A 144,179-nucleotide genomic window follows, 5' to 3' on the forward strand; every position below is an offset into this window, starting at 1 on the left:
ACCAAGTCGAGTACAGACTTAAATGAATGAACAACAAAGACGGAACGCAATATGACATTTTATTAAATAGTTTGGGGAATTTGCCTCGTCTCGGAGGGAAGATCCTCAGTCAGATGAAGTGACGGCAGGTAGCCCAATGCAGGGCTGCTGGCATCGAACCTCCCCCCTCCCCGCCACACACACACACACACACACACACACACACACACACACACACACACACACACACACACACACACACACACACACACACACACACACACACACACACACACACACACACACACACACACACACACACACAGGGGAAAGGAGTTTCAATGACTGGCCTTAAGGTTATTATAGCTGGAGGTGTTGGAGGTGGATGGTTGTTGAAAATTGTTGCTGAAAAACAGCAGGTGAGAAAACGAGGGTAAGTTCTTATATGCCACCCATGTTAGCAGTTCAGAACAATTGCAAGGTGTTCCGATATCTTTTTCAACTGTCCCATTATCTGGTTATAATGTCCATTCTAGAATGCCCTTTTAGCCAATCAGAAAGGAGTATTCATCAATGCTGTGGTATAAATATAAGTAATGACACTCAAATTGAAAATCATTAAACGAAATAGGGATTTATATCAGCCTAATCGAGGAATAGATTACATCACACATTCCAGTGTTTAAACTTGTAATGCGGCTGCATGGGATTTCTACTAATGCAACTCAGTGCATCCAGTGGCAATGTCCACAGTAAGTATAACACCGCACTGATATGCTATGCGTTTGTCGCTTATTGCGGGTTAATGCTGATCTGATTGAATCCTGGCCTTAGTTGAATATCTTGAGCAACTTATGGCCAAGAATTGATCCATTCCTCCTTGTCTTGTTTGTGTGTGCAAACCTCAGAGAGACACAATCGCACACCTCAGAGAGACACAATCGCACACCTCAGAGAGACACAATCGCACACCTCAGAGAGACACAATTGCACACCTCAGAGAGACACAATCGCACACCTCAGAGAGACACAATCGCACACCTCAGAGAGACACAATATCGCACACCTCAGAGAGACACAATATCGCACACCTCAGAGAGACACAATATCGCACACCTCAGAGAGACACAATATCGCACACCTCAGAGAGACACAATATCTCACACCTCAGAGACACACACCTGTTTTGTCGTTGATTTCTCCAGTCTAAATGAACCTTCAATGTACCTTCACTTTATATATATTGCCAACATATATTACCGCACTTATGACATAAAAGTGATAAACACCTGAGCTCTGGCCTAGAAGGGCGACCTACCACCTCGTAGGGTTGCTTTAAGTGACTAATTAGTGGACAGCCATGCTAGATTGCTCCAGTCACATTCCACCCTCATCAGCCCATTGGAGACTTCCATGGTAGTTTTCCACTGACAATTAGTCCTGCTGGAAATCTACACTTTATTTGATTTATTTATTTCACCTTTGTTTAACCAGGTAGGCTAGTTGAGAACAAGTTCTCATTTACAACTGCGACCTGGCCAAGATAAAGCAAAGCAGTGTGACACAGACAACAACACAGAGTTACACATGGAGTAAACAATAAACAAGCCATTAACACAAACAAGTCAATGACACAGTAGAAAAAAGAAAGTCTATATACAGTGTGTGCAAAAGGCATGAGGAGGTAAGGCAATAAATAGGCCATAGGAGCGAATAATTACAATTTAGCAGATTAACACTGGAGTGATAAATGAGCATATGATGATGTGCAAGTAGAAATACTGGTGTGCAAAAGAGCAGAAAAGTAAATAAAATAAAAACAGTATGGGGATGAGGTAGGTAGAATGGGTGGGCAATTTACAGATGGACTATGTACAGCTGCAGCGATTGGTTAGCAGCTCAGGTAGCTGATGTTTAAAGTTTGTGAGGGAAATAAAAGTCTCCAACTTCAGCGATTTTTGCAATTCGTTCCAGTCATTGGCAGCAGAGAACTGGAAGGAAAGGCCAAATGAGGTGTTGGCTTTGGGGATGATCAGTGAGATATACCTGCTGGAGTGCGTGCTACAGGTGGGTGTTGTTATCGTGACCAGTGAGCTGAGGTAAGGTGGAGCTTTATCTAGCATAGACTTATAGATGACCTGGAGCCAGTGGGTCTGGCAACGAATATGTAGCGAGGGCCAGCCGACTAGAGCATACAGGTCGCAGTGGTGGGGGGGGGGAAGTAATTCAGTCAGGACAAAGGGAACAAAACAACTGGAACGTTAAAGGCCCAATGCAGTAAAAAATGGGATTTGCCCGTGTTTTTATATATATTTACACACTATGACGTTGGAATAATACTGTGAAAATTATGATAATGCCCTTTTAGTGTAAGAGCTGCTTGAAAAGACTACCTGAAATTTCTGCCTGTTTTAGTGGGATGGAGTTTTGGCTTTCCATGGTGACCTCAACATGTGGTAAATTAGTTAATAGACCAATAAGAGAGTTCCAAACCTCTCTGTCAATAACAGCTACTTTTCAGTTTTCCCCTCCCGACTCAGACCACTCCCAGACAGTCCTGGGAAAATTCTTGCTTGAGAAATTGCCATTTGTTAAGAAGCTATTTTTGTTTGTTTTCAATTAAAATTGTCAAAAATAATCACAGTAAGGTACTTAATTGTTACTCAGAAATGATTTGATATTGATAATAGTGTATAAAGTGTACGTGTGTGGAACGTGGATTCATCTTGACATTAGACTACTTTAGATTTTTAGAAAACATCTAGCATCTAATATCTTGCGATGCTCTGCCTAAGTTTATAACCCACCAGGTGGCACCATGGTGACTGAACAAGAGACTGGGTTTCATTTCAAATTAAGTGATTTTACATCTGTGTGAATTACTTTTCAAAGGGAGCATTTTGTAATGAACGCAGCCTCTGTCCCAATTGTGGAAACGGCTTTTCTTAATCTTTCCAAGCTATGATTCCAACATTTCTGACTTCTACTCTTTCTTCCACGTGTTGGAACAAAGTTTTGATTTTTGATGGCTTGATTCCGAGACTTCTCTAGACCAGGTCTTTCCAGCCCTGTTCCTGGAGAGCTACCGTTTTGTCGGTTTTCACTCCAACCCTAATCCGATGCACCTGGTTCTAATAATGCACTCGTTGATAAAGCTGAATTATGTAAATTACAACTGTGGTTGGAGTGACCCTACAGGAGGGAAGCTCTCCAGGAACAGGGTTGGAATGACCCTACAGGAGGGGAGCTCTCCAGGAACAGGGTTGGAGTGACCCTACAGGAGGGAAGCTCTCCAGGAACAGGGTTGGAGTGATCCTATAGGAGGGAAGCTCTCCAGGAACAGGGTTGGAGTGACCTTACAGGAGGGAAGCTCTCCAGGAACAGGGTTGGAGTGACCCTACAGGAGGGAAGCTCTCCAGGAACAGGGTTGGAGTGATCCTACAGGAGGGAAGCTCTCCAGGAACAGGGTTGGAGTGAAAACCTACAGGAGAGTAGCTCTCCAGGAACAGGGTTGGAGTGAAAACCTACAGGAGAGTAGCTCTCCAGGAACAGGGTTGGAGTGAAAACCTACAGGAGGGTAGCTCTCCAGGAACAGGGTTGGAGTGAAAACCTACAGGAGAGTAGCTCTCCAGGAACAGGGTTGGAGTGAAAACCTACAGGAGGGTAGCTCTCCAGGAACAGGGTTGGAGTGAAAACCTACAGGAGAGTAGCTCTCCAGGAACAGGGTTGGAGTGAAAACCTACAGGAGGGTGGCTATCCAGGAACAGGGTTAGAGTGAAAACCTACAGGAGAGTAGCTCTCCAGGAACAGGGTTGGAGTGAAAACCTACAGGAGGGTAGCTCTCCAGGAACAGGGTTGGAGTGAAAACCTACAGGAGAGTAGCTCTCCAGGAACAGGGTTGGAGTGAAAACCTACAGGAGAGTAGCTCTCCAGGAACAGGTTTGGAGTGAAAACCTACAGGAAGGTAGCTCTCCAGGAACAGGGTTGGAGCCCTGCTCTAGACTCTCCCATGTAGGCAGGCGCACACACACACACACACACACACACACACACACACATACACACACACACACACACACACACACACACACACACACACACACACACACACACACACACACACACACACACACACACACACACACACACACACAGTTCCTTCCAAGAGAGCATGACACGCCAACACATGACCCCTACAAGCTGTGTAACAGCCAACAAAGCTACCATTCATTTCCATAAACACATGTACCCCTTATTTATAGAACTGTTCCAAGTCCAGGCCTGACGCACAATCTGGGGATGCCCACAAACCCCCCTAATACAGTTAACAGTCAGGTCATTTGAACTTGACCTCAGACTGGCTTGAAATAACATGTGTTTTATGTAATTGCTAAAGGACCAGGGGTTATCCAAATCTTCAGCGCTGTTATGGTACTGCATCACTACTAGATCTTGCGAACATCCACTCATCAATTCTTCTCGTGACATGGTGACCTGATTCAAGTCTTGAGCAGTTTGAAGCTCTGTTATTCAGGCACTAATTTCGCCATTTGAACCCAAATTCACTTTCTACTCATCTCGTGAATGGAGCTATCACAGTTCAATGGGCTCTTTCTTCCACCTGTTCGATGACTTTTCTCCCACAGGAGCTTTATTGACCAAAAAAGTTAGTGAACAGTCATTCGATTGGATGATAAAAATGTCATTGTATTTAACCGGGTAAAATAAAGGTGAAATAAGTATTTAAGACAAATGGTTGATTTTGAACTGAAAAATAAAAAATTGTTCTTATTATACTTTATTTGGGTCAAATAATTAATCCACCTGGCTTTAAGAGATCGCAGGGATTGACTTAATTTCTCTCTGTTTATCACAAGACAATAACTAGCAGCGTCACACATCCTACCACTGCCACCAGATGTCATGCTTTTTTTCTTTCTCCACAAGTTCACATTGTCGACAGGCCTGTTTCAACAACAACAGCAGCAACAGCAGCAACAGGATTGTGGGTTTTGAACAACAGGAAATGTAGTGCCGATTTAAGTATAGGAGAAATAATACGCTCACACTCATAGTAACGACTGGTTACAAAACCATTCTCATACCCCACAGATGAGCTGAGTTCATATTTCAGAAACCTCTTGCTTATTACATGTCATGTGATAGTATCCGGTTTCTGTGTCAGGAGTAACCTGACACACTACTAGACTGTGGAATTAATTTTACATGAGGAAGTTCCTAATATGTATTCTGCACTAGTCTATTGAATTCACTCTACATGAGGAAGTTCCTAATATGTATTCTGCACTACTGGACTGTGGTATTTAGTCTACGTGCCATAACGGTCAGTTCAAGGGTTTTGAACCAGTCTTTATTATCAATCAATCGTTTTGCACAATCACTTTTTTTTTAAGGAGTGGAAGTGGAGAGTCACTCTCCTTCCGTATTTTTTTTAATGCTTTATTGATAGACAAAGTATTCAGACCCCATAACTTTTTCCATATTTTGTTACGTTTAAAGCCTTATTCTAAAATGGATTAAATAAAAAAAATCCTCATCAATCTACATGCAATACCCCATAATGACAAAGTGAAAACAGGTTTTTAGACATTTTAAAACCAGAAATGCCTTATTTACATAAGTATTCAGTCCCTTTGCTATGTGACTTGAAATTGAGCTCTGGCGCATTCTGTTTCCATTGATCATCCTTGAGATGTTTCTACAACTTGATTGGAGTTCACCAGTGGTAAATTGAATTGATTGCACATGATTTGGAAAGGCACACACCTGTCTATACAAGGTCCCACAGTTGACAGTGCTTGTCAGAGCAAAAACCAAGCCATGAGGTTGAAGGAATTGTTTGTAGAGCTCCAAGAAAGGATTGTGTCGAGGCACAAATCTGGGGAAGGGTACCAAAAAATGTCTGCAGCATTGAAGGTCTGACAGAGCTCCAGAGTTCCTTCCAGAAGGACAACCATCTCTGTAGCACTCCACCAATCAGGCCTTTATGGTAGAGTGGCCAGACGGAAGCCACTCATCAGTAAAAGGCAAATGACAGCAAGCTTGGAGTTTGCCAAAAGGCACATAAAGTCTCTCAGACCATGAGAAACAAGATTCTCTGGTCTGATGAAACCAAGATTGATCTCTTTGGCCTGAATACCAAGCGTCGCATCTGGATGGAACCATCCCTGCAGTGAAGAATGGTGGTGGCAGCATCATGCTGTGGGGATGTTTTTCAGCGGCAGGGATTGGAGGACAAGTCAGGATCGAGGGAAGGATGAACGGAGCAAAGTACAGAGAGATCCTTGATGAAAACCTGCTCAGGATGTCAGATTGGAGCAAAGGTTCACCTTCCAACAGGACAACCATCCTAAACACACAGGCGAGACAGGACAGGTGTGGCTTTCGGGTAAGTTTCTGCATGTGCAACACTTTATGGGACTCACAATGATGGCCAGTTGGGATACAGCCTGGGATCAAACCAGGGTCTGTAGTGACACCTCTAGCACTGCAGTGCCTTAGACCAGTGCGCCATTCGGGAGCCCCTGCAAACATCTCTAAAAACCTGTTTTTGTCATTATGGGGTATTGTGTGTAGATTGATGAGGGGGGGGGGGAAGCAATTTAATCCATTTTAGAATAAGTTCCATAATGTAACCAAAATGTTGAAAAAGTCAAGGGGTCTGAATACTTTCTGAATGCACTGTATGTGAAGGGAAGACACAAAGAGGAGGGAGCACACAGGGATTAGTACCCCGGTGTTCAGCAGGGAGTCTTATATGTGCATAGAGCCAGGAGTGTTACCCCCTAACCACAGCTCCCCACACAATCACTTCTTTCACCTGGAAATGTCTACATTTAGTTACACCTAGAAACATCTATAGGTTTTTGCTTTTGTCAAACCATGTATTTATTTGGAGGAAAGGCCAAACCAATGTTATTGAGTTAGTTACCAATTTTGAATTGAGGAGAAAACCATTGGACTTGTTTGATTTCTCACCAGGCAAAGATGCCAGATCAACATCAGTTGTTTTTTATTGACATTAAGTCATTAACAAACGTGATATACATTTTTTTCTCGAGTGGGATGTTTTCTACATAGCATCAACCAAGTTGCTCAACCAAGGAAAGGTACTTGAACCCCAGGTTCTGTGTGCGTGCTTAGACATTTTGCTGAGTGTATACATTGTGCACATGGAGAGATTATGCAGTGGTTATGCAGCAGTCAGTACTTTGCACCGGCCTCTGCTGAACTTCAAATTTCTGTTAGCTCATGCTGTATCGGTCCCAAAAAGCGGCAATAAGCAACTGAAACAATAGCAAAACATACTCCCCACACCTGTTTTGGTAAAAAGCGTAGGCTTGGGGCTGGAGAAATGTTACCACCATTCTGAAATTCATAGACAGCTATGGCTGCAAGGACTGGCCATCCATGATATCAAAATTATAGATTTAATCAGGTTTTGAGGCTATAGCTAATTTTCCCCCAACATCAGACACCCCCTAACTTTGGACACTCTAGTGGTTTGATGATCAAATCACCTTTTCTTTACGACAAATCACCCTTTTAGCTACCTGACCACCGATTTTCATTGCAATTTATGTAAGTTAGGTTTTGAGAGTTTTCAAAAAAGTAATATATAGCGTGTCCCCCATTTTGTGGGACACCCTGTATATTGTAAAATTCGACTGCGTGACAGACCACACATCATTTAATATCCAACTTTCTATCTCTTTTTTGAACAAAAGTAAACGGATATATCTTATAATTGAACAAAATATTAAGGTGATCAATAACTGGGGACCGTATGCCAATAATACGGAATGTATTTTTTTTTTGCTAAACCACTTTTCAAAAAGCTGATAGTAGTAGTATTTACACTGAAATGTCAAACATGCTAACTGCTAACCCGTTAGCTAACATTTTTACAACACCAATAATCACAAAACATTGATGGTTAGATCACAAGATAACACTGTTGAAGGTAATATATTTCTTCAACGCTGTTGACCATGCCGATAATACAGGGTTTACGCTATATTGTTTGTTTACATTTAAACAAACAATATAGTTCTCTGCTGCCAATGACTGGAACGAACTGCAAAAATCACTGAAGCTGGAGACTCATATCTCCCTCACTAACTTTAAGCATCAGCTATCAGAGCAGCTTACAGATCATTGCACCTGTACATAGCTCATCTGTAAATAGCCCATCCAACTACCTCATCCCCCATATTGTTATTTATTTTATTTATATTTTTTTTGCTCCTTTGCACCTCAGTATCTCTACTTGCACATTCATCTTCTGCACATCTATCACTCCAGTGTTAATTTGCGAAATTGTAATTACTTCGTCACTACGGCCTATTTATTGCCTTACCTCCCTAATCTTACCTCATTTGAACACACTGTATATAGATTTTTCTATTCTGTTGTTGACTATACGTTTGTTTATTCCATGTGTAACTCTGTGTTGTTTGTGTCACTGCTTTGCTCTATCTTGGCCAGGTCGCAGTTGTAAATGAGAACTTGTTCTCAACTGGCCTACCTGGTTAAATAAAGTTGAAATAAATCAAATTTAAAAAATTAAGTAAACTATCTTATATTTTGGGTTCTGATGGGGTATTACAGTTTAACTAAGTTCATGAGGCATTTATATGTTATATTCTTCAAGAATCAATTGGTACATATAATTAATTTACAAGTCCAAAAATGGATGTAGCAACTGCAGATTGCTACATAAAACAGCTAAAAGTTCACTCGATACAGATAGAATGTGATATATCATGGGGAAAATCGTTAACTTTTAATGGTTTAACTGATTGCCAGATTTACGAGGAATTTTCATTGAGTCACAGTCTGCCTCTTGCATCAATGAGGCATTAAAGGTGAACTGCATGTGTTTCTTCCGGTGCTCATTAAGAAATGCAGCGGCCATTATTGAATCCTAAACAAGAGTTGTCTTTGGGGGTGTGGTTTAATTCGGGTGTTTCTTGGGTGTGTCTTTGCCATTCAATCACAACAAACAAACAAGTAGTGAGTAACTTAGTTACAGTGAGGAAAGCTGAGCTAGCTTTGCTATGGATAAAAGTTCTGAAGTTGGAGACTTGTCCCCTCCTGAGTGACCCGTGTAGGCTAAAGCCTGCGCTAAAACCTTGTGTTTAGCCAATCTGACAGAAGCTAGCTAGCTAGCTAGCTAGTATAGCTTGGGGATAGCTACAGCTGGCTAGCCTATCTAGCTAGCTGATATTTCTCTGACAAATCACAGCTATACCAAGATAGCAAGAAGTACCAGTGTCTGGAATGTGTGTCATGAGACACACCTTCTACAACACCTTGCTACAAAAGTAGCTTCCAACTTGAAGTTTTGTCACGTCATGTAATCACATGATCACATGATCACATGATCACATCGATACCAACAACTGCCAGTTGATTATCTGGTCTTCAGTCAGCTCAGCTGTCAACACAGTTTTCTATAACTGGCTTGATTTGTCTCCTCTCTCCTTATGTCCACTGTTAGATCTTTCCCAAATATAGTGTAGGCTACATGTGGACATTGCACAACACAGGAGGCTGCTGAGGAGGCTGCTGAGAACAGCTCATAATAATGGCCAAAATGTAGTGAATGGAATTTCACCAAACACATGGAAACCATGTGTTCAATGTATACTGAACAAAAATATAAACGCAACATGCAACAATTTCAACGATTTTACACAGTTACAGTTCATATAAGGAAATCAGTCAATTGAAATAAATTCATTAGGCCCGAATCTATGGATTTCTCATGACTGGGCAGGGGCCCACACACTTGGGAGCCAGGCCCAGTCAATCATAATACATTTTTTTAAAGACAGAAACAATCCTCTCAGAAACACTCCACTCTCTCCCAGACATCTGTATAAACCTGTCTGTTAGTCAGGGGACTCCATGACAAACCATCTATCCTGTCCTCCGTCTGTAGAAAAACAAGGTAGAGTTGGTACACACAGCACTGATTACATTATCAGTGGTTGTTAGGTGAATTCCAGGACAGACAAGGGATAGTATTTTGACCTATGACCAGATCAAAAGTGACCAACCTGAAGTGGGACTGGTGTCTGGCCACGTACTTCCTCAGCCTTCTGTTCCTGATATGGTAGAGGTGTTCCCACGACACTGCCGATCAGCAAATCCACCACACTGTTAAAATAGAAAGACTCATAAGACCATCACTGTGTAGTAAAACCATGAGAAGTAATGCATCTAAGCTGAGATCTGGTGTTTGGAGTTGTTTTTAATGTAAACCCAATGGAAGTGTTATGATACACTGAATATATTTCAAAACAGAATGGATGTACTCTGAAACACCCAAAGTGGTTCTTCAATGTGAGTAATTGTGTTTTTAAGAGAGTGGTGTGAAAACACTTGTTGGTGTTTCAGTGCATGTAAAAGGCTGCAGCCAAACAAAATGTTTTGGCAGACTGTCTCTCATATAATCAAATGTTTTTTAATTGCAAATGGTTTAAAGCATAAATATTGATTGATTATAAATATTGATTTAATTTTCTGTCAATATTTTAATTAACATTTTAAATAATGTTAAAAAAAAATGTCCTAGGGTAGACTTTGGCACTAATTATAGACTACAGTTGCCAGGCAACTTTGTGAGATTATAAATAATGTTACAATCAAAATGTTTAGGGCTACACTACCGGTCAAAAGCTTTAGAACACCTACTCATTCAATGTTTTTTCTTTATTTTACTATTTTCCACATTGTAGAATAATAGTGAAGACATTAAAACTATGAAATAGCACATATGGAATCATGTAGTTACCAAAAAAGTGTTAAACAAATCAAAATATAATTTAGATTTAATATAATTTATATTTATACTTAGCCACCCTTTGCCTTGATGACAGCTTTGCACACTCTTGGCGTTCTCTCAATCTCAGCCAGCTTCACCTGGAATGCTTTTCCAACAGTATTGAAGGAGTTCCCACATATGCTAAGAACATTGTTGGCTGCTTTTCCTTCACTCTGCGGTCTGACTCATCCCAAACCATCTCCATTTGGTTGAGGTCAGGGGATTGTGGAGGCCAGGTCATCTGATGGAGTGCTGCAAAGCACCCCCACACCATCACACCTCTTCCATGCTTCACGGTCGGAACCACACATGAGGAGATCATCTGTTCACCTACTCTACGTCTCACAATGACACAGCGGTTGGAACCAAAAATCGCAAATTTGGACTCATCAGACCAAAGGACAGATTTCCACTGGTCTAATGTCCATTTCTATAGGGCTATCTTCTGTATACCACCCCTACCTTGTCACAACACAACTGATTGGCTCAAATGCATTAAGAAGGAAAGAAATTCCACAAGTTAACTTTTAACAAGGCACACCTGTGAATTTAAATGATTTCCAGGTGACTACCTCATGAAGCTGGTTGAGAGAATGCCGAGTGTGCAAAGCTGTCATCAAGGCAAAGGGTGGCTACTTTGAAGAATCTCAAATATCAAATAAATGTTGACTTTTTTGTTCCTACATGATTCCATGTGTTATTTCATAGTTTTAATACTCTACAGATCTTTATCAATATAAAAATGTCTGTCAATATAAAAATGTCTATCAATATAAAAATGTTTAAGACCTTTTAATGTTTTGTCGTTTTATAATTTGCAAATAGAATATAAAGCATCTGAAGCTTCAATCATATGTTGAAAAAGTAATTTTATACTTATTAATTATTATCCTGGACAAACATATTCGTTTGTAATTTCACCCCAAAAAAATGATCATGTCCTTTTGTTTGAGCATAATACTGTACATTTGACCTTTTAGAATTACCGATTAGGAGTTTATCAACACACCATATAAGAGCAGGGAATATACAAAAAGAGGAGGAACTCCCATTTACAGTATTTGGAAACTCCAGAAGAAGAGATCTAATTCTGCACTAGACAGGATTCAGAACACCATCATGGTGTTTAGGAGCTTTAGAGAGAGGAAACAACACCAAAAGAGAAGGGATTTAATTCTGTACTACACAGGACTCGAAACACTGTAATAATGTTTTCAAGCTTTACCGGGTTAGTGCTCCCAGTCTTTGGCAAGATGTTGCACAACTCTTGACTATTTGGTGTTACAACACACCATGTCATGTTTCATAACACCTCAAGATGAATGTTTCTTAAATCTGGCCCAATACCATCCCAACCATGGGTTTCAATACTCAAGCAAAGTTAAAGGAAAACTTCACCCAATTGATTCATTAGTCTATTGTTGATATAGTCCCAAAATGTTTTGCTTGTCAGCAATCAAGTTTTCAAGATATGTAACTTTCAACAACAAAAAAATGAAATGAGCTTTTGGATGGAGTTTTCCTTTTAAGGTTTTGTATCGTTTAAGGTTGCCACTACCGTAAATTCCGGACTATAAGCCGCAACTTTTTTCCCAGCTTTGAACCTCGCGGCTTAAACAATGACGCGGCTAATATATGGATTTTTCCCGCTTTAAATTTTTTTTCTCTCCAAAAAAACACATTCTGTGACGTGCTCAGTTTTTTGGCGGCATGAAGCTATCATTAGACCAATGAAATTGCCGAACGGGTTAAGGTCAAACAACTTTTTTGTTTACTGTTTAGATTAAATCGAGCGCTCTCAAACTTCCCATCATTCTGATTACGGTAGTCATTTTGTCACCCTCATCATGGCAAAGACACGGAGAAATGCATATGATGCAACTTTCAAGTTGAAGGCGATTGATCTGGCTGTTGGAAAAGGAAATGGAGCTGCTGCACGGGAGCTTGGTCTTAATGAGTCGATGATAAGACGTTGGAAACAGCAGTGTGAGGAATTGACTCAGTGCAAAAAGACAACTAAAGCTTACTGCAAATTTTTTATTTTTTGTTACAAGCCGTGTTTCGTTAAAGCCTATTTATTTTTGTTACAAGCCGTGTTTCGTTAAAGCCTATTTATTTTTGTTACAAGCCGTGTTTCGTTAAAGCCTGTGTAAAGTTCATTTGTTTCAATGTACCGGTAGGCACATGCGGCTTATAGACATGTGCAGCTTATTTATGTTCAAAATACGAATTTTTTTTTTATTCAGTGGGTGTGGCTTATATTCAGGTGCGCTTAATAGTCCGGAAATTACGGTAGTTTTAGTTTTACAAAGCACTTCATTTTTGACATGCAAGTTTTGTAAGTAGCATTGCTGAATGCTTGCTGCCACATATTTGTAGCATGTTAGCTAAAAAGACTGGTACTCAGGCTAGACAAGTACCATCCTTCATTTATTTTTACCATAGAAAATACACAATAGATTGTTTAAGAGAACAGGCATGTTGTTTTAGCACTAGTAGCAGATGAAGCCCTCAAATGCTAGATAGCTAGTGCTAACCAACCTTGATCATGACTCCCAACTCCATTACAGTAAAGGCAGAAAACCGCCAGGGACTGAGTTATTGAGAGCAAGTACTAACCCAAACAACATGCGTATTCTCATAAAAGTAGCTAGCTACCTAACTTCCAAATCTGGTTTAGTTATCAATATCTTTGTCCGAGGGATCTTCTTAGCTAACCAGTTCCAGTGGAAAAATGATCGATACCAAGCCAGCTAACGTTACATCTTATCGTCAGGTGCAACGTTAGCTATGCAAATCTCCTCGCTATGACATTACATCACATTACACATTAGCCAGAGGCTATGTACTTATCTAGTTAATTCACAGTATCATAGCTAGCTACTCACCACAGACCAGTCACAGTCATCATGTTGTACGTTTGTTGTATGTAATCCATTCTTTGCCATATTGTTGAATGCATTAGAACTTTGCACCAACTTTACAGAAGTCCATTTTCACTCCTATGTCGAGCAAGTGCGTGTGCGTTGCAGACTTGAAAAAATGTCCACAACACATGGCAGCTGGGGCCGGACCACATCTTGTTGTCTCTGGGCAATTGGACATCATTGGTAAAAGCTGGCATGTCAGTAATCTATACCCCACCCATCCATACCCCACCCATCCATACCCCACCCATCCATACCCATCCATACCCCACCCATCCATACCCATCCATACCCATCCATACCCCACCCATCCATACCCATCCATACCCCACCCATCCATACCCCACCCATCCATACCCCACCCATCCATACCCATCCATACCCCACCCATCCATACCCCACCCATCCATACCCCACCCATCCATACCCATCCATACCCATCCATACCCCACCCATCCATACCCCACCCATCCATACCCCACCCATCCATACCCCACCCATCCATACCCCACCCATCCATACCCATCCATACCCCACCCATCCATACCCATCCATACCCATCCATACCCATCCATACCCCACCCATCCATACCCCACCCATCCATACCCCACCCATCCATACCCCAACCATCCATACCCCACCCATCCATACCCCACCCATCCATACCCATCCATACCCCACCCATCCATACCCCACCCATCCATACCCCACCCATCCATCCACCCATCCATACCCATCCATACCCCACCCATCCATACCCATCCATACCCCACCCATCCATACCCATCCATACCCCACCCATCCATACCCCACCCATCCATACCCCACCCATCCATACCCATCCATACCCCACCCATCCATACCCCACCCATCCATACCCATCCATACCCCACCCATCCATACCCCACCCATCCATACCCCACCCATCCATACCCATCCATACCCCACCCATCCATACCCCACCCATCCATACCCCACCCATCCATACCCATCCATACCCCACCCATCCATACCCATCCATCCATACCCCACCCATCCATACCCCACCCATCCATACCCATCCATACCCCACCCATCCATACCCCACCCATCCATACCCCACCCATCCATACCCATCCATACCCCACCCATCCATACCCATCCATCCATACCCCACCCATCCATACCCATCCATACCCCACCCATCCATACCCCACCCATCCATACCCATCCATACCCCACCCATCCATACCCCACCCATCCATACCCCACCCATTCATACCCATCCATACCCCACCCATCCATACCCCACCCATCCATACCCATCCATCCATACCCCATCCATCCATACCCCACCCATCCATACCCCACCCATCCATACCCCACCCATCCATACCCCATCCATCCATACCCCACCCATCCATACCCATCCATACCCCACCCATCCATACCCCACCCATCCATACCCGTTGTGACACATTCAGTTCCAAATCTTGTTTTGGACAAGACTGATTTTATGAACAAAATTGTCCTATTTACACTTTGTATTCAATTTTAACATTGTAATTAATGTTTCTGACTCATATTGATGCCCCAATAGGCTGTTTATAACCAGAGAAGTTGGTTCTAGTAGGCAGTTCCCCTTTAAAGTGTGCCTCCTGTTTTCTCCCAAGGGAAATCTATATAGAAGGTAAATAAAAAGCTGTATGAGAAGGAAGAGGATGTGAAGTTTAATGTTTCGACTTTGTTGTACCTAGTGTACAGTAAATGCTCTCTTTTTTGCTATATGAAAGGTCAAATAAAGAGTGTTTAAAAGTATTTCTCAGAGTTGCACATGTTAATAATTTAACAATATTTCACATGCCTGCAAACACATCTGTTGTTGTTATTTGAGGGGGAGGGGGGTTATGATAAGCCAAGAAAGTTGTACTCAGCTATTATTTGAGACATTTCTAGGTCATATTCTTCAAAACAACAAGTTGAAATAGATGAACTATTACAGCGGCTCAAACAGTTTCTTAACCACAGGAGAACACTTGATCACCTTGAGGCAATATGTGAACGCTCCACAGGTATGCAGAGCCTATAGGCGTGGCATTTCACATGACATGTGCACACATGGAGATATACTGTGTGGTTTTACCCTCCTATATATCAAATGAATGCCTGTTTGTAGATCTCCCGAGGACACGATCAATGCAGGTTAAAGTTAAATCCATATAGATTGCATATGGCTTACCATGAATAAATATAATTTATCTTTGCCATATCTTTTTAATGGCTATAGTAACTGTTAAAGACAGTTGAACATTAAACCTTATGCAATATTTAAAAAGGCCTTTGCCTCTCCTGGCATTCTGCATTACGTAATGATACACTATCATGTACATTTTGTGTGTGCCTGTTATTCTTTATTATTATTATTGTCTTTGTTTATGCCCAGCTTTCTGTCTTATAAAGGTAAAGCATTATTTTACAGCTCAGTTTAATTCTTAAATCCTAAATAATAAGGTTTTGAAGTGTCTGCCCTATAACTAGGAGATATAAGAAAGCTCTGGAAACATGTAAATATATTTTTACACATATGTGGTTAACCACTTTATTTTTTTTACTAGATTGACACAATAGACTCTAGGGGGTTTTAAGCTCGTACTTTATTGTTATTACCATGGTAACAATGTATACGTTCTGGTACTTACCTCAAACTGAAATATATTTGCTTATCTCAAAGAAACCAAAATGTAATTACAATGTAATATTAGGTAATGTAATTTCTAAATAACTACCTGGTACACAAAGTTCTGGAAAAGAAGAAGAAAAAGAAGAAGCATTACCAATAAAAAAAAAAAAAGAATCTGACCTACTTTGAGGATTCATGAGGTTCTTTTTTATCGAGAGAATTTAACAAGATATCACTTTCAAATGTATGCAATAATTCTGTCATCCTGGCCAATTTTGTAAGGTTTAAATATTCTCTGCAGAATCATTGCTCTGAAGCTTTGGACTTTTTTACCTTCACACTATCCGTAATGAATGAGCCGGTGTTTTGCAAACATGACCTTTGACCCCTGTCAGGTAACTATGCACCTAGGTAAAGTTTGTGTGATGGGGCATGTAGATACTTTCAAATATCTACAGTTCATGGGTGGAGCAGGGAAGCTCTTTCACAGAGGTCAAACTGGTTTCAAACAAATATACTTTCAGACCAACATAACAGACTATACAGTGCATTCAAAAAGTATTCAGACCCCTAGACTTTTTCCACATTTTGTTACGTTACATTCTAAGGTGGATTAAATTGTTTTTTTCCCCCCTCAACAATCTACACACAATACCCCATAATGACAAAGCAAAAACAGTTTTTTTTTATATTTCAGCAAATATAAAAATAAACTGAAATATCACATTTACATAAATGTTCAGACCCTTTACTCAGTACTTTGTTGAAGCACCTTTGGCAGCAATTACAGCCTCAAGTCTTCTTGGGTATGACGCTACAAGCGTGGCACACCTGTATTTGGGGAGTTTCTCCCATTCTTCTATGCAGATCCTCTCAAGCTCTGTCAGGTTGGATGGGGAGTGTTGATGCACAGCTATTTTCAAGTCTCTCCAGAGATGTTCGATCGGGTTCAAGTCTGGGCTCTGGCTGGGCCACTCAAGGACATTCAGAGACTTGTCACAAAGCCACTCCTGCGTTGTCTTGGCTGTGTGCTTAGGGTCGTTGTCCTGTTGGAAGTTGAACCTTCACCTCAGTCTGAGGTCCTGAGCACTCTGGAGCAGGTTTTCATCAAGGATCTCTCTGTACTCCATTCTTCTTTCCCTCAATCCTGACTTGTCTCCCAGTCCCTGCCGCTGAAAAACCTCCACACAGCATGATGATGCCACCACCATGCTTCACCTTAGGGGTGGTGTCTGGTTTCCTCCAGATGTGACGCTTGGCATTCAAGCCAAAGAGTTCAATCTTGTTTCAGATAATCTTGTTTCTCATGGTCTGAGAGTCTTTAGGTGCCTTTGGCAAACTACAAGCGGGCTGTCATGTGCCTTTTACTGAGGAGTGGCTTCCGTCTGGCCACTCTACCATAAAGGCCTGATTGGTGGAGTGCTGCAGAGATGGTTGTCCCTGCCGCTGAAAACGAACTCTGGAGCTCTGTCAGAGTGACCATCGGGTTCTTGGCCACCTCCCTGACCAAGGCCCTTCTCCCTTGATTGCTCAGTTTGGCTAGGTGGTCAGCTCTAGGAAGAGTCTTGGTGGTTCCAAACTTCTTCCATTTAAGAATGATGTAGGCCACTGTGTTCTTGGGGACCTTCAATGCTGCAGAAATGTTTTGGTATGTTCCCCAGATCTGTGCCTCGACACAATCCTGTCTCGGAGATCTAGGGACAATTCCTTTGACCTCATGGCTTGGTTTTTGCTCTGACATGTACTGTCAACTGTGGGACCTTATATAGACAGGCAAGTGCCTTTCTAAATCGTGTCCAATCAATTGAATTTACCACAGGTGGCACAATTAAGTTTTAGAAACATCTCAGGGACGATCAATGGAAACAGGATGCACCTGAGCTCAATTTTGAGTCTCAAAGCAAATGGTCGCAATACTTATGTAAATAAGGTTATTTTTTTATACATTTGCAAACATTTCCAAAAATTGTGTGTAGATTGATGAGGATTTTTTTTTTAATCCATTTTAGAATAAGGATGTAATGTAACAAAATGTGGAAAAAGTAAATTGGTCTGAATACTTTCCGAATGAGCTGTAAGTCTTGACATATCAATCTGGTAAATACACCACTCTCATCATGTAACTAGTAGCTTTATGTCACTTTATTACTGTTGTCCCTAATCTAGAATATCCTGAGGCAATAATGTGTTTACCTCCCTCAACAATGTCTATTGAGAATTATACATTTTCATATAATCAAACAGAGATGGGCCTATGGAATTTTGTTGTAAAATATACAGTATGCTCATTTTTTGTTAACATCTTATTGCTGCCTTGTGTATTTGTCAATCTGAACCTTTGACCTTGAAGTGTTTGAACATTCTCCTTGACGTCACAACCAATTTAGAAACACTTTGTCTTGTCTAAACTACACTAAATCCATGACCATAAAATAACATTATAAACACATTGTATATTCTATTTGTATGAACATGATGTAATGTCATGATGAGATGTTTCCTGCATTGTGATGGAAGATATGTGGTCAGTGGCAGACAAAACTAGACTCATCCTGTAACATGTTTCTCTTTTGAACTGCCAATGTTTTTTACATAGCAACAGTGTATGAGAGCTGCAAGATGAACATGCAGCAGAACTGTTAATCTTCTGGCCTCTTCCATTCCTATATCAGAGTAGGAGCTAAACCTTAATGTACAGAGAGTCAGGCCAATGGAAAATACACTTGAAGTTAAACGTATGCAAGAGACAAATTGATTTTGTCTCAGACAACATAAGAGGAATCAGTCAATGTTAAGTGTGAGAAACTTCTTTTTCTTAATGCTCATCAAAGTAGGGCTACTGGACAGCTGAAAATATGCCGTTTCCTGTATCTTGAAATCAATTATTGTTGGTGTTGTTTAGTATCCATCATGCCTCAAATGGATACTAAACAACACCAACAATAATTGATTTCAAGATACAGGAAACTGCATATTTTCAGCTGTCCAGTAGCCCTACTTTGATGAGCATTAAGAAAAAGAAGTTTCTCACACTTAACATTGACTGATTCCTCTTATGTTGTCTGAGACAAAATCAATTTGTCTCTTGCATACGTTTAACTTCAAGTGTATTTTCCATTGGCCTGACTCTCTGTACATTAAGGTTTAGCTCCTACTCTGATATAGGAATGGAAGAGGCCAGAAGATTAACAGTTCTGGTGCATGTTCATCTTGCAGGTCTCAGGAAAGATGGTTGCCTCGCTGTCACTGTGGTGAGTGGGAGGAAGACAAAACAACTGCACACCAGTGGGACTTTGAAACCTCACAAACCCTGACTATTGGTCTTTTGCTTGAGTAAGTATTTACCACAAGCTGTGTATGTATGGGTTTCTTCTTGCTCATGTTCAATTACACCAACGTCTCGAAAGAATGCTGCTGAGATGATTAAACCACATGATGTTTCAACCACTAAAGATAAGCGAGGACAACATAGGCCTATGGAAGAGACATCACGTCCTAGAAATAGAACTATCAGTTACCATAGTCACCTAAACCTCTTTACCTTTTGTTTAAGTATGTAGGATTCAGAACAGCTGGAGGAGACGTTCCCACTTCAAATGCTTTAATTCAAATATTATTGTTTTATTCCCTTGACTTATTATGTACAGAGTAGCATTTCATTTAACATTTCAGCTGGTGTTTGTTATTAACTAAGCAAGTATGTAGTAACAATTCATATTTTGCTGTTACTTGCTTTAAAAAATCATCCAAAAGTATCTCAAATTGATTGTGAAGCTCAACAAGGTCACTTAGTCAGTTATAGAGGATTTGAACATGATGCGCAAAAAAATGCTAATATCAGTCCCATGACTTGAATGGGTTTTGTGCCACAAATGCTAAAACATTAGCATGTGGAAACAGTGCCAGGGACACCAAACCAAAGAATGGATTGCTGTCATACCTTGTCCATAGACTGCTTACAGGGTAAGGAAACCAATATGTAACTTTGTCATTTGAGTGAACTATCCCTTTAATTACAGGTAGGATATGGTAAGTAATAATGTTTATTTTAAAAACAAACAAGAATCATCATTATGTAACTATTATGAAATAAACCTTTTACATGGCTATACCATTTCCTCTACCATCTCAGCAACATCATTGGGATTTTTTGCCAAACTTGCCCAGGTTAGTTACCACACTCCCTCCTAGATTAGCATACTCAAGAATCATAATATAGATTAGAATGCAAATAAAATTGACAACCCAGAGAGTGCTTTTCCCAAATGTTTTAGAACTCATAGCTAGAATTGCATCAGTGCCATATGTTGCATATGGCTTCTTGAATTAGCTCTGTTTTAAAGAATGAGGAAGCATGTTGGGAATCCCTTTGGCCTTCGTTTCTCTCCATTTGACCAAAAATGAAATCTCTGACATTCTGGAGTGAGGCAATAGTGGCTTAAACGGACAGCATAAATATATGATTAAAAAAGCACTATTGTATGTCATTCACTCAAATGACAAAGTTACATATTGGTTTCCTTACCCTGTAAGCAGTCTATGGACAAGGTATGACAGTAATCCATGCTTTGGTTTAGTGTCCCTGGCACTGTTTCCAGATGCTAATCTTATAATGGGATGTTTGGGTTGGCCATGAGTTATTTCATGTATTAATTATATTGTATTTAATGTATACAAATATGTCAATATTTTCTTATTATTAGGCTATTTGCTTATCCGAATAGATTGCTTTTAGTATTTTACTTTACAAATACCAATAAGCACTACTTTACAACAAGCATTTACTTTACAATAAGCATTATTGTACTCTTTTTTTTCTTTTATCATTATGTCACAATGTGTCATAATGCAAGTTGTTCAACTAAAAATGTAATAAGGCTTTCATTACTAATAAAGTTAACACATTTCAAAATGACAACTGAGTTAGACAAACGTGATCTAAAAGCCACAGTTGTTGCTGCTGTTGCCATACATGTGAAGATTTGAAGATTTATCTAGAGGATGTGGTGTCAAAGAGCTGATTTAGAGAGAAAACATTGCTGTTAGAATCATGCCTGCTCCACATCAACAAGAAACATCAGAGAAGAAAAATACAATTGCGAAGAGCAATGCTTCTGAATCAGCACTAGGTTCTATCTGAAAGTCAGACTCTCTCTCTCTCTCACACACACACACACACACACACACACACACAATGTTACTTCATTTCAAGTATATATTGTAGCTTACTAAACAGTGATTTCAAGCAAGTAAGGTTCACTACAGATGGGGGCTACACAATGAGAATATCACCTTTGCTTACATTTTGCCTGGCACCTTAATAGGTTAGGCTACTCAAGTTCAAACAGTGGAGGCTGCTGAGGAGAGGACGGCTCATAGTAATGACTGGAATAGAGTCAATGAAATGGTATCAAACGTGGTTTCTATGTGGTTGATGCCATACAATTGACTCCATCCCAGGCATTACTATGAGCCGTCCTGTCCTCAGCAGCCTCCACTGAGTTGAATAGACGAAACAGCATAAACACAGGCGAAAGTTCACACCTCATTTAGTGGTTCAAAGCTGCCTACTGGACAGGCTATTGTCCTTTAAGGGATGATTTAATATTTGTGTCCCTATCTCTTGATTGACTGAAGGTGCAAGGGGATAATGTCAACAACTCATGTAAAAGTACCAGTAAATAACAAGGATTAAGTGTAAATCCATTCCAACATATGTATTACAAATTAATACAATTGAATAAATAGATAAATCACACAGAGCCGTGCGCATTACTATAGCCCATAAACCATTGCTGCCGTTGGAGCTCTTGCGCAAGATTTTTACGCACGCCTTTAGGTGGAGATTTCTGTAAAGGCAATTCTTCACAACAGATTTTTGGCTGTGCTTACTATTAACTATTACTATAAACACAGAGTCCAATTAACTTACAACGTTTGACATTGTCTGCCACTGTGGTGCTTTGCTATTTCCAAAGTCTAGCGTGTGCAACCATCAACGATTATAACGTTCATTATTGAGTCCCCCAAAATACAAAAATTAATATAATCACTCGCACTTTCACACAAAAGCACACGGAAAAAAATGTTAAAATCCCAGGTCGATAGCTGAACGTGACGAAGTCAACAAAGTCAGGTCTAACGATGTTCGGCCATAATTATTAGTGGTAGGATTACCCGTAAAAGTAAAAACAAGTGTTTAACTACAAGCCACCTATCGCCTGATTTATAGATCAAATGCTCATGCGCAGGCCGTGCTCGTGTCAAGCCTCGTGTACGAGCTCAAATTCTTCGAGGTCTACATAATGGTCAGGTGACCTTGAATTTCGACAGTTCCACTTTAGAGGGAGACTAGAGCAAGAATAAAATAATTGTCATAGTTCAAATCCATATCACCGTTTATTTTCGAATCTGAATCAGTAGTATAGTATGTGTAATTTACTTTGTAAATTGAATATCCAAATATATTTCCTGTAATGACGATAAAACAAAATCAACAACATCGTGTACCATCCTCACTGTTTTGGAAATGGTATGGCCCTCTGGTAGAATTCCGAGAATTAAGCCCTTGAGTTTCTTAGAACAGCATTCTCAGAACTGGTGATGCACGAAGTTTCCAGGAAAGTTTTACAAGGTGATTTTTTCCCCCATTATTTGACAGTATTATACCAGAAGTTACTTGTAGTGGTAGACATGCGTTGTGGCGCATTGGCTTCATTGATCAAATTTAAAAACTTAAAGATACTTTTGTGTTCTTTCGTTTTGTGAACAGTGGGGTTTCTTAGACTGCAGTTACTAGACTTCTTGCTGATGTTTATGCTTGATGCATGGTCAGGTAGTTTAGTATCTGCTCTGCTTGAGCAGCATGTATGTGAGAAATTTACTCGGAAGTTCGTCTTTCATTGCGAAACTATATATATGTTCATTGCCTATGCTCTCACCTTTTGATCATGTTGGTTTATCGAATATATAGATATTATCGCGAGATAATATATTAGTATTGATGTGCAGTTGGTTTATAGCCTATCCTACTGTACAGAGAGATTACATTTGTGTTACATAGTTAATCAAAGTCATTTTTCCGGGTAGTATTAATTTAATATTCTCAAAAAGTATTTATCTGTAATAGTCGTTAAATATCAGTAAACGAATAGCAAGAAAAGTAGCGCAACAGGGCGAGCCAGTCTGGTTAGATCACTGCGTACTACTTTTCAGCTTTGCGCACTGTTATCCTCTCTTATGGGGGTTTCACTTCGCTGTTAGATTTCGACCGCTAAACTGTCGAAAACCGTAACGATCGGTAGTGAGTCAGAAACAGTCTAACAATATGTTGACGCAAATGTACATTCTTGATCTGTTTTTATGGGACGTTATTATCAATAACTGCCTACTAATTTTGTACTAAACTTATAGGGAGCCTCTGTGTAGGCCTATGTGCACATGCATTTGAAACTCCTAAAATCCTACACCCTATTTTACGCATAGGTCTACTTTGCCATATTCCATTTTTTTGTTCTCTTTTCAAGGTAAAAATAAATTGGGTCTACCCAGTGTGAAATGTCATGGGGTTAAACAAGGTGGCTTTCCACTTCTAGACCTATCGAAAAGCAGGAAACCTATTTAGAAGCAACCTAATCTGTGCGCACCCAAGACGGAATGTACTCAATGCGAGACACGTTCCAAGCGCGAAACTCGGGCTCCTCTTGAGGTGCCGTCTGTATTCGTGGGCTTGGACATATGCCAAAAGCAAATCGGTCATAACCGAATACCAATCAAATTTGATTGGTTACATACACGTGTATAGCAGATGTTATTACGGGCTATTAATGGATGAAATTGGTTTTAAACGTGTTTTTCACAAACTGTTTCTAAGTAATGTAACCTATAGTAAAACATTTGCAGTAGAGTAAAACTCACAATTTATAAAAGTACAAATATTTTATTTTTAAGCATATTGTTTTTGGTAGGTCTAATAGCAATATGTAACCTGCTATGTGCACCAACAAATAGCCTAACTTGTTCACTGTAGCCTATACAAGTCTACTTTCCCACTGGCCACAACAATCATGGCTTGTCACTATGTTATGAACATCAGTTCAATGCCTATACCCTATAGTTGACATGGTTAGTAATATCAGTCTGTAGCCTCACTCGCAGAAACGTGGTCCACTTTCCCCAAATTATTTTTACTTTGTTGGACTTTGAAATGGCGCCACCTATTGAGGAAATATTTCTGACCTGCCAACTTCAATGGGAATAGAATGATAGTGCTATGTCCTCATAGAATATTACATATTTAAATAAAATCAAAAGGAACAGCTTTGCTTACTTTATGTTAATATCATCCTGCAACTCTCACAATCTGTGTTTGGCAGATTGTCTATATTTTACAAGGTATTTCCCATGTTTCCTCAGATTCTGACACCATGGCCTCATTGGCAGATGGCTGCATTCAATTTACCCGCCATGCCGGTGATGTTCTGCTCAACTTCAACCGCCTCCGCAGTAGAAATATCCTGACGGATGTCACTATCCAGATTGACGGTCAGCACTTCTGCGCTCACAAGACGGTCCTCGTGGCCTGCAGGTACGTTCAAGACCAACTACCAGTTTTTAGGCCAATCATCCTCCTTGTGCTATAGGATTGTCATTGTGAGAGAAGGGGCATAATCATTTTTTATTTTTTATTTTGATAGTGGACTTTTTTACTCCATATTCACGGACCCCCTGAAGAGCAACCTGAGTGCCATCAGCCTGGACCCCAAAGTTGACCCTGATGGTTTTGCCATCCTGCTGGACTTCATGTACACCTCCACTCTGACCCTGAAGGACAGCCTGGTTCTGGTTACCATGAACACAGCCTCCTACCTCCAGATGGAACATGTGGTGGACACCTGTCGCAGGTTCATCAAGTCCAGGTATTGAAAAAATGCATAATTGCTCATCTATTTATACTTGGTCTGTAGCCTACTAGTGCCTGGAACCTTTCCTGGTCAGTTCTGGGAATATTTCCAGGCCCTATTTTCTTATTCACATCTGAATAGTATCAGTTTGGAACTAAATGGTTGCTGTTCCTTACTTCCTGCCCTTTTAGAGAGCAGTCTCTGAGTCTGCAGAGAGAGGAGGTACTGGCCAGCCCGATGCATCTCTCTCAGGACCTCCCTGCTTTCAGGGTTCTGGATAGGGTGGCCCCCAGCCACACATCCATATCTCCCCTCAGAGACTGGAGGAGCTACTGCCCCAGTGTATTCAGTGGTATCAATGCTTCAGGTAGCTCCCACCACGTCCACGGAAAACACATCCCCATCAGAAAAATGTCAGATGCCTGCAATGTCAGTGACATTCCCAAAGGGGGCGCCATCTCTCAGAAACTCTGCTCTACCGTGAATCGCACAGAGACCACCATCATCCACCACCCTTTGTCATCCGACTCCTCATCAGTTACCATCTGCCCTCTCCCCTGCTCCAGCCGTCAGCCGGGGCCACTTGGGGGCCTCCAGGGGCCTGAACACAGAGGGGCCTCCCCCATGGAGGAGGACAGGAACCAGCACCCACAGCCCAGCTCCCTCAGCCTGTCCCCAGGCTGCACCAAAGGGGTGATCTGCAGTCCTCAGAGCCCTCTCCGTTCTGACTGCCAACCCAACTCCCCCACTGAGTCCAGTGGCTGCAGCAGGAACGCAGCCCCGGCCCTGACCCAGCCATCCGGCTGCTCCCAGGAGCCCAAGGCCCGCAACTGGAAGAAGTACAAGTTTATCGTTATGAACCAGACCTCTGGGGAGAAGGAGGAAGAGTCCCAGGTAGGGAGTGTTGAGGCTGGGGACTGCTCCCCTCCACAGGGCCGCTACAGAACCAGTGGATCAGAGGGACCCGTTGAAGAGCTCCAGACTGGAGAGATGGTCAACGAGCATTGGGAAGAGATCCTTGTGCCACAGGCCAGCCATCGCAGCATTAGCCAGCAGAGATGCTCCTCCTGTGGTACGGATGCCCCTCAGCACCTGGAGGTGTGTTCCCGCTCCCCTGGGTCCTACACGGGGGAGGACACCAATGAGCTGCACTCTGAGTACTCCGACTCAAGCGGTGGTGAGTAGTGTGTTTCAATGAGTGGGGCCGATGCAATAAACATTGACACAGTATAGTTACATTCATGCTGTTACACTTTTCATGGACTAAATCTCAACGTTTCCATTGCAGAGAATGGTTACTACTTCTGCAACGAGTGCGACGCAAAGTTTGCGGAGGCGGACTCCCTGAAAGGCCACATGCTCCAGGTCCATGCTGATAAGCCATACAAGTGTGACCGATGCCAGGCTGCATTCCGTTACAAAGGGAACCTCGCCAGCCACAAGACTGTCCACACTGGTAAGACTTCTGTTACATCTTAACTCATATCTGTCCTGTCAAACTAATAAGGTCATTGTGTTGTCAGACGTGGGATCCGTATGACTAAGAACAGTGTATTTGCAGGGTTCTGTGTGGCATCAGGGTCATGGTTTGTTTATGCCTCTTGTATTCCAGGAGAGAAACCATACCGCTGTAACATCTGCGGCGCTCAGTTCAACCGGCCGGCCAACCTCAAGACCCACACCCGCATCCACTCGGGAGAGAAGCCGTACAAGTGTGAAACGTGTGGCGCTTGCTTCGTACAGGTGAGGAAACCGCTATGAGCTGGCATTCACTCATGAAGGACAAATATCATTCATATATAATTCTGTATTTGGTTTCTAGGTAGCTCACCTCCGGGCCCACGTGCTGATCCATACGGGGGAGAAGCCGTATCCCTGTGAGATCTGTGGGACGCACTTCCGCCATCTTCAGACACTCAAGAGCCACTTACGGATCCACACTGGAGAAAAGCCCTACCACGTAAACGCCTTGTCTTTCCCTTCACATGGCCCAGTGTGTATCTGATTCATTTGGACTGCTTCCTCTAATCCCATTCCTGGCTTCCTGTGACTGCCTATCAATAGCCTAAACGGAGTACCCAGGGCCTCAGCTTAAATGCATAGTGGCTATAGCCTTTGTCCTCCTGCTAATCCTGCGTTTAATGTATGAATGAACCCATTGAGAGGCAGTTTGATTCAATTAGTGACTCATTGCGTTTGTTCTTTTTACTTCCTCAGTGCGAGAAATGTGACCTTCACTTTCGCCACAAGAGCCAGTTGAGGCTGCATCTCCGTCAGAAGCACGGCGCGGTCACCAACACCAAGGCTCAGTACTGCCGGGCGAACACGGACATGCTCGTTGGCTTGGCCAAGGCCTGCTAAATGGACACTGGGACGATGGAGTGCGATTTGCTGGCAATTTTTAGGTTGTTTTAGGAACACGTTGTCATAGTACCACGCTGTCGGTGATTGTTGTGTTTGTTGGCACTGGCAGACAGGTTTCCTCCAAATGTGAATATTTCATATAGTTTATAGCCCTTTTATGGATGTTTGTATATAAATCTAGTATGTACTGTGTATAAATGTTAATGTGTTTTAAAAACGTGTTAAATTTACTGCATTGGAATATACATTTTGAAAATTAGAATTTTGTAATATGAATTCTTATCGGGTAATAATGTTTTCAGTTAAGTATGACTTTTTTCCTGAATGTTTTCAGTTGAAGGACAGTCGTCTTCTAGAAAACTGTACGACACATTTTCATTCAGATTGAGAAACACTGTTACATTTGGTACAGTTCTGTTATAGATAGTATATGGGGGCATGTTCAGCTGGACATTACGTAATATATTACCCAGTTCTTTGTAGTTTCTCATGTTATTATTGTGAATATATACTACCTACCCAGATTTCCCTCTGCTGGCAGAGTATATGTCTGCATTACTAAGGTACAGACGCTTTTTATGTCTTTCTACCTAGTGAAAGTTTGTCATTGAATCTGTTGTTTGGTCAAAATAATATATTATCCGACACGGATACACGCATACGCAATGTATTCAAGGTGCTTTACACTGAGTTGTCAGATTTTCTGTTCATTAGCGCAATGTCCCACGTCAGCACTTTGTACTGTATTTGTTTTGTCCGCTTTTTGTCTCAAGCCCACAAGCTGTAAGTACACCAGGTCTCAAGCTACAAGTCCTCAGGAATGTTATCAACATTTGACTTTGTAAACTGCAGAGCTTTATGTGAAATATAAAGGAATGTATTATGGAAGCATACATTTGTCTCTTGGTATCATTTGTCAATGTGAAAATGCGCATAACATCACGGATTATAAATTACTATCTTCTATCCCATAATCATATCATGGCCTTATAGTCAGTGTCAGTTTGCATCTACCATAGAATGAGACACTCAAAGGTATCAGGTGACAATACAATACCATCAACTTCCCCAGAGGATTAACCACAGTATGAGATAGAATGACACACTGAGTGTAGACAACATTCAGGACACCTGCTCTTTCCATAACTGACCAAGTGAATCCAGGCGAAAGCTACGATCCCTGATTTATATCACTTGTTAAATCGACTTCAATCAGTGTAGATGAAGGGGAGGAGACAGGTTAAAGAAGAATTTTTAAGCCTTGAGACATTTGTGTGTGTGCTATTCAGAGAGGGAATAGGCAAGACAGAAATTGAAGTGACTTTGAACAGGATATGGTAGCAGGTGCCAGGCGCACTGGATTGTGTCAAGAACTGCAACGCTACTGGGTTTTTCATGCTCAACAGTTTCCCGTGTGTATCAAGAATGGTCCACCACCCAAAGGACATCCAGCCAACTTGACACAGCTGTGAGAAGCATTGGAGCCAACATGGGCCAGCATCCCTGTGGTGGGGGGGGGGGGGGGGGGGGGTTCCTCCTTGATCATTTACAGATAGACAACACTGCTTTCATTTTGGCCAATAAAGTTCGTTTGGATAGATTCTGTTCATATTTGGCCACACAGTTGAAAAAGCAAAAATAATGACATGTTTGTGAGTACCAAGAGAGCCAAGGAATCACAATACGTAATTCAATGAATTAATTCACTGAATAGTATGTGAATGTGACACTTTAAAAGTGGAAATTTACATGAAAAACTAAAATAACTAATAAAGTAAGAATGGTGACGTGGCATTTCTCAACACAAGCCAATCAATAGTAATGTCAGTCTGCCCTCTGCTGGCTTATTGGTTGACTGACATGGGAGTGATTCCTATCTGTACAGACCAGTGTCTACAATGTAGAGTTACATGGGTAGGTACAGTGTAACTGCCCATTGCTACGTAATACTTACTCTGCTGGCTGTTTATATATTTAATTGCATAATGAAATTCTCATCAGATTAAACTATAACACATGATGAAATAATAAGGAATGTAAACAATGTTGAATGATTTCTGTGACATGAGTTTGGTCTGTATGGCAAAGTTTTTCACTTACAGCACAATAACCGTTTAAGGCTTGTGGCGGAAACAAAATAAATAGATCGTAAATATCGTTACAGATATCAAAATGTCAGTGAGGAAGAATTCTATTGTTCCAGGAAGACTTTGTCAAACCTTTTTTGTACCAGGGACTTAAAAGCTATGGTCTCTTTCGTGTCAGGGATCAGCAAGCTATGGTCTTTTCTCCTCAGGAACCGCTTACATTAAAGAGCACTGTAGAACTGACCAAATTAGAGTCTCAGGGACCGCCAGCAAACAGTTGAGAGACACTGATATAGCCTTGAGATAGTGTGATCTTCTGTCTGTGAGTGTGGAATTATCCGTTTGAGTGGGTCCGTCAGTAAGTATTCACCTGTCAAAGAAAAATGAAGTACAAACAGACAGACACGAGAGGGAGGTATATTTGGTTTGTCTGTCATTAACTTTTTCTCCCACTTTACATGGTAACATACTCAGATTCAACAAAACGGGTACTTTTTTCCTTTGTTGTGTAATCAATGATTAAACAAATAAAACACAACAAAAACTTCAGTCGAGAGCTGATCTTTGTGCACTTTTGTAGTGACGCATAAAGCCAGAGCCAAGTGATCATGGAGAACCAGGTATCTATTAGACTTGACATTTTCAGTCACCCTACATGGGACCACAAAGACACTCAGTATTTCAGCATTCTGGAGAACACCAAATAATCTTTCATGTGCAGTGATGCACACTCACAGATAAACAGTTTAAATTTAGGACTAAGCCCAGTTTAAATTTCGAACTAGTCCAACACCGTATGTGCTGGAACCAACTATCGTAGTCATGCCAGTTTAATCCACAAATTTGTACTACTGCAATCAAGGTTGCTTGTTTCTCGATTACCTTAGTTCATATTTCTTTCAACATGAGACAGGTGTTTTCTATGTTTTATTAGTATACAGGGGAAGCCAATAAGACAACATTGTTTATCTAAATTGATTTAGCAGAGATGCTCTCTCTTTCCCCCTCGGTCTGTCCTTCATAATCCTTCTCTATCTAGTCCAGAGAAGTGGTTGGTCTGTCCTTCATAATCCTTCTCTATCTAGTCCAGAGAAGTGGTTGGTCTGTCCTTTATAATCCTTCTCTATCTAGTCCAGAGAAGTGGTTGGTCTGTCCTTTATAATCCTTCTCTATCTAGTCCAGAGAAGTGGTTGGTCTGTCCTTTATAATCCTTCTCTATCTAGTCCAGAGAAGTGGTTGGTCTGTCCTTTATAATCCTTCTCGATCTAGTCCAGAGAAGTGGTTGGTCTGTCCTTTATAATCCTTCTCGATCTAGTCCAGAGAAGTGGTTGGTCTGTGAAAAAAGCATGTGCTTGTCCAGGTTATCACTGACAATGATGTACAGCGATTTTATCACAGAAAATGTCATTTTGTTAACATACTGTACTGTTTATGCCTCTGCTTGACAAGAAAAACAAGCACCTCGCAGAGCAGAGAAATTCTAATAGTCTTGTCCGTATACAAAGACCCCCGACTAAAATGACAGACCTGTCAGTCGGTGTACTACTATCATAGTGAACCCCCTCAGAGGGTTCATGTAAGGTTTTTCAGCAGAGCATCTTACTACCTACCTCATTCACTCTAACACACACACACACACACACACACACACACACACACACACACACACACACACACACACACACACACACACACACACACTTGACATTGACAAAAAAAATAGGCCCCCCCAAAAAATGATAAGTGTAAAAAGTAATGAATGGAAATAAAGTAAGTATATTGTTGCTGCAACTAAAAGTAGCTGTGAATGGTAGTTGTTGGCAGTGTGCGGAATTTCAAATCTCCTTGTCCAGGATGGTTTTGACATTGGCAAACACCTGAAACAGAGGGAGAGAAAGAGATGCATTGGAGAAAACCAGATTCATGTTTGTGTTTTTGTACATGTGCAATCGCCTGGGCAGAAGTGTGTGATTGCCCTCCGGAGGGTCCAAGGGAACAGAGAGACAACCAATAGGGAAAGAAACAGCTCAGATTGAGGGAATTCATACTGAATTGTAAGATCATAGTGAATGAGTGTATACTACTGAGTGTGTACTACGGAGTGTGTACTACTGAGTGTGTTCCAAATGCCCATAATGTGTGACTGCAATGACGCAGTGCTGAATACTCCTATTGCTTACCTTGTCCACACCGCACGAGGCATCCACAGTGCGCACCTTGCCCTGTTTCTCATACAGTGAGATGACGGGGCGTGGATCCTTCAGGGGAGGAAATTCAATCAATCCTTATCCCAGTCTGCTGTTCCCACACGCTTCAAGAGGACCACCATTGTTCTTGTTCCCAGGAAAGCTAAGGTAACTGAGCTAAATGACTACCGCCCCGTAGCACTCACTTCCGTCATCATGAAGTGGTTTGAGAGACTAGTCAAGGGCCATAATCACCTCCACCCTACCTGACACCCTAGACCCACTCCAATTTGCTTACCGACCCAATAGGTCCACAGACGACGCAATCGCAATCACACTGCCCTACCCCATCTGAACAAGAAGAATACCTATGTAAGAATGCTGTTCATCGACTACAGCTCAGCATTTAACACCATAGTACCCTCCAAACTCGTCATTAAGCTCGAGACCCTGGGTCTCGACCCCGCCCTGTGCAACTGGGTCCTGGACTTCCTGACGGGCCGCCCCCAGGGGGTGAGGGTAGGTAACAACATCTCCACCCCGCTGATCCTCAACACTGGGGCCCCACAAGGGTGCGTTCTCAGCCCTCTCCTGTACTCCCTGTTCACCCACGACTGCGTGGCCATGCACGCCTCCAACTCAATCATCAAGTTTGCAGACGACACTACAGTGGTAAGCTTGATTACCAACAACGACGAGACGGCCTACAGGGAGGAGGTGAGGACCCTCGGAGTGTGGTGTCGGGAAAATAACCTCACACTCAATGTCAACAAAACAAAAGAGATGATCGTGGACTTCAGAAAACAGCAGAGGGAGCAGCCCCCTATCTACAGTGATGGGACAGTAGTGGAGAGTTTTAAGTTCCTCGGCGTACACATCACGGACAAACTGAAATGGTCCACCCACACAGACAGCGTGGTGAAGAAGGCGCAGCAGCGCCTCTTCAACCTCAGGAGGCTGAAGAAATTCGGCTTGTCACCAAAAACACTCACAAACATTTACAGATACACAATCGAGAGCATCCTGTCGGGCTGTATCACCGCCTGGTACGGCAGCTGCTCCGCCCACAACCGTAAGGCTCTCCAGAGGGTAGTGACGTCTGCACAACGCATCACCGGGGGCAACCTACCTGCCCTCCAGGACACCTACACCACCCGATGTCCCTTGAAGGCCAAAAAGATCATCAAGGACAACAGCCACCTGAGCCACTGCCTGTTCACCCCGCTAACATCCAGAAGGCGATGTCAGTACAGGTGCATCAAAGCTGGGACTGAGAGACTGAAAAACAGCTTCTATCTCAAGGCCATCAGACTGTTAAACAGCCATCACTAACAGAGGCTGCTGCCAACATACTGACTAAACTCTTTAATAACTTTAATAATCACTTTAATAATGGAACATTTGATGTAATAAATGTATCTATCACTAGCCACTTTAAACAATGCCACTTTATATAATGTTTACATACCCTACATTACTCATCTCATATGTATATACTGTACTCTATACCATCTACTGCATCTTGCCTATGCCATTCGGCCATCACGCATTCATATATTTGTATGTACATATTCTTATTCATTCCTTTACACTTGTGTGTATAAGGTAGTTGTTGTGAAATTGTTAGATTACTTGCTAGATATTACTGCATGGTCGGAACTAGAGGCACAAGCATTTCGCTACACTCGCATTAACATTTGCTAACCATGTGTATGTGACCAATACAATTTGATTTGATTGTTTGGGCGCTACCTTTTCTCCAGGCTCGCTCTGTTGTCATCGGTGAGCCCGCTGCTCTTCCCTCTTTCTATACATCTGTTGATACAGACCTGTAGACAAACAAAAACAGAGCTCTCAGGATAAAGATTACACTGTCAGCCAAGCAATAAAGACATTCACACTCGGAGGCAAGTTTCAGAAATAAAAGTCGTACTCCAAATGTGTCATATGTGATATGTTGCCCCTCCCTGTTCGTCCCCTCCCCTTCCTCTTGGAGATCCTTGCCCCCAAAGCCGTATTATTACCTCATTGCTAAAGTCGAAGAAAAGCACAAATTTGACATCAGCCTCCCCATCCATGATGGTGGTCCACCCCTGGAGGTTTTCCTCATTTCGGGGGAAGCCGTCGATGAGGAAGTGGATCTTCTTCTCGTCTAACTTCCTGGTCTCCTCCATGGCCTGAGGACAAAGGAAATTGAAAGTTAAAGGGATATTCTTCTCCAAATCGAAGTCAGACATTTTTATATCTGAAACGTATTTATTACACACCACCTGTAGACCTCACTGGGTGAACTATCCCTTTAAGGGTGAAGCAAGGATTAATTCAGCCTATGGAGCAATGACAGAGACTATTTCAGTACTCAGACCAAAATGACTGTATAGTGCTACTCCATATTACCTAAGCTAATACTAATGTTAACTGCCAGCTTACTGAACGTCAACAGTTAACACAAACCCTGTAGTCATAGGTACCTGGAGTTGGGGCATACCTTCTTGAGTAATTTAATGGTGATCTCGAAGGGGACTATCTTGCCATCCTTAATGTGGTTATCGATGAGCTGTCCGAACTCTGAGCCTTCTCGGCTCTGTTCAGGCCTCAGCAGGTCTCTGGCAGACAGATGAGTGTAACCGTAGTTCTGGGAAAAGCACAAAGGGTTAATGCCAGCCTTAACCAAAACAACACAGTGCACTCCTCTAATAACAATAATTACTGATTCAACCGCTTACGGAGAACAATGGGACATGTGTGTACTTGTATTGTAATAGGAATGTCCAGGTGAACACAAAGGAGAGACTCGTTGGTAAAGTCAATCTACAGGGAGACACCGTCCAACCAACACAGAAGCAGAGAAAATGTCTAAATGGCCTCTTCTGAGCAGGCCCTTACATCCAAATCAGACAGCACCAAATGTTCTGTAAACACCTGCCTCTTGGAGACAGGCCCTTACATCCAAATCAGACAGCACCAAATGTTCTGTAAACACCTGCCTCTTGGAAACAGGCCCTTACATCCAAATCAGACAGCACCAAATGTTCTGTAAACACCTGCCTCTTGGAGACAGGCCCTTACATCCAAATCAGACAGCACCAAATGTTCTGTAAACACCCGCCTCTTGGAGACAGGCCCTTACGTCCAAATCAGACAGCACCAAATGTTCTGTAAACACCCGCCTCTTGGAGACAGGCCCTTACATCCAAATCAGACAGCACCAAATGTTCTGTAAACACCTGCCTCTTGGAGACAGGCCCTTATGTCCAAATCAGACAGCACCAAATGTTCTGTAAACACCTGCCTCTTGGAGACAGGCCCTTATGTCCAAATCAGACAACACCAAATGTTCTGTAAACACCTGCCTCTTGGAGACAGGCCCTTACGTCCAAATCAGACAGCACCAAATGTTCTGTAAACACCTGCCTCTTGGAGACAGGCCCTTACGTCCAAATCAGACAGCACCAAATGTTCTGTAAACACCCGCCTCTTGGAGACAGGCCCTTACATCCAAATCAGACAGCACCAAATGTTCTGTAAACACCTGCCTCTTGGAGACAGGCCCTTATGTCCAAATCAGACAGCACCAAATGTTCTGTAAACACCTGCCTCTTGGAGACAGGCCCTTATGTCCAAATCAGACAGCACCAAATGTTCTGTAAACACCTGCCTCTTGGAGACAGGCCCTTACGTCCAAATCAGACAGCACCAAATGTTCTGTAAACACCTGCCTCTTGGAGACAGGCCCTTATGTCCAAATCAGACAGCACCAAATGTTCTGTAAACACCTGCCTCTTGGAGACAGGCCCTTATGTCCAAATCAGACAACACCAAATGTTCTGTAAACACCTGCCTCTTGGAGACAGGCCCTTACGTCCAAATCAGACAGCACCAAATGTTCTGTAAACACCTGCCTCTTGGAGACAGGCCCTTACGTCCAAATCAGACAGCACCAAATGTTCTGTAAACACCCGCCTCTTGGAAACAGGCCCTTATATACTAATCAGACAGCACCAAATGTTCTGTAAACACCTGCCTCTTGGAGACAGGCCCTTACATCCAAATCAGACAGCACCAAATGTTCTGTAAACACCTGCCTCTTGGAAACAGGCCCTTATATACTAATCAGACAGCACCAAATGTTCTGTAAACACCTGCCTCTTGGAAACAGGCCCTTATATACTAATCAGACAGCACCAAATGTTCTGTAAACACCGGCGTCTTGAAGACAGGCATTTACACTACCAGTCAAAAGTTTTAGAACGCCTACTCATTCATGGGTTTTTCTTTATTTTTTACAAATTTCTACATCGTAGAATAATAGTGAAGACATCTAAACTATAAAATAACACATATGGAATCATGTAGTAACCAAAAAGTGTTAAACAAATCTAAATATATTTTATATTTGAGATTCTTCAAAATAGCCACCCTTTAATGAGAAAAACCCTTGAATGAGTAACGTTAGCTTCTGTAAACACCAGAACATTTGGTGAACATTTGGTGCTGTCTGATTAGCATATACACTACCGATCAAAAGTTTTACAACAGCTAACGTTACTCATTCAAGGGTTTTTCTCATTAAAGGCTTGTAGGAAGTCAAAACTAAAGGCAATGCTGTCAGCTGCTACAGAATCACACAGTGTTCACAGAATGTCAACACAATACAACAGTGCATAATCAGTGTTCTCTGTCCTTATACATTCCGTTTGGCGTCACCCACTATCAACAGATATGAGAATAATCCATAACATTCAGCGTCAAGCCAAGTGACCATCAACACACACCTTCAGTGTCACAAACACTAGAAATCATGTGTATTACAGAAAGGACAAATATATTCAAATTCTGTTGATCACTCAAATCTAAATAGGAACTTTAGTCACCTTAAATCTCCCCGATACGTCCTTCCTAACAATTTAGCTAGCCTAATTTGTTAAGGAATCAATTGGGTTATGAGAATGAAATTGTCCGGGAGTAATGTAGATCCTTTAAAAGGAGTGCAATAGTAACAATGTCCTAAGCAGAGAATAAATATAAAGGAGTCACGTGGTATATGCCTAGATGGTTATTGTTCAACAGTGAGTTGCTGTGCTCCATTGACACTGAAAGCAGGGGAGGGGTTTAGGGAGAGACGAGTCAGCATCACTAGTGCCCTTTAACTCTTATTGTGCTGAATGAATGGACACTACGCGTGGGTTGGTGTTATTTCATGCTGGAACAGGATGCTTGCTCAAACTCATTTGGCCACAGCCCTAAATTATGAATACAGGGCAGGGATTGACATTAAGGTCTTAAAGACACGTCAGGAATACTTTTAGGTTGCCAAAAGATTATGATCACATGCCCGAAAATTTTAAGAAGCTAGTTTCACCTACACACAGGGGAGAAACCAGAAAGATCTGACTAATGGATTTATTTGCATTTTGGCTGCTATCAGGAGAGAAAAATGAATTGCCAGCTCAATGGGACATCCACAGAGAAGGCTCAACTTGCACAACTGCTCAGGTCACTTGCCCGGGGCAATAGGACAACCCTTAATGCCAATCCCTGATATGTCAAAACACACATCCAAGTAGTTGGCAAATACATGAAACAACTTGTCACAGAAGAAAGCCATAGGAGGCCTGCTGAATATCAGTAGTAGACACTAAATCTTTGCTCGAGTTTATCTATTGACGCAAAACACCACCCAGACAGACATCTGCCTTGATTTCTCATGCCTCCCTGTTCAAGGGCCCCATTGGTTGGAGGGGTAGAGCAGGTGATTAAAAAAAAGACCTTTACATGAAGTGAATTGCACGACAGCTGAACATGATTAAGATGTACACTACACATCCGCATGACGTCAGTAGCCGTGCATAGGCTACTCTGTATGTAGTTAGAAGCCGACCACCATAAACACATTCCATCCGGTTCCATCCGTTTCTCAACAGTAAGACATGAAAACACTAGCTACTGATTAGAATAGAAGTCATGTCTGTTTTACATAACAAGCTAGCTAGCCTCTGTCTGTCGTTGGTGAACTATAGCCCACGTTGAATTCCTGAGGGGTAAACTGCAAAACAGAATCAATGAGTTAGCCAGCTAAATAACTTTTTATTTTTAAGAAAGATAAGCTACAAATGAACATGTTCTAATTGATACAAAAACCCCAAAACAATAGATTGTGATTATTTCTGGTTGTTTATCGAAGTTATAGTACCTGGCGAACTGATTAATAGCAGCTACCATACCCCTCTCTCAGGTAGAACCTTTATCCATAGCTAGTTTGCTAGTTGAAAGTGTAATGATGGAAAAAATATATATAATTATTATTCATAGTTATTTAGCTAGTGTGGTGCTGGCATAGTTATACTGGTAAGTGCTCCTTCTTCTATATGTGGCTATGCTAACATACATTGATACATTTAGCTGGTCTCCACTCGACAGAAGTTGCCACGACCCCCTCAAATCTATTAGTGGTTTCTTTTCCTAACACAATTCAACGCCCTGTCAAATGATCACGGTCCTTTTCATGGCTCTTTCTCGCCGTCTCACCGAGCACGAACACGACCTGCGTCTTCTTCATGTCGACCAACGCTCCGCACCTTCGCAGATAAACTACTCAATAAACGGGAAAGTCATACACCGAAAACAACAACCGATCAGGGAGTCGGCAGGACAGGTTGAAAGAGCTGTTTATGAACGTCAGTGGGAAGTCCGCAAAAGCCAACACCACTTCCCACTGTTGACGATGCCAACCAATGGCAGCACAGGAGGGTCCCCGGGGTGTTAACCACGACTATATGATGTCTACGCAGGGGTCTGGAGACGCCTCTCCCTCACTGGTTGTCGCTGTCTCCTCCCAGCATCAGCACCTAGCCCAACTGAACAGCGACCGACCGAGACTAAATGATGCTCTACCAAGCGAGGGAGTTGGACGGATGATGGTTCATCGGTCGACGGAGATAGAAATGGATGATTCGTGTCACCAACACATTTAAGGGATAACTGAGCGGCTGGGTATCACACGAAGTCCCGGGCACGTTTGTGCAGCTCTGGCTGCTTTCTCTCATCATTCATAATGCACCATTCATGATGCGAGCTTCCCTCATCCTTGATCTCAAGAATGGCAAGAAGAAAACATTGAAATAGCCTAGCGTTATTGGCTCGACACACGCGCTGTTTCATTGATTCATATAGACTATTAGTCTATAACTAGCCTACTGTCATCGGGTTTGGGTAGCATATGAGCCAAAGTCTTCTTGTTGTGCCGACCAAGACAATCTTCTTTGAGGGCGCAGTACCAAAAGCAGGGCTATGCAAGCCATCCTAACAAAGGCACCCCAACACCCTCATTGACTCGCCTGCTGTCCCGTCGCCACTGACATGACAACGCCGAGCAGAAAGAGCAGGATCAAAGGGCACCGACCTGCAGCCGGACGCGTGGACTCGAAAAGGAAGAGGGCGACGGACTCGAAGCGAGGAAGCAGCAGCCCGAGGGATGTCCAATTGCAGTATCTGGGGATAAGCACCAAGGGCAGTGCGGCACTCAACAGTCATATCGGGGGAAGGTGGTGGGGGAGCGGATCAGTGTACCTTCCCCCACTCTTCGCTTCTACCTTGTCCTTAACGGTCCATTTTCCTGGCGCGAAAAAAAATGCTTGAAAACAAACTGCAGTATTGATTTGATTTCGAATGTTGGCTCTGTGTTTATATTCAAAATGATTAATCTATTTCGTTTTCTTAAGCCATTTGACTGCATCAGTGATGGGCAATTAAAATATTAATCTTGATTTACAAGCTCGCTGGAATCCGAGAGGGGACTGATGTACATACTGGTCAGGTATCATCTCCTCCCTCAGTCTCTTGTTCTGCTTACTCTGCTACTTGCCAGCACCATGGGCTGTATCCAGAGCATCGCCTGCAAGCCGCGCATTAGAAGGGAGAACATTGTAGTCTACGAGGTATCGGCCTCCATTGACCAGTGCCCAACGGTGATAGAGGAGAACTCGCCTATAGTGCTGCGTTATAAGACACCATATTTCAGGGCCTCCGCCGGGATCGTAATGCCTCCGGTGCCCCGCAATGAGACCTGGGTGGTGGGTTGGATCCAGGCTTGTACTCAAATGGAGTTCTACAATACTTATGGTGACATTGGCATGTAAGTTCTGAGCTGTCACCATCAGTAATCATTCAATCTGACTGACTCTGACTCTTTCTCACTCTCACTCACTCTCTCACTCTCTCTCTCTCTCTCTCTCACTCTCTCTCTCTCTCTCTCTCTCACAGACACACAATAGGCTTTAGTTCAGTGTGCTAATGTCTTGAGTCACTTGGCCAGACGATCCAGGTTTGGTACCCAGTCTGTCACATAATGTGAGCTGTTCTGTCTATATGTCATGCGTTGGATGAGTGAAATTCTAGCTATTGTACATTTCCTAGGCTACTATTAACATAGTCCATTAAGCGAGGCTATTGTAATGTATCATTATCATAAACTGTTGTACTGTTTTGTAGCCTGATATGATATAATAATATAATATTTTTGTTCACTACCAAAGGTCCAGCTGGGAGTTACCGGAGCTCCGCGAGGGCCGGGTCAAGGCCATCAGCGACTCGGACGGGGTCAGCTACCCCTGGTACGGCAACACCACCGAGACAGTCACCCTCACGGGCCCCACGTCCAAGCCGTCGCGCCTCACGGTCAGCATGAACGACAACTTCTACCCCAGTGTGACCTGGGCAGTGCCCATCAGCAACAGCAACACAGCCATGCTGTCACACATCACCCGAGACCAGAGCTTCATCACCTGGCTGGTTGCCATCAACTCTGTCACCAAGGTACTGTCGGCTTCAGAACATGGACTTCCTTGAACTGCTCTGTTTAGTTTTTGTTTCATTATCTTAAAAGGTATAGTTCACTTCAAAGTCAAAGTTTGTCCGTCGTTTCCCAACCTCTAAAGTGGTCTAATCTCGAGATAAATCCACATCCCACACAATCAGTTGTATGGATCCAACAATACGTTCCTCAATGCGTGGGAATGATTAGCACCATCTAATTACTTTGATCAACCCAACAAATGGTGTGTAATGTGGACTCATCCCAACATCCCTTTGAGTTCTGAAAACCTCTGACAAACACATTTTGGACTGAACCAAGCCTTTAAATTAGTGTTTTCTATGGTGTTCCTGGAGTACCCCCAGGACTGTTCATTTCTGTCCTAGCCCAGTGCAGCCTTGGGCCGGGGGTAGTCAATGTAGGCTACATATTGGGAAACACTTCTCTATGTGCTAACTGTAAAGCTCTTTGGGCTGCAGCGTATTACATGACCGTAGCTATACAAGACTCAGTGCAGGCTGCTGATGGGAGAACGGCTCATAATAATGGCCTGAACGGGGCAAATGGAATGGCATCAGACACCTGGAAACCATGTTTGATGTATTTGAAACCATTCCACTGATGCCGCTCCAGTCATTACCACAAGCCCGTTCTCCCGAATTAAGGCGCCACCAACCTCCTGTGATGCAAGTTAACTTTTACGAATATACTTTTTTCACTTCCCAGGAGCGCATTGTGCTGCAGACGGTGCGGTGGCGGATGCGGGTGGACATTGCCGTGGACCCTGACATGCCCCTTGGCTCCAGGGCCTCCCTAGTGGGCCGTCCTCACCAGGAGCAGCCCCACATCCTCAACTATCAGGAGCCAATCCTCTCCAACGCCCTGGGACGACCCAATGCCAACGACGCCCAAGTGCTGATGTGGAGGCCCCGCAGAGGGGCACCCCTAGTTGTCATACCGCCCAAATAAGGTCGAAAAGACTGAGAAAGAGAGATGTGATTGGTTCACGGTAATGAGGAAGTGTGGCCCATCGCAAAGCAGGGAAATTATGAGTTATCTTGCCAAGATGTCAGCTCTTCACTCATACCTACTACTGTCAGGGTTCAATGGATGATAAGAAATAGTGAAAAACTGTAGGTATTTTCTCTGGACTGGACTGCATTGGAATTGGCACAGCGGAAATCTACAGAGCTAGACTGGTTTCAGGTGCAGGCTCAACACTGCATCAGCGTTTGATTAAGTAGGACTGTTTTTGGACGGCCAGAGTCCTGAATTAGAGTTGTATCCATTGGACAGAGCTATCGAAGTTTCGTTGAGGTGGACTGAACACAGAACTGCATCCTACTGTAGATCTTATTGCATGAGAAAGAAAACGTTCTTTGACTGGAATAAGAATACCATTTTATATAAGCTCATCACATTAAGGATATTGAATGGAACTTCTAACATTGGCCATGAAATCCTGCAAGCTGGAAAATCTCCTCAGTGCCAATTATGGATATAACAGCCTTTAACGCTCATACAACATTTTAAGAACACATCGTTAGATTTAATTATGAGTCAAATCATATTATATAAATCTTCTGTTAGTTTAAGATCAATCAGATTGTATTAAGAACACCGACTTGGCATAAAGTTCTACAAAGAAATGGGCTGATTGTAGTCTTATTGAAATACGCCATGTTTATCCATTCACATAGAAACATAGAACATGGACAGGTTAAAGGTGTGGGTTTTCTGGTGTCAGTTGAGTATCTACACATACAAACATGAATGTCCAAGTCTAAGTCCAACCCTTGCCCCTACCCATATTGCTTATCTTTACAATCCTTTCCGATTTACTCAAAAGTGTCTTGGGTGAAGGGATAGGGGTTTATTTGGGATTGGGCCATAGTCCCACAGTACACTATTAAGGCAGTAGTCTGGGCTGGTATTGAGTTTATTCAGAGGGGTCCCTGTCATATTACACAATGTCACATGATTCATGCTCCATCTATGCTGCTCACCAGGTTCAGTCCACACCTTCCCATCTTTCTGCCCATTTCTCTCCCTCTCATCACTCCATCGTTCTCTCTCCTCTCTACATGTCACAATCCCTGAATTTCTCTCCACTCCAAGACTATGCAAACACAGAGGGACTGTTGAGTGAGATAAAAAGTACCAGTCAAAAGTTTAGACACACTTAATCATGCAAGGGTTTTTCTTTATTTTTACTATTTTCCACATTGTAGAATAATAGTGAAGACATCAAAACTATGAAATAACAGATATGGAATCATGTAGTAACCAAGAAAGTGTTAAACAAATCAAAATATATTTGAGATTCTTTGAAGTAGCCACCCTTAGCCTTGATGACAGCTTTGCACACTCTTGGCATTCTCTCAACCAGCTTCACCTCGAAGGCTTTTCCAACACTCTTGAAGGATTTACCACATATGCTGAGCACTTGTTGGCTGCTTTTCCTTCACTCTGCAAACCAACTCATCCCAAACCATCTCAATTGGGTTGAGGTCGGGTGATTGTGGAGGCCAGGTCATCTGATGCAGCACTCCATTACTCTCCATATTGGTCAAATAGCCCTTACCCAGCCTGGAGGTGTGTAAGGGGTCCTTGTCCTGTTGAAAAACAAATTATAGTCCCACTAAGCACAAACCAGATGGGATGGCATATCACTGCTGAATTCTGTGGTAGTCATGCTGGTTAAGTATGCCTTGAATTCTAAATAAATCACAGAGAGTATCACCAGCAAAGCACCCCCACACCATCACACCTCCTCCTCCATGCTTCACGGTGGGAACCACACATGCAGAGATCATCCGTTCACCTACTCTGCGTCTCACAAAGACACAGCGGTTGGAACCAAAAATCTCAAATTTGGACTCATCAGACCAAAAGACAGATTTTCACCGATCTAATGTCCACTGCTCGTGTTTCTTGGCCCAAGCAAGTCTCTTCTTCTTATTGGTGTCCTTTAGTAGTGGCTTTTTTGCAGCAATTTGACCACGAAGGCTTGATTTACGCAGTCTCCTCTGAACATTTGATGTTGAGATGTGTCTGTTACTCTGGGTCTTCCTTTCCTGTGGCGGTCCTCATGAGAGCCAGTTTCATCATAGCGCCTGATGGTTTTTGTGACTGCACTTGAATAAACTTTCAAAGTTCTTGATATTTTCCGTATTGACTGACCTTCATGTCTTAAAGTAATGATGGACTGTCATTTCTCTTTGCTTATTTGAGTTGTTCTTGCCATAATATGGACTTGGTATTTTGCCAAATAGGGCTATCTTCTGTATACCCCCCTACCTTGTCACAACACAACTGATTGGCTTAAACGCATTAAGGAAAGAAATTCCACAAATTAACTTTTAACATGGCACACCTGTTAATTGAAATGCATTCCAGGTGACTACCTCATGAAGCTGGTTGAGAGAATGCCAAGATAATGCAAAGCTGTCATCAAGGCAAAGGGTGGCTACTTTGAAGAATATAAAATATATTTTGATTTGTATCACACTTTTTTACTAACTACATGATTCCATATGTGTTATTTCATAGTTTTGATGTCTTCACTATTATTCTACAATGTAGAAAATAGTAAAATAAAGAAAAACCCTTGAATGAGTAGGTGTGTCCAAACTTTTGACTGGTACTGTAGGTGGATAAATGATTAGGAAACACAGGGTGGAGGTATTTTTCACAATGATGGCTTTCGTCATTTCCCCAAAATGGCTGCCGTTCATTGATTAAACTGAATCTTTTCCAGCCACATTCACAATTGTCATTCTTGGGTAAGATGGAAGCTATTTCCATGTTAGATACTCAAAGAAATTAAAATAGATTATATATGAACACAGCTTATGCACCTCTGACTAGGCACCAAACATATTCAGTGATCTGTTGTTATAGAGACTGTTTTGGTTTGTCTAAACTCGACACCATAGGAAGCAGGAACCAGGGTCGCCTTCATTAGGGCACAACGTAGCAGGATGCTTTGCAACACAAAAATTCGGGCAGTCACACCCTGTCTTTAGCCTGTTTTGTTCCGTTTGGTGCCCGATATGACCCAGTTGTTGTGAAACATCAGACAATTTATTACCTCTTTGCTCATCAATAAATCCTGCTTTGTGATTTCATACCTAGATGAAACAACACACATATACATACGTACGTACGTATGTATAATAATAATAAAATAAATCTTGTAAACTAACACCACCTAATCTAACTATAGGGAGTGCCTCTGAGCTGAATCAATATTGGAGTGTGTATATACACTCGCATATGTGCCTTCAGGAAGTATTCATAACCCTTGACTTATTCCTCATACGTACGTACGTATATGTGTGTTGTTTCATCTAGGCAGGCATACATACATACATACATACATACATACATACATACATACATACATACATACATACATACATACATACATACATACATACATACATACATACATACATACATACATACATACATACATACATACATACATACATACATACATACATACATACATACATACATACATACATACATACATACATACATACATACATACATACATACATACATACATACATACATACATACATACATACATACATACATACATACATACATACATACATACATACATACATACATACATACATACATACATACATACATACATACATACATACATACATACATACATACATACATACATACATACATACATACATACATACATACATACATACATACATACATACAGGCTTTTTCAATACAAAACATCTGTTTAGACCCATATTTCACATTTGATCACTAATTATTAATTTCTGTTGTTGCATGAAAGGCAATTTTTGCATACAAACATCAGCAACTGGATGTGCAATTCTTTGGATCTGAATGTCCGGAAATGATCAGCAAGTTCAAAGCATTCCTTCCTTTAATCCTTTTCCTCCTTGTCCCCAATAAAAAGACATCCAGCATCTTTAGTCATTCGTCTCAACCCCTCCCCTCTGCAGTAAATGTGCTATGGCCCAACACTCCCACTAGGTAGAGCTGGCACTCAAAAACAAATGAGGAGGGGCTTTGTAACATGTGAGGCATTCAATTCATTTGAATGCCCTTGGTCTTATTGACCGTCAGTACCCCAAAATACATTCATACTACAAACTGTCTTTCCCCTACTCCCTTATTCCCCAAATACATAAATACATGATAAAATATATACAAATCAAATATTTATCTCAAACTAACGTTGTCAGTGAATTATTGGATTCATAAATACATTTTTGTTGATACCTGTAACGTCCCTGTTTTCCCATGATTCCAATGTTTTGGTGAGTTTGGCTCCATGATCACCCCTGAGATGAAAGATCAAAGGTGAGCATAACCCTTCATAGGTATCGTAACAGCTTCAGCTCCATGAATGGGCCTGTAAGGGTGTGTGTGTGTGTGTGTGTGTGTGTGTTAACTGTGAAGAATTCACATTCATGAGCCTGTTCGAGTCAAACTTGATGGAGTCACTATGGTGAGAGCATTGTACCATTTTTAGCCCCATGCAACATAAATCACTTTGAATTTCAATAAAAAGCTTAGTAAATGCTAAATAGTCATTGTCGGATGTTGCCCTCCATCTTGATTGGACAAACAAAACCCAGTCTGTGTTGGCGGTCTCAGTCATTCCGTTTCAGGCGACTCCTATCTATTGTGTGCGCTAAACATCGCAGGGCTACTTCTGTCTACACTCTTTATCCAGAAGTTGTGCTCCTCCTGAGTAAGTGAACCTCGTCCTCCTCAGCAACCTATTCCTCTCTCCATCTTGCCCTCTTTCCCTGTGTGTCTCTTCTTTGGGGTTCAAGGGCTGTGGTGGTGGGTCTCCAATCTAGACTCTGCTATGGCTGGTGGTGGGTCTCCAGTCTAGACTCTGCTATGGCTGGTGGTGGGTCTCCAGTCTAGACTCTGCTATGGCTGGTGGTGGGTCTCCAGTCTAGACTCTGCTATGGCTGGTGGTGGGTCTCCAGTCTAGACTCTGCTATGGCTGGTGGTGGGTCTCCAGTCTAGACTCTGCTATGGCTGGTGGTGGGTCTCCAGTCTAGACTCTGCTATGGCTGGTGGTGGGTCTCCAGTCTAGACTCTGCTATGGCTGGTGGTGGGTCTCCAGTCTAGACTCTGCTATGGCTGGTGGTGGGTCTCCAGTCTAGACTCTGCTGTGGCTGGTGGTGGGTCTCCAGTCTAGACTCTGCTGTGGCTGGTGGCAGGCCTCAGCCTCATAGCCATACAGGAAGGTGGCAGCAATGACCAGCACTGCTCCTAGGAAGAACACACTAGGGAGAGAGAGACAGAGAGAGACAGAGAGAGACAGAGAGAGACAGAGAGAGACAGAGAGAGAGAGAGAGAGAGAAAGATCAGAGGTTGTTAAGAGTTATAGACAGAACATTTATATTCAATTCTCATATTAATTCAGCTCTCTTTTCGTATTCCCTTCTGTATTTTATCAGGAAATCTGTTGAGATTAAGAACCTTTTATCCAAAATGGACCTGGCCAGATGATTTATCAAAGTGTGTGTGTGTGTGTGCGTATGTGTACCTGGTGGGGTTGAAGTCCTCCAAACAGAAGTAGGATATGAGTGTTGACAGGATGATGGAGAGTGAGGTGGAAAACCCCTTCAGGATGTTGTCTGCATACTTAATGACTGCTGCTATGACCAACCCGCCCAGAGCCTGGAAACACAAGCAACACAGAGAGGACATGGATTTAACCCTTTACTGCAGTGGGCTAAATCAGTGTTTCTTGGTAGCCTTAAACAAATCTACTTTGAAACAAAAGTATACACCTCACACACAGGGGGGTACACCTCATTTTTGAACGTTGCTATGGACACAGCCAAACAATTGAAGTGCAGAGTGAGGGTGGCAAACTTGTCAGAGTAAATTATTTGAAGGAGTCAATTTATAGAGTATACAACTCAAGTATACAAGTGCAGGTGTAATTTTATATTTATTTAATTCAAGTTCGCTAATGCTAGTTAGACCTACTAGTAGTTCTGTTGTGATAATAACGCTAGCTAGACCTACTAGTAGTTCTGTTGTGATAATAACGTTAGCTAGACCTACTAGTAGTTCTGTTGTGATAATAACGTTAGCTAGACCTACTAGTAGTTCTGTTGTGATAATAACGCTAGCTAGACCTACTAGTAGTTCTGTTGTGATAATAACGTTAGCTAGACCTACTAGTAGTTCTGTTGTGATAATAATTCTAGCTAGACCTACTAGTAGTTCTGTTGTGATAATAACGCTAGCTAGACCTACTAGTAGTTCTGTTGTGATAATAATGTTAGCTAGACCTACTAGTAGTTCTGTTGTGATAATAATGTTAGCTAGACCTACTAGTAGTTCTGTTGTGATAATAACGTTAGCTAGACCTACTAATAGTTCTGTTGTGATAATAACGTTAGCTAGACCTACTAGTAGTTCTGTTGTGATAATAACGTTAGCTAGACCTACTAGTAGTTCTGTTGTGATAATAACGTTAGCTAGACCTACTAGTAGTTCTGTTGTGATAATAACGTTAGTTAGACCTACTAGTAGTTCTGTTGTGATAATAACGTTAGCTAGACCTACTAGTAGTTCTGTTGTGATAATAACGTTAGCTAGACCTACTAGTAGTTCTGTTGTGATAATAACGCTAGCTAGACCTACTAGTAGTTCTGTTGTGATAATAACGCTAGCTAGACCTACTAGTAGTTCTGTTGTGATAATAACGCTAGCTAGACCTACTAGTAGTTCTGTTGTGATAATAACGCTAGCTAGACCTACTAGTAGTTCTGTTGTGATAATAACGCTAGCTAGACCTACTAGTAGTTCTGTTGTGATAACAACGTTAGCTAGACCTACTAGTAGTTCTGTTGTGATAATAACGCTAGCTAGACCTACTAGTAGTTCTGTTGTGATAATAACGTTAGCTAGACCTACTAGTAGTTCTGTTGTGATAATAACGTTAGCTAGACCTACTAGTAGTTCTGTTGTGATAATAACGTTAGCTAGACCTACTAGTAGTTCTGTTGTGATAATAACGCTAGCTAGACCTACTAGTAGTTCTGTTGTGATAATAACGCTAGCTAGACCTACTAGTAGTTCTGTTGTGATAATAACGCTAGCTAGACCTACTAGTAGTTCTGTTGTGATAATAACGCTAGCTAGACCTACTAGTAGTTCTGTTGTGATAATAATGCTAGCTAGACCTACTAGTAGTTCTGTTGTGATAATAACGCTAGCTAGACCTACTAGTAGTTCTGTTGTGATAATAACGCTAGCTAGACCTACTAGTAGTTCTGTTGTGATAATAACGTTAGCTAGACCTACTAGTAGTTCTGTTGTGATAATAACGTTAGCTAGACCTACTAGTAGTTCTGTTGTGATAATAACGTTAGCTAGACCTACTAGTAGTTCTGTTGTGATAATAACGTTAGCTAGACCTACTAGTAGTTCTGTTGTGATAATAACGTTAGCTAGACCTACTAGTAGTTCTGTTGTGATAATAACGTTAGCTAGACCTACTAGTAGTTCTGTTGTGATAATAACGTTAGCTAGACCTACTAGTAGTTCTGTTGTGATAATAACGCTAGCTAGACCTACTAGTAGTTCTGTTGTGATAATAATGCTAGCTAGACCTACTAGTAGTTCTGTTGTGATAATAATGCTAGCTAGACCTACTAGTAGTTCTGTTGTGATAATAACGTTAGTTAAACCTACTAATAGGCTAGTTCTGTTGTGATAATAACGTTAGCTAGACCTACTAGTAGTTCTGTTGTGATAATAACGTTAGTTACACCTACTAGTAGTTCTGTTGTGATAATAACGTTAGTTAGACCTACTAGTAGGCTAGTTCTGTTGTGATAATAACGTTAGTTAGACCTACTAGTAGTCTAGTTCTGTTGAGATAATAACGTTAGTTAGACCTATTGGTAGTTCTGTTGTGATAATAACATTAGTTAGACCTACTAGTAGTCTAGTTCTGTTGAGATAATAACGTTAGTTAGACCTACTAGTAGTTCTGTTGTGATAATAATGTTAGTTACACCTACTAGTAGTTCTGTTGAGATAATAATGTTAGTTACACCTACTAGTAGTTCTGTTGAGATAATAATGTTAGACCTACTAGTAGTTCTGTTGAGATAATAACGTTAGTTAGACCTACTAGTAGGCTAGTTCTGTTGTGATAATAACGTTAGTTAGACCTACTAGTAGTTCTGTTGAGATAATAACGTTAGTTAGACCTACTAGTAGGCTAGTTCTGTTGTGATAATAACGTTAGTTAGACCTACTAGTAGGCTAGTTCTGTTGAGATAATAACGTTAGTTAGACCTACTAGTAGTTCTGTTGTGATAATAACGTTAGTTAGACCTACTAGTAGGTTAGTTCTGTTGAGATAATAACGTTAGCTAGACCTACTAGTAGTTCTGTTGTGATAATAACGTTAGCTAGACCTACTAGTAGTTCTGTTGTGATAATAACGTTAGTTAGACCTACTAGTAGGTTAGTTCTGTTGAGATAATAACGTTAGCTAGACCTACTAGTAGTTCTGTTGTGATAATAACGTTAGCTAGACCTACTAGTAGTTCTGTTGTGATAATAACGTTAGTTAGACCTACTAGTAGTTCTGTTGTGATAATAACGTTAGTTAGACCTACTAGTAGTTCTGTTGTGATAATAACGTTAGTTGTGTTGTGGTAGAGGTTAACTCAGGCCCGGGCCATCCACCAAGCAAATAAGTCTAACAATAACTAGAATGATAAACTATAGGCAACATAACTATAACATTTTGGTGAGCATCCACACTAGAGGAAAGTTTACCATTTATCGTTCTACAGTCCTACACCTGTCAATCAACTGATTAAAGCATCCTACTGCAGGCTGCCTAGTAATAAGGTGGTGACACATGACTATTCATGAGTAATGTTCCCACATTTATTTCGGCACTGAGCAAATGTAGGGTCTGCTGAATGCAAACTTGAACGATGTGAAAATTCTGTGCAACTTTTGGTGCACGCTTACTGTGAACACTGAGGCTGTAGCCGCTTTAAGTTACAGTTATAACAGTGGCCAAGTAGGCCTCTGTGGCAATTTTATCATAATGTAGGACTACCAGAGTGACCTACCATCAAAAACAATGGAGAAAATGCATCCCATAACATTTTAACATGGAAATAGATGTTCTATTTTTCAGCATACAGTAGCAGCCAATTTGTGGTGTTCAATGTCGGCCTACATTCCGTGAGACTTTTGGAAAAAATATGCAGGGTTTGACATTGTCACACCCTGACCTGAGAGAGTCGTTTTTCTCTGTTTGGTTAGGTCAGGGTGTGACATGGGGTGGGCATTCTATGTGTTGTACGTCTATGTTGTTTTTTCTTTATTGGCCGAGTATGGTTTCCAATCAGAGGCAGCTGTCATTTGTTGTCTCTGATTGGGAATCATACTTAGGCAGCCTTTTCCCCACCTGTGTTTGTGGTTTATTATTATTTCTGCGTGTACACGCCACAGTTGCATTACGTTTCTTGCTGTTTACCTGTTTATTGTTTTGGTTCGGTTTTCTTCAAATAAAGATGTGGAATTACCGGCACGCTGCGCCTTGGCTCATATATGACAGGGAATTTGAAGAAAGAGAACATGACAGACATTAACTTGTTTATCCACTTGTCCTTCAGACAAGGTGACTAACAATGTGATGTTTTGATGCAAGAAATCACTTTACAAAATGAAATTCATTATTATTTCCATACCATTATTACAGAGAATCAGGCAAATAATGCCTATTGGCTACTTAAATTATTCAAGCCTGTTTCAAAATACAACACTGCCCCTTTAAGACAGATTTATTTTTTCTTTACCTGACTCACTTTTCAAAGATGGCTAGAAATGCACACATTTTGTGCTCCTGTAGGAAGCAGCCACTCCCCCATTGCTGACTGGAAATGAGCAATAACTGGGCTAATAACTCACTTACTAGCAACAAATATGAACAAATGTGCACACATGACTACATGCAGTTCTTGCTCTGATCTCAAAACATGTGCATCTACTCGCAACCACTCATGCGGTAAACACAGTCCAGTTCAAAGAAAATGGCACAGATCCATAAATGGCAATGGTCTATTTGGCTCTGATTGGTTTTGCTGCACTGGTCTGTAGAGTAGGGGCTGAGTAGTTAGTTTCAATGCAATAGAATCCTACTCCAGTGCGTTGTGTCTACAAGAAAATCATGTGCACAGTTTGTTATGTTTCGGGATGTTTCAGTGAAAGTGGCTAACATTGGCAATTCCCACAGTAGATTGAAACGTTGACAGTGTTAACTAAAGTGGAAAGCTGTGAAGTTCAATCTCATGCTTCTCTGCACAGGCTAATATTTCTTCTGTGTGTGCACCTGCACAGTTTAGAGGGAACATTGTTTATGAGGTCTCTAATGCACAGATAGGCTACTGGTTCAGAGTGACCATTCAGTGTTTTCATGGTGTTTTCATTGTCATAGTGACCACTGCAGATAATAGGCTACTTCAATGTACAGTTGAAGTCGGAAGTTTACCTACACTTAGGTTGGAGTCATTAAAACTCCTTTTTCAACCACTCCACAAATTTCTTGTTAACAAACTATAGTTTTGGCAAGTCGGTTAGGACATCTACTTTGTGCATGACACAAGTAATTTTTCCAACAATTGTTTACAGACAGATTATTTCACTTATAATTCACTGTACCACAATTCCAGTGGGTCAGAAGTTTATATACACTAAGTTGACTGTGCCTTTAAACAGCTTGGAAAATTCCATAAAATTATGGCATGGCTTTAGAAGCTTCTGATAGGCTAATTGACATCATTTGAGTCAATTGGAGGTATATCTGTGGATGTATTTCAAGGCCTACCTTCAAACTCAGTGCCTCTTTGCTTGACATCATGGGAAAATCAAAAGAAATCAGCCAAGACCTCAGAAAAGAAACGTAGACCTCCACAAGTCTGGTTCATCCTTGGGAGCAATTTCCAAACCTCTGAAGGTTCCACGTTCATCTGTACAAACAATAGTACGCAAGTATAAACACCATGGGACCACGCAGCCGTCACACCGCTCAGGGCAGGAGACACGTTCGGTCTCATAGAGATGAACGTACTTTGGTGCAAAAAGTGCAAATCAATCCCAGAACAACAGCAAAGGACCTTGTGAAGATGCTAGAGGAAACAGGTAGGATCTATATCCATAGTAAAACGAGTCCTATATCTGTCACGTCTGCTCCCGCTCTTCCCTTCCTCTGGCGCTTGAGGGCGCCAGATTACCCTGCATTACACGCTCCTGCCATCCATTACTCACACCTGCCCTCCCTCACTTGCATCAGCGATATTGGACTCACCTGGACTCATTCATCACCAGTTTATTTCCTCCCCTATAATTGTCAGTTCCCTAGCTCTGTACCCTGCTGCTGCATTGATTGTTTTTGTCTTTGTATTTGTTTCTGACGCTGTTCCTGTCTCGTCTATGTCAGTTGTTTATTAAATGTTTACTCCCCGTACCTGCTTTGTCTCTCCAGCGTCATTCCGCGTGACAATATCGACATAACCTGAAAGGCCACTCAGCAAGGAAGAAGACACTTCTCCAAAACCGCCATAAAAAAAGCCAGACAGTTTGGAACTGCACATGGGGACAAAGATCATACTTTTTGGAGAAATGTCCTCTGGTCTGATGAAACAAAAATAGAACTGTTTGGCTATAATGACCATCATTATGTTTGGAGGAAAAAGGGGGAGGCTTGCAAGCCGAAGAACACCATCCCAACCGTGAAGCATGGGGGTGGCAGCATCATATTGTGGGGGTGCTTTGCTGCAGGAGGGACTGGTGTACTTCACAAAATAGATGGCATCATGAAGGATGGAAAATTATGTGGATATATTGAAGCAACATCTCAAGACATCAGTCAGGAAGTTAAAGCTTGGTCGCAAATGGGTCTTCCAAATGGACAATGACCCCAAGCATACTTCCAAAGTTGTGGCAAAATGGCTTAAGGACAACAAAGTCAAGGTATTGGAGTGGCCATCACAAAGCCCTGACCTCAATCCTATAGAACATTTCTGGGCAGAACTGAAAAAGTGTGTGCAAGCAAGGAGGCCTACAAACCCGACTCAGTTACACCAGCTCTGTCAGGAGGAATGGGCCAAAATTCACCCAACTTTTTGTGGGAAGCTTGTGGAAGGCTATCCAAAATGTTTGACCCAAGTTAAACAAGTGAAAGGCAATGCTACCAAATACTAATTGAGTGTATGTAAACTTCTGACCCACTGGGAATGTGATGAAAGAAATACAAGCTGAAATAAATCATTCTCTCTACTATTATTCTGACATTTCACATTCTTAAATAAAGTGGTGATCCTAACTGACCTAAGACAGGGAATTTTACCAGGATTAAATGTCAGGAATTGTGAAAAACTGAGTTTAAATGTATTTGGCTGAGGTGTATGTAAACTTACGACTTCATCTGTACATGTAGGCCTAATGAAAAATAATATAGTAACTCTAATTTAAATGTAGTGATTCAACATCAAACGCCATTTAGTCTGCTCATATTTTACAGCATGTCATTGCCTCATTGTTCAAGTGGTTTGCAAGTGATTTCCATTTTTCTAATGGTTGTCAATTCCTTTGTGTCTTCTTTTGCACTGTCCTCATCTCTACATGTCCTGTGCAACTATTTGCAATGCATCAGTGCAACAATGTTATCATAACCGGCCATAAGTGATCACACCAATGCACTTTCCCTCCTCAACTTTCCCTGCCATGCATGTTCTATGCTGTAGGCCTGTTTAACATTCAGCAACTAGCAAGAGCAAGCCTGATTCTTTCCCCCGAATAGGCTATTAGGCCTAGTATAAAAATAGCTTTGGTAGCTTATAGCGTTCCCTGGGAATTTCACAAGGAATTGCCTATTTTGGAGAGGCTTGCAGCCTATAGCCTGTTGCGCATGGGAACAGCTGGATAAGAGAGGCTAGTGACGTGTAGCCAAAGTAAGAAGCTAAATATTAGCTAGATATTAGGCCATTCACTAGCTAAATATTAGCTAGATATTAGGCCATTCACTAGCTAAATATTAGCTAGATATTAGGCCATTCACTAGCTAAATATTAGCTAGATATTAGGCCATTCACTAGCTAAATATTAGGCCATTCACTAGCTAAACATTAGCTAGATATTAGGCCATTCACTAGCTAAACATTAGCTAGATATTAGGCCATTCACTAGCTAAACATTAGCTAGATATTAGGCCATTCACTAGCTAAACATTAGCTAGATATTAGGCCATTCACTAGCTAAATATTAGCTAGATATTAGGCCATTCACTAGCTAAATATTAAGACTATAGGTTAAATATTTACCTATCAACGTGCAAGAAAAATAAATGAACATATAAAACGGCAGATCTGTAGTCAGTTCCCACAGGTTGCGCTCTGTGGTCCCCGGGCATGCAAAGCTCCACTAATGATTAGTCCTTAGCCTACGTTTTTAGACAATAAAAGTACTATACCTGGGCTACAACAACACATTTACATTACATTTAAGTCATTTAGCAGACGCTCTTATCCAGAGCGACTTACAAATGTGCAATGAGGAATCAATTATTGTTATTAAGTGAATATGCAAGTATTGTCCATAGTCTGTAAACTGCAGTGATGTAGGCTAATTTGAATAACAGCTCACATGTCCTGTTTTGTTTCAGGCCAAAATAACTGCACAGGCCTACAGTCTAAGGCTGCTTATACAGCCATTTGGATCAGTGTGTGTCTATATTCAACAGTTTAGATGGTTCTGAAAGGTACATTAGCAGGCCACTCATAAGGTGTAGGCCTATTTTGTCATGATGTAACCCGGTGTTAATCTAGGCCTACTATAAGAGAATATGGGCTTCTCCTTTCCAACTTCCCGCCCGTAAATGCTGTAGCCTATTCTACATTCAGCAAGCAAGAGCAAGCATGCATCTCCCCTCCAATAGGATATTAGTAGACTAAAGAAAATAAGTCGAAATACGTGTCCAACAACATTTTGTAGTCTCTTTTCCTGGGACTCCACAAGATTTAAGAGGAATAGCCGTGGCAGCGGGGAGGCCAAGTGTGTAATTGCGCAACAGAACAATAAAGACAACATGTAGCCTATAGCCTAAGTTAGAAGCGTATATTATACCATTATTCATAAGCTCAATGTTAGTGTCACGACTTCTGCCGAAGTCGATGCCCCTCCTTGCTCGAGTGGTGCTCGGCGGTCGATGTCACCGGTCTTCTAGCCATCACTGATCAGTTTTTCATTTTCCAATGGTCTTGTCTTGTCTTCCTACACACCTGTTTCCAATCCCATTAATTACATGTTGTGTATTTAACCCTCTGTTTCCCCTCATGTCCTTGTTGATGATTGTTTTGTGATGTTATGTTACGTGTGTATTTGTATCGGTGTGCGACGGGTATATGTTACCCATTGTTATTTTGTACTTTGGTTTTGAGTTTGTTTTTTTCAATAAATACTCCAGATTAACCAATTTGGTTTCTCCTGCGCCTGACTTCCCTGCCACCTACATACACGATTGACAGTTAGGATTAATACTGCACTGAATACATCCAGTCAAAGGAAAAAAAGTTTGTAATATAAAGAAATCAAAGGTAGCCTACACTACACTCAAAGTTCTTTGAAGAACCTTAGGGTTCTCGGCACTGAAAATGGCCCCCAAAAGGTTATTCCAAGAACCCCATAGGAGGTGGGGTTCATCAAGGAACCTCCTTAGTTGGTGGGGTTCTTGCAGGAACCTAACAGCCCAACTGAAACATTTGGATTTGAATTTGAAAGGACAGCAGGTACAGGCACTTAACTGAAAAATGTAAATATTTCCTCAATTTAAGGTAATGTATGATTTACAGTGATATTGTTTTATGATGATACCATGTATCTTGTCATTTTTGTTTCTTTCTAAAACATAAAATGGACACAATTCAATGGATATCAATAAACAAAGAGGTAAGAATATGTAGGATATAACAATATGTTGAAGGCTAGCTCTATTGAAAAGATGGCGCCGAAAGAACATGGCTGATGTTTAACATTCTCCCAACCAATTGTGCAATTTTGTATTTTTTTTGCATTTTGTGTAACTTATTTTTTAACTTATTGTGTAAATAATGTTGCTGCTACCGTCTCTTATGACCGGAAATAACTTCTGGACATCAGAAAAGCGATTACTCACCGCGGACTGGAAGAAACTTTTTCCTTTAACGAGTCCGAGAAGGATATCCTGTTTTCACTGGAACAGGCCCAGATCCACACCTTTTGCACGAAGAAAAGACGCCGGAAAAGGGGACGCAGATCGGGGATTCTTCTGAGAAGCCAAAGGGCCAATGCTTTCCATTCTCCTTGAATTATCCTACTATTAAGATTATCCTACCAATCGGACATTAAAAACTGTAACATCTTATGTTTCACCGAGACGTGGCTGAGCGAAGAAAACAGACAATATAGAGCCGGCGGGATTTTCCATGCAACGGCAGAACAGAGATGCTACCTCTGGTAAGACGAGGGGTGGGGGTGTGTGTCTTTTTGTCAATAACAGCTGGTGTGTGATGTCTAATATTAAAGAAGTCTCGAGGTATTGCTCGCCTGAGGTAGAGTACCTTACGATAAGCTATCGACCACACCATCTACCAAGAGAGTTCTCATCTGTATTATTCGTAGCCGTCTATTTACCACCACAAAGCAAAGCTGGCACTAAGACCGCTCTCAACCAACTCTATAAGGCCATAAGCAAAGAAGAAAATGTTCATCCAGAAGTGGTGCTCCTAGTGGTCGGGGACTTTAATGTAGGCAAACTTAAATCCGTTTTACCAAATTTCTACCAACATATCACATGTGCAAACAGGGGGAAAAAAAATCCTAGACCACCTTTACTCCACACACAGAGATGCATACAAAGCTCTCCCCCACCCTCCATTTGGCAAATCTGACCACAATTCTATCCTCCTGATTCCTGCATACAAGCAAAAACTAAAGCAGGATGTACCAGTGACTCACTCAATACGGAAGTGGTCAGATGACGCAGATGCTACACTACAGGACTGTTTTGCTAGTACAGAATGGAATATGTTCCGGGATTCATCCAATGGCGTTGAGGAATACACCACCTCAGTCATCGGCTTCATCAATAAGTGCATCAATGACGTCGTACCCACAGTGACTGTACGTACATATCCCAAGTAGAAGCGATGGATTACAGGCAACATCCGCATTAAGCTAGAGCTAGAGCTGCCGCTTTCAAGGAGTGGGAGACTAATCCGGACGCTTATAAGAAATCCGGCTATGCCCTCTGATGAACCATCAAACAAGCAAAGCGTAAATACTGGATTAAGATTGAATTCTACTACACCGGCTCTGACGCTCGTCGGATGTGGCAGGGCTTGAAAACTATTACGGACTACAAAGGGAAACCCAGACACGAGCTGCCCAGTGACACGAGCCTACCAGACGAGCTAAATGCCTAGTGGTTAGAGCGTTGTGCGAGTAACCGAAAGGTTGCAAGTTCAAATCCCCGAGCTGACAAGGTACAAATCTGTCGTTCTGCCCCTAAACAAGGCAGTTAACCCACCGTTCCTAGGTCATTGAAAATAAGAATTTGTTTTTAACTGACTTGCCTAGTTAAATAAAGGTAAAAAAATACAAAATAAAATGCTCGCGTCGAGGCAAGCAACACTGAAGCATGCACGAGAGCACCAGCTGTTCTGGATGACTGTGTGGTAACGCTCTCGGTAGCCAATGTGAACAAAACTTTTAAACATTCACAAAGCTGCTGGGCCAGATGGATTACCAGGACGTGTACTCAAAGCATGTGCGGACCAACTATCAAGTGTCTTCACTGACATTTTCAACCTCTCCCTGACCGAACCGTAACTGTAATTTCTACATGTTTCAAGAAGACCACCATAGTCCCTGTACCCAAGAAGCAAAGGTAACCTGACTAAATATTTACCGCCCCGTGGCACTCACATCTGTAGCCATGAAGTGCTTTGAAAGGCTGGTCATGGCTCACATCAACAGCATCCTCCCGGACACCCTAGACCCACTCTAATTTGCATACCGCCCCAACAGACCCACAGATGACGCAATCGCACTCCACACCACCCTTTCTCACCTGGACAAAAGGAACACCTATGTGAGAATGCTGTTCATCAACTACAGCTCAGAGTTCAACACCATAGTGCCCACGAAGCTCATCACTAAGCTAAGGACTCTAACCTCCTTCTGCAACTGGATCCTGGACTTCCTGATGGGCCGCCCCCGGGTGGTAAGAGTAGGCAACAACACGTATGCCACGCTGATCCGTAACACTGGGGCCCCTCAGGGGTGTGTACTTAGTCCCCTCCTATATTCCCTGTTCACCCACGACTGTGTGGCCAAACACGACTCCAACACCATCATTAAGTTTGCTGACGACACAACAGTAGTAGGCCTGATCACCAACAACGATGAGACGGCCTATAGGGAGGAGGTCAGAGAGCTGGCAGTATGGTGCCAGGACAACAACCTCTCCCCTCAATGTGAGCAAGACAAAGGAACTGGTCGTGGACTACAGGAAAAGGCGGGCCAAACAGGCCCCCATTAACATTGACGGGGCTGTAATGGAGCGGGTTGAGAGTTTCAAGTTCCTTGGTGTCCACATCACAAACGAACTATCATGGTCCAAACATACCAAGACAGTCGTAAACAGGGCACGACAAAACCTTTTCCCCCTCAGGAGACTGAAAAGATTTGGCATGGGCCCCCAGATCCTCAAAAGGTTCTACAGCTGCACCATCGAGAGCATCCTGACTGGTTGCATCACTGCCTGGTATGGCAACTGCTCGGCACTAAAGAGGGTGGTGCGAATGGCCCAGTACATCACTGGGGCCAAGCTTCCTGCCATCCAGGACCTATATAATAGGCGGTGTCAGAGGAAACCCCATAAAATTGTCAGAGACTCCAGTCTATAGACTGTTTTCTCTGCTACCGCACGGCAAGCGGTACCGGAGCACCAAGTCTAGGACCAAAAAGCTCCTCAACAGCTTCTACCCCCAAGCTGAACAATTCATAAAAATCGCCACTGGATAATTTACATTGACGACCCCCCCCCCCCCCCCGTACACTGCTGCTACTCGCTGTTTCTTTGTTACCTATGCATAGTCACTTCGCCCACACCTACATGTACAGATTACCTCAACTAGCCTGTGCCCCCGCACACTGACTCGGTACCGTTGCCCCCTGTATATAGCCTCGTTATTGTTATTTTTATTATTATTTTAGCCTACTTGGTAAATATTTTCTTCTTGAACTGCACTGTTGGTTAAGGGATTGATTGTAAGTAAGCATTTCACGGTAAAGTCTACACTTGTTGTATTCGGTGCGTGTGGCAAATAAAGTTTGATTTGACATTGGGTGCAGCTGACTGAACTGCTCACTTGTGTGTGTGTGTCTTTGTCTGCAGGTATACAGACAAGAAGGCATACAAAGGTGCGTCAATTTGTATTGGTATGTTATGCAGATCACATTTACCATCCTCCTTCCTTACCTCTTCAATGAATATCCCATAGGCCTCTACATTATGGACAAGGTATGTGTATGAAAACCATTATCAAAAAATATATATTTTTCATTCACATTCACCACAAAAACCAAGGTAACAATACTGTTGTGTGCATATTTTGGTAATCATCTGTATAATTACATTTTGGGGGATTCTCAGACTTCCCCCTCCCTACACCTCTGATGAATAAAACAGGAAACCTGTTCGATAACCATGCACTGCAAAATCATCCTGGCTATGCATACGGAGAACATCAACACATTAACATTAACATGTCAGAGGATAAACCCATTGGACTTGGGGCTCTGCTGGGAGTTTACCTCATATCAGGATTTTCTTATTCTCCTTTGCCACTAAAATCATACTAAACACAGAACTAAAATATTGTGTTATTGTTATGCGTATTAGTATTGTATTGTTATGCGTATTAGTATTATTATTATTAATAACAGGGGGGGGTAGTACATGATGTATAAGCTAACAGAAACATGCTATTACATTCAGAGATTTCTAATGGCGAGTAGATGAATTATGATAATGCATGAGCATGGAGGAAGTTGTATCCATAGTTTCTGAATTTGGCTTCTGTGTTTTAAAAGCATTCGAAAATGAGGTGGATATCTGTCAGCTAATGCAGGACTAGTAAAGGCCCAGTGCACTGCTTTTGTGAGAGAAAAAAAAAGTTCCATATTTTTTTATTTATTAATATTTGGTTTTAATTCAGATTTTTCAGGGGATGCTGCAGCACCCTCAGCACCCCTGCTTCCCACAGCTATTGTTATGGGCTTTTAAAAAAAAGAATACACTTGTACCATGTCAGATATAGACTTGAAATGTATTACATTTTGTCCTCCTGAGCGGCGCAGCAGTTTAAGGCACTGCATTGCATTGCTGGAGGGGTTACTACAGACCCGTGTTCATTCCCGGGCTGTGTCACAACTGGCCGTGGCTGGGAGTCCCATAGGACAGCGCACAATTGGTCCGGGATGGGGGGGGTCTGACTGGTGGGGCTTTACTTGGCTCATGGCGCTCTAGCGACTCCTTGTGGTGGGCTGGGTGCCTGTGGGCTGACCCCGGTCGCCAGTTGAACGATGTTTCCTCCGACACATTGGTGCGGCTGGCTTCCGGGTTAAGCGCGGTTAGGTGGGTCATGTTTCGGAGGACGAATGACTCCACCTTTGCCTCTCCCGAGCCCGTTAGGGAGTTGCAGCAATGAGACAAGATCAAAAATTGGGGAGAATTAAAACAATTTTTTTTGAAGAAATGTATTCAATTTTGATTTTAAATCCAAATATTACACTTTATATACAGTACCAGTCAAAAGTTTGGACAATCCTACTAATTCAAGGGTTTTTCTTTATTTGTACTATTTTCTACATTGCAGAATAATAGTGAAGACATCAAAACTATGGAATAACACATATGGAATCATGTAGTAACCAAAAGAGTGTTAAACAAATCAGAATATATTTTATATACTTCAAAGTAGCAACCCTTTGCCTTGATGACAGCTTTGCACAATCTTCGCATTCTCTCAACCAGCTTCAGCTTCACCTGGAATGCTTTTCCAACACTCTTGAAGGAGTTCCCACATATGCTGAGCAGTTGTTGGCTGCTTTTCCTTCACTCTGTGGTCCAACTCATCCCAAATCATCTCAATTGGGTTGAGGTCGGGTGATTGTGGAGGCCAGGTCATCTGATACAGCACCATCACTCTCCTTCTTGGTCAAATAGCCCTTACACAGCCTGGAGGTGTGTTTTGGGTAATTGTCCTGTTGAAAAACAAATGATAGTCCCACTAAGCCCAACCCAGATGGGATGGGGTATCACTGCAGAATGCTGTGGTAGCTGTGCTGGTTAAGTGTGCCTTGAATTCTAAATAAATCACAGACAGTGTCACCAGCAAAGCACCCCCACACCATCACAACTCCTCCTCCATGCTTCACGGTGGGAACCACACATGTGGAGATCATCCATTCACCTACTCTGCATCTCACAAAGACACTGCGGTTGGAACCAAAAATCTCCAATTTGGACTCCAGACAAAAGGACAAATATCCACCGGTTTAATGTCCATTGTTGTGTTTCTTGGCCCAAGCAAGTCTCTTCTTCTTATTGATGTCCTTTAGTAGTGGTTTCTTTTGAGAAATTCGACCATAAAGGCCTGATTCACGCAGTCTCCTCTGAACATTTGATGTTGAGATGTGTCTGTTACTTGAACTCTTTGAAACATCAATTTGGGTTGCAATCTGAGGTGCAGTTATCTCTAATGAACTCATCTTCTACAGCAGAGGTAACTCTGGGTCTTCCTTTCCTGTGACATCCTCATAAGAGCCAGTTTCATCATAGCGCCTGATGGTTTTTGTGACTGCACTTGAAGAAACATTAAAAGTTCTTGAAATTTTCCATGTTGACTGACCTTCATGTCTTAAAGTAATGATGGACTGTCATTACTCTCTGCTTATTTGAGCTGTTCTTGTCCTAATATGGACTTGGTCTTTTACCACATAGGGCTATCTTCTGTATACCTTCCCTACCTTGTCACAACACAACTGATTGGCTCAAACACATTAAGAAGGAAAGACATTCCACAAATTAACAAGACACACCTGTTAATTGAAATGCATTCCAGGTGACTACCTCATGAAGCTGGTTGAGAGAATGCCAAGAGTTTGCAAAGCTGTCATCAGGCAAAGGGTGGCTACTTTGAAGAATCTAAAATATATTTAGATTTGTTTAACGCTTTTTTGGTCACTTCATGATTCCATATGTGTTATTTCATAGTTTTGTATGGCCTGAGTTATAACATATAAGCATATGTACATTACCTGCAGGGCCACAACAGTCCAGGTGAGTGAGTTGTAGCCTTGGAACACTCCGGACTCCCTCACTCTCTCTCCGTCGTACACAAACACTCCCATTAGACCAAACACCAGGCCAAACAAACCTAGGAGAGGGAGGGAGAGAGAGAGAGGTCAAATCAACATTTATTTGTCACATGCACAGGATACAGCAGGTGTAAACAGTACAGTGAAATGCTTACTTGCAAGTTCTTCCTCAACAATGCAGTATTCAATATTAAAAAAAATGAAAAAAATAGAAAAGTGTCCTTAAAGAGCACGGAATCAATGCTGAGTCAGATAAAATACACAGTAGAAATACAAAACACACTATATATTCCAGCCACCCAAGTCATAGACTGTTCTCTCTTCTACCGGAGGACCAAGTCTGGGACCAAAAGGCTCCTGAACAGCTTGTACCCCCAAGCCATAAGACTGCTGGACAATTAATCAAATGGCTACCTGGACTCTCTTTCACTCACTAGACTCTACCACACACACTCACTAGACTCTACCCACACACTCACTAGACTCTACCACACACACACTCACTAGACTCTACCCACACACTCACTAGACTCTACCCACACACTCACTAGACTCTACCCACACACTCACTAGACTCTACCCACACACTCCAACACACACACTACATGCATATTGACACCGCACACACACACTTTCACATTATTCACATACGCTGCTGCTACTCTGTTATCTATCCTGATTTTCGTAGTCACGTTTACCTCTACCTACATGTACATATTACCTCAACTACCTCGTAACCCTGCCCATCGCCTCGGTACTCCTTGTAAATAGCCTCGTTGTTTTTATTATTCTGTTACTATTTCTTCTTATTTTTCTCTTTTCTTACTTTTTCCTTTGCATATTTAGAAAATGTTTTTTACTTTTTAACACTGTTGGGAAAGGGCTCCTAAGTAAGCATTGCACAGTAAAGTCTACACCTGTTGTATTTGGTACATGTGACAAATACTATTTTATTTATATACAAGGTCAATACCAGTACCAATATCAATGTGCAGGGATATTGGTGATAGTTATGTAATCAGGGGTAAAAGTGACTGAGCAGCAGGATACACATAATAAATTGTAGAAGCAACGTATACTATATGGTGATTTTGAGTGTGTGAACATGTGTGTGTGTGTGCATCAATATGTGTGTGAGAGAGAGAGAGAACGAAAGGGAAAGAAAGAGGGAGATAAATGGGTGAGGTTTTGAGGGAGGACTCTAAAATAATTGTCAAGTATTCCATTGCTTTTCACGGTTTATAATTACATGCTTGTATAGTTTATGGTTTCATGAGCTAAGATCACCATTTTGGCACCAGGACATTGCCTAAGGATTGGAATTACAAGGGCTATGGGATGGTGCCTCCAACCTAAAGTTGCTATACTGTTGTGAAAATACATTCGATTTAATTGAAGTCGATGATTTAATGTTTTTTTTTTAGAAGCTCTGGATTACATGGAGAGACCATAAATTATATAAATGGTGTAATCGCTATAGAGAAAGTGGAAAGATATTCACACATACCAAGAGATTACCATTTATGTAGAATTAAATGAATCAATGAACCAATCATGCACAAACAAACAAACAAACAAACAGGTTCCAGTGATGCTGACCTAGCTGGATGTTACGGACCCACACACTCTGGTTGGTCTCTTTGAGGATCTTCTCAAAGTAGACTCCAGCGAAGCCACTGGAGAAGCAGGCTATCAGTATGGCTGTCACACCGAGTAACTGGGAGCCTGCAGACAGAGGCGTCGGAGATGGCCCACCCAGGGACTCTGTAGGCCACTGTGGAGACAAACACACACTACATCACTCAGTATGGGAAACCTGGGTAAAAATTCAATAAACTTTTCCTGGACATCATGTTACCACTGATTTATTCAAATTATCCTGAAAAACCTGTGAACTTTAGAACAATTTAGACTTCTGCCTCCCTAATGTGGATACTCGAAGATCAACGACTAATCGGACAAAACACATGCAAACAGGAATGATGAGTTATTGACTTGTCGGGTGTGTTTAGCCTTGTTACCTGAACGAGAGCGATACCAGTCATGAGGATGAGCAGGGACAGCCACTGGTAGAGCCCCAGTCTCTTCCCCAGCATGGATACTGAGAACAGGGCCGTGGTCAGGATCTTCAGCTGGTACGTCACCTGGTTGGGGAGAATATCAATTTAAATTTGTGCCAGTCGAAATTGGACATGAAATGGAGTATGAAGGCGCTAAGTGTTCCCCTTAAACTGAGCCCCTCCATTTGTTCCCCTTATACATGTTGCAGCACACACGCACATGCACACACACGGGTGTCACATCTCTCACATCTCTCACCTGGTAGGTAGCAGCGTCCAGATTGGACAGGGCGATATAGAGAAGGTTATTCTGGAGTGTGTAGATGCCTGATGGGATGGCCAGCTTCAACGTCTCCATGGGCTTATTGAGAATCTCTTCCTTCAGCACCCGATTCAACACACAAAAACTGAAGCCTGACAGAAAGACAGACAGAAATGTAATGGCCACACAATGAAGCCTAAGACAGAGATTGAAAGACAAAGAAACTGTAGGAGTCTTCTCTCTGCTGTCATTAGAAAGACAAAGATACTGTAGGAGTATTATCTCTGCTGTCATTGTTTATCCATTGACTGTGTTACAGACAGACAGCCAACCAGCCAGACGGACAGCCAGATGGACAGCTAGCCAGACGGATAGACAGACAGCCAACCAACCAGCCAGCCAGCCAGATGGATGGATGACTAGACTTACTGTGGTCATAGAAGACGAGCAGCAGGCAGATGAGGATCTTAAGCAGTTCGGCCAACACCACGGCTGAGGAGGCTAGGTAGCGGGGCCCCTCGCCCTGCAGTGTGCGTGAGTACCTCATGGTGAGCACCAGTGAGGTGGTCTGCAGCACCAGCACGCCCAGGGACATGTACTTGAGCTGTGATTGGGATGGGGAGACACAGGGCGATGACATGGAAACGAGGTGGGATGCCTCCATAGAGTCAGGGGATGAGGCGAAGCGTGAAAGGCCTGGTTTAGGCTGTGGGAGAGATAGATAGACAGTGAGATAGGCTGGGTTATGCCATAAGCCCAGCAGATGCACATGCGTTTTGCAATACGTTGTTTTTGCCGGATGTCTAACCTGCATCTTCCGTACTTGATGCACATGTGCTTCGCAAAGCTGCAGAACGGTTTGCAGCTTGGAGAAGATCATTTTCGCCCTGATTGACCAAAACTAATGATTAGAACAGATCGACCTACTGGTTTCATAGGCTGGCAGAGCTACCAACAGACTGGCGCGCACAAAGGCGCATTACAACAATGAATCTACTTTGTTTCTATTCTTCTGTCACATTAATCTCTAGCAACATAGTCAATTATCATTTTGCCTCTGTATGGTGCCACCCCCTCCATGAGGAACTTTTTCTCCCCAATTTCGATCTTGTCTCACTGCTGCAACTCCCCAATGGGCTCGGGAGATGAAGGTTGAGTCATGCGTCCTCTGAAACATGACCCCCAAACCGCGCTGCTTAACACCCACCAGCTTAACCCAGAAGCCAGCCGCACCAATGTGTCAGAGGAAACACCGTTCCACTGATGACCGAGGTCAGCCTGCAGGCTCCCGGCCCGCCATAAGGAGTCACTAGAGCGCGATGAGCCAAGTAAAGCCAATTGTGCGCCGCACTGTGGAACACCCGATCACGGCCGGTTGTGATACAGCCTGGGATCGAACCCAGGTCTGTCGACATTTAGAAAGTTCGCATAGAAAACAGATGCGACAATTGCCTGCTGGGGTGTGTTTCCATTTTATGCAGTTTTCATCGACTGTTTTTAAATCGATACAAGACAGTTAAATCTCTGACTTCTGACTTCAGTGTGTTCAAAACAAATGGGAACTTGAAGAAAAACGAGTTCCGATTGGGAAAAATCTTTTTCAACGATCATCCAACTCGGAATTCCAACTCGGGAACTCAGGCCTATTTCTAGAGTTCTAACTTTCCAACCTGAAGATCACTGACATCATGATTTGACCTTGTATTTTTCAGAGTTCCCAGTTCTTTTGAATGCAGCATAACTTTCTTGTCTCTATAAAAACAGATGGATGTTCCCGAGTGTTTCCATTACCCATTTAGCCAAATTGCGCATTCATAAATTGGCAACAGCCTGTATGCCATTCCACCTATCTATATTCTAATAATTCTCATGCGCCTTGGTCCATACCATGGTGAAACTTGCACTCTTGTAGATCTGAAATAATTGGATGGTGAAACTTGCCAGCCAACTAGAAAAGCAAGGCGAAGCAATTCAGACATTCTTGAAAGTCCGGACAAACATATTTATAGTTGACCATTTTTATTTTGCAAGCAGTAGGAATTTAGAATTTAATGTGGAGTGGAGCTTATAGTTATATGATGACACCCTGTGCCCTACGTACCTTCAACATTATTGTGCCTGTTTTTTTTGTTTTTTTTTAACTAGGCAAGTCAGTTAAGAACAAAATCAAAAACCTGCCCTTACAGTCGGTAAATAATTGGAAAGGAATAATTTGATTCAATGCAATTCTACCCTCCTGCAAACAATAAGTGTTTATCTTTTCAGCTTTTTGGTCTCTGGATATACCAATATTGTCAATTCTAGAGCATTTAAGAAACTCCCACATTTCCTGTGGGATCATGTCACTTGTTTCTTTTTAAAATTCAATGTTGTGATGGCCTTTCATGACAATTAGGCTATTGTTGCTATAATTTTACTGTCAAAATAGGGCTCCATAATTGTAGATTTATTTTGTTCATTAGAGATTAATTTGCTTACATCTAGATGTGAAAAAATATCACATAGGTGAATTCAATTGGGGCTAATTACTGAGGAAGGGGAAACTAGAAACCAAAATAACCCACTGTTTCTTCGTGCAATTGCATTTTTCTCTTCCTCCCCTTCTCTCAATCTAGGCTACTAACACAGGGAGAAACAGGGCAAACGCTTTAACATGGGGAGAAACGGGCAGTGCAAACACTTATGCAGGAATAAGGATATTTGACCAAATCATGGTTTTATCCGCCCCAAAAATAGAACATTTCAAATGAAGTGACCCGCTAGAATTTATAGCTCACACGGATGCGACCACATCAAAGCATGGAAGTGTAATTTTCACCTTTGTCTACCAGCTCACATTTGTTGCCTATGCTTTAGGCCTAGTGTTTATTTGGCACATTATATACGTTGCTTTATTTGACATAATTATTTGAAAGGATTTGAGGGTTAGTTTAAGATTTGGGGAAAACAGGGCAGCGGGTCAGATGTTGAAGACTTTACGCAGTCACCATAGATAATAAGCACAGTTGTTACTGTACCGGATTGTTGCATGTTGCAAAATTAATATAACAATGAGTCAATGGTTTACCGTGTATTATGGTTGGATCTTGAAATTATCCTATAAACATCATAAAACTAACAGTCTATCAATTTATATTCCCCAGCCAATTCTATTCCTTAGTTGTCTTTCAACAATTGTAGCTCGCTCAATAGTAAACGTTTATGAATTAGTTTTTTGCAGTTCATATAGGGTGAATTCAGAAAGAGTGGGACTTCATATGAACTGGAACAGCTTAACCCTGACAAAAGACAACCAAAGCTACTGTTACTAAGCCCTTGCAGAGAAACCACATGATCAAAATCACATCACTTCATTGATGACATCATAGAGGGGGGCAAAGAAAGCTTCAAACAGGAAGCTCACCCTGCACTGTGCCAAATTGTGAAGTAAACATAACATGTACTGATGCATCAAAATACATAAAAAAAAACGATTTAGTAATTTAGTAATTGTTTGTTGTTGTACCGCTTTAAAAACCATAGCTAGCTAAAATTTGTACAAACCATCCTGATCTCGCGAGCTTACATTCTGTTTCGCAACACGGATAGCCTCGTACCTAAGTTGTTTCAAATCAAACGGGAACATTTCTCTACTTCTTCAATTTGAAACTCATCCACCCCCCACAATTAACTGTACTTCACCTTTGAGAGAACGTTTCTGTTAAAACCAGGGAATGTGAACTCTATACCTGGTTGGGTTTTGAACATCTCTGCATTCCTGACAACCCACACAAGTGCTAGAATGTCCCCGGTCTGGAGAGCAGCATGATGGATGCCAATAGACTTTGATGCCTCTCTCTAACAGCGTCTGTGGCGTCCATCAAGTCCTGTTTATTGTCACTTCCTGGTGAACATGGAATATGGAATGAAGGAGAGCTCGGTTATTTGTTTTGGAAAGTTTTGAAAGTCTATTGGAAAAGCTTAGTTTCTAGCTAGCTACCTTTTGTGTTTCGATCCTGCGACTTTTCTGGCATCAGTTGCTGGGATTGCTACTATCTGTCCAGTGATCATTCCGTCCAAGGCCAGGTTAGAGGAGCTGCTTGGCGTAGCAGTTAGCCCAGCTGCCTATCAAGCTAACAGGGTTTTATGGAGGGCTTGAATGCAGACCACAACACGGTTAGCCATTGCAGCAGTGACCGTGGATTGTCCCGGGCTTGTGAATGTCTAGATCCCTGCTGTTTGTTGTTGTCATTTCCAATCTTCCAACGACCTGCACTGTCTGGAACTGCGAGGAGTAACAGCGTAACCCTCTGTGCTACAATGACAAAGACCAAAGCCGGCGGGAGTACTGTTAAAGACAGTGGTGTCTCTCTATCACAGGTGAAGGATCTTTCAAATGAACAAACTGAGTTCTACAAGCAGTTGTTACAACAACAAGAAAATAGCTTCAAGTGTTTTGTCCAAATACTGGTGGAGTCAACTAATAAAAGAATGGACGACCTGACCAGAGAGGTCCGGGACCTGAAGAAAAGTTTGCAGTTCACCCAGGACAGGAATTCTTATGGGGGAGGGGTTGCTGAATATATATATATATATATATATATATATATATATATATATACACACACACACACACACACACACACACACACACACACACAGAGCCATATCCCTGTCATGCTTTGGAACATCTTATGTCAAGTGTTATTGAAATGTTGTGGTTGCAGGATCACCTGATCACATGTAAAGCCTTCTCTTTTGGGGCATTACTATAGGCCAGTCAGTATCTAAATAATATGTGTGAAATGCTTGATAGTGTATTTGATGTAAACAGAGAGGTTTACTTTCTTGGGGACCTGAATATTGACTGGTTTGCATCAAAGATGTCCACTCAAGAGGAAGCTTCTCACTGTAATCAGTGCCTGTCATCTTGTTCAGGTTATTAATCAACCTACCAGGGTGTTTACAAACACTACAGGAACAAGATCATCCACATGTATTGATCACATTTTTACTAATACTGTAGAACTTTGTTCTAAAGCTGTATCCGTACCCATTGGATGTAGTGATCACAATATAGTGGCTATATCCAGGAAAGCCAAAGTTCCAAAAGCTGAGCCTAAAATAGTGTATAAGAGATCATACAAACAATTTTGCAGTGACTCTTATGTAGATGATGTTAATAGTATTTGTTGGTCTGATGTGATCAATAAGGAGCATCCAGATGCTGCACTTGATGAATTTATGAAATTGCTTCTTCCAATTATTGATAAACATGCACCCGTTAAGAAATTGACTGTTAAAACTGTTAAGGCTCCATTGATTGATGAGGAATTGAAAAACTGTATGGTAGAAAGAGATGGGGCAAAAGGAGTGGCTAATAAGTCTGGCTGTACATCTGACTGGCTGACTTTCTGCAAATTGAGAACTTTCAGCATGCTTATAGGGAAGGACACCCAACATGTACTGAACTGACACAAATTACTGATGATTGGTTGAAAGAAATTGATAAGAAGATTGTGGGAGCTGTACTATTAGATTTAAGTGCAGACTTCGATAATATTGACCATAACCTGTTGTTGAGAAAACGTATGTGTTATGGCTTTTCAACCTCTGCCATATCATGGATTCAGAGCTACAGCATCTATCTAATAGAACTCAGAGGGTTTTCTTTAATGGAAGCTACTTTAATGTCAAACATGTAAAGTGTGGTGTAGCACAGGGCAGCTCTCTAGGCTCTCTACTCTTTTCTATTTTTACCAATGACCTGCCACTGGCATTAAACAAAGCATGTGTGTCCTTGTATGCTGATGATTCAAACATATACGCATCAGAAACCACACACTGAAAGCCTTAATAAAGATTTGCAGTCTGTTTTGAAATGGTTGGCCAGAAATAAACTTTTCCTGACCATCTCTAAAACTAAGAGCATTGTATTTTGTATAAAAGCAAGTCCTGCAGGCTCCAGTTTGATCTTATCTTGATTATTGTCCAGTCATATGGTTAAGTGCTGCAAAGAAAGACCTAGTTAAGCTGCAGCTGGCCCAGAACAGAGTGGCACGTCTTGTTCTTCATTGTAATCAGAGGGATAATATTAATGGTATGCATGCCAGTCCTGTGTAGCTCAGTTGGTAGCGCATGGTACTTGCAACCCCAGGGTTGTGGGTTTGATTCCCCTGGGTGAACAGAATTAAAGAAAATGTATGACTGACTACTTTAAGTCGCTCTGGATAAGAGGGTTTGCAAAAAAGTAAGTTGAGGAAAAACTTATAGTTTTTATAAGAAACATTAATGTGTTGGAAATTCCAAATTGTTTGCATAGTCAACTTACACACACACTTACCCAACCAGACATGCCACCAGGGGTCTTTTCACAGTCCCAAGGTCCAGAAGAAATTCAAGAAAACGTACAGTATTATACAGAGCCATGAGTGCATGGAACTCCCTTCCATCTTATATAGCACAAGTGAACAACAAACCTGGTTTAAAAAAAACAAATAAAGCAACACCTCACAGCACAACGCCTCTCCCCCATGTGACCTACTTGTTGTGTGTATGTACTGACATGTATGTGGAACTGATAGATGTACACACACTACATGTTCATGTTTTTAAATGTGTGTAAATTGTAAAGTCTTTTGTCTGTAATGTCTTTTTCGTTATGTGTCGGACCCCAGTAAGACTAGCTGTTACCATTGGCGTCGGCTAATTGTTATCCTAATAAATCTAAATTAAGACACTAATGGACTTGGTAATCCTGTCTGCTGCTTCCTCTGTCATGGTTGGACCCTTCAAAAATGACTTGAAGAAGTTGAGGTGTCCCAGGTGTAAGTCAAGGGGTATATTCTTTCCCTTCCCATTCCAAAACCTGGTCCAGGTAAGACTCTGTGCCAACCGTGAGGAAAGAGTGGCAATAACTTACAAGGTCAGTAGAAGGGCGCTGTAGGCATATTGGCTAGGACCATAGGCCTTGTAGAACAACAGAGCTACAGTCTTGCTTCAGTATGTTATTTTTTTAGGTCCCCCTCACTAGACCTGGGTGTATTCATGACGGACACCGTATATCTCTCATTTGCGTTTTCAGTTTGGAGTCAACGGTTTTGCAACAGATGAAACGTTTTGCAACAGAATCGGCATAATGATTACACCCCTGGATGCATCTGACACTGTACTACCAAGTCATGATGTTTTTTTCTCAAGGTTCTCCCTTGCTTTACTTTGTATGTGTAGTCATTTCTGCAACCTGGCATATGGCATGGGAGATGCTTCCTCTGTAGAGGTTGGCCCATGGATGTATTTCTGACGCCGGTTGCAATGTCAGTGATGTCACCAAACGTGACGAATCTGTCCACAATTTGTGACACAGAGGCATGCAGCCAGCTCCTCTTCACATAAGGTGAACTGCTACTGCCGTGAAACAGTCTGGGACATCTTGTTGGGAATGAAACAGTCTGGGACATCTTGTTGGGAATGAAACAGTCTGGGACATCTTGTTGGGAATGAAACAGTCTGGGACATCTTGTTGAGACAAATTGAAAAAAAGTACACATGTTTCTTAATGCAATCGACACGACAAAAGAGCTATGATATTTCAATAACATTACAATATAACATAATAACATGGTAAACCAATTGTAAAGTATCTCATTGTTTTCTAGAATAAGAATACGTTTTCAGATATGTTGGACATTTCATTTTTACTTATGCACTATAGCTAGCAGAGTACAATTAATGTACAACATAGCGCAACTCATTCAAATGATGTAGTTATATTTACCATTTTATGTGATGTGAACCTCTTCCACCACCATCCCCATTAGGTTTTCTCCATACACTGTTGATGCCATATTCTGTCACTTGTCGTTCAGCCACCAAGACTCTGGGATACCGAAAAACAACCTGGCAACATCCATGGAGGATGTCCGGGTCATTATTAATATCAAATCAAAGTTTATTTGTCACGTGCGCCGAATAAAACAGGTGTAGACCGTCCAGTGAAATGCTTACTTACAGGCTCTAACCAATGGTGCAAAAAAGATAATACCGAGCTGCATCACAGTGATCTCCAGCTTCACAGCCTCTCTGATCTGGTCATCCATGTAGGGAAACTAATGGCAACACAACAACGAGAATCCCATTTTCTTGACTACCAGTGGAGCTAGCTGGTAAATCAAGCTCTTGGCGAACCAAGTCAGGAGAAGAAAGCAAAAACATCATCTCCCCCGAGAAAAGCCTTCAATGCAGTTATTTGCTGTTATATCAATGAAGGTATGCCCTCCAGTTCTGATATAACTGCTCCTATGGAAGCATCAACACCAACCTCCTCTTCCTCTTTGGTATTATTGCGGTCCGCAAACAAATGTTATATGTGCATGCCACCACCTACTGTATTGGTTGTGTATCAGCCTACTATTTTGTAATATGAATTGCCCTACCAACTAACCCTGCACCCATTAAAACCTCACCACTATACTAACTAACCCTGCACCCATTAAAACCTCACCACTATACCAACTAACCCTGCACCTATTAAAACCTCACCACTATACTAACTAACCCTGCACCCATTAAAACCTCACCACTATACTAACTAACCCTGCACCCATTACAACCTCACCACTATATTAACTAACCCTGCACCCATTAAAACCTCACCACTATATTAACTAACCCTACACCCATTACAACCTCACCACTATTCCACTACTTTGGCCCATCTGATCCTACTCCAGGCCAGCAGCCTGGGAGGACGGGACACTATCGTTCAAAACATCTTGTAACTCTTCTGCAGTAAAATCTCGTACACACAAGTACTTCTCTGCAGCTGCCACCACAACATCTATCCTCTGTGATTTACGTTACATTCCTGTGGTACAATTGACAACCATGGCCATGAACGCCAAAAAAACACCATACTATCACACTCTATTGGCCTCGGCCTAATAACAAAGATCCTCTTATTGTCTTCTTAGGATCCCTCACCCTGGACCCATCTTCCTCTACTACTCTCTTCACTGCCTCAACATACGACACCTTCTGTACTACTCTGATCCTGGCAATCTCAACCTGCATTTCTCTCATCGGACACCTCAGATCTCCAGCACCATGGCTACCCCTATAGTTTACATACACACAGTTTCCTAACGATACTACACATTCCTTTGTCTCATGTCCTCCTGCACACTTCTCACATCTAAAAATCTCCCTCGTACACACTGCTTCCACATGACCATAAGCTTGACACCTAAAACACTATAATGGATTCGGGACAAAAGCTCTCACGGGATAACTGACACATCATAACTTGACTTTATCTGGTAAAGACTCTGCATCAAAACTCAGTAGTACAGACAGTATCTTCTCAGTTTCACCACGCTCTCCACCTGGTCTGCGTCGCACCAAACGGTGGATGTCACAGACTTAACGCTTCTCCAGTTACCACTCCTTTCAAGGGTGCTCTGCTCCGGAGAGGAAAGCAAGTCACAATTCGACTTGTCCTAAGACGCATGGTGCTTCTTCTTCCTTGCTGTCCATAACCATGTCTATCCATTCACCACACTCTTGGTGCACCTTCATCCGCTGTATGGCTTGCAGAGCACGCACTGATTGTGTTTTTCAGAAAACCCAACTTCTGTTCCGTAGCCCAATTTACAAGTCTGGCTATCTCTGGCCTCATTGTTATCTCATTACATTTGCTCCTCATTGTTGTTATGATTTTCGACTTCGATGTTGTCATCAACTAAACCACCCACACAGATTATCAGAGGACACTGATTGGTCCAGCCATCCGGTGAATGGAAGGGAGGCGCTTAAACGGTTTGAATCTGGTCGTGGTGGAAAAAGTACCCAACTGTCATACTTGAGTAAAAGCATGAGTAACTTTCTATTAAGGTATCTAAGTAAAAGTGAAAGTCACACATTAAAATAATACTTAAAAAAGTGTAAAAGTATTTGTTTTTAAATATACTTAAGTATCAGAAATTTCAGAAATGTATCATGTGTTGGGCTAGATGTTGAAAGAGGTTACAGAAGACAGAAATGAAAAAGTTCCCCACTTATTTCGAATTCACTCTAACTGTTGAATCAAGAAATTATTGTAGGCAGAACTTTTTAGAACTAAGTAATACAATAGGCAGTGCTGTATCATGAATACAATCACAGGTAAATGGTGTTGTCAACCCATTTACCTGGGACTGTATTCAAGATATAACACTGCCTCACACGCCATACAATTTCATTCTTTCACCAGAAGATATAGTTCAGATAAAAATCTGCTTGTTTGTTATTTTGGTCACGTTGCTACAGGCGCGACCAAGTCATTAATTATTTTTCCATACTGGCTATGCAAAAGGACTGGTCGTCCATTCTAAATAGAATCAATAACGTTCTTGTCACTTACTAGCTAGCTAGCCAGCTTCAGCCAACTGAGTCACGTCAAGCATTGAACCTGGACAATACACTAGCTGCATTTGTTTGCGATTTTTTTCTATTGGCATTTACTTGGATATTGTACAGATCTCATTTATATTTTCTCCGTAAAAGCACATGGACGTATGTGAAACGGATAAGCAAATACTTTGGGATTTAGTTATATGAGAAAACTAGTCTTATGAATTTTGTCTAAGGCAACGCTAATAACTAGTCTAGTCAAGGATGTGATGATAATGCATTATGGGCACTCTACACTTGAGACAGACCAAGTAAAGGAGAACAAAAGTAAACCTTGAATTTAGAGGTTTAAAGAACAACTGCCCCTAAAAACCAACTAATCCCTTTGGAAACAGCCTGTGTGTCATCAATATGAGTCAGAAACATTTATTCTAGAGTCAAAATTGACTACAAAGTGTCAATTGGATAATTTTGGTCATGAAGTCAGTATTGCCTGACACAGAGTTTGGAACCTGAGTGCGTCACAGCAAGTAAATTAACCTGTTTAGGATAGGGGGCAGTATTTTCACGGCCGGATAAAAAACGTACCCGATTTAATCTGGTTATTACTCCTGCCCAGAAACTAGAATATGCATATAATTATTTGATTTGGATAGAAAACACCCTAAAGTTTCTAAAACTGTTTGAATGGTGTCTGTGAGTATAACAAAACTCATATGGCAGGCCAAAACCTGAGAAGATTCCATACAGGATGCGCCCTCTCTGACCATTTCTTGGCCTTCTATAGCCTCTTTATCGAAAATAGAGGATCTCTGCTGTAACGTGACATTTTCTAAGGCTCCCATAGGCTCTCAGAAGGCGCCAGAACGTGGAATGATAACTCTGCAGTCCCTGGGCGAGAAACAGTAGGGCTTTTGGAAAGTGGTCGTTCTGAGAACAATGACACTGGCGCGCATGCATGTGACGACTCCCGGTTGGAATGTTATCGGTATTTTACGAGAAAAATCGCATAAAAATTGATTTTAAACAGTGTTTGACATGCTTCGAAGTACGGTAATGGAATATTTTGACATTTTTTTGTCACGATACGCGCCGGCGCGCCACCCTTCGGATAGTGTCTTGAGCGCAAGAACAAAACGCAGCTATTTGGATATAACTATGGATTATTTGGAACCAAAACAACATTGGGTGTTGAAGTAGAAGTCCTGGGAGTGCATTCTGACGAAGAACAGCAAAGGTAATCCAATTTTTCTTATAGTAAATCAGAGTTTGGTGAGTGCCAAACTTGGTGGGTGTCAAAATAGCTAGCCATGATGGCCGGGCTATCTACTCAGAATATTGCAAAATGTGCTTTCACCGAAAAGCTATTTTAAAATCGGACACCGCGATTGCATAAAGGAGTTCTGTATCTATAATTCTTCAAATAATTGTTATGTTTTTTGTGAACGTTTATCGTGAGTAATTTAGTAAATTCACCGGAAGTTTTCGGTGGGAATGCTAGTTCTGAACGTCACATGCTAATGTAGCTGGTTTTTGATATAAATATGAACTTGATTGAACAAAACATGCATGTATTGTATAACATAATGTCCTAGGAGTGTCATCTGATGAAGATCATCAAAGGTTAGTGCTGCATTTAGCTGTGGTTTTGGTTTTTGTGACATTATATGCTAGCTTGAAAAATGGGTGTGTGATTATTTCTGGCTGGGTACTCTCCTGACATAATCTAATGTTTTGCTTTCGTTGTAAAGCCTTTTTGAAATCGGACAATGTGGTTAGATAAAGGAGAGTCTTGTCTTTAAAATGGTGTAAAATAGTCATATGTTTGAGAAATTGAAATTATAGCATTTTTAAGGTTTTTCGTATTTCGCGCCAGGCGCTACCATTGGATATTGGTGAGGCGTTCCGCTAGCGAAACATCTAGATGTATTAAGGTGAGGTTTGGATTACAATTATGTCAACAATTCATGCTCCCTTTTGCCAAGCTCCACGTGGAAATCACCCTTCCGCCCACTTCACTTCCCTTCATTGAATGGGGCTCCATTGTTTCATCGCCCCCAACGTGTTCAAAGGATCAAGGCCGTTTGAGACTGAAAAGCCCTCTCCGGTTCAACAATGCATGCTTCCAGCAGGATGTACCACCAACTATGGTTTGTTTGCATGCCCTGCTGAAGGACCCTACCGTGCGGTTTAGGTGGTTGGAGTTCGTTGGTCCCCAATGGTGGGGAGTATATCGGTAGCTAGACCATAGACTGCTGTTTATGTATCTGGCTATGTATATTTTGATAATCATTATCATCGCTAGCATAGCTGGCTAACGTTAGCCTACCTCAATACAACTCGGATTAGGCCCTTCTTTGGACACTTAACTAACCTCCAAACGAGCTTCAATGCCATACAACACTCCTTCCGTGGCCTCCAACTGCTCTTAAACGCAAGTAAAACTAAATGCATGCTCTTCAACCGTTCGCTGCCCGCACCCCCCCGCCCGACCAGCATCACTACTCTGGACGGTTCTGACCTAGAATACGTGGACAACTACAAGTACCTTGGTGTCTGGCTAGACTGTAAACTCTCCTTCCAGACTCATATCAAACATCTCCAATTCAAAATCAAATCTAGAATCGGCTTTATATTTCGCAACAAAGCCTCCTTCACTCACGCCGCCAAACTTACCCTAGTAAAACTGACCATCCTACCAACCCTCAACTAGCTTACCTGGGTAAATAAAGGTGAAATATATATATATTTTAAGTCTTGGATGACACAATGACCTTTCAAAAGAAGGCAAATAATTAGTAGGAAAACATTTAGTCATGATTGTGATGTCGCCAGATTGACTGTAGAGGCAATATAACTTTAGCCAGCTAACTAAGATTGAGGGGACCACCGTATTTTAGCTAGCTAACATTACCATTACTAGCTATTTTTGACAAACTTTACTAGTAACAGTAATGGCAACATTGCCATCTCTTTAAAGTCAATTTGACAACAGCATAATATGGCAAAGTTGTTTCCTACTAATTATTTGCCTACTTTAGCGATGCCATCGTATTTCCATGACACAATAAGTTATAAGGTAGCCTAGTAATTAGAGCAGGGGTGTCGAACTCCATTTGCCCCAGGGGCCGCATTCGGTCTTCAACGAGGTCCAGAGGGACCGGACTGAATTTTTGTAATATTTCCCTTGCCATAAAAATTTGCAAAAAATAATTTTTTACATTTTTTACACTCCCTGACTGTCTACGGATTATTAGCGAGCTGGACAGTCAAGAAACTGTATGAATTTATGTCCATTATTATTTCTACACAGTTCCGATTTGGTTTTAGTCATTTTAAAGTATATTGAGTTCATTTCCCTCCACAATGTTTTGTATTACTATTATGATTTCATGTTTTTTTTTTTTTTACAGGATTGGACCCCCTGGCCATATGTTTGATACCCCTTGGTTAGAGCGTGGGGCCAGTAACCCAAAGGTCACCGGTTGAAATACCCAAGCCGACAAGGTGAAAAATGTCAATGTGCCCTTCAGCATGGCACTTAACCATAATTTACTTCAGGGACACTCTACTACTATGGCCGACGCTGTAAAATAACACATTTCACTGCAGCTATCTTGTGTATGTGACAATAAAAACAGTATTATTTATTTATTTGGGACGAAACAGTCACATTAGCCCCCGAGGTGCAACCCATGTTCAGGGCACAAATAAATATTGGATGCAGCAATTGTGGTACAAGCTAACTTATATCTGACTATAAGAGTGTACTACCTAGCAGCAACAAACCCAAACCAACTCAGGGCCATAGCGAACATGTCACAGTTGGTTACATAGTGTAATGACGTCACCGGCCTGACTCCAATCTGGAGCCAGTCAGTCTACATCTCTGAAGCATAGAATTATCTCCCAAACAAGATTGTTATTTCTCAAGCTACATTATGTTAATAATTAAGGGATGATGACCCTGTTTTTCTATTAGACAAAGTGCACAGTTGGGTGCCAGGCTGATTCTCTGGTCATGAACAGATGCCGGGACCTACCAGAAGGAGGAATGGTGGTATCATAATATGTCAAGCAATGGGATTGCAATGGTTTAGCGACTTCCAAAAATAATTGAATTCACTGTTCACTTGCTATTTTCACAGCTTGTCAAGCAAGACCTCCGAACAAAAGAGTATCATGTGACACAAGTAAACACTTGTGACACCTGTGTTGTTGGCAGAGACTCCCTCAACTCCCTGTTAATTGAGGTAGGTGACTACCTCATGAAGCTGGTTGAGAGAATGCCAAGAGTGTGCAAAGCTGTCATCAAGGCAAAGGGTGGCTACTTTGAAGAATCTAAAATATATTTTACTAGATGATTCCATATGTGTTATTTCATAGTTGTGATGTCTTCACTATTATTCTACAATGTAGAAAATAGTAAAAATAAAGAAAAACCCTGGAATGAGTAGGTGTGTCCAAACCTTTGACCGGTACTGTATATTTTCAGCAAAACAGTGTTTTTTTTAGACACAACTACAAACTTAAAGGAGTAGGGCATTCAAGGAGTTGGTCTGATGGAAATTGGTGATGTCATCAGCCTCCCCCTTACTTGAGGAACAATAGAGAACAAAAGGGGAAAGGAGTAAAGCACACATGTGCTATTACATGACTTACCTTGACCACCTATTGAGATTTGCCTTAAGTAAATCAGGTGTTAAATGAGGTGAAAATGAGACTGGAGTGCCCTTACCCAAACCGTAACTCTTACCCTAACAGATCGTTTGTTGATATCATGACATTCTACAGAGCATCTACTTGGGACTATCCAAATAAACTCCACGTTTTTCTAATGTTCGCAATTATGGCCCCACCCCGATGTGGGATGACTAACAATCAATTGTATTCAGGCCTTACACAGTTATTAACACATACCATCAGCATGCAGAGATCTAACCCACACACCTGGAACACAAGAAAGCAATACACATGTATTTATTTAACTAGGCAAGTCAGTTAAGAACAAATTCTTATTAACAATGACGGACTATCCCGGCCAAAACCTAACCCAGACGACGCTGGGACAATTGTGCGCCGCCCTATGGGAATCCCAATCACAACCGGTTATGATAAAGCCTGGAATCGAACCAGGGTCTGTAGTGACACCTCTAGCACTGAAATGCAGTACCTTAGACCGCTGCACCACTCGGGAGCCGCCACATGAATGCCCAAAAAGTTTGATATCAGAAATAGAACAGAGACTAGCCTGGTTGCAATCTGGTGTTTCTGCTCTCTTGTCAACTCCTTATGGAATTGTCATGCAAAACATTTGGCTTGACAATAAAAAAGGATTAGGCAAAAGTACAATCAGATCTCGGACCAGGACAGACAACATGTTAACTTGAAATACCGGCACAAATGGCAATGTACATATCATAACAATCAATCTCTTCTGCGCATGAGGCTGAATGCATCTCACCGGGGAAAGCATCCGAGCGAGCGAAACAGCACCCCTCTGTCTCTGTATGCCATCTATGTGATGCTGTCTGGTCGTAAAGAGTATGACATTGTTGCCGCCTGTAGCATTGAATAAAAAGGAAGCCAACGAGCATTTGGCCTCCCTTGACAATTTTTTCTGTTAAATAATAGCCAATCAGCGTCAAGCTAAACTGAGTGAGCTCAACTGTAAATGGTCCTGGCGCACCAAAAAAAAGTGTCAAGGGAAAACAGTTTGGATTTGGCTTCACTCCTATCACAGAAACAACTTGAATTGATTGACAGAGTCATAGACCAATATGTCAACATAAAAGAGAGGAGGATGGTATTGGCGTTTCTCTACAAGTAGGGTTCCATGTTTTTTTCTACTTGCAAGAACGCACACACACACAATCAGAACCATGGACAGCCACATCATATTCAGTTTACGTTGATTGGACTCAATTTGTTTTATCTTTTAGTTGTCACTGTATTAGACTAAACAGAGGTGATTTTTATAATGTTGTAGTTGAAATGATGCTGGAATAGTGGAGGCATCTCCTGTTTTCTTTGTGATTTGCGGTAACTCTCTGTGGTTCTAAATCAATAGTTGTTTAGTGGTCTGAAAATGTCTGAAACTTTAGCCTGCTTCACCATGCTGTAGGTCTGTTACATGCAATATGCTTTGTGAACTTCACTGGACAGAGGTTGTTATCCAGTTTTGTGATGAAACAAAGTTGTGGTTGAATTTATTCTGCCACTGTGTCTTCTTATTGTCTCGGCCTTAGGCATATAGTTCATATGCCTAGTGACTGTGATATAACAGGATTTATAGAGCAAACACCACAATTATCACAACACATATACACACAAATTTGTATACGATCAAATACACTACCTGACCAAAAGTATGTGGACACCTGCTTGTCGAACATCTCATTCCAAAATCATGGGCATAAATATGGAGTTGGTCCACCCTTTGCTGCTATAACAGTCTCCACTGTTCTAGGAAGGTTTTCCACTGTGTTGGACCATTGCTGCGGGGACTTGCTTCCATTCAGCCACAAGAGCATTAGTGAGGTTGGACACTGATGTTGGGCGATTAGGCCTGGCTTGCAGTCGGTGTTCCAATACATTCCAAAGGTGTTTGATGGGGTTGAGGTCAGGGCTCTGTGCAGGCCAGTCAAGTTTCTTCCACACCATTCTCGACAAACCATTTCTGTATGGACCTCGCTTGGGGCATTGTCATGCTGAAACTGGAAAGGGCCTTCCCCAATCTGTTGCCACAAAGTTGTAAGCACAGAATCATCTAGAATGCCATTGTATGCTGTAGCGTTAAGATTTCCCTTCCTCCACTCGAACTAGGGGGCCTAGCCCGAACCATGAAAAACAGCCATAGACCACTATTCCACTGCCACCAAACTTTACAGTTGGCACTATGCTTTGGGGCAGGTTGGGTTCTCTTGGCATCCGCCAAACCCAGAATCGTCCGTCAGATTGCCAGATGGTGAAGCATGATTCATCACTCTAGAGAACAGGGTTTCCACTGCTCCAGAGTCCAATGGCGGTGAGCTTTACACCACTTCAGCCAATGTTTGGCATTGCATATGCTGATCTTGCGGCTGCACGGCCATGGAAACCCATTTCATGAAGCTCCCGAAGAGCAGTTATTGTGCTGAGGCTGCTTTCATTGGCAGTTTGGAACATGGTATTGAGTGTTGCAACCAAGGACAGATGACATTTACTTGCTTCTTGCTTCAGTACTCGGCAGTCCCGTTCTGTGAGCTTGTGTGGCCTACCATTTCGCGGCTGAGCCGTTGTTGCTGCTAGACGTTTCCATTTCACATTAACTGCACTTACAGTTGACAAACTGACTTGTTGGAAAGGTGACATCGTATCACGGTGCCACGTTGAAAGTCACAGAGCTCTTCAGTATGGCCAGTCTGCTGCCAATGTTTGTCTATGGGGATTGCATGGCTGCATGCTCGATTTTATACACCTGTCAGCAACGGGTGTGGCCGAATCTACTAATTTGAAAAGGTGTCCACATACTTTTGTATATACATTGCCTTCAGAAAGTATACAAACCCTACGACTTTTTCCACATTTTGTTACATTACAGCCTTATTCTAAAATTGATTCAATTGTTTTTTTCCATCCTCAATTTACACACAATACCCTGTAATGACAAAGCAAAAACAGTTTATTTAAATTTTTTGCAAACAAAAATATAAACAAATGGAATATTACATTTACATAAGTATTCAGACCCTTTACTCAGTACTTTGTTGAAGCACCTTTGGCAGCAATTACAGCATTGAGTCTTCTTGGGCATGACGCTACAAGCTTGGCACACCTGTATTTGGGGAGTTTCTCCCATTCTTCTCTGCAGATCCTGTCAAGCTCTGCCAGGTTAGATGGGGAGCGTTGCTTCACTCCAGAAATGTTAGATCGGGTCCATGTCCAGGCTCTGGCTGGGCCACTCAAGGACATTTAGAGAGATGTCCCAAAGCCACTCCTGCGTTGTCTTGGCTGTGTGCTTAGGGTAGTTGTTCTGTTGGAAGGTGAACCTTCACCCAAGTCTGAGGTCCTGAGCACTCTGGAGCAGGTTTTCATCAAGGATCTATCTGAACTTGCTCCATTCATCTTTGCCTCGATCCTGACTAGTCTCAAAGTCCCTGCCACTGAAAAACATCCCTGCCACTGAAAAACATGGCAGGTTTCCTCCAGACGTGACGCTTGGCATTCAGGCCAAAGAGTTCAATTGTGGTTTCATCAGACCAGAGAATCTTGTTTCCTCATAGTCTGAGCGCCTTTAGGTGCCTTTTGGCAAACTCCATGCAGGCTGTCATGTGCATTTTACTGAGGAGTGGCTTCTGTCTGGCCGCTCTACCATAAAGGCCTGATTGGTGGAGTGCTGCAGAGATGGTTCTCCTTCTGGAAGGTTCTCCCATCTCCACAGAGGAACTCTAGAGCTCAGTCAGAGTGACCATCGGGTCCTTGGTCACCTCCCTGACCAAGGCCCTTCTCCCCCGACTGCTCAGTTTTGCTGGGCGGCCAGCTCTAGGAAGAGTCTTGGTGGTTCCAAACTTCTTCCATTTAAGAATGATGGAGGCCACTGTGTTCTTGGGGACCTTCAATGCTTCAGAAATGTGTTGGTACCCTTCTCCAGATCTGTGCCTCAACACAATCCTGTCTCGGAGCTCTACGGACAATTCCTTCGACCTCAGGGCTTGGTTTTTGCTCTGACATGCTCTGTCAACTGTTGGACCTTATATAGACAGGCGTCTGCCTTTCCAAAACATGTCCAATCAATTGAATTTACAACAGTTCGACTCCAGCCAAGTTGTAGAAACATCTCAAGGATAATCAATGGAAACAGGATGCACCTGAGCTCAATTTCGAGTCTCATAGCAAAAGGTCTGAATACTTATGTAAATAAGGTATCGGTTTTTTATTTTTAATAAATATGCAAACATTTCTGAAAACCTGTTTTCACTTTGTTATTTTAGGGTATTGTGTGTAGATCGCTGAGGCTGTAACGTTACAAAATCTGGAAAAAGTCAAGGGGGCTTAATACTTTTGTAATATGGCTTTTTTTTCTGGCTTGACTTCACCACTGATTTTAACCACACACGCTACTGCTACTAATACACTGACAATGCCGAAATACAGATAAGACAACCAAGATGACCGGACTAGCCTGTCTGAAATATAAAGCTTAATATTACTGACAATGCCTTTACTGAACCTCCTACACACATAACAGCCAAAGTCCCCTTAGTCTCAAGACCAAGAAAAGACCACAATGTGCTTTCACTAACATGTCCAATTTATCCAACTAACCTTTCCTGAGCAACTCATAACCCTCCTCAATCAATAAAACAAGACAAACCATAGCAGGACGGCTGAGAAGGCAACGTGGCTCCTGGAGGTAAAATCCGCCCGGTCACCTTGGAGAGGCAGGAGGCAGAAGCAAATTCAGTAATGTTGCAAGAGCTAGGTCAAATTGCTGGAAAGTTGTCAACGGTTACGCCTACTGACTGAGCCAGCCATAGGCTCACTCACAGGCAGGCACAGCTCTTAAAGGAATAATCCACTCAAAAACTATTAGTCCACTGTTGATACAGTCCCAAAATGTTTTGCATTTCAGCAATAAAGTTTTCAAGATATAGGACTTTCAAAAAGCTAATTGTCACTTGCCACATAAACACGATGCAAAGGCATTTATAATTTTATTCAGGCTCCTGTGCACCAGTATTCGGGTTTCTGCTGAGTGCCTTCAGGTGACTTCAAATAAATGTGTATCTGATTGGAAGGACTTTTTCCTGTTCATCCGGTTTTGCATTTTCCCATCGGCACCTTCACTAACCTGTTTTGGGATTGCGGTTGATTCTGCTTATTACCTTAAAGCTGCAATATGTAACTTTTTGGGCAACCCGTCCAAATTCACATAGAAATGTGTGTTATAGATCTGTCATTTGCACTGAAAGCAAGTCTAAGACACTGTAGATATGTTCTATGTGCACTATTTCTATGCTTCCTGTTCTTAAGTTAAGTTTTTGCGTCTTTTGGTTTCGGCTTTGTACACCAGCTTCAAACAACTGAAAATACAATAAATCTAAACTAAGATATTAGTTTAAATTTAGTACAGTGATGTTCTACACTCTATTGCTCTATTCTCTATTGCTTGTTTTCTCACATAGACAGAAATTATTAGGTTTTAGCAACCAGGAAATGGCGTAGCGATTTCTGAATATTACACCTTTAAAGTAAAAAAATGTTACCACTGATATATTCGTGAAGACCAGTATGAAGGGGATCTACTTTTAGGCATGTATTTTAAGGCTGCTACGTTAGGTAAATGAGTAGGTAACGTGGGTGCAGGGAGAAACGCAACAACACACTAGCCTCCTTGTGTAGACACTCAAGCTGTTGCTTGTGGGGCGTGGACACACAATCCCTCTGTGTGTGTGTGTGTGTGTGTATACCGGGAAGGGGAGGAGGGTGTGGGGATGTCAGAGCACCGGGTAGCCAGAAAGCCGCCCTTCACACATACACACACACACACGTACACACATTCGCCCTCACACACATATGCATGTGCACACGCAAAAACACACACACACACACACACACACACAACCACTCTGTCTTCATAGGAACCCTGGACGTACACACAGTTTCCCTCTCACTCCAGTGGTTTAGCAATGAGGACCCAATGAACACAGTTGAATGGTTACACACTCACACACCTATTCCCAAAAGGCATTATATTGCACACTGTGTTCACTAAGATACTTTGTAAGTGAACACACAATCCTTTTTGTGAATTATTAAGCATGGCTCAAACCACCCCCACTGCATACCTTTGCCAGAGGCCAGTCACTGAAGACCCTGGACTGTCCTCTGGGAGCTCTGGACTGTAGGCCGACTCTGGGAGCTCCAGACTGTAGGCCGTCTCACTCGGTGCCGGACTGTAGGCCGTCTCACTCGGTTCCAGACTAGACACTGTTACCGGACACTCTGGACGAGGTACTGTGGCCGGACACTCTGGACGAGGTACTGTGGCCGGACACTCTGGACGAGGTACTGTGGCCGGACACTCTGGACTGGGACTGGGCTGATGCACTGGAAACCTAATGCGTGGGGCTGGTACTGGAGATGCCAGACTGGATACACGCACCTCAAGGCTAGTGCGAGGAGCAGGAACAGGACGAGTTGGACTGGGCTGAACCATTGGAAGCCTGGTGCGTGGTGCTGGTTTAGGAGACGCCAGACTACGGATATGCACCTCAGGGTCAGCACGAGAAGCAAGAACTGGATATACCGGGCCATGGGTAAGTACTGGAGGTCTGGAGCGCACCTCTTGCACAACCCGTCCTGGCTGGATGGAAATAGCAGCCCTGCACAAGCGGACTGCTGGTACAGGGCGAACTGGGCTGTGCAGAGGCCTGATGGTTGCCGTGCGTAGAGCAGGCGTAGGGGTAGCCTGGGCCTAGGAGGCGCACTGGTGGCCAGATGCGCTGTGCAGGCATCCTCCTTCCAGGCTGGATGCCTACTCTAGCACGGCACATGCGAGGGGCTGGGATCGCTCGCACCGGACTGTGCTTGCGCACGGGTGAGATTGTGCGCACTCCCGCATACTCCGGCGCTCTCCCCTCCAGTTGCTTCCCATAATAAGCACGGGGAGTTGGCTTGCGGCTCAATCCTGGCCCCGCCAAACTACCCGTGTGCCCCCCCCCCCCCCCAATTTTTTTTTTTATTGGGGGTGCCTCTCGTGCTTCCACATCGGCCCATATAAAGCCTCATACCAGCGCCGCTCGGCCTTGGCTGCCTCTATCTCCTCCAGTGGGCGACGATATTCCCCAGCCTGGTGCCATGGTCCAGCCCCGTCCAGAATTTCCTCCCATGTCCATGATTCCCAACAGTCCTTCTGTTGCTGCTTCCTTCGCTGCTTGGTCCGTGGTTGGTGGGAGATTCTGTCACGGTTGTCGTAGGGTAGAAACCAAGACGCAGCGGGAAAATGTACACTCATCTTCTTTTTATTTGGTGAAGAAGGAAAACACAACATACGTATACAAAACAAAACGAACTGGACAGTCTCGTCAGGCAAACAGCTAAACAAGAACAATCTCCCACCAAAAACCCATGAAAAACAAACTCCTAATTATAGGACCCTCAATCAGAGGCAACAATAACCAGCTGCCTCCAATTGAAGGTCCAACCCCAATTAGCTAAACATAGAAATACAAAAAACTAGATAGAACATAGGCACGTGTCTCAAGAGAGACAAGTGCCTTAGCCAAATGCAATCTAAAGATTGTGTGGTCGAGAGACGAGAACTTTATGGCAAAAGTTTGGCTCCTGACGGGGACAATTGGAATTCTCCCCACTGCATGTTACCATAGTAAAATAATCTGTTTGTCACCAGTTAAACTGATTCTACATTGAATTTAGTCTTCAAGGTGCTCGAACTGTCACACCCTGATCTGTTTCACCTGTCCTTGTGCTTGTCTCCACCTCCCTCTAGGTGTTGCCCATCTTCCCCACTTATCCCCTGGGTATTTATACCTGTGTTTTCTGTCTGTATGTGCCAGTTTGTCTTGTTTGCCAAGTCAACCAGCGTTTTTCTCTCAGCTCCTGTTTTTCCCCAGTCGTGCCAGTTCGTCTTGTTTGCCAAGTCAACCAGCATTTTTCTCTCAGCTCCTGTTTTTCCCCAGTCTCTCTTTTTCTTGTCCTCCTGGTTTTGACTCTTTCCTGTCCTGACTCTGAGCCCACCTGCCTGCCCCTGACCTTGAGCCTGCCTGCCCCTGTACCGTTTTGGACTCTGGCCTGGCTATGAACTCTTGCCTGTCCCCGACCTGCCTTTTGTCTTTCCCTTGGATTACAATAAATACCAGAGCTCAAACCATCTGCCTCCTGTGGCATCTGGGTCTCGCCTTGTGTCGTGATACAAACAAGCACGTGTCTGTAGTTGGTGTTCTTCAACTCTAAAATGCACTAGACTGTGTAAGACAAAATACACAAAGAAAAGACATGGTCCCAATGTCTAAATAGTGACATGACAGGGGCTAGTTCAAACTGCAGTAAGATGGTTCTCCTCCAGATGATGAATGGGAGAAGAACACAGTAAAGCTAAATAGGTTGTGAGACAAAAGTGAAAGACAATAATGAATTAAATAAATCATCACAGCAAAGGAATTGACAATGAACAAAAATATAAACGCAACATGCAACAATTTCAGAGTTTCAGAAAATCTGTCAATTGAAATAAATTCTAATCTTTGGATTTCACATGGCTGGAAATACAGATACCTTTAAAAAAAATGGTAGGGGTGTGGATCAGAAAACCCATCAGTATCTGGTGTGACCGCCATTTGCCTCATGCAGCGTGACACATGTCCTTTGCATAGAGCTGATCAGGCTGTTGATCGTGGCCTGTGGAATGTTGTCCCACTCGTCTTCCATGGCTGGGGGAAGTTGCTGGATATTGGCAGGAACCGGAACACGCTGTCATATACATCAATCCAGAGCATCCCAAAAATGCTCAATGGGTGACATGTCTGGTGAGTATGCAGGCCATGGAAGAACTGGGACATTTTCAGCTTCCAGGAATTGTGTACAGATCCTTGAGACATGGGACAGTGCATAATCATGGTGAAACATGAGGTGATGGCGGCAGATGAATGGCACGACAATGGGCCTCAGGATCTCGTCACGGTATCTCTGTGCATTCAGATTGACATTGATAAAATGCAATTGTGTTCGTTGTCCGTAGCTTATGTCTGCCCATACCATAACCCAACCACCACCAGCGAGTACTCTGTTCACAACTTCACCCACTCGACGCCATACACGTAGGTCTGCAGTTGTGAGGCTTATGGTAGAGAAATTAACAATCAATTATTTGGCAACAGCTCTAGTGGACATTCCAACATTCAGCATGTCAATTGCACACTCCCTCAAACTTTGAGACATCTGTGGCATTGTGTTGTGTGACAGAACTGCACATTTTAGAGTGGCCTTTTGTCCCCAGCACAAGGTGCACCTTTGTAATGATCATGCTGTTTAATCAGCTTCTTGATATGCCACACCTGTCAGGTGGATGGATTAGCTAGGTAAAGAAGAAATGCACACAGGGATGTAAACAAATGTATATGTATGGAAAAATTCTAGGATCTTTTATTACATGGGACTAACACTTTACATGTTGCATTTATTTTTGTGCCATGTAGTTTGAGCTATAAAATGAACATCTTGACAGTCTGCAATCATCCTACTCCAACTATTGACAGGGTTAATGTTGTAAGGGATGACGCTGGAGATGAGAAGCAGGTATAGGGAGTGGACATTTAATTAACTAAGGACATGGAACAGGACAGAACAGTGTCTGGACAGGAACACACAACAACATTAATGTTGACACAGGGATCGAACCAAAGAAACAGACAGATATAGGAGAGGCAATCAACAAGGTAATGACGTCCAGGTGAGTCCAATGATGCGTTGCTGCGCATGATGGTGACCGGTGATGAAGTGCAGGTGAGCGTAACGATAGTGACAGGTGTGCGTAATGAAGGTAGTCTGGCGCCCTCGAGTGCCAGAGAGGGAGAGCGTGAGCAGGCGTGACAAATGTGGCATTTCTTATTTGTCAATATGGCACTGGAGGGGATGGCTGCCATTTTACGGGCACTTAACCAATTGTGCTATTTTGTGTGTTTTTTAACATTGTTTGTAACTTATTTTGTACTTATTGTTAATGCTACCATCTCTTATGACCGAAAAGAGCTTCTGGACATCAGAACAGCGATTACTCACCTCGAACTGGACAAAGTTTTTTCTTTAATGAGTCTGACGCGAAATATATAATGCTGCTCCCATCATAAGACCCAAATCCCCGTCATTCACATGAAGAAAATAAGGAAATACAGGGGGTGCAGACCAGGGTACCTTGTCAGAATTCGTCGACGAGTGGGTAACACCTATGGTGGAAATTACAAGCCTATGTTATAATACTTTATTGCATCAAATGGTTGTTTTATGCAACAGAATAGAGGGTTCTTATAACTCTCTATTGTGTCTGTGTGAACTGAAAGTGGGCCTCTGGAAGATAACACTGACTGGAGATTCACGATGTCTTTGGGGATACCGTATTCCAGAGCGTGAGTTAATGTTTCTGTTCTATACGGTACCAGGGAGACATGGCTCCTGTATGGAGCTGGGGAGCCAGACACTGGTCTCTACACAATGAAAACTGTTGACACAGCAGATATTGTCTGCTGTGAATTATAAGTATCTTTCATTCCATACATATGTTGTGTGTCATGTGAACTGAAGGAAGATGGACTTTGCTATAAAATGCTGTGGCTCAAACCAGCGAGTTGAGTTCTCAGTCATTCTTAAAATAAAGTGGTGATCCTAACTGACCTAAAATAGGGAATTTGTACTTGGATTAAATGTCAGGAATTGTGAAAAACTGAGTTTAAATGTATTTAGCTAAAGGTGTATGTAGACTTCCGACTTCAACTGTAAGTATAGGTGATGGAGGTAGATATGTATAGGGGTAAGATGACTAGGAAACAGGATGTAAGATAAACAGAGTAGCAGCAGCTTGCATGTAAGTGGGTGTACGGGGGTGTAGAGTCAGTGTAAATGTATGTACATATCAGTGGAGGCTCCTCAGAGGAGCATTTAAAACATTTTAAAACATTTCAAAAGTGGGCCTCCCGAGTGCCGCAGTGGTCTAAGGCACTGCGTCGCAATGTTGCGGCATCACCACAGCCTGGGGTTTGATCCCGGCCGTGACCGGGAGTCCCATATGGCACCGCCCAATTGGCCCGGCGTCGTCCGTGTTAGGGGAAGGTTTGGCTGAGGGGGCTTTACTTGGCTCATCGCGCTCTAGTGATTCCTTGTGGCAGTCCGTGCGCCTGCAGGCTGACATCGGTCGTGAGTTAAATGGTGTTTCCTCTGACACATTGGTGCAGCTAGCTTCCCGGTTAAGCGAGCGGGATGTTTTGGAGGACGCATGACTCAACCTTCGCCTCTCCCGAGCCCGTTGGGGAGTTGCAGAGATGAGACAAGATCGTAATCACGAAAAGGGGGTTAAAATTACAACAACATTTAAAACTTTATCCTTTTTAGATAAAACTAAATAATCACCAAATAATTGATTAAAACACACTGTTTTGCAATGAAGGTCTACAGTAGCCTCAACAGCACTCTCTGGGGTAGCACCATGGTGTAGCCAGAGGACAGCTAGCTTTCGTCCTCCTCTTGGTACATTGACTTCAATACAAAACCTAGAAGGCTCTTGGTTCTCACCCCCTTCCATAGACTTACACAGTAATTAAAACAACTTCCGGAGGACGTCCTCCAACCTATCAGAGCTCTTGCAGCATTAACTGACATGTTGTCCACCCAATCAAAGGATCAGAGAATTAATCTAGTACTGAAAGCATAAACTACAGCTAGCTAGCACTGTAGTGCATAAAATGCGGTGAGTAGTTGACTCAAAGAGAAAGACAATAGTTGAACAGTTTTCAACAAATTAATTTATTCAAGGAGAAGCAAGAGAGAGAGAGAGAGAGAAGTGTCATTTTTTTCACGTTCAGTTTCACTTACTTAGCTAGCAAATGCAGCTGGCTAGTTTAGCCTACTCAAACACCCGGCTCAAACAGAGGGATGCTATGTTAGCTAGCTGGCTATGACTATCCAACACAACACAACGACACACAACAATGCTTCCAAGTCAAGATAAGCTTTTGGTTTTATTAATTTATTGCCACTGCCCCGGCTAAACTGCTTACTGAATATACACTGTAACATTACTGCATGGTTGTAGCGGGTTTACTAACGCATTAGTTAGATTAGCTATGTTGACTAGGACGTTACTTTAGCTAATATGGGGACAACGATGTAGGCTGTGCATAGCGGTTATGACATGGTTTGACTTGGAAAGGTTTTTCCGCCTGGTCACATACAGCTGACGTGTTGTGCAATGAAGTCCACAAACGAAGGGAAAAAGTGAGAGAAGAAGCGTGCATAGAGGCGAGAAGGAATACAACGTGGCTGCAATGAAAGTGAACTGTGTTACGCGTGCTCAATGCAGTATTCATTCCGCCGATTCTGTTGAAAAATATATCTTAAATGGAAGCAAACGAAACAGGGATAAAAATACCTTAATACCTTAATGAGTGTTTGTGTGTTTGAGGGAGTGCCCTGTGAGTGAACATAGAGACAGTGCAAATACTGAAATAAAAGATCAATAAAGATACAAGGTACAATGGCTGTTGATACGTAGCACAACTTAGAATGCATGCCAGCTTATTGGCACCCACATGAGGGCGAAGCTAGTGTGGCTAGGCGAGTTACCGCTATAGAGTGTATCTCAGCCGGGGCAATAGGATAAAGTGGCTCGCGTTCTGCTTGCCCTGACCATCAGTTTTAGGCTACGCCTACTGAAATTCCGAACAAAACTTTAATTTTTTCAGTCAAAAATATCACCTGGGGCAACTTTAGAGCAGGCTCAACTTGCCTGACTGCTCAGTGGCCCAGGCAATAGGGCAACCCTTAAGGTCCCTGCTACAACTAGGTTTCAGAGTTTTACCTGGTTACCATCAGGAGAAAAAAATGACCCCATCACTCTGGGACCTGTGGTGCCACCTTTGACTCACAAAAAAGCATTATACTGCATACTCTGTTCTCGAAGATCCTTTGTAGGAGAAATAATATATAAAATGCTACCATATGTAAAAATCCACTGAAAATCTTATTGGTAATTCATCCCATACACAGACGCAAACCAGTTGATTTCTTGGCAGTGTCTCCCTCAGAGCATACCAAACATAGACTTCACTCAATTACTGGGGTGACAGTGACAGACAGACAGACAGACAGACAGACAGACAGACAGACAGACAGACAGACAGACAGACAGACAGACAGACATGCCCATACACATGTATGCACACACACACACACACACGAAAGGAAGGACACCAACACCAACAATTTTTATCAGCATATCGAATGCGCGATCCGGGCTGGCAAACCCTGGATCATTGTTATTCTAACTTCCGCGACGCATATAAAGCCCTCCCCTGCCCTCCTTTAGTAAAATCTGACCACGACTCCATTTTGTTGCTCCCAGCCTATAGACAGAAACTAAAACAAGAAGTGCCCGTGCTCAGGTCTGTTCATCGTGGATTGATGACAGCTTTCGCGCAAAACTGAAAGGGCGAACCACTGCTTTTAATCAGGGCAAGGTGACCGGAAACATGACCGAATACAAACAGTGTAGCTATTCCTTCCGCAAGGCAATCAAACAAGCTAAGCATCAGTATAGAGACAAAGTAGAGTCGCAATTCAACGGCTCAGACATGAGAGGTATGTGGCAGAGTCTACAGTCAATCACGGACTACAAAAGGAAAACCAGCCCGTCGCGGACCACGATGTCTTGCTCCCAGACAAACTAAACAACTTCTTTACAGTGCCACTGACACGGCCCGCTACCAAAACCTGCGGCCTCTCCTTCACTGCAGCCAACATGAGTAAAACATTTAAACGTGTTAACTCTCGCAAGGCTGCCGGCCCAGACGGCATCCCCAGCCGTGTCCTCAGAGCATGCGCAGACCAACTGGCTGGTGTGTTTACGGACATATTCAATCAATCCTTATCCCAGTCTGCTGTTCCCACATGCTTCAAGAGGGCCACCATTGTTCCTGTTCCCAAGAAAGCTAAGGTAACTGAGCTAAATGACTATCGCCCCGTAGCACTCACTTCCGTCATCATGAAGTGCTTTGAGAGACAAGTCAAGGACCATATCACCTCCACCCTACCTGACACCCTAGACCCACTCCAATTTGCTTACCGCCCCAATAGGTCCACAGACGACGCAATCACACTGCACACTGCCCTAACCCATCTGAACAAGAGGAATACCTATGTAAGAATGCTGTTCATCGACTACAGCTCAGCATTTAACACCATAGTACCCTCCAAACTTGTCATTAAGCTCGAGACCCTGGGCCTCGACCCTGCCCTGTGCAACTGGGTCCTGGACTTCCTGACGGGCCGCCCCCAGGTGGTGAGGGTAGGTAACGACATCTCCACCCCGCTGATCCTCAACACTGGGGCCCCATAAGGGTGCGTTCTCAGCCCTCTCCTGTACTCCCTGTTCACCCATGACTGCGTGGCCATGCACGCCTCCAACTCAATCATCAAGTTTGCAGACGACACTACAGTGGTAGGCTTGATTACCAACAACGACAAGACGGCCTACAGGGAGGAGGTGAGGGCCCTCGGAATGTGGTGTCAGGAAAATAACCTCACACTCAATGTCAACAAAACAAAGGAGATGATCGTGGACTTCAGGAAACAGCAGAAGGTGCACCCCCCTATCTACATCGACAGGACTGCAGTGGAGAAGGTGGAAAGTTCCTCGGCGTACACATCACTGACAAACTAAAATGGTCCACCCACACAGACAGCGTGGTGAAGAAGGCGCAGCAGCGCCTCTTCAACCTCAGGAGGCTGAAGAAATTCGGCTTATCACCAAAAACACTCACAAACTTTTACAGATGCACAATCAACAGCATCCTGTCGAGCTGTATCACCGCCGGGTACGGCAGCTGCTCCGCCCACAACCGGAAGGCTCTCCAGAGGGTAGTGAGGTCTGCACAACGCATCACCGGGGGCAACCTACCTGCCCTCCAGGACACCTACACCACCCGATGTCACAGGAAGGCCAAAAAGATCATCAAGGACAACAACCACCTGAGCCACTGCCTGTTCACCCCGCTATCATCCAGAAGGTGAGGTCAGTACAGGTGCATCAAATCGGGGACCGAGAGACTGAAAAACGGCTTCGATCTCAAGGCCATCAGACTGTTAAACAGCCATAACTAACATTGAGTGGCTGTTGCCAACATACTGACATCTCTAGCCACTTTAATAATGAAAAAATCTATGTAATAAATGTATCACTAGCCACTTAAACAATGCCACTTTATATAATGTTTACATACCCTACATTACTCATCTCATATGTATATACTGTACTCTATACCATCTACTGCATCTTGCCTATGCCATTCGGCCATCACTCATTCATATATTTTTATGTACATATTCTTATTCATTCCTTTACAGTTGTGTGTATAAGGTAGTTGTTGTGAAATTGTGAGATTACTTGCTAGATATTACTGCATGGTCAGATCTAGAAGCACAAGCATTTCGCTACACTCGCATTAACATCTGCTAACCATGTGTATGTGACAAATAAAATTTTATTTGATTTGACCTGACACATAGGCACTACAAGTAGCCTGGCAGAGGAAGTGGAAGACGGTTTTCTGGATTTTAAGTCATTTGTATGTGTTTGCCAGGAACTATACTATGACTGAACAAAAACTGGTCAAACAAGATTGTTTAATTATGTCACGAGTACAGAGCTACTGCTAAATACCTACGGGCCTGCCACATACCTGTATATTCAAGGCAGAAGAGAAACCTAAGTCCAAATGCTGATGTGGATACTTTTCTAAGAGCAATGGGGGATACATATCAACAGCATACCTATTGACTTTGATGGGAGTTTGTTTGAAAAATAAATATTTATCTTGCCACAAAATGTTATCAGAGAACAAATCCGATTGAGTAAGAGGTTAGACCTGAGAAAATGAGCCTGATAGGTGTAACGTTAACCAAGAGGTGAAGGCCTAACATAAAAAGACTAGGGGAGACATTCAGTGCAGTTTTATCTTTACCCTTTTTGAATGGCTGAAATGGTCTCAGGGGGCTCCTTCCACTTTAGCCGTGATGCAACCAAACCAGCTTGTTTGACTGTTATATAACTAACTGCCAAATGTCACTTTATATAAATAACTGCCAAATGTTCCAACAAACTCGCTTGGTTGCATAGCAGCTACTTCCACTAGACCCCAATTGACAGCTCTCTAACGTTACTTCTCTCTATTTTTCAAAGATATGTTGCAGTAACTGGGTTGCTGTCAAATGGTAATTTTGTTTGATTTAAAGTTAGTTTTTCTTCTTGTGAATTAAGGGCAAAACAAAATATTAATTCCACAATCTGTAGAATTGTAGCTGTAGGCTTAAACTTTTATCTGCAAAACGTCCTGGCTAGGCTACATGTTATGTTACTGTAGCAACGATTCTTCTCAATCTGTGACTGTAGTCTACAGTGTGACATTCTGAATGACCTACAATGTAGCTGGAAACACCATGAAACAACACAATGTTACAACATAATAATGTAGCTAACAATAATGTAACAACATTGTACATACAATGTAACGACATAAGCTATAAGACTTGCAGATAAGCTTCATTACCTTATTAACTTCTTTAGAAGTGTAACGTTACTTGCTGGCGCGCAATCTTGACCCAAACGTGTTCAGAATGAAGGTAAACACAGTCGCAACTTTACCTGTAGAATTCAATTGGAGAGGTGAGCGGTGAGAGGTGAGAGGCGAGCGGCGAGAGGCGAGCGGCGAGCGGCGAGCGGCGAGAGGCGAGCGGCGAGAGGCGAGAGGTGAGAGGCGAGCGGCGAGCGGCGAGAGGCGAGCGGCGAGAGGCGAGAGGTGAGCGGTGAGCGGCGAGAGGCGAGCGGCGAGCGGCGAGCGGTGAGAGGTGAGCGGTGAGCGGTGAGAGGTGAGCGGTGAGCGGTGAGCGGGGGAATATGATGATGACACCTCATTCGAATAAGTGTCTCTCACTCTCCTTGTCCAACTCTAGCAGACTTCTGGCAGAAAGACTTGATAGTTGCCCCAGTTCTCGGTCCAATGTGGTCTCAGAGCATTTCGTATTATTCTTTATGTACATTTCGAGACATTTCATTTGTATGATACGTTACCCTTTGTATGGTATGTATTAATTTGTAGATGTACATCATCCATTTTATATGATATGTTACGACTTACAATTCGTATATATGTTTCAAATTGAAATTCGTACACTATGTTAGGAATTTGCTATAGTGTATGATATGTTCTGAATTCCAATTTGTTGGGGCTAATGTTAGCTAGGTTAGGGTTAATGTTAGAAGACAGGGTTAGGACAAGAGATTTCTACCATGCTAAGTAGTTGTAAAGTTACTAAAAAGTAGTAAATAGTTGCATAGTTGCTAAATAGATAAAATTCTAAAGTTGTCCGTGATGAGATTCGAACATGCAACCTTTGGGTTGCTAGACGGTTGCGTTTTTGCCTTAAGTAACCTTCTGTCTTATGTAAACATACCAAACATAACATATCACACTAATTTGAGTGTCCCGGATTTATATTTACTATGTTACGTCTAGTCTGAGACCAGTCTGCTCTGTCAACAGAGATGCAAATGTAGAGAGAGGTTCTTTATGTACACTTGGCTCAAACTACCTGCCCCTCAAGTAGTCAGAAGTAAATTGCCAATGGCACTGCCCATACTCTCACAGACACCATAATGGGACAGATACAATGATGTGATGTCTATGGTTTCAGTCAACTTTTTCTCCATATTGTTTTGGAACTTGAGCCTCAATAAAACTTTAAATTGATTTACACCTGCTGGATCGGCATGTTAACATTGACTGTCTGTCTGCAGTGTAGCAGAGTCTCTTACACTAGGCCTATGTCATCCTGAAGTCTAATCCCTGCTCTCTACACATTTTTTCACCAGTGGATTTTACATATATACTGAACAAAAATATAAACACAACATGTAAAGTGTTGGTCCCATGTTTCATGAGCTGAAATAAAATATCCCAGAAATGTTCCAATTTTGCTTCCGTCCCTCTCCTCACCCCTACCTGGGCTCAAACCAGGGACCCTCTGCACACATCAACAACTGCCTCCCACGAAGAATCGTTACCTATCGCTCCACAAAAGCCGCAGCCCTTGTAGAGCAAGGAAACAACTACTTCAAAGTCTCAGAGCAAATGACGTCACAAATTGAAACGCTATTAGCGCGCACCTCGGTAACTAGCTAGCCATTGGATGCATATCTGTATTCCCAGTCATGTGAAATCCATAGATTAGGGCCTGATTAATTTATTTCAATTGCCTGACTTCCGTATATGAACTGTAACTCAGTAAAGTCTTTGAAATTGTTACATGTTGTTTATTTTTGTACATTGTAGTTTCCAGAAGATACCGACCCCAGTACTATTATGCTTGTTTACACTGAGCTGCACTGGTGTCTGACCGCAATCAGAGTTACATTAAGACACCATGGAGCCAGAACGAGATATGGGTCAAAAAACAAACCTCAATGTAGGTATGGGATATGCTACTGTACTAAATTTTACCTTTATCCACACTGCTCCATCGAGAAGATTCAGTGCTAGCCTCTTTTACAACCCGAGAGTGAAAGACTTACACCATCTTCTCTAACATGGAGGCTCAGCATTCCCGAACAGTCCCGTTACAAGTCAGAGTGTTGAATAAACTTCATTTTAACGTACTGTTTTACCGCTGGGTTTTGTCCTTGTGTTGGAGGTAATCTGAGACACAATATCCACCAGGAAGTGTTATTAACCCAACTTTCAGTATGCTGTTTTTTATAATTGGTTTATATTTCTGGTTTATATTTTCAATAGTCACACAATTCGCACATTACAAACACTTGCACAATATGTAAACAATGGCCAAGCTTAACCAAACCAGAGACCGAATGTTGTCCTACACAATCAGCTGGAAAATTTCACCAGCACTTCCAGCTGATTGCAAAGGGAATGTGCTTTGATTGACAACGTTAGGTTACATTCAGCTATTGTTTACATATTGTGCATCTGGTGCAATATGTCAGGAGATTGAAAATACAAGTGACAGAACCTACCTGCGTCGCAAAAAGTCAGGTAAACAATACTTTCCTGTAGATATTTTCTCTCCACTTCCTATCCTCAAAAGGACCAACCGGTAAAGTGTAAATATATTTTTATTTAACATTCTTCCTTGTAGCGACTCTTGCGTGTTTTTTAACACTTCTTTCAGACTGAATATCCATAGGGTAGCCATGGTAACAGTCTGATGTTTAAGCAACCTAGGTGCTTGTTTACTAGGCTGATAAATCAGACTGTGATTCCAGCTTTCTGTTTACACAGCCTGAAACTAAGCACTGCAAAAACTTTCCTTACAAGCCAGAATGTTGAATAAAATGACATTTGCACTTACTCTACCCGTTGTCTGTGCAGTTGGTCCTTCTGCTGGTCAAAATTTGAGATATAATATCTACAGGAAAGTATTGTTTACCTGACTTTTTAGAGCGCCGGTACTGCCATTGAGATTTCTATCAGCTGGCACATGCGCAAAACCATGTAAACACACAATTTAGATTAGTATGCATGCATCGTGTGCATGTACTTCTGTCTTGTGCATGTGCCTTAGGTCAGTTTTTCAAAACTCCAGTCCTTGAGTACCACCAACAGCACACAATATTGTTGTCACCCAGGACAAGCACACAGACTGAACTAATCATCAAGCCCTCAATGAGTTGAATTAGATAAGTTTTGCAACAACAAACATGTGCTGTTGATGGTACTCAAGGAGTTGGGAAACACTGCCTTAAGTGATGAGCAAACAAATCTTGATTGCCAGACACAGAGACCTGTGTTTTAAAGTCGGTTTGTTTTTAATAATACTTCCTGTGGATATTTTGTCTCAAATTTCGACCCGAATAAGAACCAACCCCATGGATAATCGACAGTAAGTTCAAATAAAATTGTATTCAACATTCATGACAGACAAGGGATGTTTTGTTATTTTTCCATATAAAAATGCGTGACTATGCTATACAGGCAATGGAAAGCATAGTCACATTCGGGACTAGTTGTTTACCTGCAGTCTCCACAGGTACAATAATCTGAGCCATAACATCAGAGAGCTTGCTCAAAATATCTGTGATCTGGATGAAAAGGATGGCTTTAGAGCCCACAGCACAGGTAAACTACTTGAGAAACTGTATCACTGTGACATACTAAATTCGAACTCAGGTCCCCTGCACCCATAGGAAACTGTCATCTAAAATGAACGTGTGGTAACACAGTTTTACTACAGAGTGATGATGGTGTCTAACATTTGCATCTCTTCTTAAGTACGGCACTGGGCTGATCCCTACCAAACAGAACTTGGCTCTCACAGAGAAAGTCACAGCCTCTTCATTCTGCTGGTGAATGAACCCATTCCACCTCTCAATACCAAAAGTAGATTTAGATCACGTTATTCATGAATTGTACACAAGGTCCAACGGAAATTTGACTTCTGCTTTATCCCAATCCTTCTGGAAGACACACATACTTACACAGGTTGGAGCAGGGGGCTGCCACACTGGGCACCCGTGAAACAGTTGTTGTGGGGAGGGTTAAGCAGTGGTGTAAAGTACTTAAGTAAAAATACTTTAAAGTACTCTTAAGTAGTTTTCTGTACTTTAATATTCATATTTTTGACTACTTTTACTTAACTACATTCCTAAAGAAAATAATGTTCTTTTTACTCCATACATTTTCCCTGACAACCAAAAGAACTTAGCAGGACAGGAAAATTGTCTATATCTCCATCTCTGATTTCAAGGAGGTGGCTGCCCACCATAACGGTTAGCTTACAAATGGCTCAGAACCTGAACATGAATGTACATGAACAATGTAGAGCTGTGTGTATGTGTGCTGTGGCAATGTGTTTTTCAACCTTCTGAAATGTCAATTCGATTGTGCTTCTGTGATTATCTACAGTATTTAGTGCTTTGTGGCATTGACTGTACCTTAGATGTGCATGTGGGACCAGAGATTGTCACAGGCCTAGCTCTCCTTGTCACTAGGTAAGTGTTGGGTTTTGATTTTGTCTTGACTACTTTTTTACATCTTGTCATTGCTCAAACCAGCTGCACTGTCCCCAAATCCTACATTATTTATTTAATCAGAAATATGATATATGTGATATATATGATAAATATAATATGTGATAAATATGATATATGGCTTTGTAACCTGGATTGACTCTTCCAAGATTAACTGCATGTTTGACCTACAATGATGTGAGATCACTATCAACATAAACTGCACTTTGTCACACTTACCTTGACAATATGTTTGAAAGCTCAAAAGTTCCAGGCATACGTTTGGATGAAATAGTCTATGATGGTAAATCGTGTTGTACAAATGGGCATTCTGATGGACTCATTGGTGCCTTTTGTTTTCCAGAGGGAGAATCTTGTGGTGCAGACCTACTGGGTCATTGAAGAGGCTTGCATGCTTATGTGTGCATTTCAAGTATGAGCATGTGTGTGCGTTTAACCATGCAACTATTTTTTTGGAGTGTTATTTCTAATTTCATCATGTAGTGTTCCACATTTTTATTTTTTAAATCTGATAAACATTGAGAAGATAGTAAATATACCTTTCAACAAATAATTACTTACAATTATGTTTTGTAAACAAACTCACGGTAACAAGTTGTTTCACACGTAAGACTATTTGCATATAGAATTTTCCTTCAGAGACATGGTAAAAAAAAAAAAACACCTCGTAATGTAAACATTGATAACGCATTTTCAATCCCTTTTATACTCCAGCGAATGGGATTATACAAACACTATGAATGCACAGAAAGCTACACCTCGCTCACATTAGCAACCACAGGTCAGTATGTGTCCATACAGGCATGCGACATGACACACAGCTGAAACAGACATGAGTCCATCCACTCATCCAGTACACAGACCAGGTCCCACCCTCCCCCTAAGGCACCCATGTACCAGGTCCCACCCTCCCCCTAAGGCACCCATGTACCAGGTCCCACCCTCCCCCTAAGGCACCCATGTACCAGGTCCCACCCTCCCCCTAAGGCACCCATGTACCAGGTCCCACCCTCCCCCTAAGGCACCCATGTACCAGGTCCCACCCTCCCCCTAAGGCACCCATGTACCAGGTCCCACCCTCCCCCTAAGGCACCCATGTACAAGGTCCCACCCTCCCCCTAAGGCACCCATGTACAAGGTCCCACCCTCCCCCTAAGGCACCCATGTACAAGGTCCCACCCTCCCCCTAAGGCACCCATGTACAAGGTCCCACCCTCCCCCTAAGGCACCCATGTACAAGGTCCCACCCTCCCCCTAAGGCACCCATGTACAAGGTCCCACCCTCCCCCTAAGGCACCCATGTAGGAACTTAAGCTTTGCTGTTAACAGAAACCATTAATATCTTACAATTGACAGTTTTAATATTTGGTTAGAAAGGGAACCCAGACTATCTCCTCTTTCACAGTCCTTATGCATCAGATCCACCAGAAACGCACATAGACGATAAGTGTAATGAAAAAGACTGCCCCGGCTGCTATCTTAGCATAGGTGGATCGGGTGTTGAGGTACTTGGCATCGCTGCGGTACTTCTTTGAAAGGCTAGACAGATTGCTGGCTTTGGTGTCAAGAGCTGGAGGGAAAAAAATGTCTGATTAATATTTAGGACCGTAATGTAACCAATAGCTGCATTATATCTAACCGTGAATGTATGCAGGCTTCAATCATAAATTAATAGGAAAGATGTGCAATTCCTGACATCAAAGTACAATTAAAAGTAAAAAACAGATTTTCAAAATGTGCAACAAGTTTCTAATACAAGGGAGAGTATATGTAACTGCGAATCTCAGTGTTTGGAAAAATCACTGTTTTAACTTTGATGTCATCAGATAGAACTTTAAAAAAAATGTATTCTACAAAACGTAGAAATAATAACTGATGTATGAAAGTGATGGTTGCCATTTAATAGATATTGCAATTCAACAACTGATGTCACTGAATATGGGCCCAGCTCCATGTTAGACAACTATACAGTTGAAGTCAGAAGTTTACATACACCTTAGCAAAATACATTTAAACTCAGTTTTTCCACAATTCCTGACATTTAATCCTAGTAAAAATTCACTTAAGTCAGTTAGGATCCCCACTTTATTTTAAGAATGTGAAATGTCACAATAATAGTTGAGAGAATGATTTATTGCAGCTTTTATTTCTTTCATCACATTCCCAGTGGGTCAGAAGTTTACATACACTCAATTAGTATTTGGTAGCATTGCCTTTAAATTGTTTAACTTGGGTCAAATGTTTCAGGTAGCCTTCCACAAGCTTCCCACAATAAGTTGGGTGAATTTTGGCCCATTCCTCCTGACAGAGCTGGTGTAACTGAGTCCGGTTTATAGGTCTTCTTGCTTGCACACACTTTTTCAGCTCTGCCCACAAATTGTTTATGGGATTGAGGTCAGGGCTGTGTGATGGCCACTCCAATACCTTTACTTTGTTGTCCTTAAGACATTTTGCCACAACTTTGGAAGTATGCTTGGGGTCATTGTCCATTTGGAAGACCCATTTGCGACCAAGCTTTAACTTCCTGATTGATGTCTTGAGATGTTGCTTCAATATAGCCACATAATTTCTCTTCCTCATGATGCCATCTGTTTTGTGAAGTGCACCAGTTCCTCCTGCAGCAATGCACCCCCACAACATGATGCTGCCACCCCCGTGCTTCACGGTTGGGATGGTGTTCTTCGGCTTGCAAGCCTCTCCCTTTTTCCTCCAAACATAACAATGGTCATTATGGCCAAACAGTTCTATTTTTGTTTCATCAGACCAGAGGACATTTCTCCAAAAAGTACGATCTTTGTCCCCATGTGCAGTTGCAAACCGTAGTCTGGCTTTTTTATGGTGGTTTTGGAGCAGTGGATTCTTCCTCGCTGAGCGGCCTTTCAGGTTATTAATATATAGGACTTGTTTTACTGTGGATATAGATACTTTTGTACCTGTTTCCTCCAGCATCTTCACAAGGTCCTTTGCTTTTGTTCTGGGATTGATTTGCACTTTTCGCACCAAAGCACGTTCATCTCTAGGAGACAGAATGCGTCTCCTTCCTGAGCGGTATGACGGCTGAGTGGTCCCATGGTGTTTATACTTGCGTACTATTGTTTGTACAGATGAACGTGGTACCTTCAGGTGTTTGGAAATTGCTCCCAAGGATGAACCAGACTTGTGGAGGTCTCACATTTTTTTCTGAGGTCTTGGCTGATTTCTTGATTTTCCCATGATGTCAAGCAAAGAGGCACTGAGTTTGAAGGTAGGCCACGAAATACATCCACAGGTACACCTCCAATTGACTCAAATTATGTCAATTAGCCTATCAGAAGCTTCTAAAGCCATGACATCATTTTCTGGAATTTTTCCAAGCTGTTTAAAGGCACAGTCAACTTAGTGTATGTAAACTTCTGACCCACTGGAATTGTGATACAGTGATTTTTGAGTGAAATAATCTGTCTGTAAACAATTGTTGGAGAAATTACTTGTGTCATGCAAAGTTTGCCAAAACTATAGTTTGTTAACAAGACATTTGTGGAGTGGCTGAAAAACAAGTTCTAATGACTCCAACCTAAGTGTATGTAAACTTCTGACTTCAACTGTATGTATGAAAACATCTGATAAACTATCCCTTTTAAATGAATGATGTGTATTTTATGTCTGTATGGTGGGTTTTATGCCAGGGCTGTGTACTGTACGAGGTATGAGTATTATAAATTACCTGATAGGGCCTCTCCTCGTTGCAGGACCTCTTCAATGTTTGCCACCATGATCCGCTGGACATCCTGCAGTTCTGTGTTGATGCTGCCCAGGTTCCTCCGTGCCCTGCTGTCAATGTAGTTTCTTTTGGTTTTCTGGATGTATGTGTCTGAGGACAGAGGAAGGATGAGACGCAATTACACACCAAGTGTTGGTTTATGGTGCATCTCAATTACATTAAGTCATTTAGCAGACCCTCTTATCCAGAGCGACTTACAGGAGCAATTAGGGTTAAGTGCCTTCCTCAAGGGCACCAACAGATTTTTCACCTTGTTGGCTAAGGGATTCGAACCAGCGACCTTCAGGTTACTGGTCCAATGCTCTTACCTCTAGGTTACCTGACACCCTACTCTAATGTGGCATCCTCTAGTTGTCTACTTGTCTCTGCACTGAATCAAAAAACATGGAATGGGGGAAAGCAATATAGCAGGGAATTTGCTTTTGCCAGACTTATTTAGTTGTTGGTTTTTACATCAGTGTGGATTAAGGAAAGGAATTATGAAGGAAAGGAATTATGAAGGAAAGGACATTTCCCAAATGCTTTTTGTTTGCCTGGGATGTCTTAACGGGACTATAATGAGCGAAAAAAGAAAACCTCTCACCAAACTCAATGAAAGAGTACGGCCTGGAGACTGTGGGGACTTTCTTTCCATGCTGCTCATGGAATTCTGTCTGGAGGTCTTCCAGGTAACCAAAGACCAGCTTCTTGGGAAACACAGCTTCACACAAGGCCAAGTAGCACACACCATGTTCTAATACATAGCTGGGGAGACAGACATTAGTATGTTAGTGGAAAGTAACAGAGTTATAGTGAAGCTTGATTGAGATTTCCACATAGACCCGTCCAGTGACAGGTTAGGGAGTTATCGTAAAAGGGTAGTCGTCTCCAGAGTTACTCCTGACCACGTAACCAGACTTGCCTAGTTTACTCACAAAAAAACTCTGGGCCCTGAATGACACAGCAGACACACTGCAGTGCATACTAAATGAACAGCGAGGACAATCGGAACATCACGTTAACTTCCTTAATACCACCAAATACACAAATATAATAATGACAGTATTATAAACACAGATTTAGGAGGAGGTCCTAGAGAGTTCCACCTTTGATTATCACACAAGACTGCTACTTGACTGGTAAATATAGAATGGTGGGTAGGCTGTATGCAAAATTTAAATGACAATTGTGCATAGAAGATTAATCATGTTACTAAGTGTTAGTGTTTTCAGTATGCTGGTTATTCAAATTTAAACAAGGATGTGTTCTTAAGGCCTCATCAGCCTGGTTATTAGTTGGTTATTATCAGTTAGTCAATAGTTAATTAATAAGTCACTTTTTGGTATAATTTTGCATGTTCAGCCTAGTAGAGCCTGTAGAGTGTGTGTGTCTAGTCCATCCAACTACGATCCTATTGGCTGTGTGTGTGAAAGAGAATTCATCTTCATTAGCTTATTATACTGAACAAAAATATAAACAACAATTTCTAAGATTTTACTGAGTTACAGTTCATATAAAAGAAATCACTAAATTGATAAATTCTTTAGGCCCTAATCTATGGATTCCACATGACTGGGCAGGGGTGCAGACATGGGTGGGCCTTGGAGGGCATAGGCCCACCAACTTGGCAGTCAGGCCCACCCACTGGGGAGCCAGACTCAGCCAATGAAAATGAGTTTTTCCCCAGAAAAGGGATTTATTACAGACAGAAATACTCCTCAGCAACCCCCCTCAGACGCTCCCGCACGTGAAGAAGCCTGATGTGGAGGTCCTGGGTTGGCATGGTTACGTGTGGTTTGCGGTTCTGAGGCTGGTTGGACATACTGCCAAATTCTCCAAAACGACATTGGAGGCAGTTTATGGTAGAGAAATGAACATTAAATTATGTGGTAACAGCTCTGGTAGACATTCCTGCAGTCAGCATGCCAATTGCACACGCCCTCAAAACTTGAGACATCTGTGGCATTGTGTTGTGTGACAAAACTGTACATTTTCAAGTGGCCTTTTATTGTCCCCAGCAAAAGGTGCACCTGTGTAATGATCATGCTGTTTAATCAGCTTCTTGATATGCCACCTGTCAGGATTATCTTGGCGAAGGGGAAATGCTCACTAACTGGGATGCAAACAAATTTGTGCACAAAACTTGACAAAAATAAGCTTTTTGTGCATATGGAACTTTTCTGGGATTTTTTATTTCAGCTCATGACACCAACACTTTACATGTTGCGTTGATATTTTTGTTCAGTGTAGTAACCTTCCTCAACAATATCACTCTGGATGCAGTAGTCACTATGATATTATTTAAGACAAATGTAAAAGATAAATAAAAATAATATATTAAGAAAATCCACTTCTAACAATACTTACTGGAAAGACATGACCCCAGCCTCCAGGGTACATCGGTTGGGGCTCTGGGCATTGAGTTTGCGGCAGAGCTGCTTAGCCTGGCTCTGGTAGTGTTGCAAGTCTCTTCCTGACTAAACATAGGTGAGATAAAGCGGTATAAAATAACACGTTAGCAGTTATAACAAACAGCTACGCTATATCTGATAGAACGCAAATGGGAAAAATACAATGTTTGCTAGTAGTGTTCAGCAGAATATGATACAACTTTAGCCATGCTAACTTTACAAAAACGATTTAGCCTTCTAACAAGCTAGCTAGTTAAGTTAGTTAGGAAGTACGCTACATGACCAAAAGTATGTGTACACCTGCTCATCGAACATCTGCACACACTTCATCAGTCTCTCATTCACAATTTGACAACCACTTGATAATATACTCAGACTATTCTCAATTTAATCTGGTCTTTACCTATAGCCTACTAAAATACACTACATGACCAATGTGGACACCTGCTTGTCGACCACCTCGTTCCAAAATCAAGGGCATTAATATGGAGTTGGTCCCCCTTTGCTTCTATAACTGTCTTCCTGAGAAGGTTTTCCAATAGATGTTGGAACTTTGCTGCCATTCAGCCACAAGAGCATTAGCATTAGTGAGGTTGGGCACTGATGTTGGTCGATTAGGCCTATCTCGCAGTCACCGTTTCAATTCATCCCAAAGGTGTTAGATGGAGTTGAGGTCTGGGCTCTGCCAGTCAAGTTCTTCCACATCGATCAACAAACCATTTCTGTATGGACCTCGCTTTGTGCATGGGGGCATTGTCATGCTGAAAGAGGAAAAGGCCTTCCCCAAACTGTTACAACAAAGTTGGGAGCACAGAATTGGCTGGAATGTAATTTTATGCTGTAGCATTAAGAGTTCCCTTCACTGGAACAAAGGGGGCTAGCCCAAACCATGAGAAACAACCCCAGACCATTATTCCTCTGCCACCAAACTTTACAGTTGGCACTATCTACTGGGGCAGGTAGTGTTCTCCTGGCATCCCTCAAAACCAGATTCATTCTGTCGCACTGCCAGATGGTGATGCTGATTCATCACTCCAGAGAATGCGTTTCCCCCTGCTCCAGAGTCCAATGGTGGCGAGCTTTACACCACTCCAGTCGACGCTTGGCATTGTGTATGGTGATCTTAGGCTTGTGTGCGGCTGCTCGGCAACGGAAACCCATTTTATGAAGTTCCAGATGAACGCTGCTTCCAGAGGCAGGTTGGAACTCAGTAGTAAGTGTTGTAACCGAGGACAGAGGATTTTTACACGCTTCAACACTCGGCGGTCCCGCTCCGTGAGTTTGTGTGGCCTACCACGTCGCGGCTGAACCGTTGTTGCTCCTAGACATTTCCACTTCACAATAACAGCCCTTACAGTTGACCAGGGCAGCTCTAGCAGGGGATAAATTTGACTAACTGACTTGTTGGAAAGGTGGCATCCTATGACGGTGCCACGTTGAAAGGCATGGAGCTCTTCAGTAAGGTAATTTTACTGTCAATGGCTGTGAGCTCAAACAACTGTCAGCAACAGGTGTGGCTGAAATAACCAAATCCCCTCATTTAAAAGGGTGGTGTCCACATACTTTTGTATATACAGGGCATTCGGGAAAGTTTTCAGACCCCTTCATCTTTTCCACATTTTGTTAAGTTACAGCCTTATTCTAAAATGGATTAAATCGTCTCCGCCATCAATCTACATAATACTCCATAATGACAAAGCAAAAAGAGCAAATTTATTAAAAATAAAACTCATCACATTTACATAACTATTCAGACCCTTTACTCAGTACTTTGTTGAAGCATCTTTGGCAGCAATTACAGCCTCGAGTCGTCTTGGGTATGATGCTACAAGCTTGGCACCTGTATTTGGGGAGTTTCTTCATAGGTTCCTGCCTTTCTAGGTAGTTTTCCTAGCCACTGTGCTTCTACATCTGCATTGCTTACTGTTTGGGGTTTTAGGCTGGGTTTCTGTATAGCACTTTGTGACATCAGCTGATGTAAAAAAAGCTTTATAAATACATTTGATTGATTAATTTCTCCCATTCTTCTCTGCAGATCATCTCAAGCTCTGTCAGGTTGGATGGGGAGTGTCGCTGCACAGCTATTTTCAGGTCTTTCCAGAGATCAAGTTCACGTCCCTGACCAAGGCACTTCTCTCCCGATTGCTCAGTTTGGCCGGCAGCCAGGTCTTGGAAGAGTCTTGATGATTCCAAACTTCTCCCATTTAAGAATGATGGAGGGCACTGTGTTCTTGGGGACCTTCAATGCTGCAGACATTTTTTGGTACCCTTGCCCAGATCTGTCTCGAGACACGATCGTCTCGGCGCTCTACAGACAATTCCTTCGACCTCATGGCTTGGTTTTTGCTCTGAGAGTATACTTATGTAAATAAGTTATTTCTGCTTTTTCTTTTTTATAAATAAAAATAAAAAAGTCTAATAACCTGTTTTTACTTTGTCTTTATGAGGTATTGTGTGTAGACTGATGAGGGGAAACAATTACTTGATCCATTTCAGAATAAGGATGGAACGTAACGTGGAAAAAGTGAAGTGTCTGAATAATTTCCGAATGCACTGTATAGCGTAGCTCTCAAACTCCAGGTATCACTCTGACTTCTCCCTAGAGTTCTCAGCCATTAGCTTCACCGAAGACTGATTCAGGTTTTAACTACAACCCCAACACTGTGATTTAACATTTAGAAATGTCAATAATCATTGCTTGTAATATGGCTTTCGAAACATATGGCCCTTATCTTTCAACAGCAAGAAAGAATCCTTCAAATAAATAAAAAAAATACACTTACAGTCTCAGTGTTGCACAGATCCATACTAGAGGACGACCGATTAATCGGCATGGCCGATAACAATCAGTAATTGGCCTTTTTGGACACCGATTATGGCCGATTACATTACAATCCATGAGAAAACTGCGTGGCAGGCTGACCACCTATTACGTGAGTGCAGCGTCAAAAGGCCCTTGTGGCTGCAATGAGCCAAGGTAAGTTGCTAGCTAGCATTAAACTTTTCTTATAAAACAACAATCAATCTTCACATAATCACTAGTTAACTACACATGGTTGATGTTACTAGGTTAATTAGCTTGTCCTGCGCTGCATATAATCAATGCAGTGCCTGTCAATTTATCATCGAGTCACAGCATACTTCAACTTTTCCAAAAGGGTGATGATTTAACAAAAGCGCATTTGTGAAAAAAGCACATTTGTTGCACAAATGTACCTAACCATAAACATCAATGCCTTTCTTAAAATCAATACACAGAAGTATATTTTTTTAAACCTGCATATTTAGTTAAGATAAATGCATGTTAGCAGGCAATATTAACTAGGGAAATTGTGTCACTTATCTTGTGTTCAGTGCAAGCAGAGTCAGGGTATATGCAGCAGTTTGGGGCGCCAGGCTCGTTGCGAACTGTGTTTTTTCCTAACAAAGACCGTAATTAATTTGCCAGAATTTTACATAATATTGAAGGTTGTGCAATGTAACAGCAATATTTAGACTTAGGGTTGCCACCCATTCAACAAAATACGAAATGGTTCCGTATTTCACTGAAAGAATAAACGTTTTGTTTTCGAAATGATAGTTTCCCGGATTTTACCATATTAATGAGCAAAGGCTTGTATTTCTGTGTGTTTATTATAATTAAGTCTATGATTTGATAGAGTAGTCTGACTAAGCGGTGGTAGGCAGCAGCAGGCTTGTAAGCATTCATTCAAACAGCACTTTACTGTGTTTGTGAGCAGCTCTTAGCAATGCTTGACAGCGCTGTTTATGACGTCAAGCCTATCAACTCTCGAGATTAGGCTGGCAATACTAAAGTGCCTATAAGAACATAACAGTCAAAGATATATGAAATACAAAATGGTACAGAGAGAAATAGTCGATGCGTCATAATTCCCTATAATAACTACAACCTAAAACATCTTAACTGGGAATATTGAAGAACTGGGAATATTGAACCACCAGCTTTCACATGTTCTCATGTTCTGAGCAAGGAACTTAAAGGTTAGCTTTTTTACATGGCACATAATGCACTTTTACTTTCTTCTCCAACACTTTGTTTTTGCATTATTTAAACCAAATTGAACATGTTTCATTATTTATTTGAGGCTAAATTGATTATTTATGTATTATATTAAGTTAAAATAAAAGGGTTCCTTGTTCATTCAGTATTGTTGATATTGTCATTATTACAAAAATATATATTTAGAAAAATTATGGGCCGATTAATCGGTATCGACTCTTTTTGGTCCTCCAATAAATCGGTGTTGAAAAATCATAATCGGTCAACCTCTAATCCATACAGCTTCCACTTCCTGAGTCACACTGAGCATAATAAGTAATGGCGCCGGAGGAGATGGCTGACGTTTTACGGTCTCCTAACCAATTGTGCTATTGTGTGTATTTTGTCACGTTATTTGTAACTTATTTTGTACAATGTTTCTGACACTCTCTCTTATGACCGAAAAGAGCTTCAAGATATCGGACGCAAAGGATTTACTTCGGACACCTGACAAGAACCAAATCCCTTTGATTCACATTAGAAAGAGACGGAGATATCAGGGACGTAGGTCGGGGTGCCTTGTAAGGATCCGGCAGCGAGTGGGTAATCTGCCTCTACCATCAGTCCTATTAGCCAACGTATAATCATTGGATAACAAAATAGATGAACTACAAATCACAAATATCCTACCAACGGGACATTAAAAACTGTAATATCTTATGTTTCACGAGTCGTGTCTGAACGAGAACATTAATAACATACAGCTGGCGGGGTTTACGCTGCATCGGCAAGATAGAATAGCCGTCGTCGGTAATACAAGGGGTGGCGGTCTGTGTAAACAACAGCTGGTGCACAAAATCTAATAGTAAGGAAGTCTCAAGGTTTTGCTTGGCTGAAGTAGCGTATCTCATGACAAGCTGTAGACCACACTATTTACGAAGAGAGTTTATCTATTTTCTTCGTAGCTGTCTATTTACCACCACAAACCAATGGTGGCACTAAGACCGCAACCAATGAGCTGTATACGGCCATAAGCAAACAGGAAAAGGCTCATCCAGAGGCAGCGCTCCTAGTGGCAGGGGACTTTAATGCAGGGAAACTTAAATCCGTTTTTATCTAATTTCTACCAGTATATTATGTGGGCAACAAGAGGAAAAAAAAAAAAAAAAAAAGAACTCTAGACCACCTTTACTCCACACACAGAGACGCGAACAAAGCACTCCATCGCCCTCCATTTAACAAATCTGACCATAATCCTATCCTGCTGATTACTGCTTACAAGCAACAACTAAAGCAGGAAGCACCAGTGACTCGTTCAATAAAGAAGTGGTCAGATTTACATTTACATCATTTAGCAGACGCTCATATCCAGAGCGACTTAAAAATTGGTGCATTCACCTTATGATATCCAGTGGAACAACCACTTTACAATAGTACATATCTTTTTTTGGGGGGGGGTTAGAAGGATTACTTTATCCTATCCCAGGTATTCCTTAAAGAGGTGGGGTCCTGGCGTCGTGAGGGAGCTGGTTCAGAAGACGCAGATGCTAGGCTACAGGACTGTTTTGCTTGCACAGACTGGAATATGTTCCTGGATTCTTCTAATGGCGAGCTAAATTACTTCAATGCTCGCTTCGAGGCAAGCAACACTGAAGCATGCATGAGACCATCAGCTGTTCCAGACGACAGTGTGATCGCGCTCTCCGTAGCCGATGTGCTTAAGACCTTTAAACAGGTCAACATTCACAAGGCCGCAGGACCAGACGGATTACCCTGACTTGTACTCCGAGCATGCACTGACCAACTGGCAAGTGTCTTCACTTATATTTTCAACCTGTCCGTGACTGAGTCTGTAATACCAACATGTTTCAAGCACACCACCATAGTGTTCTTGGGCACAGGGACTAAGGTAACCTGCCTAAATGACTACCAACCCATAGCACTGACGTCTGTAGCCATGAAGTGCTTTGAAAGGCTGGACATGGCTCACATCAACACCATTATTCCAGAAACCCTAGACACACTCCAATTTGCATACCACCCCAACAGATCCACAGATGATGCAATCTCTATTGCACGCCACACTGCCCTTTCCCACCTGGACAAAAATAACACATTTGTGAGAATGCTATTAATTGACTACAGCTCAGCGTTCAAAACCATAGTGCCCTCAAAGCTTATCACTAAGCTAAGGACCCTGGGACTAAACACCTCCCTCTGCAACTGGATCCTGGACTTCCTGACGGGCCGCCCCCAGGTGGTAAGGATAGGTAACAACACATCCGCCATGCTGATCCTCAACATGGGGGCCCCTCAGGGGTGCGTGCTCACTCCCCTCCTGCACTCCCTGTTCACTCATGACTGCATGGCCAAGCACAACTTCAACACCATCATTAAGTTTGCCAACAACCCAACAGCGGTAGGCCTGATCACAGACAAAGATGAGACAGCCTATAGGGAGGTCAGAGACCTCGCCGTGTGGTGCCAGGACTACAACCTCTTCCTCAATGTGATCAAGACAAAGCAGATGATTGTGGACTACAGGAAAAGGAGGACCGAGCACGCCCCCATTCTCATCAACGGGGCTGTAGTGGAGCAGGTTGAGAGCTTCAAGTTCCTTGGTGTCCACATCACCAACAAACTGTCATGGTCCAAACACACCAAGACAGTCATGAAGAGGGAACGCAAAGCCTATTCCCCCTCAGGAGACTGAAAAGATTTGGCATGGGTCCTCAGATCCTCAAATAGTTCTACAACTGCATCATCGAGAGCATTTTGACTGGTTGATTCACTGCCTGGTATGGCAACTGCTTGGCCTCCGACCGCAAGGCACTACAGAGGGTAGTGCTTACGGCCCAGCACATCACTGGGGCCAAGCTTCCTGCCATCCAGGACCTCTATACCAGGCGGTGTCAGAGGAAGGCCCTAAAAATTATCAAAGACTCAAGCCACCCTAGTCATAGACTGTTCTCTCTGCTACCGCACGGCAAGAGGTACCAGAGCACCAAGTCTAGGTCCAAAAGACAGCTTCTACCCCCAGGCCATAAGACTCCTGAACAGCTAATCAAATGGCTACCCAGACTATTTGCATTGTTGTCGTCCCCCTCTTTTACGCTGCTGCTTCTCTGTTTATTATCTATGCATAGTCACTTTAACTCTACCTACATGTACATATTACCTCAATTACCTCGACTAGCCTGTGCCCCCGCACATCGACTCTGTACCGGTACCCCCTGAATATAGTCTCGCTACTGTTATTTTACTGCTGCTCTTTAATTATTTGTTATTTTTAACTTACCTATTTTTTTTTTACTTAACACTCGTTTTTCTTAAAACTGCATTGTTTGTTAAGGGCTTGTAAGTAAGCATTTCACTGTAAGGTCTACACCCGTGACAAATAAAACTTGATTTGATTTTCTAGATAGCTAGCTAACTTTAATTAACACCTTGTCTTCAGTATGTTTTCCGTAAACTTGCGCTGTACCATGGAGATATGGCCATGTGGGAACACTAACCCATACAAGGTGCGTATTAATTTAAAAAAAAATTGTTATGTTATTTCTAGCTGATATGAAAGACAATGTTCAGATTGACAGAGCACCCACATACAGAAGACGCCTTCGTCAAATGACTTATGTGCAATGTAATGACACCGAGTCGTGATCGACGGCTAACGTTAGCTAGGAAACACATTTTATTCATTCAAACCTGTTCGTCTTCTTGCATCGATGCAGCAAGCGGCAGTCCATCTGCTACCCGAGCGATCATTGTCAGCAAAACCATATTGACCGAAATCTCTCAAATTCACACTACAGATTGAGTTGTAGGTGTTTACTGGCTGTGCCAAAACTTCCTATAAACTTGGCTGCGTAGCTTCTACTGTCAAATCTGACGCGCTGGATGTGTGAGCTGGCCGGAAGTCCGTGTTGTTGCGCCCTGGAATTGGGTCCGACTGCATATCCGTTTTTTTTTGCAACTTTCTTACAAATAGCCATAACTGTATCGTTTGTCAGTTATACAATAACAAACGCAACGGAATTTGTTGCAAAAAAAACCCCGACAATATGTTGTAAGGTAATTTTGTTTATATTTTTTGTCTCATGAAGTTCGATTATCCAGACCGGACCAGACAGTGAGCCAGACGGATAGCACCTCGATTGCTTATGTCTGATGGTGTATTGAGAGATGCAGATGTCCCTGATGCCGGCGCCTGTCCTTTGAAGCTGCTCGAACGCCTAAGAACCAATACAGGCAGAACCATGAACAGATCCTGTAAAAAATGGTAAATTTACTCATGTTTGTCCTTGCGATAACATTGTATATTTGTATTTTGTCTTGTCCAGTCGTTTTGTTTGTGTTAAGGTTTGCTGGCTCTTTGTATAGGGAATCGTTGTGCAATGGAACCGTGTTCTTATTGGATTTTCTTTTGTTATTATACTCAAAAGCTGATATTCAGCTTTCTTTAGTTTTTTCATTTAAATTCGATTCAATTTTGGTCCCGTTTTTCCAGCTCTCGCTTATGAAATAAAATAATAATAGCCTGCCTATAAATAAAGCTCAATTGATAGCATCCTCGATGCATTGAAATAGCCTGATGATGGCAAATATGACCATATAGCTTTCCCAATATAGCCTATTGCATGTTTGCACTACAAATAATACGTCTCCATTTGAGGGCTCATGTTATAAAAAAATGTATCCGTGCTCTTGACCATCAACAAACATGCCTCAATAGCACACACAACCAGCCATTATTTATATACTCTCTCGTCTACCATTCGCACAAGACATGGCTGGTAACTTGATTGGGTCACGAACGCATATTCCTAATTGTCACGTCCCTCCATTTGCTGGTGGCCCAATCCGTCTCGCAGGAGATTACCCCGCGCGTTGGCACCATTGGCATCGCGCACGCCTTTGAATGGCCCATGGTGTGAGGTGCAGCTGGCACACCATGTGTTGTGATTGGAGCTCACGACTGCGCATCGCTAAACCGTGTGTTGGGATTGGACAATTAAAAAACAAGGCCTCTTCATAAAACAAGGCCTCTTCACTTAGTGAAGGCCTTGGCCAGTGGGTTATTATTGGATATTTATGATTACTTAATCATGGTGGAACGTTCATTTGGGTGGCCTGCTAATAGGTAAGTTAATTGACTAGTCACTGACACAAGGTCAGATATTTTCCCATCCTCCTGATGGTTAAGTTCAGATCTGTGGTTATGGGCCACTTCTATCTGGAATGTATATCCTTCACCACCACTCCACCCTACTCTTCACCCCCACTCCTCCCCTTCCAGCAGCATACCACCCTGGTCTGCATCCCACTTCTGGCTTGCCTCTGTCCTACACACTGAAGAAGGCTGTGAAGCCGAAACATTTGTGTACGCTATCCCTGACACAGTAAAAAAACAAAAAAAACATTGAATAATGAAGTAATCATTATGAGACATATTTTTGAGTGTGAACCCATTACACCTCTTTGTTTGCCTCTGAAGCTAAGCAGGGTCGGTCCTGGTCAGTCCCTGGATGGGAGACCAGATGTTGCTGAAGTGGTGTTAGAGGGCCAGTAGGGGGAAAGTCTTCCCTCTGGTCTTAAGATCAAATCCCAATGCCCCAGGGCAGTGATGGGGACATAGCCCTGCGTAGGGTGCTGTCAAAGATGGTGGATAAATTAAGATAGATTTTTTTTTAAAGTTCCTGTCTACTTAAGGGAGTGGCTCTCCCATAGACACCAATGCGATAGCAGCTGGGTCTGGTCAACTTAGTTCATTGACTTCCATTTCGGATGAGACATTAAACGGGTGTCCTGTCTCTCTGTGGTCACAAAGAATCCTATGGTACTTATTGTAAGAGTAGGGGTGTTAACCCCGGTGTCCTGGCTAAATTCCTAACCTGTCCATATTTCGATCATGGCCACATAATCATCCACCTCGTTTCTAAATGGCATATATCACTCCTCACCTCTCCACCTGATAGCTGATGTGTGATGAGCGTCCTGGCGCAAATTGGTTGCCGTCCATCACCCAAGTTGGTGCTACACATTAGTGGTGGATGAGGTGAGCTTCCTCCTTGCTACAGTAGGTAAAGCACTTTGGGTGTCTAGAAAAGCGCTATGTAAGTCCAATAAATGAATTATGAATTATTCATATCTTTGTCTCCTTTTACCTCCCTCCCTTCCTCTAGGTCAGCCTGTGATGTGTGTGGGTGAGGAGATGGGCTGCACCTCGGCCAAGCAGGTGTTGGCCGTGCCCAGTGGTGAGGAGGGCCGTAGTAAAGCCTACAGCAATGGGGATGTTCTTTCTGGTCAGTGCTGGAAACACATTCACCTGGGTTGCGTTCAGGAGACTCAGACCATCCATTCATATCGGAACATGCTGTAAAACAAAAATGCGTGTGTCTCAGTAGAATATGGAATTCTATGTTAGTTTCATTTGTTACAATTCTCTCTGCAATGTTAGGAACATTTCGCCTCACTGAATACACCCCTGATTTACAGACAGCACACTGTGCCAACGTGCTTTACCGCTCCGAGGTGAAGTTTCCCTTGGTACATGTCTAGGATCAGCTTCCTCTCCCCCAATCATAACCTAACCATTAGTGGGTCAAATGAAAAACCGCTATCCACACAGTCCCAATAGGGTTCACTTTGGTCGTTACAATGAAACAGCAGTTTCAGTAAATTATTCAAACCAGGAGGAGTTCCTTACAGTGGTTGGAACCGGTTCTGGGAACAGAACAGAAAACAGGAAAATAATTAACATTTTCAAGGAACGGAACCGGGAACGAAAGTGATCCATACTGTTCTGGTTATTTTAAAAGCATGGGAACCTGTTAATAACGTTATTTTACATTCCAGGCATTTTTTTCTAGTCCCACAAAAAACGCAACAAAGCGCTTATGTAAAGCCCTTACTCTGTCACTCGGAAACGTATTCCAGTGTCTGCCTCCCTGCCTGCCAGCTGAAAATCTTTGCCAATGTGTGTGCATGTTTAGGCTACCTACCCATCCCCCCTCTGAAGCATAGGCTACTGTACTGATGCTACCATACTGACGTTACCATACTGACGTTACCATACTGACGTTACCATACTGACGTTACCATACTGATGTTACCATACTGATGTTACCATACTGACGTTACCATAGGCTACTGTACTGATGTTACCTTAGGCTACTGTACTGACGTTACCATACTGATGTTACCTTAGGCTACTGTACTGATGCTACCATACTGACGTTACCATACTGACGTTACCTTAGGCTACTGTACTGATGCTACCATACTGATGTTACCATACTGACGTTACCTTAGGCTACTGTACTGATGCTACCATACTGATGTTACCATAGGCTACTGCACCTACATTACCTTAGGTTACTGTACTGATGTTACCATAGGTTACTGTACTGATGTTACCATAGGCTACTGTACTGATGTTACCATAGGCTACTGTACTGATGTTACCATAGGCTACTGTACTGATGTTACCATAGGCTACTGTACTGATGTTACCATAGGTTACTGTACTGACGTTACCATAGGCTATTGCACTGCCGTTACCATACTAACGTTACCATAGGCTACTGTACTGACGTTAAACGTGATTCAGAAGACAGGGAAAGAGATTCTTTATTAGCTAGAGAAGAATGGATTAACTTTTTCAATGCTATTAAAGGATACTATAGGCCTAGTTATCACGTTTCACGCTGGATTTATTAACTACAAAAGGTAAGACGTGTTTAACTAGCTAGCTCAAAGGACATTCAAAGTTCCTCCATAGAAGCCGGTCCTCCTAGGTAGAATTCTACGAACCTAATTCAGATAATGCATGCCATAACAAGATGCTCAACGCTCTCTCCTCACCCGCAAAATTTCAGTCTCATCTTGCGCCACAAGGCTACACTGTCCATCACGCATGGAAACAACTAGTTTGCCTGCTCAATTCGCACTGATTGGTGAAGTCATTTAGTATTAATGACACATTTACAAGTACAGTGAAATGCCTTTCTTGCAAACTCAAAACCCAACAATGCAATAATCAATAACAATGTAATGCTAGAAAAAACGCGAAAAATATGAAGAACACAATAAGTAAATAAGCATATTATATACAGGGTCGGTTCCAATACCATATTTAGAATGTGCAGGGATACTGGAGTGATAGAGCTAGATATGTATAGGGGTAAGGTGACTAGGCATCAGGATATAAGATAAACAGAGTAGCAGCAGCTTAATGAGCTAAATGTTGTTGTTTTTTAACTTGATTTCACAGGTTAGAAAAGGAACAGAAAGGAACAATATGAACCTGCATTTTTGGGGGTTCGAACCGGTTAAGAACTTTATTTTGTAGTTTGGAACAGTGGAAAGGACCACATGTTTTTGTGGTTCTGTTCAAAAAAATAATTTTGGTTCCAATCCTTGGTTCCTAATATGGGTCCCATATTTTCCATTAATACCAGTCATTTTATCTTGTTCCTATTGACCTGTAAAATGAGGAACAAGAAGACCTTGTACTACTATTATGACATTATGTTCTGATGAGGGTAGTACCCACAATGGCTTGTTTATGGCTGCATGTCTGTTGTCAGGTCATTCTCTCTTTATTAGGTCATTGGCTGTGCATCATGCATCTGTTTCCCTTTCCTCTAATCTCTCTGCTTAGTGTGTGTGTGTGTGTGTGTGTGTGTGTGTGTGTGTGTGTGTAAGGGGGGGGGGGGGGAGAGAGAGACAGGAGCTGTCCTGCTTTCCAACCATTGTGAGAAGAGGATCTTCTTTGAACAGTTAATTTGAGCATGTTATTATTTTTGTCAAGTATTGACCTGGATGTCACTGATTATTCTGCGGATTACTGCAGCTCCTCCTCTCCACTTATCTGGGTGAACAGTCGATTACTGATCAATCTAATTGATGGGGCCTGTCATGAATAAATGCTCTAATCAGTCATCCTCTAATCTGAAGCGTGCAGATATCAAATAAAAATGTACTGTCACAAGCAAAAATAAGTTGACGTTGCTGGTAGTGTTAACAATGGCCAAAAATATAAATGCACTCTGGCATGTTTTTTTTGTACCCAAATTCCTCATACGCCTGCTCTTTTTACAGATGAGTACAAGAAAGGCGTGGCAAGTGTGAAGTATATAAATAGAGAAGAGGACAGACTAAACTGCGACCAGGACAGCACGGTGAGAAAGACTGATGTTAACTTACTCATTCAACATACAGTTTGACACACACTTTTTCAAATTGTTTAACAAAAAATGTCATTTTTTTATTTAACCAGGTAGGCCAGTTGAGAACAAGTTCTCATTTACAACTGTGACCTGGCCAAGATAAAGCAAAACAGTGCGACACAAACAACACAGAGTTGTACATGGGATAAACAAACGTACAGTCAATAACACAATAGAACAATCTATATACAGTGTGTTCAAATGTAGTAAGGTTAGGGCGGTAAGGCAATAAATAGGCCATAGTGCCAAAATAACTACAATTTAGCATTAACACTGGAGTGATAGATCTGCAGAAGATGATGTGCAAGTAGAGATACTGGGGTGCAAAGGAGCAAAAAAATAAATGACAATATGGGGATGAGGTAGTTGGGTAGTCTATTTACAGATGGGCTGTGTACAGGTGCAATGATCAGTAAGCTGCTCTGACAGCTGATGCTTAAAGTTAGTGAGGGAGATATAAGTCTCCAGCTTCAGTGATGTTTTGCAATTTGTTCCAGTCATTGGCAGCAAAGAACTGCAAGGAAAGGCGGCCAAAGGAAGAGTTGGCTTTGTGGATGACCAGTGAAATAAACAGTTGAAGTCGGGAAGTTTACATATACCTTAGCCAAATACATTTAACCTCAGTTTTTCACAATTCCTGACATTTAATCCAAGTAAAAATTCCCTGTCTTAGGTCAGTTAGGATCACCACTTTATTTGAAGAATGTGAATTGTCAGAATAATAGTAGAGAGAATTATTTATTTCAGCTTTTATTTCTTTCATCACATTCCCAGTGGGTCAGAAGTTTACATACACTCAATTAGTATTTGGTAGCATTGCCTTTAAATGATTTAACTTGGGTCAAACGTTTCGGGTGGCCTTCCACAAGCTTCCCACAATAAGTTGGGTAAATTGTGTCCCATTCCTCCTGACAGAGCTGGTGTAACTGAGTCAGGTTTGTAGTCCTCCTTGCTCGCACAGGCTTTTTCAGTTCTGCCCACAAATTTTCTATAGGCTTGAGGTCAGGGCTTTGTGATGTCCACTCCAATACCTTGACTGTGTTGTCCTTAAGTCATTTTGCCACAACTTTGGAAGTATGCATCAGTCCCTCCTGCAGCAAAGCACCCCCACAACATGATGCCTGCACCCCCGTGCTTCATGGTTGGGATGGTGTTCTTCGGCTTGCAAACGTCCGATTTTTTCCTCCAAACATAACGATGGTCATTATGGACAAACAGTTCTATTTTTGTTTCATCAGACCAGAGGACATTTCTCCAAAAAGTACGATATTTCTCCCCATGTGCAGTTGCAAACCGTAGTCTGGCTTTTTCATGGCGGTTTTGGAGCAGTGGCTTCTTCCTTGCTGAGCGGTCTTTCAGGTTATATCGATATATTGATTTTCCAATGATGTCAAGCAGAGGCACTGAGTTTGAAGGTAGGCCTTGAAATACACCCACAGGTACACCGCCAGTTGACTCAAATGATGTCAATTAGTCTATCAGAAGCTTCTAAAGCCATGACATAATTTTCTGGAATTTTCCAAGCTGTTTAAAGGCCCAGTCAACTTAGTGTATGTTTAAAAAATATATACTGCTCAAAAAAATAAAGGGAACACTTAAACAACACATCATAGATCTGAATGAAAAAAATAATCTTATTAAATACTTTTTTCTTTACATAGTTGAATGTGCTGACAACAAAATCACACAAAAATAATCAATGGAAATCCAATTTATCAACCCATGGAGGTCTGGATTTGGAGTCACACTCAAAATTAAAGTGGAAAACCACTCTACAGGCTGATCTAACTTTGATGTAATGTCCTTAAAACAAGTCAAAATGAGGCTCAGTAGTGTGTGTGGCCTCCACGTGCCTGTATGACCTCCCTACAACTCCTGGACAGTCTGTGGTTTAACGTGGCGTTGGGGGATGGAGCGAGACATGATGTCCCAGATGTGCTCAATTGGATTCAGGTCTGGGGAATGGGCGGGCCAGTCCATAGCATCAATGCCTTCCTCTTGCAGGAACTGCTGACACACTCCAGCCACATGAGGTCTAGCATTGTCTTGCATTAGGAGGAACCCAGGGCCAACCGCACCAGCATATGGTCTCACAAGGGGTCTGAGGATCTCATCTCGGTACCTAATGGCAGTCAGGCTACCTCTGGCGAGCACATGGAGGGCTGTGCGGCCCCCCAAAGAAATGCCACCCCACACCATGACTGACCCACCGCCAAACCGGTCATGCTGGAGGATGTTGCAGGCAGCAGAACGTTCTCCACGGCGTCTCCAGACTCTGTCACGTCTGTCACGTGCTCAGTATGAACCTGCTTTCATCTGTGAAGAGCACAGGGCGCCAGTGGCGAATTTGCCAATCTTGGTGTTCTCTGGCAAATGCCAAACGTCCTGCACGGTGTTGGGCTGTAAGCACAACCCCCACCTGTGGACGTCGGGCCCTCATACCACCCTCATGGAGTCTGTTTCTGACCGTTTGAGCAGACACATTCACATTTTTGGCCTGCTGGAGGTCATTTTGCAGGGCTCTGGCAGTGCTCCTCCTGCTCCTCCTTGCACAAAGGCGGGGGTAGCGGTCCTGCTGCTGGGTTGTTGCCCTCCTACGGCCTCCTCCACGTCTCCTGATGTACTGGCCTGTCTCCTGGTAGCACCTCCATGCTCTGGACACTACGCTGACAGACACAGCAAACCTTCTTGCCACAGCTCGCATTGATGTGCCATCCTGGATGAGCTGCACTACCTGAGCCACTTGTGTGGGTTGTAGACTCTGTATCATGCTTCCACTAGAGTGAAAGCACCGCCAGCATTCAAAAGTGACCAAAACATCAGCCAGGAAGCATAGAACTGAGAAGTGGTCTGTGGTCCCGACCTGCAGAACCACTCCTTTATTGGGGGTGTCTTGCTAATTGCCTATAATTTCCACCTGTTGTCTATTCCATTTGCACAACAGCATGTGAAATCTATTGTCAATCAGTGTTGCTTCCTAAGTGGACAGTTTGATTTCACAGAAGTGTGATTGACTTGGAGTTACATTGTGTTGTTTAAGTGTTCCCTTTATTTTTTTGAGCAGTGTATATTTCACCTTTATTTAACCAGGTAGGCTAGTTGAGAACAACTTCTCATTTACACCTGCGACCTGGCCCAGATTAAACAAAGCAGTGCGACACAAACAACAACACAGAGTTACACTTGGAATAAACAAACAGTCTATATACAATGTGTGCAAATGAGGTAGGACAAGGGAGGCCATAGTGACAAAATAATTACAATATAGCAATTAAACACTGGAGTGATAGATGTGCAGAAGATGTGTGTGCAAGTAGAGATACTGGGGTGCAAAGGAGCAAAATAAATGACAGTATGGCGATGAGGTAGTTGGATGGGCTATGTACAGATGGGCTATATACAGGTGCAGTGATCTGTGAGCTGCTCTGACAGCTGGTGCTTAAAGCTAGTGAGGGAGATAGGAGTCTCCAGCTTCAGTGATTTTTGCAGTTCGTTCCAGTCATTGGCAGGAGAGAACTGTAAGGAAAGGCGGCCGAAGGAGGAATTTACTTTGGGGGTCGGCAGGTGTGGGCAGCAATCGGTTGAAAGCATGCATTTAGTTTTACTCGCATTTAAGAGCAGTTGGAGGCCACGGAAGGAGAGTTGTATGGCATTAAAGCTCGTCTGGAGGTTTAGTTAAGTGTCCCAAGAAGGGCCAGAAGTTTACAGAAAGGTGTCGTCTGTGTAGAGGTGGATCAGAAAATCACCGGCAGCAAGAGCGACATCATTGATATATACGGAGAAAAGCGTCGGCCCGAGAATTGAACCCTGTGGCACCCCCATAGAGACTGCCAGAGGTCCGGACAACATGTCCTCCGATTTGACACAATGAACTCTATCTGAAGAGTAGTTGGTGAACCAGGCGAGGCAGTCATTTGAGAAACCAAGGCTGTTGAGTCTGCCGATAAGAATGCGGTGATTGACAGAGTCGAAAGCCTTGGCCATGTCAATGAAGACGGCTGCACAGTACTGTCTTTTGTCGATGGCAGTTATATCTTTTAGAACCTTGAGCGTGGCTGAGGTGCACCCATGACCAGCTCTGAAACCAGATTGCATAGCGGAGAAGGTACGGTGGGATTCTAAATGGTCAGTGATCTGTTTGTTAACTTGGCTTTCGAAGACTTTAGAAAGGCAGGGTAGGATAGATATAGGTCTGTAACAGTTTGGATCTAGAGTGTCTCCCCTTTGAAGAGGGGGATGACCACGGCAGCTTTCCAATCTTTAGGGATCTCAGACGATACGAAAGAGAGGTTGAACAGTCTAGTAATAAGGGTTGCAACAATTGCAGCGGATAATTTTAGAAAGAGAGGGTCCAGATTGTCTAGCCCAGCTGATTTGTAGGGGTCCAGATTTTGCAGCTCTTTCAGAACATCAGCTATCTGGATTTGGGTGAAGGAGGCTTGGGCAAGTTGCTGTGGGGGGTGCAGAGCTGTTGGCCGGGGTAGGGATAGCCAGGTGGAAAGCATGGCCAGCCATAGAAAGATGCTGGTTGTCTTGCCGACCCATATGAGGTCATTGCTAAAAATATAAAGGGCGGGGTAAGTTCTAAGGAGATGTGTTCCATTACAAAATGTGGATACTTAATATATTGGCCAGAACTCATCTATTAAAATCTAATCAAATTTGTATTTTTCACATGCTCCGAATACAACAGGTGTAGACCTTGCTTACTTACAAGCCCTAAACAAATAATGCAGTTTAAAGAAAAAAATAAGAAATAAAAGTAACAAATATTTAAGGAGCAGCAGGATCAGTGATAGCCCTGTGTGTGTTTCAGGAGAATACTGCCCTGCTCACCACGGTCCAACAAACAGACGACACAGGAGCAAATGGCAATGGGAAGACACAGTGAGCTCAACCAACTATTTTTATTGTCACTCACAATGCAGGGTTTTCCCTTTCCATCCCTGAATTAACAGTGTTGAATTGGAACTGTCTTGTTTCTTTCTCCACAGGATCCATTCTTCAGAGAGCCAGCAAGAGTTCTTCAGGATGCTGGATGAGAAGATAGAAAAGGTGAGTTCAATGATCTCATAGGGGTCGGCAAGACGACCAAACAGATCTGGGATTTTAGCAATGACCTCATAGGGTTCGGCAAGACGACCAAACAGATCTGGGATTTTAGCAATGACCTCATAGGGGTCGGCAAGACGACCAAACAGATCTGGGATTTTAGCAATGACCTCATAGGGGTCGGCAAGACGACCAAACAGTGTCTGGGGTGGGGTGGTTAGATCAGTGTCTGGGGAGGACTTAATTCTACTCAATCTTCTGCTTTGCTTTTTCAGGGGCAGGACTACTGCTCAGAGGAAGAAGATATGACATAGCACTGAGGTCCACCATCTGCTCCCAAGAGGAAGGATTTGTCCAATGGCATGGACGGACTGTACCACATAACCCTTACCCAACGGCCCTCTTCCTTTTAGACCATTTCGAGGATGGAGGGGGAGACACATTGACCCAAACCAAGCACCTTTGCCCGGCCCTGTGTCTATATCTACAACCCTGACTCCACATAACAGATCTACGAGTCCAATGCGACAATGTTTTACCCCCAAAGGAGCAATGTTACAAGACATGGCCGGGACTACTTTCAGCACCAGGCCTATTATACTGAACGGCTCTCCAAGTCTGTCGCCATGGTAACCATGGACAATAAGTACAGCAGCCGCTCGACTCTGTGACTGTGGTCCATTAAAAGACAATGGAGGTCCAGTCATTTTGAACCCATGGATTGACTGAGACCAATCCATCATGGTTATTCGTAATGGCTTAAAGGAACATTTGTCATTCCTCATCTAATTCTGATTGGATGATGAACAATGGAGGTAATTGGGGGGGCAGAGGAAAATGAATCTGGAAATTATTCCTGGGTCGTATTCATTAGGCACCAAATGGAAGAAAACAGACTGAAACAGGGAAGAACTTCCAATAAGAAACGCTAGTTGACGTTTTCCTTTGCAAAACATTTGGCTACGGTGTGCCTTAATGAATGCAATCCAGGTGGCTGAAACCTTCAGCGCATTGCAGATAGAAACTTAAAGTAATAGAGCTGGGGATTCTCCCATCATCGTATTGTATCATTGATTCTCTTATCAGTGTCTCTCTATGTAGCGTATTTCTATCTGCAATGTTCTGCGAGTGTCACCCCAATGAACACACCCCTGGAGGGGAAACCGGGGTTGGTTACTTCCTGCATTCCAGGATACTTTTTGAATTTTCTTTTCTACAGTATGTTTATAAAGTGCATTCGGAAAGTATTCAGACCCCTTCACCTTTTCCACATTTTATTATGTTAGTCTTATTCTAAAATTGATAAAATAATGTTCCTCATCAATCTATACACAATACCCTGTAATGACAAAGCGAAAACTGATTTAGACATTTTTGCAAATGTATTAAAAATAAAACGCAGAAATACCTTATTTACATAAGTATTCAGACCCTTTGCTATGATACTCAAAATTGAGCTCAGGTGCATTCTGTTCCCATTTATTTTCCTTGATGTTTCTACAACGTGATTGGAGTCCACCTGTGGTAAATTCCAAAATATTTATGCAGCATTGAAGGTCCCCAAGAACACAGTGGCCTCCATCATTCTTAAACGGAAGAAGTTTAGAACCACCAAGACTCTTCCTAGAGCTGGCCGCCCGGCCAAACTGATCAATCGGGGGAGAAGGGCCTTGGTCAGGGAGGTGACCAATAACCCGATGGTCACTCTGACAGAGCTCCAGAGTTCCTCTGTGGCTATGGGAGAACCTTCCAGAAGGACAATCATCTCTGCAGCACTCCACCAATCAGGCCTTTATGGTAGAGTGGCCAGACAGAAGCCACTAGACAGAAGCCACTCCTTAGTAAAAGGCACATGGCAGCCCGCTTGGAGTTTGCCAAAAGGAACCTAAAGGACTCCCAGACAATGAAACAAGATTCTCTCGTCTGATGAAACCAAGATTGAACTCTGTGGCCTGAATGCCAAGTGTCACGCCTGGAGGAAACCAGGCACCGCTCATCACCTGGCCAATACCATCCTTATGGCGAAGCATGGTGGTGGCAGCATCATCCTGTGGGGATATTTTTCAGCAGCAGGGACTAGTCTCCCAGTCAGGATTGAAGGAAAGATTAACAGAGCAAAGTACAGCGAGATCCTTGATGAAAACCTGTTCCAGAGCGCTCAAGACCTGACTGGGGAAAAGGTTCACTTTCCAACAGGACAACAACCCTAAGCACACAGTTTTTGCTTTGTCATTGTGGGGTATTGTGCATAGATTGATAAGGGGGGGGGGGGGGGGACTATTGAATTAATTTTAGAATAAGACTAACGTAACAAAATGTGGAAAAAGTGAAGGGGTCTGAATACTTTCCGAATGCACTGTATGTGATTCATAGTCGGCCCATGTCTTCTTACTTTACTACGTAGGGTATTCTTGTTTAATGTCAATGCTCAGGGTTGAAGTGTTCTAGTCATTGTTGTTTTGTAGTCAAGCCTACCTCTTCATTAGGCTTTGTTGCACCAATTGTACACACATGCACACACACACACACACACACACACAGCACTCTGCTGTCAGTATCAGTTCTTACCTGTTAATAAGACCACATCAGTGTTCAATCTAAAGACAGTATACTATATAAGGAGCATAGTCAGATTATGTAGTGCTCCTTGCATTTTATCATGCTCATTTTTGCTTGTTCGTTTTTCATGTTCAATTTGAGTTTTTCTAGTAAAATAAAGTGTTTTCAGGTCACTGTAATATAATTTGTCAAACAAAATGGTTTCTCATATGGTCCTTGTGGTGTTACTAATACTTCATAATGCACAGGCACACCCAACATTGTGTTTACTGTTGTCTTTATCTGTCAATGTCAAATGACGGTCTAGCAATGATATCATTGAGGCATCCATGGTAGCTTTCATGCCCTCTACAGTTTAAAAATCACAACTGCATTGAAAGTAAATGGGAATGGAGTCGGCACAAAACAAAACAGTGTTACAGTAACCATAACCAGCTGAACGACTTCTAAGTGGTGCCATATGGAAGTAGCCTTCTGCAGTCTGCTACATAAGCATGTATTGCTTCATGGATGTACTGTATGGAGATTTAATTCAATACAACGTATGTATCATCTGGCAATTTTATGTCCAACTGCAATCCAGTGTCTGATTGATTGTTTGTCTCTCAATTGTCCGAGAAGCTATAACACAAACCCTCTGGTCCACAGAGACTGTAGCACCTTTTAAAGGCAGCTATGGCTGTTGTAATATTTGTCATATTTATCTTGACGCAGTCTCTCAGGGTCTTTTATGTAGGCTAGCTGTTGAGCCTTAAGAAAGTCGCTATGCCCAGGTTCCCAAAAACAGTTCAGAAAGGGAGCAATGAAGCTAGGCACGCCCTGCCAAATTTAAGGAAAACACTGGCACTTTGGTTCATCATTACGAGACCACAACAGCCTGCCATTCAGTCTGTGGTTCTCTCCTGGTCACTGCAGAGTTCATTACCAGACCATAGCGGTCTACTAACGGTCACTGTGGTTCTTCTGCGGTTCAATGTTGCTGCCGTCTTTTGCGGTGCTGCCGGCGGCCCTGGTCCTGGATGCCCACGGGGGGGTCAGGGGTCAACAGGCCATCACACATCCTCTGGTAGACAAGGCTGGAGTCAGATGCCACCACACACAGGAGCATGGGCGAGCCTCTGGCCAGCACTGACCGCACACTAAGAGAGGGAGGAGAAGAGGTCAGAGATGGACCAATTCATAGATATGTATAAAGAAATGATCTTACATTGAAGAAAATGCACAGTAATCACAATCCAGTTTCCGTTCGCCTACATTCTTTGGGGCTGGCTGCGTTCATTATCCGCTGGTGTTCCGCAAGTGTTGCAAAATGTTGATTTGTGGCGTAATCTAACGTTGGGTCAATTCCATTTCAATGACAGTCAACAAATTCTAACTCCAAATGTTCCTCATTGAAAAGTAGGGTACTTCCTGAACTGACTAGAATATAAATGGAATTGACTGCAACCCTGTAGCATAGCATCAGTCTTTTATTTTTGTACATTAATTCATTCCTTTCTATGTTCGCTGCATTTGGAGGTGTTATAGCTGAGTGGGTATTCGATAAAGAGGCCCAGTCTTATCTCACCTTCTGTGGCACAGGCCTCTGTGTACAGGTAGTGGGAGCACCGTCTGAGTGGGCTCTCCTTCCTTCTCCCTTCCCTCCAGCAACACCAGTCGCAGTTCAGAGCACCCCACTCCACTCACCTCCTTCCATTGACGCACTGTAGTGGAAAGGACAGAGATGATTCGCTGGCTAGCTAGCTGTGGGCACAGTCAGGAGCATGATAAGTAACTTGCTATACACTAGGTACACCTGGCTAATAATAGGTTTTCATTGCAAATTACTTAGTTGACATTTTATGTAGCCTAGGTAGGTTTATCCAACTGATATCATCTGTAGCACTTGCATGTCCCCTTTTGCCTTGTGAGGGAAATGCCCCGAGGCTGCCCAAATGCTCTGTCTAAACGCAAATATGCCCCACCCGCAATATGGTTTTGGAACTTAACTTTCATATGAGCAAGAAATATATATTTTTTAAATATAAAAAGATACACTTACTGCACACAGTTCAGCAAAGTTGCACCCGACTGTGCTTTGAGTAACACATTGCATTTTGGCACACCAGAAATACATTCATTACCAATGGAACGCTGCGTCTAACCTGCAGCATTGACTCGTCGTGTGTGTGTGTGTGTGTGTGATATATATATATATATATATATAGAGGAGTCATTAAAATAGATTTTTCAACCACTCCACAAATGTCTTGTTACTGTAGTTTTGCCAAGTCGGTTAGGACATCTACTTTGTGCATGACACAAGTCATTTTTCCAACAATTGTTTACAGACAGATTATTTCACTTCTAACTCACTGTAACACAATTCCAGTGGGTCAGAGGTTTACATACACTAAGTTGACTATGCCTTTAAACAGCTTGGAAAATTCCAGAAAATGATGTCATGGCTTTAGAAGCTTCTGATAGGCTAATTGACATAATTTGAGTCAATTGGAGGTGTACCTGTGGATGTATTTCAAGGCCTACCTTCAAACTCAGTGCCTCTTTTCTTGACATCATGGGAAAATCAAAAGTAAAAATCAAGAGCAATTTCCAAACGCCTGAAGGTACCACATTCATCTGTACAAACAATAGTACACAAGTATAAACACCATGGGACCACACAGCTGCCATACCGCTCAGGAAGGAGACGCGTTCTGTCTCCTAGAGATGAATGTACTTTGGTGCAAATCAATCCCAGAACAACAGCAAAGGATCTTGTGAAGATGCTGGAGGAAACAGGTACAAAAGTATCTATATCCACAGTAAAACGAGTCCGATATCGGCATAACCTGAAAGGCCGCTCAGCAAGGAAGAATCCACTGCTCCAAAACCACCATTAAAAAAACAGACTACGGTTTGCAACTGCACATGGGGACACAGCTCATACTTTTTGGAGAAATGTTCTCTGGTCTGATGAAACAAACTGTTTGGCCATGATGACCATTGTTATGTTTGGAGGGAAAAGGGGGAGCCTTGCAAGCCAAAGAACACCATCCCAACTGTGAAGCACAGGGGTGGCAGCATCATGTTGTGGGGGTGTTTTGCTGCAGGAGGGTCTGGTGCACTTCACAAAAAAGACGGCACCATGAGGAAGGAAAATTATGTGGATATATTGAAGCAACATCTCAAGACATCAGTCAGGAAGTTAAAGCTTGGTCGCAAATGGGTCTTCCAAATGGACAATGACCCCAAGCATACTTCCAAAGTTGTGGCAAAATGGCTTAAGGACAACAAAGTCAAGGTATTGGAGTGGCCATCACAAAGCCCTGACCTCAATCCTATAGAAAATTTGTGGGCAGAACTGAAAAAGCGTGTGCGAGCAAGGAGGCCTACAAACCTGACTCAGTTACACCAGGTCTATCAGGCGGAACGGCCCAACATTCACCCAACTTATTGTGGGAAGCTTGTGGAAGGCTACCCGAAACGTTTGAACCAAGTTAAACAATTTAAAGGCAATGCTACCAAATACTAATCGAGTGTATGTAAACTTCTGACCCATTGGGAATGTGATGAAAGAAATAAAAGCTTTAAAAAAAAAAACATCTAGCATTCTCTCTACTATTATTCTGACATTTCACATTCTTAAAATACAGTGGTGATCCTAACTGACCTAAGACAGGGAATATTTACTAGGATTAAATGGCTGGAATTGTGAAAAACTGAGTTTAAATGTATTTGGCTAAAGTGTATGTAAACTTCCGACTTCAACTATATAACTATACATATATATATATATAGCCATGCAATTTTTTACAATTTTATTTAACAAGGCAAGTCAGTTTATAACAAATTCTTATTTACAATGACAGCCTACATAAAGACAAAAGGTCTCCTGCGGGGACGGGATAAAAAAAATAAGTGTGTGTGTGTGTGTGTACACACACACACACACACACACACACACACACACACACACACACACACACACTTGCCTTGTTAAATAAAAGGTCGGTGGGATCGAGGCTTGCTGGAAATATGTAATGGTCCAATGGAAATGTGGAGGCTGTCTTACAGCTGTCTTACAGCCGGCTGTCTTACAGCCGGCTGTAACTTTGCTAAACTCCGTACATTAAGTGGATCTTTTGTATTTGAAAGATACTTTCCTGATAGTATGAAAGTTTCAAATGTTTCCAAAACCGTATTGCATGCGTTTTGAAACGTTAAAACAGAGCGTCGGGATTGTAGTTCACATTGAGCTGTCCTCCATACCTTCCTTCAGCTGAAAACCCAAAAGGATGTAAGCCCCCTTGGGTAGCACTTGCCTGAAAGGTCAAGAAGCTAGCTTGTGATGATGCGAGACACAGAGTTGATTGTCGATCCAATTCATGGTTAACTCACCTTCAGCAAGATCCATGTACACCAAGAAAGCTGCATGCACTTGAGCACTGTCTCCAACATCTAGGTTCATCAGATGCTGGTACTATGAGCATGAGGGTAAAAGTTTAAAACGTTAGCTAGTACTGCATCGGTTGTTGTTCATGCCTAACGTCAGCTTGGACATGTGTGTTGATGGCATTTGGCACTTACCATTGGATGCTGTAAAATCCAGTTAGGGGGAAGTGGTTTCTCAATTACATCCTCGTCTGTTTTCTTCTTCAACTCCGACATATTTCCACGTCTATATTTTGTAAATCACTTTTAATCCCACACATACACTGTGACGCTGACAACGTGTGAAAGCGCCTCACTCCCATTTAGAACGCTAAAGTACTGCAATGTAAACGGTCCGGGTAATTTTTTTGCCGGTATTATAAGTTCCGGGGCACTTCTAACTCCCTTTCTTTAGGTAGATATGGAGATGTGTGTTAATTAAGATTATTATTTTTTTTTTTTAAGTTAAACTAACAAAATCAAGTATTTGATTAGGTGTAAAACTTCAGTAAGCGGTTAGTGTGTACAACCTAATCATGGACCTGGCCTACAGCATCAGACAGGCAGGTTCTTCTTCTCATAGATCTGAGTCTCTTTAGTTAAATGTATGCCTTGGGAGAGTAACTTCTTACTGAAAAACTGCATTGCTATTCTACGTGCCAATTGTATTTATTGTAGTAAGTGAGCTTACTCTTAATAGTTAGTCAGTACTTATGGTTTCAGTGAAAAACAGAACACATTTGCAAAGAAATTACACATTTAATGTAATTACACAACTACAAATACCTAGGTGTCTGGTTAGACTGTAAACTCTCTTTCCAGACTCACATTAAGCATCTCCAATCCAAAATTAAATCTAGAATCGGCTTCCTATTTCGCTACAAAGCATCCTTCACTCATGCTGCCAAACATACCCTCATAAAACTGACAATCCTACCAATCCTTGACTTCGGCGATGTCATTTACAAAATAGCCTCCAACACTACTCAGCAAATTGGATGCAGTCTATCACAGTGCCATCCGTTTTGTCACCAAAGCCCCATATACTACCCACCATTGCAACCTGTACGCTCTCGTTGGCTGGCCCTCGCTTCATATTCGTTGCCAAACCCACTGGCTCCAGGTCATCTATAAGTCTTTGCTAGGTAAAGCCCCGCCTTATCTCAGCTCACTGGTCACCATTGCAGCACCCACCAGTAGCACGCGCTCCAGCAGGTATATTTCACTGGTCACCCCTAAAGCTGGAGACTCATATCTCCTTCTCTAGCTTTAAGCACCAGCTGTCAGAGCAGCTCATAGATCACTGCACCTGTACATAGCCCATCTGTAAATAGCCCATCCAACTACCTCATCCCCATACTGTTATCTATTTTATTTATTTTGCTCCTTTGCACCCCAGTATCTCTACTTGTATACTCATCTTCTGCACATCTATCACTCGTGTTTAATTGCTATATTGTAATTATTTCGCCACTATGACCTATTTATTGCCTTGCCTCCGTTATCCTACCTCCTTTGCACACACTGAATATAGACTGTTTCTATTGTATTATTGACTGTATGTTTGTTTATTCCATGTGTAACTCTGTGTTATTGTTTGTGTTGCACTGCTTTGCTTTATCTTGGCCAGGTCGCAGTTGTAAATGAGAACTTGTTCTTAACTAGCCTACCTGGTTAAATAAAGGTGAAAAAAAAAGAATGAACATTCTGTCTCAATGTTCAAAACAATGTTAAAAACAATGATAAAAAGTTAACGACACACAACTAAAATTACTATTTTGCTTGGAAGGTGTATCTGGTTTTCATCTGCCTGAGCCACTCAGTGAGCCTGAAAAATAAAGACAAAAAAATAAGGGAAAAAAATTGTTATTTACAACTGTGTTGACAGAATGTCTTGCTACGACATTAGTGAACTGGAATACAGAGTAACAGTACAACAGTGACTAGTAATGCTTACAGGCTCCTTCTCCTTTCCTCTGCCACCCTCTCAGTGCTCTCCAGAGTCCATGGAAGCAGCCAGTTCCTGCAGCATTCTTCCTTCCACCTGTAGCAGTGGAGAGGCTGGTGGACGACTCCTCTCCAAGGAACAAAGTGTTTCTGGTGGTCAGTACCTCATTACTGATAGGCAGCTTACTTGTTGTATCATTGTTCACAGCTAGAAATGTGCTGTCCTGAGGGCCCACTGAGCTCACTGGCAGCTCTCCAGGGGAGATGAAGGGAAACCTTAAAATCACATATAAGTGACTTTGTTGAGCTTCACAGTCAATTGTAGATATTTTTGGATGATTTGGACATTATGAGCGAAAAAAGCTCATATCAGTTAACATTAGCATGTGGAAACAGTTCCAGGGAAACTAAACCAAAGAATGGATTGCTGTCATACTTTGTCCATAGACTGCTTACGGGGTAAGGAAACCAATGTGTAATTTTGTAATTAGTGAACTATCCCTTTAAAACATACCAATAAGCCTGTAATGGGGAATTTTGTTTGATTAATTCCTCTCCTATATTTGATGTACTGTAACTAAGTACTGATGTTGGTACATTTGACCTGTTAATTAAACTGCCAGTATCAAATATCAGCCAGTGTTGAGTGTTATGGTTAAAGTTTGATGCCACACTGAGCGAAGGGCACACTGAAATTGTGACACTGTGTGAATCTGTAGCCGCTGATGTTGTGTTTACAGAACATTTGTTACTGTCTGATTAAAATATAAAGTGCCTTCTCAGAGAAGGACTGCTAGACATTTTCTCTGCTTCTGTGCCGGAGATGTCTCCCTTTTGTAACTTATTATTTAACCTGATTTATGATTGACAATATCCGCGCCTGCTCTTCTCTTTTACAACTATACAGAAAACCCTAAAATCCCCTATTACAATACTCCACCAACGTTAGACAACTATACAGAAAACCCTAAAATTGCTGAAATAAAGTATATGAAATCAATTAGATAATAGTGAGATGAACTGATAACTGACACAGACATGTTGGTGTAGAGGGAAGATAGGAATGTTGGGAACCCAGAGGTTCTGAGTTCAAAACCCAGGTGAGGACATGTTGAATAATAATTACTGTATGAACATGCACAATGTAATCATGTATGTCAAAGTGTGTTAAATATGTAAGTTGAAAACATTGTAAGTTACAGACTCTGGGTGGATCAGTGGTTCACCGATCGGCTTGGCAACAGTAACAAGGGGTGGCATGTGAAGAGATGTTTTTTTGGAGGGGGGGGGGGGGGGGGCAAGAATGTTTCTTTGGGACCATCAGGAGACGTTGTAAAAACGTATTTAGGGACGTTGCAGGAACAAGCTGGGAACTAGACAAACCTCCAGAGGGCCATAACCGAACATCTTTTTCAACATCATGAACACAGGAATGTTCTTGCAATGTTCCTATGAAACATGTCTACAACATTAATATCTTATATTCTGAGAACATGGTAACTACGTTCTAGGTCAATTCTATTTGACATTGAGGAAATGGTCTCTTGGAAACGGTCCTTGCACATCACTGGAAATGATCATATGAAAACGTTAGGTAATGACATAATGAGACTTATTAAGGGAACATTCTCTAAAGTTATGGGAACGTTTGTATTTAGCTGGGATAGGCCTAAATTGGTAGTCCTACACCGAAAGGAAAACCCCCAGAAAACATAAATAATAAAACATATTTGGGTGGATAGATAGTCGGCTTACCAGTCGTTCACCGGTTGTCTTCACACTGTCTGCATCTCACCTACCAGATCAGTGCCACATACTCGACTTGCACCATTCATCCATTCTCAGCTGCAGTACATGTAGTTCAGGAGGGAGATAGAGCACCCTTAAGGAAATAATGCCGTTTGAAATTGTGGGTTTCGGATTGCTTTTCTTGATTTTGACCGGGATACTCCCATACAACACATGTACAGAAGACTTGATAACTGAACCCGTAGAACCTGTCCTGCCCGAGTCTTCGTTGCTGAAGCCCAAAGTATTGCTCAGTATCCTTGCGCGCAATGCGGAGCACAGTCTTCCCTACTTCTTGGGGTGCATCGACAGGCTGGAATATCCTAAGGATCGTATCGCCATCTGGTAAAACATGTTCAGTTTAATATTTTGTTCCACATTGTTTATTACTTTTAGACATTTAACCCTTTGAAAATCCTTTAAATTATTTATCATATCCATGGTTGGTCAGAGTATGGCTAGCTCATTGAGTGATGTAAACTAAAGCAGTCACGTATTGTCATATTGTTGCCCATTAATTCCAGAATACACCACATGCTTACATTTTGGGAATATTGGGTATTTTTGTGTAAAGAGCATCAGATTTTAGTTTTGGATTGAAAAATTCCTCAGTTCCACTAAGGACGTTACTGAGGTGGAGTTCGATAGATTATTTACAGTATCACCCAGCCCTATGGGCTAATTATAACTGCATTTTACCATAATAAATGAATAAAATATATATCAATCCCTGAACGGAGGGCACTTTCATTGGGCAAAGCCTATTAAAAACCAGTTGCTGTCAGTGGATTAAGTGGCCTGAGTTTAACCTCTCTACCGAAATATTCAGAGATGAATATGAGATGAATGTGATAAGAGTAAATAGTGGTCTTGGAGCAGAGAGAGAGAGAGAGAGAGAGAGGGTGAGATGTGACGTGGAGTGGCACAGCACCAGGCAGAGAGAGAGAGAGAGAGAGGGTGAGATGTGACGTGGAGTGGCACAGCACCAGGCAGAGAGAGAGAGAGAGAGAGGGTGAGATGTGACGTGGAGTGGCAAAGCACCAGGCAGAGAGAGAGAGAGAGAGAGGGTGAGATGTGACGTGGAGTGGCACAGCACCAGGCAGAGAGAGAGAGAGAGAGAGGGTGAGATGTGACGTGGAGTGGCACAGCACCAGGCAGAGAGAGAGAGAGAGGGTGAGATGTGATGTGGAGTGGCACAGCACCAGGCAGAGAGAGAGAGAGAGAGGGTGAGATGTGACGTGGAGTGGCACAGAGAGCATAGAGAGAGAGAGAGAGAGAGATGAGAGAGAGAGAGATGAGAGTGACGTGGAGTGGCACAGCACCAGCAGAGAGAGAGAGAGAGAGGGTGAGATGTGACGTGGAGTGGCACAGCACCAGGCAGAGAGAGGGTGAGATGTGACGTGGAGTGGCACAGCACCAGGCAGAGAGAGAGAGAGGGTGAGATGTGATGGAGTGAGATGGAGCACCGCAGGCAGAGAGAGAGAGAGGGTGAGATGTGACGTGGAGTGGCACAGCACCAGGCAGAGAGAGAGAGAGAGGGAGGGTGAGATGTGACGTGGAGTGGCACAGCACCAGGCAGAGAGAGAGAGAGAGAGAGTGAGATGTGACGTGGAGTGGCACAGCACCAGGCAGAGAGAGAGAGAGGGGTGAGATGTGACGTGAGTGGCACAGCACCAGGCAGAGAGAGAGAGAGAGAGAGGGTGATGACGTGGGGGCACGCAGCACAGCAGATAGAGGAGAGAGAGAGAGAGAGAGGGTAGAGATGTGACGTGGAGTGGCACAGCACAGGCAGCAGAGAGAGAGAGAGAGAGAGAGAGGTGAGATGTGACGTGGAGTGGCACAGCACCAGGCAGAGAGAGAGAGAGAGAGAGGGTGAGATGTGACGTGGAGTGGCACAGCACCAGGCAGAGAGAGAGAGAGAGAGAGGGTGAGATGTGACGTGGAGTGGCACAGCACCAGGAGCAGAGAGAGAGAGAGAGAGAGGGTGAGATTGACGTGGAGTGGCACAGCACCAGGCGAGAGAGAGAGAGAGAGGGTGAGATGTGACGTGGAGTGGCACAGCACACAGGCAGCAGCAGAGAGAGAGAGAGAGAGAGAGGGTGAGATGTGACGTGGAGTGGCACAGCACCAGGCAGAGAGAGAGAGAGAGAGAGGGTGAGATGTGACGTGGAGTGGCACAGCACCAGGCAGAGAGAGAGAGAGAGAGAGGGTGAGATGTGACGTGGAGTGGCACAGCACCAGGCAGAGAGAGAGAGAGAGAGAGAGGGTGAGATGTGACGTGGAGTGGCACAGCACCAGGCAGAGAGAGAGAGAGAGAGGGGTGAGATGTGGACGTGGAGTGGCAAGCACCAGGCAGAGAGAGAGAGAGAGAGAGAGGGTGAGATGTGACGTGGAGTGGACAGCAGGCAGAGAGGGAGAGAGAGAGAGAGAGAGAGAGGGTGGATGTGACGTGGAGTGGCAGCACCAGCAGAGAGAGAGAGAGAGAGAGGGTGAGATGTTGACGTGGAGTGGCACAGCACCAGGCAGAGAGAGAGAGGGTGAGATGTGACGTGGAGTGGCACAGACCAGGCAGAGAGAGAGAGAGAGAGAGGGTGAGATGGATGGGAGTGGCACAGCACCAGGCAGAGAGAGAGAGAGAGGGGTGAGATGTGACGTGGAGTGGCAGCACCAGGCAGAGAGAGAGAGAGAGAGAGGGGAGTGAGAGAGGAGATGTGACGTGGAGTGGCACAGCACCAGGCAGAGAGAGAGAGAGAGAGAGGGTGAGATGTGACGTGGAGTGGCACAGCACCAGGCAGAGAGAGGGTGAGATGTGACGTGGAGTGGCACAGCACCAGGCAGAGAGAGAGAGAGAGAGAGGGTGAGATGTGACGTGGAGTGGCACAGCACCAGGCAGAGAGAGAGAGAGAGAGGGTGAGATGTGACGTGGAGTGGCACAGCACCAGGCAGAGAGAGAGAGAGAGAGAGGGTGAGATGTGACGTGGAGTGGCACAGCACCAGGCAGAGAGAGAGAGAGAGAGAGGGAGATGTGACGTGGAGTGGCACAGCACCCAGGCAGAGAGAGAGAGAGAGAGAGGGTGAGATGTGACTGACGTGGAGTGGCACAGCACCAGGCAGAGAGAGAGGAGAGAGAGGGTGAGATGTGACGTGGGAGTGGCACAGCACCAGGCAGAGAGAGAGAGAGAGAGGGTGAGATGTGACGTGAGTGGCACAAAGCACCAGGCAGAGCAGAGAGAGAGAGAGAGAGATGAGGTTGAGATGTGACGTGGAGTGGCACAGCACACCAGAGAGAGAGAGAGAGAGAGAGAGAGTGAGATGTGAGATGTGAGTGGAAGTGGACAGCACCAGGCCAGAGAGAGAGAGAGAGAAGAGGGTGAGATGTGACGGGAGTGGCACAGCACCAGGAAGAGAGAGAGAGAGAGAGAGGAGTGAGATGGTGTGACGTGGAGTGGCAAAGCACAGGCAGAGAGAGAGAGAGAGAGAGAGGGTGAGATGTGACGTGGAGTGGCACAGCACCAGGCAGAGAGAGAGAGAGAGAGAGAGAGAGAGAGGGTGAGATGTGACGTGGAGTGGCACAGCACCAGGCAGAGAGAGAGAGAGAGAGAGAGAGAGAGGGGTGAGATGTGACGTGGAGTGGCACAGCACCAGGCAGAGAGAGAGAGAGAGAGAGAGAGAGAGGAGGGTGAGATGTGACGTGGAGTGGCACTAGCACCAGGCAGAGAGAGAGAGGAGAGAGGGTGAGATGTGACGTGGAGTGGCACAGCACCAGGGCAGAGAGAGAGAGAGAGAGGGTGAGATTGTGACGTGGAGTGGCACAGCACCAGGCAGAGAGAGAGAGAGAGGGGTGAGATGTGACGTGGAGTGGCACAGCACCAGGCAGAGAGAGAGAGAGAGGGTGAGATGTGACGTGGAGTGGCACAGCACCAGGCAGAGAGAGAGAGAGAGAGGGTGAGATGTGACGTGGAGTGGCACAGCACCAGGCAGAGAGAGAGAGAGAGAGGGTGAGATGTGACGTGGAGTGGCACAGCACCAGGCAGAGAGAGAGAGAGAGAGGGTGAGATGTGACGTGGAGTGGCACAGCACCAGCAGAGAGAGAGAGAGAGGAGGGGTGAGATGTGACGTGGAGTGGCACAGCACCAGGCAGAGAGAGAGAGAGAGAGGGTGAGATGTGACGTGGAGTGGCACAGCACAGCAGAGAGAGGAGAGAGAGAGAGAGAGGGTGAGAGAGAGATGTGACGTGGAGTGGCAAAGCACCAGGCAGAGAGAGAGAGAGAGAGGGTGAGATGTGACGTGTGACGTGGAGTGGCACAGCACCAGGCAGAGAGAGAGAGAGAGAGAGGGTGAGATGTGACGTGGAGTGGCCAGCACCAGGCAGAGAGAGAGAGAGAGGGTGAGATGTGACGTGGAGTGGCACAGCACCAGGCAGAGAGAGGAGAGAGGGTGAGATGTGACGTGGAGTGGCACAGCACCAGGCAGAGAGAGAGAGAGAGAGAGGGTGAGATGTGACGTGGAGTGGCACAGCACCAGGCAGAGAGAGAGAGAGGGTGAGATGTGACGTGGAGTGGCACAGCACCAGGCAGAGAGAGAGAGAGAGAGAGGGTGAGATGTGACGTGGAGTGGCACAGCACCAGGCAGAGAGAGAGAGAGAGAGGGTGAGATGTGACGTGGACTGGCAAAGCACCAGGCAGAGAGAGAGAGAGAGAGAGAGAGGGTGAGATGTGACGTGGAGTGGCACAGCACCAGGCAGAGAGAGAGAGAGAGAGAGGGGTGAGATGTGACGTGGAGTGGCACAGCACCAGGCAGAGAGAGAGAGAGAGAGGGTGAGATGTGACGTGGAGTGGCAAAGCACCAGGCAGAGAGAGAGAGAGAGAGAGAGGGTGAGATGTGACGTAGAGATGCAAAGCACCAGGCAGAGAGAGAGAGAGAGAGATAATAAAGAAGTCTATGCTGATGTAATACAGTAAGATGTTTTTATCTGAAGACACTTACAGCAAATCACATGCTATGTAGAAATCTGGTGTCCAGACTCTCTGTTCATCATGCTTAAATCTAGGTTTAATCTGTGTCCGGAAACCCGGTCCAAGGCTCATATGGGAATCAAGTTTAAAACCATGGTGTGGAAAGAAAGCACCATGCTCCAACCAACAGAGCTATCTAATCCAGCCAGTAGCTCTAGTGGGCTGATGCTCTAGCCACTTTGTTCCAGTGCTGCTGCAGACCACAGTGTGGACAACACCACAGCCATGCTGCAGGAGTGGATCAGAGGGGTGCAGAGCCAGTATCACTCAGTGAAGTGGACACCCATGGAAGAACCAAGGTGAGCACACTGAAATACATCCTTCCATTTTCTCCACATTCACTTTACATGTCTTCTTCTCAGACGACTCACCTTTCCCTGTGAAGCTGGGGTGTTCATAACTATCAAGGACCCATATTGTGCACTCTTGTCATTCAATATCTATGTCAACAAAAGTCAAGAATAAAGACCTCTCCACTCATTTCTCTCCTTCCATCTCCCCCTCTCCCCTAGATCGCATGTGGGTGAGTTGGGGCCGAAGCACTGGCCTAACTCTCGGTTCACCCACGTGATGGAGCTAAAACAGGCTGCTCTCAGATCAGCCAGGGCTCTCTGGGCTGATTACATACTGGTGAGGTCACCCATAACTCAACACAGTGGGATAACAACAGTCAGTAGTAGGTGTCATTAGGCGCCGAGGCATCACATTTTGAGATGGCAAACTGTTTTGTTTTAGGCACTGTTTACTGTTACAGTAACGACACTTAAATTTTTTTAAAGCTGTAACTGGTCGAAAGTACCACAAATAGCCAATTGTGAATTCCCCTCACTTTACTTGAGCCAGTTCGCAGAAACCCATAATTTCAACTGAGATGATTCCTTCTTCAATCAGTTTGTGGACACTGACAACTTGCTGACCAACCGGCGGGTGCTGACTGAGATGATAGCAGAGAATTTAACGGTGGTAGCGCCCATGTTGGAGTCCCACGTCCTCTACTCCAACTTCTGGTGTGGCGTGACCCCACAGGTACACCCTTCATTAATCTCTGTCACAATCTCTCCAACTTCTCCAACTTTTTCTGGCCCACAACTGGCCCCATTCTCAGAAGACAACTTTATTGTTTAGCTGCCACCCAAATGTTTATTCAATCAAGCATAACACTTGTCTATCTGTCTGTCTGTCTGTCTGTCTGTCTGTCTGTCTGTCTGTCTGTCTGTCTGTCTGTCTGTCTGTCTACCATGCCAAGCTTGTCTGTCTGTCTGTCTGTCTGTCTGTCTGTCTGTCGAGCCAAGCTTGTCTGTCTGTCTGTCTGTCTGTCTGTCTGTCTGTCTGTCTGTCTGTCTGTCTGTCTGTCTGTCTGTCTACCATGCCAAGCTTGTCTGTCTGTCTGTCTGTCTGTCTGTCTGTCTGTCTGTCTGTCTGTCTGTCTGCCAAGCCAAGCTTGTCTGTCTGTCTGTCTGTCTGTCTGTCTGTCTGTCTGTCTGTCTGTCTGTCTGTCTGTCTGTCTGTCTGCCATGCCAAGCTTGTCTGCCCGTCTGTCTGTCTGTCTGTCTGTCTGTCTGTCTGTCTGTCTGTCTGTCTGTCTGTCTGTCTGTCTGTCTGCCTGTCTGTCTGTCTGCCTGCCATGCCAAGCTTGTCTGCCCGTCTGTCTGTCTGTCTGTGTCTGCCTGTCTGTCTGTCTGTCTGTCTGTCTGTCTGTCTGTCTGTCTGTCTGTCTGTCTGTCTGTCTGTTTGTCTGTCTGTCTGTCTGTCTGTCTGTCTGTCTGTCTGTCTGTCTGTCTGCCATGCCAAGCTTGTCTGTCTGCCTGTCTGTCTGTCTGGCTCTGTTAGTGTCATGGTGAAAAGGGTTTTGGTAGGGGCAGGGAAACAGATGGAGCCATTCCTCTTTGATGATTTGCCTTCTGTCATCTTCGCATCACCACTCCCCTAGCCACTTTCCCTTAGTGATATATGACCGTATGATTGGTTCTTCTGTCCTTTCCCATTTTCTTTCTTCTGGTTTGTCAGTTTTCTATGTCATTGATAGTCAATTCAATTAGCATTCACACTTTTCTATGTCATTGATAGTCAATTCAATTAGCATTCACAGTTTTCTATGGCATTGATAGTCAATTCAATTAGCGAGTATGTCATTTTTTAGATATACAGTCGTGGCCAAAAGTTTTGAGAATGACACAAATATTAATTTCCACAAAGTTTGCTGCTTCAGTGTCTATATATTTTGGTCAGATGTTACTATGGAATACTGAAGT

At 42.8% G+C, this 144,179-nt stretch overlaps 8 protein-coding genes across 11 annotated transcripts in view; 4 read left to right on the top strand and 4 right to left on the bottom strand.

Annotated features, from left to right (window-relative positions):
- Positions 1-22,979: 22,979 nt before the first annotated feature.
- LOC115170039 (B-cell lymphoma 6 protein) lies at positions 22,980-28,578 on the top strand. Its single transcript, XM_029726274.1, has 8 exons — positions 22,980-23,052; positions 24,834-25,005; positions 25,115-25,336; positions 25,513-26,498; positions 26,610-26,777; positions 26,934-27,064; positions 27,144-27,281; positions 27,539-28,578. The coding sequence occupies exons 1-8, from the start codon at positions 23,022-23,024 to the stop codon at positions 27,680-27,682; spliced, it is 1,992 nt and encodes a 663-aa protein (XP_029582134.1). The 5' UTR covers positions 22,980-23,021; the 3' UTR covers positions 27,683-28,578.
- A 3,354-nt stretch (positions 28,579-31,932) lies between these two features.
- On the bottom strand, positions 31,933-38,656 carry LOC115170042 (UMP-CMP kinase-like). The gene is made up of 5 exons (XM_029726276.1): positions 38,487-38,656; positions 34,447-34,593; positions 33,983-34,135; positions 33,711-33,787; positions 31,933-32,030 (listed from the first exon to the last, which is right to left on the bottom strand). The coding sequence occupies exons 3-5, from the start codon at positions 34,130-34,132 to the stop codon at positions 31,949-31,951; spliced, it is 309 nt and encodes a 102-aa protein (XP_029582136.1). The 5' UTR covers positions 34,133-34,135; positions 34,447-34,593; positions 38,487-38,656; the 3' UTR covers positions 31,933-31,948.
- A 4-nt stretch (positions 38,657-38,660) lies between these two features.
- On the top strand, positions 38,661-42,416 carry LOC115170041 (protein FAM78B). Its single transcript, XM_029726275.1, has 3 exons — positions 38,661-40,092; positions 40,493-40,772; positions 41,497-42,416. The coding sequence occupies exons 1-3, from the start codon at positions 39,758-39,760 to the stop codon at positions 41,737-41,739; spliced, it is 858 nt and encodes a 285-aa protein (XP_029582135.1). The 5' UTR covers positions 38,661-39,757; the 3' UTR covers positions 41,740-42,416.
- Positions 42,417-45,682: 3,266 nt separating this feature from the next.
- LOC115170043 (UDP-N-acetylglucosamine transporter-like) lies at positions 45,683-85,692 on the bottom strand. 4 transcript variants are annotated; one of them, XM_029726277.1, is made up of 11 exons: positions 85,319-85,692; positions 69,575-69,889; positions 69,324-69,478; positions 66,404-66,482; positions 66,025-66,301; positions 65,593-65,747; positions 65,295-65,417; positions 64,873-65,047; positions 63,214-63,332; positions 47,348-47,481; positions 45,683-47,084 (listed from the first exon to the last, which is right to left on the bottom strand). In XM_029726277.1, the coding sequence occupies exons 4-11, from the start codon at positions 66,473-66,475 to the stop codon at positions 46,958-46,960; spliced, it is 1,182 nt and encodes a 393-aa protein (XP_029582137.1). In that variant the 5' UTR covers positions 66,476-66,482; positions 69,324-69,478; positions 69,575-69,889; positions 85,319-85,692; the 3' UTR covers positions 45,683-46,957. The 4 variants fall into 4 exon arrangements, with proteins under 4 accessions (XP_029582137.1, XP_029582140.1, XP_029582138.1 ...); XM_029726280.1 differs by lacking the exon at positions 66,404-66,482; XM_029726278.1 differs by lacking the exons at positions 66,404-66,482; positions 69,324-69,478; positions 69,575-69,889 and adding an exon at positions 80,884-80,913.
- A 17,417-nt stretch (positions 85,693-103,109) lies between these two features.
- Positions 103,110-115,838, bottom strand: LOC115170044 (vesicle-trafficking protein SEC22b-B). Its single transcript, XM_029726282.1, has 5 exons — positions 115,629-115,838; positions 107,877-107,986; positions 106,114-106,274; positions 105,474-105,620; positions 103,110-103,340 (listed from the first exon to the last, which is right to left on the bottom strand). Exons 1-5 carry the CDS (start codon positions 115,701-115,703, stop codon positions 103,186-103,188), a joined length of 648 nt encoding a protein of 215 aa, XP_029582142.1. The 5' UTR covers positions 115,704-115,838; the 3' UTR covers positions 103,110-103,185.
- Positions 115,839-115,930: 92 nt separating this feature from the next.
- LOC115170045 (uncharacterized protein C1orf21 homolog) lies at positions 115,931-127,087 on the top strand. Its single transcript, XM_029726283.1, has 6 exons — positions 115,931-116,202; positions 118,106-118,225; positions 121,026-121,105; positions 125,970-126,040; positions 126,148-126,208; positions 126,481-127,087. Exons 2-6 carry the CDS (start codon positions 118,117-118,119, stop codon positions 126,517-126,519), a joined length of 360 nt encoding a protein of 119 aa, XP_029582143.1. The 5' UTR covers positions 115,931-116,202; positions 118,106-118,116; the 3' UTR covers positions 126,520-127,087.
- Positions 127,088-129,024: 1,937 nt separating this feature from the next.
- Positions 129,025-133,538, bottom strand: tsen15 (TSEN15 tRNA splicing endonuclease subunit). Its single transcript, XM_029726284.1, has 4 exons — positions 133,334-133,538; positions 133,145-133,226; positions 130,332-130,467; positions 129,025-129,903 (listed from the first exon to the last, which is right to left on the bottom strand). Exons 1-4 carry the CDS (start codon positions 133,412-133,414, stop codon positions 129,735-129,737), a joined length of 468 nt encoding a protein of 155 aa, XP_029582144.1. The 5' UTR covers positions 133,415-133,538; the 3' UTR covers positions 129,025-129,734.
- Positions 133,539-136,850: 3,312 nt separating this feature from the next.
- LOC115169261 (procollagen galactosyltransferase 2-like) overlaps positions 136,851-144,179 on the top strand; it is a 14,530-nt gene continuing 7,201 nt past the window's right edge. The window contains exons 1-4 of the mRNA XM_029724722.1: positions 136,851-137,257; positions 142,116-142,226; positions 142,440-142,557; positions 142,819-142,953. Coding sequence (XP_029580582.1) covers positions 137,019-137,257; positions 142,116-142,226; positions 142,440-142,557; positions 142,819-142,953 — 603 coding nt within the window. The 5' untranslated portion in view covers positions 136,851-137,018. The remainder of the gene's footprint in view (positions 137,258-142,115; positions 142,227-142,439; positions 142,558-142,818; positions 142,954-144,179) is intronic.

The sequence above is a fragment of the Salmo trutta genome, chromosome 31 (assembly GCF_901001165.1).
Source record: "Salmo trutta chromosome 31, fSalTru1.1, whole genome shotgun sequence".
NCBI classification, from domain to species: Eukaryota; Metazoa; Chordata; class Actinopteri; order Salmoniformes; family Salmonidae; genus Salmo; species Salmo trutta.

Excerpts from the sequence above, each read along its gene's own strand:
- LOC115170039 (XM_029726274.1), top strand. The coding sequence starts at position 23,022 with ATGCACGAAGTTTCCAGGAAAGTTTTACAAG. Across the intron at positions 25,006-25,114 it reads ACGGTCCTCGTGGCCTGCAG|TGGACTTTTTTACTCCATAT; the intron begins GTACGTTCAAGA and ends TTATTTTGATAG. Across the intron at positions 27,282-27,538 it reads CTGGAGAAAAGCCCTACCAC|TGCGAGAAATGTGACCTTCA; the intron begins GTAAACGCCTTG and ends TTACTTCCTCAG.
- LOC115170042 (XM_029726276.1), bottom strand. The coding sequence starts at position 34,132 with ATGGAGGAGACCAGGAAGTTAGACGAGAAGAAGATCCACTTCCTCATC. Across the intron at positions 33,788-33,982 it reads TCTTCGACTTTAGCAATGAG|GTCTGTATCAACAGATGTAT; the intron begins GTAATAATACGG and ends GTTTGTCTACAG. Across the intron at positions 32,031-33,710 it reads AGAGCGAGCCTGGAGAAAAG|GATCCACGCCCCGTCATCTC; the intron begins GTAGCGCCCAAA and ends CCTCCCCTGAAG.
- LOC115170041 (XM_029726275.1), top strand. The coding sequence starts at position 39,758 with ATGTACATACTGGTCAGGTATCATCTCCTCCCTCAGTCTCTTGTTCTG. Across the intron at positions 40,093-40,492 it reads ACTTATGGTGACATTGGCAT|GTCCAGCTGGGAGTTACCGG; the intron begins GTAAGTTCTGAG and ends TCACTACCAAAG. Across the intron at positions 40,773-41,496 it reads CCATCAACTCTGTCACCAAG|GAGCGCATTGTGCTGCAGAC; the intron begins GTACTGTCGGCT and ends TTCACTTCCCAG.
- LOC115170043 (XM_029726277.1), bottom strand. The coding sequence starts at position 66,475 with ATGATCTTCTCCAAGCTGCAAACCGTTCTGCAGCTTTGCGAAGCACAT. Across the intron at positions 65,048-65,294 it reads CTGGTATCGCTCTCGTTCAG|TGGCCTACAGAGTCCCTGGG; the intron begins GTAACAAGGCTA and ends TTGTCTCCACAG. Across the intron at positions 63,333-64,872 it reads GGTCCGTAACATCCAGCTAG|GTTTGTTTGGCCTGGTGTTT; the intron begins GTCAGCATCACT and ends TCCCTCTCCTAG.
- LOC115170044 (XM_029726282.1), bottom strand. The coding sequence starts at position 115,703 with ATGGTTTTGCTGACAATGATCGCTCGGGTAGCAGATGGACTGCCGCTT. Across the intron at positions 106,275-107,876 it reads GCTGGGGTCATGTCTTTCCA|CTATGTATTAGAACATGGTG; the intron begins GTAAGTATTGTT and ends CTGTCTCCCCAG. Across the intron at positions 105,621-106,113 it reads GTACTCTTTCATTGAGTTTG|ACACATACATCCAGAAAACC; the intron begins GTGAGAGGTTTT and ends CTCTGTCCTCAG.
- LOC115170045 (XM_029726283.1), top strand. The coding sequence starts at position 118,117 with ATGTGTGTGGGTGAGGAGATGGGCTGCACCTCGGCCAAGCAGGTGTTG. Across the intron at positions 126,041-126,147 it reads AATGGCAATGGGAAGACACA|GATCCATTCTTCAGAGAGCC; the intron begins GTGAGCTCAACC and ends CTTTCTCCACAG. Across the intron at positions 126,209-126,480 it reads TGGATGAGAAGATAGAAAAG|GGGCAGGACTACTGCTCAGA; the intron begins GTGAGTTCAATG and ends TTGCTTTTTCAG.
- tsen15 (XM_029726284.1), bottom strand. The coding sequence starts at position 133,414 with ATGTCGGAGTTGAAGAAGAAAACAGACGAGGATGTAATTGAGAAACCA. Across the intron at positions 130,468-133,144 it reads GTACATGGATCTTGCTGAAG|TGCGTCAATGGAAGGAGGTG; the intron begins GTGAGTTAACCA and ends TTTCCACTACAG. Across the intron at positions 129,904-130,331 it reads AGAGGCCTGTGCCACAGAAG|TGTGCGGTCAGTGCTGGCCA; the intron begins GTGAGATAAGAC and ends TCCCTCTCTTAG.